The sequence below is a fragment of the Argentina anserina genome, chromosome 3 (assembly GCF_933775445.1).
Source record: "Argentina anserina chromosome 3, drPotAnse1.1, whole genome shotgun sequence".
NCBI lineage: Eukaryota > Viridiplantae > Streptophyta > Magnoliopsida > Rosales > Rosaceae > Argentina > Argentina anserina.
The window spans coordinates 10,570,789-10,702,708 of record NC_065874.1 but is presented as its reverse complement, the minus strand read 5'-3'; the positions used below and the strand labels follow the sequence as shown (position 1 = coordinate 10,702,708).

At 38.8% G+C, this 131,920-nt stretch overlaps 12 protein-coding genes and 1 pseudogene across 18 annotated transcripts; 6 read left to right on the top strand and 7 right to left on the bottom strand.

Annotated features, from left to right (window-relative positions):
- Positions 1-23,386: 23,386 nt before the first annotated feature.
- On the bottom strand, positions 23,387-24,199 carry LOC126786283 (protein DOG1-like 3). The gene is made up of 2 exons (XM_050512053.1): positions 23,789-24,199; positions 23,387-23,661 (listed from the first exon to the last, which is right to left on the bottom strand). The coding sequence occupies exons 1-2, from the start codon at positions 24,197-24,199 to the stop codon at positions 23,389-23,391; spliced, it is 684 nt and encodes a 227-aa protein (XP_050368010.1). The 3' UTR covers positions 23,387-23,388.
- Positions 24,200-25,776: 1,577 nt separating this feature from the next.
- Positions 25,777-27,336, bottom strand: LOC126787039 (uncharacterized). The gene is made up of 3 exons (XM_050512977.1): positions 27,264-27,336; positions 27,041-27,161; positions 25,777-25,814 (listed from the first exon to the last, which is right to left on the bottom strand). Exons 1-2 carry the CDS (start codon positions 27,334-27,336, stop codon positions 27,049-27,051), a joined length of 186 nt encoding a protein of 61 aa, XP_050368934.1. The 3' UTR covers positions 25,777-25,814; positions 27,041-27,048.
- A 126-nt stretch (positions 27,337-27,462) lies between these two features.
- LOC126786279 (uncharacterized) lies at positions 27,463-30,408 on the top strand. The gene is made up of 8 exons (XM_050512051.1): positions 27,463-27,578; positions 27,695-27,811; positions 28,256-28,449; positions 28,534-28,639; positions 28,772-28,922; positions 29,018-29,142; positions 29,764-29,930; positions 30,019-30,408. Exons 1-8 carry the CDS (start codon positions 27,515-27,517, stop codon positions 30,310-30,312), a joined length of 1,218 nt encoding a protein of 405 aa, XP_050368008.1. The 5' UTR covers positions 27,463-27,514; the 3' UTR covers positions 30,313-30,408.
- A 15,877-nt stretch (positions 30,409-46,285) lies between these two features.
- Positions 46,286-46,633, bottom strand: LOC126786291 (60S acidic ribosomal protein P2-like). The gene has a single exon (XM_050512068.1). It carries the CDS (start codon positions 46,631-46,633, stop codon positions 46,286-46,288), a length of 348 nt encoding a protein of 115 aa, XP_050368025.1.
- A 557-nt stretch (positions 46,634-47,190) lies between these two features.
- Positions 47,191-47,559, top strand: LOC126786292 (60S acidic ribosomal protein P1-like). Its single transcript, XM_050512069.1, has one exon. The coding sequence runs from the start codon at positions 47,191-47,193 to the stop codon at positions 47,518-47,520; it is 330 nt and encodes a 109-aa protein (XP_050368026.1). The 3' UTR covers positions 47,521-47,559.
- Positions 47,560-47,976: 417 nt separating this feature from the next.
- LOC126786269 (anaphase-promoting complex subunit 6) lies at positions 47,977-56,130 on the bottom strand. The gene is made up of 16 exons (XM_050512043.1): positions 55,748-56,130; positions 55,384-55,518; positions 54,878-54,951; positions 54,631-54,670; positions 54,441-54,486; positions 53,984-54,063; positions 53,676-53,857; positions 53,456-53,581; positions 53,139-53,213; positions 52,846-52,971; positions 51,888-51,957; positions 51,147-51,229; positions 50,515-50,628; positions 50,277-50,376; positions 48,380-48,415; positions 47,977-48,275 (listed from the first exon to the last, which is right to left on the bottom strand). The coding sequence occupies exons 1-16, from the start codon at positions 55,991-55,993 to the stop codon at positions 48,171-48,173; spliced, it is 1,638 nt and encodes a 545-aa protein (XP_050368000.1). The 5' UTR covers positions 55,994-56,130; the 3' UTR covers positions 47,977-48,170.
- Positions 56,131-71,035: 14,905 nt separating this feature from the next.
- Positions 71,036-73,594, bottom strand: LOC126786284 (ras-related protein Rab11D). The gene is made up of 2 exons (XM_050512054.1): positions 73,280-73,594; positions 71,036-71,749 (listed from the first exon to the last, which is right to left on the bottom strand). Exons 1-2 carry the CDS (start codon positions 73,498-73,500, stop codon positions 71,314-71,316), a joined length of 657 nt encoding a protein of 218 aa, XP_050368011.1. The 5' UTR covers positions 73,501-73,594; the 3' UTR covers positions 71,036-71,313.
- A 16,997-nt stretch (positions 73,595-90,591) lies between these two features.
- LOC126786289 (mediator of RNA polymerase II transcription subunit 21) lies at positions 90,592-99,503 on the top strand. Of its 6 annotated transcripts, none has more exons than XM_050512062.1 (8): positions 90,592-91,133; positions 92,056-92,232; positions 95,997-97,019; positions 97,600-97,642; positions 97,747-97,967; positions 98,600-98,677; positions 98,767-98,818; positions 99,090-99,503. In XM_050512062.1, the coding sequence occupies exons 5-8, from the start codon at positions 97,761-97,763 to the stop codon at positions 99,164-99,166; spliced, it is 414 nt and encodes a 137-aa protein (XP_050368019.1). In that variant the 5' UTR covers positions 90,592-91,133; positions 92,056-92,232; positions 95,997-97,019; positions 97,600-97,642; positions 97,747-97,760; the 3' UTR covers positions 99,167-99,503. The 6 variants fall into 6 exon arrangements, with proteins under 6 accessions (XP_050368019.1, XP_050368020.1, XP_050368022.1 ...); XM_050512063.1 differs by lacking the exon at positions 97,600-97,642 and adding an exon at positions 97,494-97,554; XM_050512065.1 differs by lacking the exon at positions 97,600-97,642 and adding an exon at positions 97,494-97,554 and having other exon boundaries at positions 97,692-97,967.
- Positions 99,504-103,741: 4,238 nt separating this feature from the next.
- LOC126786275 (FBD-associated F-box protein At4g10400-like) lies at positions 103,742-105,949 on the top strand (annotated as a pseudogene).
- A 448-nt stretch (positions 105,950-106,397) lies between these two features.
- LOC126787038 (vicilin-like seed storage protein At2g28490) lies at positions 106,398-108,410 on the top strand. Its single transcript, XM_050512975.1, has 4 exons — positions 106,398-106,868; positions 106,993-107,174; positions 107,309-107,389; positions 107,610-108,410. The coding sequence occupies exons 1-4, from the start codon at positions 106,529-106,531 to the stop codon at positions 108,408-108,410; spliced, it is 1,404 nt and encodes a 467-aa protein (XP_050368932.1). The 5' UTR covers positions 106,398-106,528.
- Positions 108,411-112,971: 4,561 nt separating this feature from the next.
- On the bottom strand, positions 112,972-113,286 carry LOC126787037 (uncharacterized). The gene has a single exon (XM_050512974.1). The coding sequence runs from the start codon at positions 113,284-113,286 to the stop codon at positions 112,972-112,974; it is 315 nt and encodes a 104-aa protein (XP_050368931.1).
- Positions 113,287-113,997: 711 nt separating this feature from the next.
- LOC126787035 (uncharacterized) lies at positions 113,998-118,666 on the top strand. Its single transcript, XM_050512973.1, has 5 exons — positions 113,998-114,149; positions 114,205-114,483; positions 114,782-116,373; positions 116,572-118,232; positions 118,421-118,666. Exons 1-5 carry the CDS (start codon positions 113,998-114,000, stop codon positions 118,664-118,666), a joined length of 3,930 nt encoding a protein of 1,309 aa, XP_050368930.1.
- A 3,959-nt stretch (positions 118,667-122,625) lies between these two features.
- Positions 122,626-127,607, bottom strand: LOC126787988 (protein GRAVITROPIC IN THE LIGHT 1). Of its 2 annotated transcripts, XM_050513923.1 has the most exons (3): positions 127,195-127,607; positions 126,538-126,644; positions 122,626-124,593 (listed from the first exon to the last, which is right to left on the bottom strand). In XM_050513923.1, the coding sequence occupies exon 3, from the start codon at positions 124,591-124,593 to the stop codon at positions 123,034-123,036; it is 1,560 nt and encodes a 519-aa protein (XP_050369880.1). In that variant the 5' UTR covers positions 126,538-126,644; positions 127,195-127,607; the 3' UTR covers positions 122,626-123,033. The 2 variants fall into 2 exon arrangements, with proteins under 2 accessions (XP_050369880.1, XP_050369881.1); XM_050513924.1 differs by lacking the exons at positions 126,538-126,644; positions 127,195-127,607 and adding an exon at positions 124,716-126,462.
- Between the last annotated feature and the right edge of the window lie 4,313 nt (positions 127,608-131,920).

The window sequence follows — 131,920 nt, the reverse complement described above, 5'->3', positions numbered from 1 at the left end:
GAAACCACCGAAATGTCGCCGGAGAAGCTCGAGATGCCGGCGGGGTCGATTTTTCGGAGAGGATATGGTGCAGATCGAATTGAGTCCCAAATCGATCGCAGAAGGCGTCGGAGGGTGAGGTGCGGTGGAGAGGAACGATCGCCGAGTGTTTGCGTTGCCAGAGGTGGAGTTTGGACGGCGGCAGAATCGTAGGTGTTTCGGGTTGTCGCGCGAGAGCTTCACGGTGGTGAGGGGAAGCGTGTCGAGCTCGAGGGTTGCTGCGGTGGACCGTGTGAGGCATTTGAGGCAGGCGGTGAGAGCCACGGAGGCCGGAGTCGTGGAGATCGCCGGCGAAGGTGAGGGGGAGGGAGAGAGAATCGGGGGAGAGAGAGGAGAGGTTGTGGGGGAGAAAGAGAAATTAGGTTTTTTGTTTTTGGAAACCCTAGTTTATAAAAATTCCCTTTTATACTTTTTCCAAAATCGGAAACTAACTTCCGTCGCTAATAACTTCCACATACGACGTCCGATTAGAACGCGTCACATGTCCACAAAATCATAACGACGAGCTCTACAACTTTCGTGAAGGAATTTTTCGAAAGCGAGCGACATAGTAAAAGTCGACTCCTGCTTCACGGAAACGTACGTTTTTCCAATTTAGCTTTCCGAAGACAGTTCCGTTTTCGATTCGACATCGTCGTGAATCGGGAAAAATGCGATTTATTAAATTTACCAAGTTTATAAATTTTTACGAATTCACACAAATTGAATCCGAAAAATTGGGTTATTACATTCTACCTCCCTTAAAGGAATTTCGCCTTGAAATTCAAGTGCTCTACTCCACAAACAATTGCGGATATCTTGTCATGATATTCGAATCTAGTTCCCATGAGGCATCGCCCTCAATCCCCCTCATCATGGTGGCTCCACAACACTTTGACTAACTCTACTTCTTTCCTCCTGAGATTCTTTGTGGATCTATCCAGAATACCAACCGGCTCAATAACGAATGTGGCATTGTCCCTCACCTCTATGGAGCTATGATCAATTTCATGCGACTCATCTGGTACATACCTCCTCAACATGGAAATGTTGAAGACGTTGTGAACGCCGAACATGCTAGTAGGCAAGGCTAGTCGATAGGCCAATTCTTCTACCTTCTCAAGAATCTCAAAGGGCCCAACATACCTTGGAGCTAACTTTCTTTTCTTGCCAAATCTCACTACACCCTCATAGTTGAGACTTTTAGGAACACGTGATTGCCGATCTCGAATTCGACATGTCCTCTTTAAGTCTGCATAGCTCTTTTATCTACTCTATGCCGTTCGGATCCTATCTCGAATGATCGAGATCTTCTCTGTGGTTTCCTGAACCACCTCTGGGCCCATTAGTGCTTCATTACCAACTTCGGCCCAACAAATAGGTGATCTACATTGTCTACCATAAAGAGCCTCATAAGGTGTCATGCCGATGCTAGAATGGTAAATGTTGTTGTAGGCAAACTCAATCAACCTCAAGTGATCCTCCCAACGTCCTTTAAAATCAAGCTTACAAGCTCTCAACATATCCTCTATCACCTGATTCACCCTTTCTATCTGTCCATCAGTTTGAGGATGAAAAACAGTACTTATATCTAAGGTAGTACCCATAGCTTTCTGCAAACCACCCCAGAATTTCGATGTGAAACGTGCATCTCAGTCAGAAACAATAGAAACCAGAGCTCTGTGGAGTCTCACTATCTCATCCACATATAGTTTCCCTAGCACATCCACTGAGTACTTCATTGACACTGGAAGAAAATGTGCTGACTTCGTCAATCGATCGACAATCACCCATATAGCATCGTGGCCTTTCTTGGACTTAGGCAGTCCGGTCACAAAGTCCATAGAGATCTGTTCCCTCTTCCAAAGAAGAATAGTCAATGGCTTCAACATGCCAGCAGGTCGTTGGTGTTCTGCCTTCACTTGTTGACAAGTAAGGCATTTTGATACAAATTCTGCCACGTCTTTCTTTATACCGTTCCACCAGAATTGTACATATTGGTGTTCCCTGAATGTACTGTATAATGAGATCGGTGTGCTGTGTGAAGGACCTCCTTTTTGAGATCAGTACAATATGGGACGCACAATCTTTTCCCAAATCTTAACCCTCCATCGAGTCTAACTCTCCACTCAGATGGACATTCATCAAGCGTATCTATTACGAGGTTCGCCAACTTAGCTTGTGAGAATCTATCTTGTGCCTGACCCTGAATGATCCTTGAGACTAATGTAGGTTGCACAAAGACACTACCCAGAAAGACCTTTGGTCTCTCTTCCCGATGGTACCAAGTCAAATTCCGCTGCATTTTCGAGCATAATCCATTGTTGAACCATAAGAGAAGCTATGACACCTCTCAGTTTCCTGCTCAAGGCATCAGCCACCACGTTTGCTTTCCCAGGGTGATACTCCAACGTGAAGTCATAATCCTTAAGGAGTTCCATCCATCTCCTCTGCCTCATATTCAATTCCTTATGTGAGAACAAATACTTCAAACTCTTATGATTAGAAAAGAGTTGAAATTTCTCACCATACAAGTAATGTCTCCAAATCTTTAAGGCAAAGACAACTGCAGCGAGCTATAGATCGTGACTGAGGTAGTTCTTCTCATTGACCTTTAACTGTCTAGAGCCATACGCAACCACTCCTCCATGCTGCATCAACACACAACCCAAGCCTTGGAGTGAAGCATCACTATAAATGACATAGCCACCCCCACTAGTGGGAATTGGCAACACTGGAGCCGTGGTCAAGCTAGTCTTTAGTTTGTTGAAGGCCTCCTCGGAAGTTTCTGTCTATACAAACTGAACGTCCTTCTTGGTCAACTTGGTTAATGACGATGCAATACTAGAAAACTCTCAATGAACCTCCGGTAGTAACCTGCCAAGCCAAAGAAACTACGAATCTCTGTAGGATTCTTTGGACAACTCCAACTCTTCACTGCCTCCATTTTTGACGGGTCTACTAACACTCTATCATTTGAGACTACATGACCAAGGAACTTGACTTCTTCCTTCTAAAACTCACACTTCTCGAGTTTGGCGTACAATCTTGCTTCCTTTAAAGGTTGCAACACCATCCTCAGATGCATCACATGCTCTTCTTGAGACTTGGAGTATATCAGAATGTCGTCCACAAACACTACAACAAACTCATCTAAGTACGGGCTAAAGATTTGGTTTATCAAACTCATAAAGACCGCCAGTGCATTTGTCAGACCAAAGGGCATGACCACAAACTCATAGTGTCCATACCGGGTCATGAAAGCCGTCTTTGATATATCTTCTTCCTTCATCCTGAGTTGGTGATAAATCAATCTTAGAGAATACCGTAGCCTCTCTAAGCTGATCGAACAAGTCATCAATCCTAGGCAAGGGATACCTATTCTTGATGGTCACCTTATTCAGTTCCTTGTAGTCCACACATAACCGCAGAGAACCATCTTTTTTTTTCACGAACAACACTGGAGCACCCCAAGGTGAGACGCTCGGTCTAATAAACCCTTGGTCCAATAGTTCATCTATCTGCACCTTTAACTCCTTAAGTTCGTTTTGTCCCATTCTATAAGGCGCCTTTGACATTGGTGCCGTACCGGGTACCACATCTATGCAGATTTCCACAACTCTCTGAGGAGGTAACCCTAGTATCTCTTGGAACACCTCACTATACTCATATACTACCACAATGTCCGCAATAGTTACTTTCTGATCCACATATTCCACGTGTACCAAAACTCCTGTTCTCATGGCATTATCTGACTTGAGGGAACGATAATGAAACATTGGTTCTCCGGGCCTATGGAAGAACACTACCATGTTAAAGCAATCGATCAATGCGTGATGCGGTCTCAACCAATCAATTCATAGGATCACATCATAGGTGTGGTCTGGAATCACTATCAAAGAAGCAGAGATTTCTCTATCTCCAATCACAATAGGACAAGCCTTGCAGATAGTCTCTAGTTCGAGGGATACTCCAAGAGGTGAAGTGACACATAGAGAGTTTCCAAGAGGTGTTGGAATCAATCCTAACATCTCCACTACCGAACTAGCAATAAAAGAATGCAATGCTCCTATATCAAACAGTACTCTAGTAAGGTAGTCAAAAATAGATAAAGTACCTTCCACTTCTGTGTCTCGCTGACCCACTGCAAACACTCTAGCTTGGCCCGTTGGTAACTGTCTCTGCTGGTGTTCCTGTCTACCCTGCAGAGGTCGGGTGCAGTCTCTAGCCATATGTCCCAGTTGCCCACACTTAAAGCAACCTGCTTTCTTCAATTTCAGACAAGTTGTGGCGTAGTGCCTCATTTCATTGAAAATGAAACACCTTACTGATGCTAACTATCTAAGAGGTGCATTCCTAACAGATGACGATGTAGCCTAACCAGAGTGTGGTAATAGGTTCTCGGCCTCTTCCAAGATCCACCTTTTGGTCCTGCTGCCTGAACTGATTGCCTTCCCTTTTCCTCGAGTATCCATATTCTCCACATCTCCATCGCGAGTCTTATTTGTCTATTCCAAATTCAGTTCACTCTCATACATCAACTCCTTGGTAAACAGACAAAGTGTTGATATGATGGTCTTGTACTCTTATTTAAGTTCCCGCAGAAATTTCTGGGCTAAAGAGGTCGCACCCATTGGCCTGACAAACCGATACAACTGTGCAAAAACGGGCCACATACTCCCTGATGGTCATATCTCATTGTACCAGATCAAGGAACTCAAGTTCTAATTCCTCCTGCACTGTAGCTGGAAAGTACTTTTCTCGAAAGAGTGCCACAAAACCATTCCAGGTCAGAGTGGACACATCCAGAGTCTGCCTCGTGCTCTTCCACCAATCCATAGCATCATCTTTTAAGAAGAATGTGGCTATCATCATCTTCTCTATCTCAGAGCACACCATAATCTCAAAGTAGGTTTCCATACTCTCAATCCAATGATCGGCTACCATATGATCCAGGCCCCCATGAAATGATGGCGCTGACAGACTATTAATGTCCTTGATCAGCTTAAGCACACGACCCTCATCTCTAACGACTACCGCGGGGTCAACCTGTTCATCCTGTGGCGCCACCTCCTCATAGAGGTTCTCCACATTACGGATTTGGCCTCCAGCCCTAGCTCGGCCTCGGCCTCTTGCTCATCCTCGGCCTTGTGCGCAGCCTTTCTCCAAATTCATCACCATGAAACATTTAAACACTTAGTCAATACATGTGAAGTCTTGAATCCAAATAAAAATAGATCCACCACATATTAACTTAATATATTCAGAAAGAAGGTGAATCATCAATGTATTGTCACAATACTTTTACTTAGAGGACCAAACCTTAAGGTGTCGCTCCTAACACTCTTGCGTACCTAGCGACATATCAATACCGAAAAGCATGTGATGGGGGTCCGCTGCAGTCGGGCCATCGCTCCTCGATGATACTAATAGATCTCCAAATACACAACCTACGCTCTGATATCAACTGTCACGGCCCCAAAATTTCAAGTAAGAAACTCGAAATCGAGGTCATGAAAAACTCTAAAACAATCTCAATAACTCGAAATCATCTTATCATAACAGCGTATCATTACTGAGTTCAAAAAACATCTCAGTCGAATTGATTATTACAAAACCTATTTATAATTCAAGAATTATATCAAATGGACATGTAAAATCATCTCAATCCTCACCATAAAATAAAATAAAGAAACTTCAAATTCTTCAGAGTAGTCCGCCAATTCTGCTAATCCATACATGCGGAACTATCCCCTACACCATCGAATAAGTGCACTGGGATTGCAAATACAAACTCGGTAAGCTTTGCAGCTCGTATGAGTAAAACAACAATATAACATGCATAGTAATACAAGAATAAATACTGAAAACATTCAATTATAAATGTACTCAAGAGTCACAGGACGGCTCATCTGGTTGTCCAATAATATCTGAAAATATAAGTGCTCATGAGAAATCGGGCAACCTATATGTTTACCCAATTACATTTATAATACGGGTAGTCATGAGACCTAGGTACTCATTCGTTACCCCTCATGCAGTACACCGCCGGGCATTGGGCAACCCATCTGTTACCCAATATCCCAAAAATATGGGTACTCATAAGCTGGTAACCCATCTGTTACCCCTCATGCAGTACACCGGCAGACAAACTAGAGCTCTAACTGAATCGTAACTGTCGCCCTGCCAAGGCTAGGTTCCGACATGACAACACGTCCGAAGACAGAAAAACGTTTTAACATAACTCAAGTTAAAACCACGTACAATACATTTCTCACATGTTATTGCACAAAAAGACAAACGATTTCATACTTAAATAAAACAAATATCAGGGTTATAAATAAACTCATTTGAATAGGAATATGATAGTATATAATATAGCAACCCATATATATGTATCGATTTTACCATTTATACACATACACAACCAACTATATCATATACATATCATATTTCAATCTTTTAAAATAAAACGTAATTATGAATCACCGCCAAGGGTAAACTCGTCATAGTGAGATTTACTCACCTTATTTTCCTGAGCGTAATTTTCACAATCGGAAAGTAAATCCTTCACTTGTTTAGTCGATCACCTAGATTGGATAAGAAGTGATTAGAAATATTACGTAAAACCTCAAATGCCGAATCAGTTCTACTGTTACTGATCAGCAATTTACGGTGTTTACGTAATTATTGTTCATGTACATACTATTTATGTATTACTTTTCATGTACGTACTGTTTACGTATTACTATTCAAGTAAATACTAATCACTTATTTATCTTTCAGAAATTACTTTTACAATTACTATATGTAAATTACTTTTACATTTACTATACGTAATTTACTTTTTACATTTATCGTACAGAAATCACTTTTTACAAAAAAGTACTATTTGAAAAATATTGTTCATGCGCCGCGCGTAGTTGGCCCACGCCGCCCAAAACCCCTCCTTTTCTGCCCCTCTACCCTCCCACGGCCTAAGGCCGCCTCCTGCCCCCTTCACACTCCCTCACGTGCCGCCCTAGGCGGCTGTACAAATCTCACCTCCTCCTCCTCCGATACTCCTCCAAATCGACACAATTCAACCACAATCAATCACAACAATCACATTAAACCAACCCTTACCTAGATTGAACCTTGAAACCACCAGAATGTTGCCGGAGAAGCTCGAGATGTCGGCGGGGTCGATTTTTCGGAGAGGATATGTTGTGGCTCGAATTGAGTCCCAAATCGATCGCAGAAGGCGTCGGAGGGTGAGGTGCGGTGGAGAGGGATGATCATTGAGTGCTTGCGTCGCCGGAGATGGAGTTTGGAAGGCGGCGGAATTGCAGGTCTCTCGGGTTGTCACGCGAGAGCTTCATGGCTGCGAGGGGAGGCGTGTGGAGCTCGAGGGTCGCTGCAGTGGACCGTGCGAAGCTTTTGAGATAGGCGGTGAGGGCCACGTAGGCGGGAGTCGTGGAGATCGCCGGCGAAGGTGAGGGGGAGGGAGAGAGAGGAGAGGCTGTGGGGGAGAGAGAGAAATTAGGGTTTCTGTTTTTTGGAACCCTAGTTTCTAAAAATTCCCTGTTATACTTTTTCCAAAATCGGAAACTAACTTCCGTCGCTAATTACTTCCACATATGACGTCCAATTAGAACGCGTGATGTGTCCACGGAACTGTAGCGACGAGCTCTACAACTTTCATAAAGGAAGTTTTTGAAAATGAGCGACAGAGTAAAAGTCGACTCTTTTGCGTCGCGGAAACGTATGTTTTTCCAATTTAGCTTTCTGAATACGGTTACGTTTTCGATTCGACATCGTCGTGAAACAAGAAAAATGCGATTTATTAAATTTCTAAGTTTATAAATTTCTACAAATTCATACAAATTGAACCCGAAAAATCGGGTTATTACAGAGATTAAGGAGCACCATGACTTGCACACAACTCGAAATTTCAACAAGGATTTCACAGGAAGTTTTGCAAGTATTTCAGCTATTACCTCCGATGGAATATAAAGCGCTATTGATGATTCTTCTGTTGGTTTTTCTTGAAGACTGTTTTCACTCTCGAACAATCCATGCTGCATCTGAGTATGTGCTTATAATGAGAGGATGTGCTTTATGTTCGAATCAAATGAAAGGCAAAAGTTTTCCAGGAACACAAACCCTAATTAATAGCCGGAGATAAATGGGTATTTGTTATGCAGTAATAAGAGGCCTTTGTTTATAGATGGATTATTGTACTAACAAAGAAGGGATAATGGATTTCCTACCTAGTCCCGGAGAAGATATGTACGTACATCACATCCCAGAATGTGTTGACTAACTACATACCACGTACTTGGGTTACCTTCAACATCTATAATACAAAGAGCCAAAGACTTGGGATTTGGTTTAATGTTTTCTTAAGCAAGAACGCCAAACTACCAATTGCGCGACGATGACATGGGCAAGAATATTAGTTTGGCTGAGCTGCGTTGGAGATTGAGGCAATGAAATGATAAGTTGATGGGAAGGTTATGGCAAATGCGCTGAAAATAGTTCCTGAAACAGTTAATTTTCCTTGTTTGCTGGCCTACTTCGAAACTGGGTGCGTTGAATCGACAAATGAAACTTATAGCTTATCAAAAGGTTATGGTTTCAGCCATGAACATTGATGAAGCTCTCTGAGTAAAAAGCAGAGCTGTTGTGATGGCAGCGCTGGCAAGGTTCTTGCCTCCTTCACAGATGAAAATTCTTGCTGGCCGGATTGATCATGGATTTCAAGGCAAAGGAGATTAGCGGAGAGGATTTGGATCAAAAAAGTTTTAAGCTTATATTTGATGACAAGGAGATGGTTTGTTCTATCAAATTGGTGACACCAAGTACTCAGCAGAGGAGTAACACGTACTTCAATCTATCTCCCTGATCTGTTGGCTGTTGCCTTCTTCCAAACGTCCCTATCTCCTCCAAAGATTGCTTGCTTACCAATAGCGTCGACGATTTGGGGACAAGAAAGAGGACCTCTACTTCACCCACTACGCCAATTACACTTTTGGGCGATGACCATTGACGGGAAATGCTCAATTCTGTCACCTCAAACACTTTAAGCAATGGAGAAACAAGATCGTCTCTAGAGGAAGACCATCTGTCGCTCAAAACAGCCTAGAGCGACGGGATAATAAGTCCGTCGTTTAAGATTCAATACTTAAGTGATCAACATATTTTGTCGTCGCTTAAACCCTCTGGAGCGACGACCATTGTTTTATTATATCGGTTAAATATTTTTTTTCATCTACTTAAGCAGTTGGCCTTAAAGACATACAAAAACTGGATCTCAAACTAGGAAATTAGTCTGCAACTGCAATTTTGAGGCCGATTTGGGGAAAAGTTTAAAGTTAGGGGTGTAAAACTTATTCTTATCTCTTCTCATTGTAGGTTAGTATGAACTACATCATTTCTTCATCTTCTTACCATGTATTGAGTTTATTGCACCTTGAACTTGATGTTTTATAGTTTACTTTTAATTTATTTAATCATGCAATTGGAGGTTCATTGTAGAGTTTAGTGTTAGAATCACTCAATTTAGAGCTTCAATTTAGTGTTCATTTTAGAGATTTACTGTGGGTTTTAGAGTTTTGTGTTAATTTTGTCCATTTGTGTTAGAATAGAGCTTGAATTAGGTGTTTTAGAGCTTGAATTTGATGTTCTTTTCAGAGCTTCAATTTGGTATTCTAGATTTTAGTGTTCATTTTTTCTATTTGTGTAAGAGTATAGGTTGAATTAGGTGTTCATTTTAGAACTTCAATTTGGTGTTTTAGAGTTTAGTGTTTACTTATATTAATACATCATGTTTAAGAACTTGAATTAGTATTTTATTCATCACTTAATGTATGTAGAATTTAGTGTTGATTTTTTTTTTGTAGCTTCATGAGTAGAATTAAATTATACATATAGAAGAAGAACAATAAGAAGAATTATACTATGCGCATGATTGTATTGTTTGCTAACTTAATGCATATTTAATATTTCAATTATGACAGATATTTCAGACAAGAGTTGGATGCAATACCATACAAGTGATACCAGATACTTTGATGGGATACTTCTCTTTGTGAATTGGGCCCGTAAAAATAATAATGGGAATGCCTATTACCTTTGCCCATGCAGAGATTGTTGTAACAAAAAACCGGTGACATAACACTACTTGTACGCACACTTGTCTTGTAGGGGTATGATGAGCACTTATACTGTATGAACCTAACACGGTGAATTTTCAAATGAAGCAAGCATGTGTGATCTACGAAGGCAATACATTAAGCAGAGAGCATCTTCTTGTGGTGATGTACGTCCTTCCATGAACCCAACTATAGACATTCTACATGATGGTTTCCCGTATTACGCCGGATATGATCCTTATGCAGTAGATGATCCGACTACCTATGGTGGCCCTATGTTCAATGATGTTGTAGATGATGATTATGAAAAGTATGACATGCTTTTACAAGAAGCCCAGACCCCATTGTATGATGGCAGTACTGAGACAGTTTTGAGTACTGTCTTAAAAGCAATGTAATTGAAAGTGGAAAATGGATTGACCGACAAAAGTATTACCGACATATGTACTTATATCAATGACTTGCTTCATCCTGGACACATTTTCCCCTTAGTATGAAAATGATTAAAAATATCTTGAAAGATATTGGTTTGGATTATGAAACAATGTATGCATGTGAGTATAATTGTGTGTTGTTTTACAAAGATAACAAAAGTCTTGATTATTGTCCCAAATACCTAACTTCAAGATGGATGCCACATGAAGAAGGTAGGAAGAACAAGAAAATTGCTCGGAAAGTGATCTGTTACTTCCCGTTGACCAAAAGGCTGAAGCGCATGTACATGGCGCCGCACACTGCAAAGGCAATGAGGTGGCACGGAGAGAGGTGTGTAGATGATGACTCTCTCAAACACCCGGCAGATGGAGAGGCATGGCGACATTTTGACAAATCATTTCCTGGTTTTCCCCATGACATTAGAATTGTGCGTCTTGGACTTGCAACAGACGGTTTCAATCCTTTTGGAACAATGGGAACCTTGCATAGCACGTGGCATGTTGTTGTGATGCCGTATAATTTGCCTCCATCAATGTGTATGAAGAAGGAATTTAATATGCTGACTTTGTTGATTCCAAGTCCAAAATCTCTAGGAAAATGTCTTAGTGTGTTTATGGAGTCATTGATCGATGAGCTCATACAATTATTCACATCTGGAGTCCATATTTTTGATCGGCATGATGAATCTAGTTTCATGATGAGAGCAGCAGTGTTGTGGACAATCACTGACTCTCCAGGTTTAGGAATTTTGGCAGGCTCATGTACCCATGGGTATAAGGCGTGTCCTATTTGTTTGGATGATGTTTGCTCAGAACACATATGTGGGAGGGTCACCGTAGATGCCTACCCGAAGATCACCATTGGCGATCCACTAGCCACAAATTTAATGGGTCCAGTGAGTTTAAGACAAGATCCCCTACTCTTTCTGGAGAGGAAATTTGGGCAAAAATAAACTCTCATGATTACTTTGTGCTTAGCTCGCACGAGGACTTTTAAGGTCCCTTATAATCAAAGAAACATAATATGCTGGACTCACATCTGCAAGTTTTGGAGGTTACCTTATTGGAGATTTATTATAGTGAGATAGCCTAGATATCATGCACATTGAGAAGAACGTGTGGGACACCATCATTGCAACTATTCTAGGTATTGAAGGAAAGTTAAAGGACGGTCCAAAAGTGAGAGCTGCTCTAAAAAAAGAGGGATACGAAGAAGTCAGTGGGAAAGAATCAATGAAGAACTATTTGAATGGTTTCATGATGTTAAGTATCCTCACGGTTATGCAAGAAGTTTGAGGAATAAGGTCTTCTCCATGAGAAGAAGTTTCATGGTCTAAAGACCCATGACTGCCATGTAATGCTCAAACATCTTATTCCAGTAGTTATACGACCGTTCTTACCTGAAAACGTTGTCAGGCCTTTAGTAGCATTGTCAAGATGGTTTCAAAAATTATGTGCTAGAGAGTTGAAAAAGGAGGAATCCGACATATAAAAGATGAGATAGTCATTATTCTCTGTCAATTTGAGATGATTTTTCCTCCTCATTTCTTTACCATCATGGTTCATCTCATGGTTCACCTTCCCAAACAAATGTTGCTAATCGGTCCTGTACATTTTAACTGGATGTTCCCATGGAAAGGTATGAAATTAATTTTTTCATTATCAATAGACATATAAAGTGTTTTAATTTCCTCTGAATTGACCTCTGTATATTTCCTATTACATGCAACTGGGGGACTATAAAAAACCAGTGAACAATATGCGTTATCCAGAAGGTTGTATCTCTGAGCGATACATTGCGCAAGAATGTGTGACCTACTGTAGTTTATACATGCGTAATGTGGGATATCCAGAAGATGCAAACATCCCAAATACACCACGTTTTAATCTTTATGTTGTTTCTGAACTCGTGCGGTCGGATAAGCTTATAAGTCATAAAGGGATGGGGGAACAAGATATCGATGTGGCTCACTAGACTATTTTAGAAGATGTGAAGAAGTATCTTACTATATCGACAAACATAAAGTTCAGTGTGAGAAACGTTATCCATTGAAGAGCGAGGCCGATCGTAAGAAGCATTTTCTGCCGTATTTCCTTAGATGGGTATGCATAAAAGCTTTTTCCTCTTAATATAACTTTACTAGTACAATCCAACTTGCACTAATGTTTTCCAGGATTCCATCTTACAGATCGATGATGTTAGACGAAAGAAAGACTTGTCCTACTATCCATAGGTGCTCAAATTGGCTCAAAGACCACAAAAACACCGTCTTTATGCAGCGTGTTATGTGAACGACATAAAGTTCGTATCATGGTGAAAAGATCAATACTTGAAGACCCAGAACAGTGGGGTGATGTATGAGACACTTAATGGTAAGTTCTATGGGATTGTTGAATACTTTGTCGAACTATTGTATACAAACTACATGTCAGTGGTCTTGTTCAAGTGGAAATGGTTCATCACTGACCCTAACGAGGATGGGAGCACTAAGATGGATCATGGTTTGTTATCAGTAGATACATCCACTAGTTGGTATGAGGATGACCCTTTTATTCTTGCAACACAAGCAAAACAAGTTTTCTACCTAGAAGATCTGAAGGCCAGTGAGACTTGGAAGGTCGTCAATGAGATGTCACACATAAATGTCTACAATGCCAGTACACTGGCAATACATGAGGAGAGGAGAAATCCAATGGGAAATCATATCGAAGAACCCTATCAATAACCTATAGTAGAAGCATTCTCAGTATACAGTCTAATTGCTAGTTTTACCATTGATTTGGGTTATTACTCACAAGATGAAAAAATGGGGGCGGACGATGATGTCAACATGGGCGATGAATAAGAAGAAGAAGAAGAAGAAAGTGATGATGATAATGATGAAGAATATGACGGGCATGGTTGGTCCCCATGATGATCGATATAGCCTACATAATTTATATTTTAAAATTACGAAATCAAAACTTATGTTTTATGATATTTGAACTTACCGAGTGAATGTATGAATTGTTCTATGTTAATGTTTGAATGTTTGGACTTGTGTTTTATATCAATGCATTATATTGTGTAAACTTATAACTAGAAGAAAATGAGTCTGAAAAACATACATTATGTGACACCCTTTAAAGCGATGACCTTTGCTAAGCTCGTCGCTAGAATTCTTGCGCCAAAAATTTAGGCCAATTTTTACTTTACGATGGAATAACAATTTGCCGTCACTCTAAACCAAATAATTGGCGCGTTAAAGTCTCCCACAAAAAATTCGCTGAAAATTTAAACTCATTTCTAAATTAACTTAGGCGACGAGCGTTTATTAAGTTTGTTAGGTATGTGAGGGTATATAAGACTAAAGAACCGAACCATAAATCCTAAATTGATCCTAAATCGATCGTCACTCTCTCTCTCTCTCTCTCTCTCTCTCTCTCTCTCTCTCTCTCTCTCTCTCTCTCTCTCTCTCTCTCTCTCAGTTTTCAAATTAACTGGGAAACCCTAAATCCTAAATCGATCCCAAATCGATCGTCACTCTCTCTCTCTCTCTCTCTCTCTCTCTCTCTCTCAGTTTTCAAATTAACTGGGAAACCCTAAATCCTAAATCGATCCCAAATCGTTGGCCTCTCTCCCCAGAAACCAAACCGACCACTCTCCCTAAATCGATCTATCCCTCTTTCTATTTCTCACCACCCTCAGCATCACTTCCCAAACCCAAACAATCACCGAGAACCCTATCAATGGCTCTGGGTAAACCCAGATCGCGACGCTTGCACATCTTCGCTGCTCGTCGAGCAGCCTTCACCGCAGAAGCAGCTGAGGCAGCCACTTCGGCCTATGCTCCTCCGCCGCCTCCCCAACTGGATACAATAGCTTGTCCTCCGCCTCCCCCATTTGAAAACTTTGAAGACGAAGTCAATGACGACGCCATGTCCATCACCACCACCGCAGAGGGCGGTTCCACCTCTTTCGAGCCGGTTTTGAGCATTAGGTATAAGAAGATCTTGGTGCCACTAAGTATGTTTTTGAATTCGAAACTTGATTTTTTTTTGTTTGGTTTATAGTCATTTGGATTTTTTTGATGCTTATTTGTTTGGATGAAGTATGTTATGGTGATATCTCTCTTATTTGTTTCTTTCATGAATTAGTTTTGGTTTTGGTTTTGATTCTGATTCTTATTGGTCTCTTCTAGTTCTGTTCTTGTATTCTATGCGTGCTTGTACTACCTTACTATGTGTCTTGAATAATGATGAGCCTAGTACAAGAGATTCTATGATTAATAAATAAGTCGTAGAGTTTTTTAAGTTCAGTTTATCTACCAGTTAATTTGGCAATTTGAAGGATCTTTTAGGCCTGGTTGTGGTCATTCATTGATCTAAATTGAAGTTGTGGACGAGCTTGGTTAATGTTGATGAGTTATATATGAAGAACCTATGTTGAAGTATCTCTTACGCGACTTGTTGATGTAGTTTTAAGTTGAAAAAGTATGATTTGTAACATATATTTTAATTATCTCATTGTTCTTTCTTCATTGATTATTGTTTTCTCTTGTTTTGTTCTTGTGGACTATTTCAATGTGTTTCTTATTGTTGTTTGATGCAGGCCAGCAACAGCGGAGGCGGCCAGCCACAAGACCAATTACATTGTGAAGGCTATGAGACACAAGATCTTATTGCAATGATATGATTTCCACAATGGCCCCCATTCAGATAAAAACTGCAGCTTGTTGTCTAGGGACATTGGTAGTTGTGTCCGGTCCAAGGTGCCGATGAAGTAGAATTCTTATTTTGATCTTGACGATGTAGAGAGGGCTATAGTGCATAAATTCCTGCATGTAAGTGATTTTTCCACAACTGTGAATTTTTTTTTTGTGTTTCGGTATAAAAAATTAGTGAGTAATAATGTTACAACATAGTTGGTCTACAAAACATAGTTAGTCTATCCACTCCAATAATTAGTGATGATGTTTTGTAGACCAACTATGTTGTAGAGGAATCAGACTTTAATATGTTGGAGTGGATAGACTCTGAGGCTGGACGACAATTCAAAGATTGGAAGCATGACTGCTGACAACACTTTATGGCCAACGAGAAGTTTTATTTGGAGAAGGCACCTAATGTTGTTCCCCTTGAGTTTTTGCATTGGCCGGAGCAGTGGTAGTGGTTGGTAAAACAGTGGCAAGACAAATATTATATTGTAAATCATCTCACCTTATTGCTTTAAATTGTTCTATATTTTGACGTTTTAATAATTTCAACTAGTGACTAACTCTATGTTTTCCTTATTTTGAGGCCATGTGTGAGTGCAACAAAGCTAATCACAACAACAATCTCAATCCAATCAACCACCACTTCGGTGCACGGGGTATGAGTTGCAGGGTTGAGGAGCACCTCAAGAAAAGGCATCCAGCCCCCTATATTGCTGTTCTGCTGGAAGTGTACGGACCAGAAGCGAACGAAAAGCAAGCTTTGGTGAGCTTCTGCCCCTTAAGTATTGCTAGCTGGTTGTATTGTTGACTTGTTAAATAAATATTTTTGATGCTTAAATATTAATCAATGTGCATCTATGGCAGAACAATTGCAAACAAAGCTTGAGGAGAAAAAGAGACAGAGAGAAGAGGCAGTCACTGGAGGTTTGGAAGTGGACCCAATGTCACAATTTGTAATATCCCGGAAATTTATAATTATTTACTAATTATTATTCGGAGATATTTAAATTGGTGATAATCCGATTATATAGTACGAGGGAGAAAACAAAAGTGTTCGATCGATTTATACACGGAAACGTTACCGTGACGGGTCAACAGTTGACATTTTATCAGTTAAGAATCTCTAAAAACTTCATTCATGGAAGTTGTAGAGTTCGTCAATACGAATTCGTGGACATGCGACATGCCTAAATCAGAGTTCGTATGAAGAAGTTACGAATCAAAATGTATTTGGACATTTTTGGAAAATAGTATAAATAAGTTAATTAAAGAGAAAAAGGGGGAGAAAAATCAGAAATTCGGATCGGTGTTGTTCATGGGTACTGTTCACCCTCGAGAATCCCATATTTTTCTCTCCCCAAGCGACCGACTTTGGGCCTCCGGATCATTGTCGTCCGGTCACCATAGAGTGGCGCACCAGTCACGTTTGAAAGGTTGCCATGTCCCCTGTCGATTGGTGGCAGCGCCACCCACGATCTTGCCACCGTTTGGAAGAGGTGAAGCCCGGAAGTTGCCTCGAAAGTGCATATTTCGCCGAACTTCACCTCGCCGGATCTCCCTCCTCCGGCCACCAATCGGTGAGATTCTTGTTCTAGTTTGAAGGTTTCCTTCCATACTACAAACCCTCCAAAAGATTTAACCCAAATCGTTGTGTACTAGGAGAATCGAAGAAAAGAAATCCCAGGTTTTAAATTGGGGCTTTTCGGTTTTTGTTAAATTGAAGTGTTTAGGCTGAGAATTGGACTTTGTGGTGAACTAGAAAGTTGTTAGGGAATGTCATTTAGATTATGGTGGTGAAATTTGGTGGTAATTAGTGGTGGTCGGAAAACAGTGGCGGGCATGAACAGTGTTCTGTAAACAGTAAAACACAAATAGTGTTCTATGAGCAGTGTTTTATGAACAATGTTTAGATGTAATGAAATCGTCACCTGATATTTTACGTATTGTTTACTAAACATTTTATCACGCTATTATGTGACCGACGAAACGAGTGAGGGGATCGTTTTCGGTGTAATGGAAGTTGCACGCAGGAAATAAGGTGAGTAAACCTCACAATGATCATCATGATCGAAGTAGTGTTATAATTATTGAATTTAGTTTGAGTTGTTACCATAGTCATTGCATCACTAGTTTATAAAAATTATTTAAAAAAAATATGTTTTGGTTTAAAGTATATGAACTTAATCGTCTATGGTTTATGGGTAAGTGAAACGCTATTTTAATAAATAATTTTTAAAAGGTTTTAGTGATTATGGACTATGGTTAATGTGAGTAAATCTCACTATGACATGTCTACCATTGGCGGTGACTTATATTTTTGAATTATTAAAAAGAGTGAACCGTGACATTGATATCATATAGTGGGTTGTGTATGTGTACGAAAATGGTAAATACGATACATATATATGGGTTGCTATATTATATAATGTTTCGGTTTTATTTCAAATGTGAGATTATAATGTTGTGACTATATTCATATTGTTATGCAAGAGTCGTTTGGTTGTAGTACAATAACATGTGTGGATTGTTATTGTATGTGGTTTTAACATTGAGTCTTGTTAAAATGTTTTTTGTCTTCAGACGTGTTAGCAGTAATCGGAACCGAGTCTTGGCCGGGTATCATTTACGATTCAGTTAGAGCTCTAGTCTGTCTGCCGGTGTACTGCATGATGGGTAACATATGGGATGCATGGGTCTCATAAGTACCCATATTTTTGAGTGATATTGGGTTACATATGGGTTGCCCAGTGTCTGTCGATGTACTGCATGAGGGGTAACAGATGGGTACCTGGATCTCATGAGTACCCATGTTTTACATGATTTTAGGTAACCATATGGGTTGCCCAGTACTTGTCGGTGTACTGCATGAGGAGTAATGAAGGGTTGTTTGGTCTCATGAGTACCCGTATTTTAAATGTAATTGGGTAAATAGATGGGTTGCCTATTGTTTAATGAGTACCTATAATTTCAGATGTTATTGGACGACTAGATGGGTCGTCCAGTGTTTTACGAGTACATTTATCTATAATTTCGATACACTGTTATTATAAGATGATTTCAATATATTTGAGATTGTTTTAGAGTTTTCATGGCTTCGAATTCGAATTTTTATCATTCGAAATTTCGGGACTGGGACACAATTAAATGAGATTGAAATCCTTGATGAGGCTTTTCACATAGGAGGGGCAGAAAAGTAAGAGGTGAATTCCTATTTTTTAAATGTTTGTGAGATTATTATTAAACTGATGTTGTCTTTTATAAAAGTCAATTTATAGTTTTTTGCTATTACGTACTACTAGGCTGTTAGCTATATAATGATTACCATATTGTATATATGCTTGTTAATTTAGACTGTTCATTTAGACTTAGGCTAATATAGAAGCAGTGGAAATCATGACTAAATGAAAAAAAGTAGCTATTACTTTTAAAGCTTTGCATTTGTAAAATTTGTTCTTGTTTGTAGTTTTTGCATTGTTCAAAATCTGTTAATGTGTTGTTATAATGGCAGGTGGGAGAAGAGCCCTAAGAATGCCAGGAAAAAAGAGTGGTGGACCACGCCAGTTTGGAAGCTCCAATCAAGAAACTCAAGAGGAGTTGAGGATTGCAAGGGAGGAGTCGCAAGCTGACAAAGAAAGAGCTGATTGTGTATCTGCTGAATTAGCAGAGTGTAAGGCAGCATTTGAAGCGCGTTTAGCGCTCTTGGAGGCAATTTTGTTGGCTACATAAGTGCAGCGTCCGGTAGGTAGTAGTTCATAGGTTCTAGGCTGTTGTGTTTAAGGTGTTAAGGGATTTTGGTAGCAAAACACTTGGGTACGGTTGTTATTTTGTGGAAATACATATTTTGCATAGTTGCTAGTTGTGTATTAAACAAATGTGTTGAAATTTATGGAATGGTTCTACTTTCTTGTGAAATGGCATTTTCTTTGGTCTTGTGTGAATTGCATGTTTGGTCAATTGGTTGTGTGAAATAGGCAGGTTTATGTGTAATGAATAATGGGCACACAACAATTGATTCTTATTTTTTCCCTAAATGGACTTTAAGCGATGGAGATGCTGTTCATCATCGCTACAATCCTAAGTGACGACAGTAAATGTTCGTCGTCTAACATTTTACCGACACAAGGTCGTCGCCTAAACAAGGAAAAGCTCTCGTGGCCTAACAATTTGGCGACAAAAAATATCATCACCTAAGGCACATATGTTCGTCGGGAGATGTACTATGCGACGAACACTAATGTCGTCGTCTCTGTCTGGATAAAGCGACGAACTTTAATCTTGTCGTCGCTTCAGACCTGGAGGGACGAATTTTAAGCGACGGACATGCGTCGCTTGAGGACTATAGCGACGCTATATCTACTTTATGCGACGGGCAGTATCCGTCACTTAAACGTATTGTGGGCGTAGTGTTCTCAATTTATATGGCCTGTATTTTGAATAAACAACATGGCCTGTATAACCCTGAAAGGATCGAGCAACCAATCTTCCCCCGCTATCTGCAACAGTGAAATATCTTAATGATACTAAACTGGGGAGCCTGTTGTGGAATGGAAAGAAATCATGTTGGTCTCTACAGACTATATATAGTTGGTAAGTGGATGTCCATAATCAAACAAACCGCCGTCACTATGAATATAATCAACGTAAGAAAGTGATAACAAAACCGAATTTCATTCTATATTCCACACAAAACAAAAGAACTATGTATCGGTCCCTTTTCATCATTTGATTTGATTTACGTCTGGTGAAAATCAATTACGATATCAGAATAATCCACCCCATAATTCTTAATACAATTGAATCCAGTTACTCAATTCACTACCAAAAAACGACGTCACTTTCCAACAATCGCTCAGAGAAAAGGTTGTCAGCGCTATTTGTTAAATTCCAAGAACACCCTCAAGGCCATAACAAACCACCTTTAGTTCACGGCTTAACGGTTTCTCTCTGCTCCACTCCCTACGACTCATTTCATAACATTTTCATGATCAAAATCCATTTCTTCTTTCTCTAACCACATTTTCATACTTCAACTCTCTCTCTCTCTCTCTCTCTCATGGCGCAGACCCATCAGATGGTTCAAAATCAAGACTCCAGCTCCAACGCGGACGCAACGGAGGTCAAGAATCGTCAACACTCCGGTTACGGTGCCGGCGATGCCGCAGCCGCTTCGGAGGCGGACAAGAGAGACAAAGAAACCGGGTCGGGTCTCGTTCGATCCATTTCACCTCCACCGGGTCCGGACCCGTTTGGATTGGTCAGGAACGGGACGATCGCCAGGGTGGAGGAAAGCTGCGTGGAGCTGTCATCAATCAAGCGGAACTTCGTTTCCGGCATGGGATTTGCCGGCGGAAGAACCACCACGGTGGTGGAGGTGCACAAGTACCCGGATTCCAACTTGACCCGTCGCGCCCGGTTCGAAGCCTTCCGGGCTTTCTTGGCCGAGACGGTTCGTAAGTGCGAGGGAAATGTCCAGAATGCCCATATCAGGTCAGCCCTGTACAGCGGCTCGAGGGCGGAGATTGCTCGGATCTTGGAACATGGGTTCAGCGCTGTGGATGCCAAAGGTGGTGGTGGCCTTGTTCTGTTGGTTCCTGCTGCGTATTCTTTGGATGCTGCATTGTCGTGTGAGGTTGATGAAGCTGGGGTAAGGCACGTTGTGCTGTGCCGGGTCATAATGGGGAAGAAGGTGCAATTGGTCCCTTGTGGCTCAAACCATATTGAACCCGATTTCGATTCCAGTTGCGACAGTCTTGACCGTGCTAGGAGGCTTTATGTGCCTGCTAGTGCCGCCAGCTCTCGCATTTGTGCTGATCTTGTGATAAGCTTCGAGGCTCCTCGTCATCTAGAGGTTTATGCAACATATGCTACTGAGGCCAGTGGTGCCTTGGGGCCTAGGTACACCAACAATTGGCGTGCTTTTTTGGAAAGGCTCCTGGGCTTTGTACCTTCCGAACAGATGGCCACTGTTGTCGAGTTGATCAGGGTTTATAGGGAGGAAAACAAGATGTGCCAGGGTCAGCTGATTGACAAAGTGAGAGCCGCGATTGGTGACGAGGCGTTTGCTGCAGCGGTCAAACCACCGGCACCGGCTTCGGCGGAGAAGTGAAGGAACAAACGACTCACTGTGACGCGACGACGGGTTCTTTATCTGCTCGAACACTACTACATCTGGACTAGTCGATCATGTAGAAATTTCATACATGCATGGTGAGCCGTTGGTGATTGACACTTTATTTTGATTGCCTGTACGTACATCTACGCTAGCTTGCTTGCATTGGAAGTTAGCTTCTTAATCGTTCTACTTTGAATTTCTTGCTTGAGGGATTGTAATATTTCAATCATGGATTGCTAGCATTGCTATTAGCCTACTTGTGTTGTTGGGATATTTCTGCTAATGGTTCCCGGTGTTATTTCTTCTATTCATGTGGCCTTGTTTAATTTTGCTGGATCATTTTGGCTAGCCAGCCAAACCCCTAGCCTTGCTCTATTTTTATAAGGATTCTTCTTGTTACTGAAAGTGGATTCCTTTCCGACATTCATGCATGCTTGCTGATTAATTATTGGTTGACACGGATTGTTTAACCCCTTAGAGAAGGTCGCTCTAGCTACGAGAGACTGTTTCTACTCATGTGTGTGTGTGTATATATATACTATGATTGAATTAGCTACGTACGTGGGGATTTAATGTACGTGCTGGAATCTTTATGGTATGCTTATTGATATTTAGTTTCACCGGAACTAAGCTAAGATTAGAAATAGAAGAGCTAACTTGTGATGCAAACAAATCGATGGGGGCCGGGAGTTCACTTGTAGCGGTACAGTTCTCAAAAACTCGGATGGACAATTTTAATTGCAGCCTTTGCACGTCTTGTTCCACATGTGGCTTCGATTCCTCTAAACTGGAAGAGCTAATTATGGCTATTAGAGAAGCTTTTGAGCTAATTCCATCTATAAAGTAATGAAACGTACTAATGCAAGTGCAAGAGATGTTGACAGCATAATTGTTTGGAAGCTATAACCTAGATTCTCCAATGACTATATCCAGTACTGGCTATCATCTTACATGTGATCGATACATTGGCGGCGTCCAATAAATTCAGAAAGAAACTACCTTTGAAGTTCATGTTAAGCAAGAGAGATTCCCCGTTGCGACCTACGCCAGTAGGGAAGCGAAATGCTTCTTCATGTCTTCATATGATCATATATCGCTGACCGGCCGGTCAGTACGTAGGAACAAAACCCCATTTTAGAAGACCAACCGAAGGTAGGCGGACTTGGATAAATTGAATTTGCATATAATTGAATAATTGATAAATCTTTGTTTTGCTAGGTCTGCTAAGATGTTTTTTTCTTTTGTAAATCTCTACATTCTACAGCACTATAAGTTCTTCTTCCCAATCAAGTCCTTCATTCCTAATTCGATCAATACCACATCGTCACATTTGAGACACCAAACATGCGACCAAGAGCGCGATCGCTATATATCAATTATCGTTCATATATGAGGCTACCAAGTATCGTCATTCATAAATGAGGCGAAAACCAGAAGGAAATTGCCTTCACTCTTGTAAAACCCGAAAACGTAGGTCATAATCAACAGAAGAATGTATTGCCTGAATCAAAACATATAGATCGACACGATCGATCCATTGGTACAATTCAATAACTTTCTATTGCAGCGAATAGCATAATATAGGTATTGCTCCCGTCTGTGCATCTCACTTGGCTTTGCAAGAGCCTGACACGCTGCATGCGAACCCCATGTGTCATCATGCATGGCTTAATAGGGTTAACTTCAGACACGTTTAAAGTTTTGTTCATGCTAGGCTCTGCATGCATGGCTGCTCAAAATATCTCCGCCCAGAAAGAAAAGTCTCATATGCCGACGCAATTAACGTATCAAATGGTGAATCTCACATGATTCTTATTAACGTTTTCAGAATTGAAAGAGAATACACAACGAAAAACATAGATTTTAGCAAAAGACGTAATGGAAAAACAGCCTCATTTAGCAATTCAGACTGCAAACAAAACAAAGTTGTATATAATACCAATCATCATCTAACCACCCGCATCCACCAGCGTCAAATCAGAGTAAGTGAATCAGAAATTCCCACGTTGTCGATCCTGAGTCATTCCCCATCCACGGACTCCGAAATGTAACTCGGAAGCAGCGATCAAGAACTCCACCGCTTGCTGCGGCGTCAAAAGATCCACCACCTTCCTCACCGTTCTCAGCCGCAGATTATCTGCCTTCTTCAACACGCTCGTCAGCTGACCCGTCTTCACATCCAGATCGGTACTACTTCCCATTAGCTCGCTCACTCCATCTTGCCATTCTGATAACTCCTCCGATATTACATTCTCCTCCTTCACCTGAAGAATCAATTGACCAGTATAGATCAAATATTAGTACATCAAATAACCAAAAGCGCTATATATATTCTCAACACGAACATAGTTGATGTTGCATGCATGCATAATTTTAAGGATAACGGAGTACAGTTTCACATTGGAGCTCGCTAACTCTGTGGAACTGGGCAGGGGAGAGGTCGCCAAGGTCGCCGGTGAGAAAGCCGCGGAGGATGTCGATGATGTGGGCTTCGAAGTGGATGGAGGCCTCGGAGTAGACAAGGTGGAAGGCGGTGGTGGGGCGCCATCCACCGATCCAGTGGAGGGAGCGCTCGAGGGTGGTGGCCCACGGCGCGACGAAGACGGAGAGGGCGTCTTGCTCAGCGGCGAGGGACTTGACCTGGTAGTACTCGGCGTAGTGGGACATGACCTTGTTGATGACGTGCAGGAGATGGTGCTTGTGGTCGGTGCTGGTGGGGTGTCTGGGGCAGGAGGAGAGCTGCTGTGCCAGGCGATGGAGCTTCTGGAACCACGTATCGCTGAAGCTAGTGAAGCCGTTCATCGGTGTAGGCGGAGAGTGACCGTTGGTAGTGGCAGGTTTGGGTAATGAGAGGGGTCTGAAGCAGTGATGAGCGAAAGAAAGAGGGGTCAGATAGACAAACCCCTGTATATAACATTGGATGGCTTATGGCACAATGAGGTTTAGGTCGTCTAGGGTGGGAGTGAGAGGCACGTACTGGCTTCGTGGAGGTCTTAGGAGGAGGTCTCGGTTTTCTTATATACTACTTGGCCCAATTGACAAATCAACTTCACTCTGCTTACTTTCTCTCTAAGCAATTTATAAAATGAATAAATATATATGGAACGTTAGAATTGATTAAAATTACTTTTAAGACCAAAAACGTCACTGAATTTAAAGGTTGGTATCTCTTCTTTAAATATCTGGATTTTAAGAGTGCCATGAAACTGTAAATGATGTAGGACACAACTTTGATTATTTGCCGCAAGCAGGTAGAGCTCATCATGAAGATGAAAGCTAGACCTTAGAAGCCTATCAAAAATTTGGTCACGGCTCATTAGTTGTTTATACGCGCCATAAACAAAATGGTGATGAATGAACGATGATGACGTTTTGGTCCAAGCAAGTGTCTAATGATATCATGCACTTGGTTCTTAGCCGTCTGGCTCTCTCAGACTACCCTCTACAGTGCCACAATTGTGACATATGCCTTGCTTAGCGAGCAGCAATTAACAAGCGTTGCCTTTCAGCTCCACTTCAACCTATAAGACTAGCTATTGCTCGATTCTGTACATATGCCTGTCTTCTCCATCAAAGATGGTTGCTTCATAAGTGATGGCAAAATTCAAAGGGCTGATTCGATAGTTAAGTGGGATTGTCTTGGATCAACAAAGGGGTGACTGATCATGGTTGGGAGATTCACTGATCATTGTTAGGATATCTTCAATCACTAATGCAGATTATATTAAGCTGTAGCACTAGTTCATGGACCATTTCGATCTCTGCCAGAGCCTGTTTGCCTTCTGGTTGAGCATCCATATGTCCCTCTTGTTTGTATCCCTTGATCCTTTTTGGCCTCTATTAAAGTATATCAAAGCATCAGTAAGAAATGTGTATTCTGTCGAATCCCAGTTCAATACAAGCTCTTCAAGCCTTGTTAGGGCAAAGTTACAAATCGGAACGGCAGAGTACATACAGAAAGCCAAACCTCACAGAAAGCACAAGGAGTTGAGACGTATAATTGTAATGGCTGGGGATAGATTCGAGGTTTTGAGGGTATGGACCAAAACTAAGAAAAGATGGAGATTGCGTGCAAAATTAAAACGAAGACATGTCCCTGTGACTATTACAGATAAACTTATAATGATATAGACTTACACCCATAAGTAACAGAAGGATTGACAGTCTGACAAGAAACCCAACAATTACTACCATATATTCCCATCCAAGGGAGTGAAAGTATCTTTCCTTATGATTAGCTTATCAAAATGCTCCATAACTACCTTACTCAAAACAAAACAAAACAAAATGCTTCATAACTTCTTCTGTTGCTTACAGAAGTAAGGGGCAAAATGCTGGTTATGTTCACCCACTGCAATACTGCTACCCTTACATCCACAACTGAAGTCAAAAGTTTGTTGAACTCGTCAAGCGTCACCTGCACCAATTCATCAATGGTTATTATTCATCAAAAGCAAGCAGGCGTGCACAGTCTCTAGATGTGTATATATATAGCTGGTTGCGGATATGACTCACAGTTGTATTCTAACAACAATTGCTCAACTATTCTATTGTGATTATTGATGATTATGGATAAATAAGGTTTCTCTGAACTGCTATGAACCAATGCAATTGGCCAATGAAAATTAAAAAGCATAAAACAAATGGAACCATTGTGACAAACAACATTCTTATAGAAACTACTTGACTTTGCGTTTGCAGGTGTGTTTATCTGATATGTGCACAGTGAACTCTTAAATTTGTATTCTGTTGTAGGAGCAAAGTGCTCAATGAGAAGGGGGTGAAATCAACATAATAGATACTCACTCCAATTCATTTTGCAAAAAATATAGTAGCAATCAAGCATCACGTGCTATAGCTATAAGAATATGCTGCATTTCTTCAAATCAAATGCATAAATTTCGTATGCAACTAGAGACAAAAGGGAACTACAGTGTATTGAATGATTGATTGGAGGATGTGTTATGCATTGAACCAGGCTACCAGTACCAGAGATTATAAAGGGATTCCCTGAGTTCTCAAAAGGGGATTAACTAACATCACGATATACCCTCTGCCATAATAGAATCATGGTCATAATAACTCACTCGTTCGGTCTTATTTCATAATACCTCACCAATACCATTAATGAGCTAGCTACACCTTCAAGTATTGTAATCACCAGCCTTTGGTTACAATGAACTAAAATTCTGAAAGAAGCCATGCCTAAGTTGAGTCTATAAATTGCCATCAGAAACAATAACAGCCAGAAAATTGTACCTCGAGTAAACTAAGAGTTTCATCGACCCGACAAAGAGCTCTAAACTCATATTTGCGAAGTTCAAATCAAAACAAATAACAAAAAGTAAACAACTTGTGCTCCTTTGTTCTGTATAATTCAAGACCCAAATTACAAACAGCCTGTGCACCAAATCACCAACACAACCAAGCTAATCCAACATCTATTATCATTCCAAAACTCACTCTAACTTAAGCTCAGCAAGAGCTAAACATAGCAACCAAAGTAACGCTCAAACTCAAATCTTATTCACCAATCTCTATTGCATTAACTTAAAATCCAAGGGATGCAAAAATTGCAACCAAAAATTTATTCAAAACCAATTCACAATTTCACACTAGTCAAAATTACATTACAATCACTACCTGAGACATCATTCAAGGGCATTTGCGGTATTCCGGGCCAGCTGCTTCTGCTTCTGCTGCTCCAAAATGACCGACTTCCGCTGCAGCTCACGCCATTTGTTAACCCCAACAGTGCAAATGACTACCCAAATAAACAAAAACTCATCACACAATATAATAAAAAAAAGCTTCAAACTTTCCTTCAAAAATCAAATCTTTAAGTGAAAAATCGACGGAAACTTACATCCGGCGCCGACGAAATATAGCAGACGGAGCAGCTTCGGCGCTGGTGGGCCCGCTAGTTCTTCTCCGGTCATTTCTCCCCGCTTTTTCTTCTTTCAACTTAAAAAAATGAGAACTGAAGAAACACAATTGAGCAGTTTTATAGCCTTTGCCCCGGAACCAATTTAATATAAAGAGCTCCGACCCGACCCGACTTAGTTTTGACTTTGTTAAGCTAAAGACTTGAGCTTTTCTGAGTTGAGAATTTAGAGAATGGCGAAGAGAGGAGGGAGCTCAAAGTTGAAGGTGGCGATTATTCATCCCGATCTGGGTATAGGTAAATTTATCAGCTTCTTCTTCTCCTTCTTGTTGGGTTTTAATCTTACTGTAATTAGTATTGAAGGTTTGTTTTTTCTTTTGGGTTGAAGTTGTCTGTGAATTGTGAATGTGTAGGCGGAGCAGAGAGACTGATTGTGGATGCGGCTGTTGAGCTGGCCTCGCATGGGCATAAAGTTCATCTATTTACATCACACCATGATAAAAATCGATGCTTTGAGGAGACCATCTCTGGTTTGTGTGCTTTTTTCTATGCTTCAAGTTTTGATTTTTGCAATCAATGGTTTGTGTATGAATGTGTAAATGGGGTTGTGATGTAAAGAAAAGAATAGAAAGTTTAAACTAGTATATTGTTAAACATTTGGAATTGCATAATGGGGTTGTGATCATATGTAAAGAGTTCAATTAGAAGCTTACACAATAACCCAGTTTACAAAATGCAATAGAACAGAAGCTTCTATAAACTCTGATAGCTGTCAGCCTCTGCTGAAATATGGGTGGAATTGAAAACCTTTAGATAGGATTTGCAGAGGGATATTGATTTAGGCATTTGGGTTGGAGAATGGAGTATTATGTGAACACTTTTTTGGCTATTTGGATATGTGGAGGAAAAAATTATCAGTTTATTTCTCTCACTTAGAGAATGATTTGGTGTTATAATGTCATTTGGTTTTCCAGGTGCCTTTCCAGTTTCTGTATATGGTGCTTTCCTACCCCGGCATGTTTTCTACCGTCTTCATGCTTTGTGTGCATATCTGCGGTGCCTGTATGTTGCCCTCTGCGTACTAGTCATGTGGCCGTTGTTTGATGTAATACTAGTCGATCAGGTCTCTGTTGTCATCCCATTGCTGAAGCTTAAGAAGTCGACAAAGGTATTCGCAGCTTTGATTTTCTAGTAATTATCTGGTGGTTCCTAGTATTATAGTTGTTGTATGTGTTACCTCTTTGGTTCGCAGGTTCTGTTTTATTGTCATTTTCCAGATTTATTGCTGGCTCAACACACAACTATTCTGAGGAGGATATATAGAAAACCAATAGACTATATAGAAGAAATGACAACAGGTCCGATTCCTTACCATGTCTTTTCTTGTATTCATTGGATATGTCTTTACTGAATACTTCGTGTTCCTTTGCTTTAGATATCTACTATATCTTTCCGGATCATAAAACAAAATGTTACATATGTTGCTGCAGGAATGGCTGATAAGATTCTTGTTAACAGCAAATTTACAGCATTGACATTTGCAAAGACATTCAAGCATCTCGATGCACGACGGATTAAGCCAGCTGTTCTTTATCCAGCTGTCAATGTGAATCAATTCGATGAACCTAGAAATTCTCACAAGTAAAGAACATACTTATACATCTGTAGTGCAAAAACATTGTCTTTGTTATATAAATTGATCTGGAGGCTTAGAGTTGTTTATGTTTTTTTGGCAGGTTAAAATTTCTCTCTATCAACCGTTTTGAGAGGAAAAAGAATATAGACTTGGCGATTTCAGCTCTTGCCATGCTTCGCTCCCTTGAAGGAGATAATCTGGCTGAAGCTTCCTTGACAATTGCAGGCATGTTCCTACTTTTTTTTGGTCCAACTAATTTTACTGACAGAGTAGCCGTTTCTACTAGTTAATAAGTCTTCAAAGTATGTTTTGTGGGAGTATGTCACCTGTTATAATGGCTAGGTGCTCAATTACCAAGAAGTTTTCTATCACATGATTAAGCTTTTCATTTAGGTTCAATCACCAAGAAGTTTTCTATCACATGATTAAGCTTTTCATTTAGTTTCATTAGTTCATAGGAGTCTTAATTGGAGCAAGTATTAGCATGGAATTGATGGGGAATTTAAGGTTCAGGGATCTGTATGTCAGTATCTGTTGGTGCAAATTGGCAGTAAATTGTTGGGATCATATGAGCTGGCAGCTAGTTATGTTTCATCCTGGATTTTGGAAAATGTTGATAGTGATGTATTAACACTATTTCAATTCTTGGGTTGATAGTGATGTATTAGTGCAACATCACTTTAGCTTATGTTGTGTCCTTGTTTTGATAAACCTGACCCATATGTGTGCCATATGCTCTTAACTAATTATACTCTTATGTCTGACTGTTTGACATTAGAAGTTATGAGTGCAACATCATTTCATTTTGATTTTATTGAATTTCTCTTACACGTTGATTGTTTTTAGGTGGCTTTGACAATCGGTTAAGAGAAAATGTCGAGTACTTGGAGGAGCTCAGAATTTTAGCACAAAGGGAAGGAATTTCCAATCGGGTTAAGTTCATCACATCTTGCTCAACAGCCGAAAGAAATGCACTACTCTCCCAATGCCTATGTGTCATTTACACGCCAAAGGTTAAAAGTTCACACTGTTGTCCGCTGTTATTCCAATCCAATATATGGTAGGAAAAGAGTTTCAATATTTGATCTGTCAACATCACAGGATGAACACTTTGGCATCGTTCCTCTGGAGGCAATGGCGGCCCATAAACCAGTTATTGCATGCAACAGTGGGGGTCCTGTAGAGACAGTTCAGAATGGTATAACAGGATTTCTTTGTGAAAGTAACCCAATAGAGTTTTCCCTGGCTATGGCTAAGCTCATTCTAGACCCAGAGATGGCTCAGAGAATGGGTGCAGAAGCTCGGCGGCATGTTACAGAGTCATTCTCTACAAAAATATTTGGTCAGCATTTGAATCAGTACCTAGTTGATTTTGCACGGGCTAAAGAAGACTGATAGGATATGCCATGATACAGAATGATAACATTGTCTTTTCTTGCTTGTTGTACACACTTACTAGTCACTGGTATGAACCAGATTTTAGAGCTCATAGTGCTGCGGGAATTTCACATTTTTGATATTAGTATACGGACTGGAAGAATCACTAATTATAATTTGAAGGAGAATCCTGAGAGGAACTCTGCACTTATTATAATTTGTTTGGGTTAGGGTCATGGTAATATGGCTAATGATACGTGCCTCCCATATATTGGTAAGAAACTATAACAATTTCTGGACATGAACGAGGAACAGCACCTACTTGTTGAATGTAGTGCGAGGTCCTCAGGGCTGAATTCTTCACTTCTCCCGAGCAAGGTACAAAATAAATCTGCTCATATTAGCAACCAGCTTAGTTTCAATATATTCTCAGAAGATAGCTCTTTCGCTCACTTGGCTAGTTGGCTTTTCAAGAGCTAAATCGCCTTGTTAGGCTACGATTCGAGGATACTTTTATAAATGTTATGAACCTTATTGATTGAATAAGAAGCATCTAGAAGACCAACTGATTCCTAGACCATTTAAAGGTTCATATTACCTGGTTAGATTAGGAATGTATTCAATACCTCCAAGACCGCTCGATGATATTCGCATTCCGTTCGAGAAGTAGAAAAGATCCATTGAACATATCTGCCTAGGATTCCAGATATATTTAGGATTCATACTTTACACACCTATAAATATACCTCCCCACCAGGGAAAGCACATATTGTCGGTGTCGGCCTACATATATCGGGTTTGGCCCAAGTCGATCATGTGAGCAGCACATGTCCTAGGTTAATTATACATTGTGAAGACACACACACACACACACATATATATATATATATATATATATATGTTTTTTGAGACCAGCCGTATAGGATGATGAAACAGAACAAAGAGAACCATAAAAATTACAGAGTCATTCTCAGTATTCCTTTCTCCTTATTCTCTTGGTCGTGACGCAGCTATTCCGTTAGTGAAGTTCCTAGAGAGCTTGGTTGTCGGGGGTTGATGTGTATTGTAGTTGAAGAGAATAGTAATAGGATCAGGTGTATTGGTTTGGGTGGAGAGAGATATTATTAACTCTAATTATATGTTCTAATTTGGGATAGATATTGATATTGTTTGGAAATCATGGTTGACAATAATGTTAACGGTGAGAAGAAAAAAAAAGGGACTGAGTCGTTTTCAGGTTCTTCGTGGGCTTAGACCATCAATTGGCAATGCTAAATTTGAAGTTGAAAAGTTCGATGAAACTAATAATTTTGGCATGTGGTAGTGTAAGATGATGGATGTCTTGTGCCAAGAGGAATTGGATATTGTTCTTGAAGACAAACCAAATGACATGACTAATTTCAAGTGGAAGCAGATTAATAAGTGGGCTTGTGGTTCTATTCGATTGTGTCTTGCGAATGATCAGAAGTTCTTTATTATGAGGGAAACTTCGGCAAAGGAGCTATAGCATAAATTAGAAGACTAGTACATGGTCAAAAGTACAGAAACTCGGTTTCACCTGAAGATGAGGCTTTTCCGTTCAACTACAAACAAGGTATTTTATGACTGAACACATTAGTGATTTCAATAAGATACTTGCATATTTAGTTAATTTGAAAGTTCAAATTGATGATGAGGATAAAGCTTTGTGTTTGCTGAATTCTCTTCTTGACGAGTATGAGCATTTAATTATGATACGCCCCGAACCTTTTTACTCATTCCTTACGATTATATCTTTACATTTTACTTGAATCGAGAGTCGTACTAAGCAGTGTTCTAAATATCGGGATATATCGGCGATATATCGGTGATATTTAGAAACCGATAGGATAAATGCCAAATCGCCTTAATATATCGGTCAACTCAAAATATCAAGTCAACATGCGATATATCGGGATATATCGGTGGATTATTTTTCGTTTGACTTTTTTTTTCGTTGACTTTGTTTTCGGTGACTTTTTTTCTTATTACTTTTTTTTCGGTGACTTTTTTTAAGGAGACGATGTCGTTTTGGGAAATTTCAACGCAAATAGGTAGAAGGTGATTTATGAAGATGATTTTATCTCAGAAGATAAGGATGAAGATAATAGAGAAGATGAGTTTGACTTTGATTATTATGATGAGAGAGTTTATAATGCATGAATGCATAATCAATATCTGAATCTATCTTTTGTGCACCTATTTTTGTTCAATTAGTACTTAGTAGTTAATATTATTTGGTATATTTTGAATATTTTGAAGTATATGTTTATAAATATATTAAATTTAAATTAAAAATTAAAAAAAACGATAAATCCGATATAATCCGATATATCTCGATATATCCCCGTTATATCCTTATTTTACAAAACCGATACGATGCCGATAACCGATATTTAGACCATTGGTACTAAGTGTAACGACTCTAAAAATTTACTATTGATGCATAGGTTTTTCGATAAAACTTCCTTCACGAAAGTTGTAGAGCTTGTCGATACGAGTTTGTGGACACATGGCACGCCCAAATCAGGGTTCTTATGAAAAAGTTATGAATCAAAAATGGTACTTGGACATTTTTAGAAATTAGTATAAATGGGGGAATTAAAGTGAGAAAGAGGAGGAGAAAATAAAAAAGGGATTCAAATTTTTGGCGGCACTGTTCACAGAGGGAAAAACCCAGTTTTCCCAAGCCTGATCCTGCTGCCTTCTCCTCGTCAGAACGCCATCGTCCGGCCACTCCAGACCGACACACCGGTTCCATTCAAAAGCTAGCTCAACCCTCTGTCGATTTGGGTTGGTGGCCGACCCCGTCTCGCCGTCGTGTAAGAGTAATGTCGCCTAGCAGCTTCGCTACCCCGATCGCTCTTTTCGTTGGAACTCACTCCTCCAGCCGCTATAGCTCGAGATTATTGAGGGGTTTTACTTGTCTTAGTCCCAGCAACATTCCCACAAAAAGAATTGAGCCAAATCGAAGTGTAAGTACTCGAATCAAGAATTTTTATTTCTAGGGTTTGTGAATAGTGTCAATTTTGTGTTCTTCGTAAATTGGACTGTTTAGGCTTGGATTTGGACTTTATTGTGAACTAGAAAGTTGTTAGAAGTTTGGTCACCATAATAGTAGCAGCTCTGCCACTGCCTGCAACACGTGGGTGGCTCGTGTCACCTTGTCCGGCCGAGTTTTTGGGTTCAAAATAACCCCGTCGGTGTAAGGAAATTTATTGTTAGACTATGGGTACAATTGATGAAGTTTAAGGATAGTTAGGATTTTCCGAAAATACGGATTTCAGTTTATAAATTGTGGAGATCCACCCGTTGGATTATTCCCATTTTCGTTCTAGAGCGCTAGGATTTGTCCGGGTGAGTTTTTTAATTAGTTGGACTACGAGTGGTTTGATCCCTTTCAAAATTGTATGTAGACATCTTGACCAAGGTTTGGGTGCAACCACCTTTATTTTAGAATATATATCGTTTCTTTAATGATCTACCTTGGGTTTCAAAACGTAAACTCAAGTTGGGTTGTTATAGTGGTATCAACGGCGTACTAGAAGAATGGTGTGTTTGGTTTGTGTTGGTCCATGTGGTTGAACATTTAGTTAGTTGTTTTATGAACATGTTGATACTTTTGGGATGGTTTGATATTATGTCTGGGACGGTGATTGTATATATGTTTACGAGTGAGACTCGAAGTTATGTTATGGGGCTTATGTCAGATCTTTTGAGGTGAGTGTATGGAACCGGAAGAGAGGGAATGAACCGGAAGATTATTGAGACACTAGGAGAGATGGGATGAACTAGTGGTCTCTACATATTGCATAACCGAGAAAGAGGGGATGAACCGGCAATGCAATGAGAGTTTAGAATCGAAGAGAGGGGATGAACCAGAAATGGTATCGATGTTACCGAGTCGCTAGAAGAGAGAGGATGTACTAGTAGACTCCCAATAGAGATTTAGAAAGGAGAGGACTGGTGAATCGTCAAGTGTTGTGTGGTCTCGTGTTTACTTTCCGAGTGGACGTTGTTTTAAATATAAATTTACACGATTCGATGTTTATAGAATGTTGTATGATTGTTATTGACCCCGTTGTCTTAGTGGGTTGAGCGGTTGCGATTTAAGACGAGTTACGAGCTCCAAGGCTCCAATGATATTAGTGTGGAGTTTGAGAAATTGCGGGAGCACGGAGGCTCCGCAAGTTGAGTTGAACTGGAGATTATAGAAGTGTCGTTCTTCGTGCCGGTAGGGTTGGCTACTTTCTAGGGTGACTATGCCGAAAGTTTTGGTAAATCTCATTTGATAGTGATCCCAGCACGATCTGTCTTAATATTAAGGTAAATTTTGGGGGGGGGGGGAGGGGAGGGGGGTTGTGTCAGATTACAATATTGTTCCATGGAAATAATGAAGTGAAATTTGATGATATATGCAATTCATTGATTAATAATGAATGTAGAAAGATAGAGAAGCAATTAAATAAAGTGTTGGCTCAAGCACTTGTGGCAAGAGGAAGATCATATGATAGAAAGTTTAGTGGAAAGAGAGATAAATCTCATACCAAGTCAATAAGTAAATTTCCTATAAAAGATGAGTGTGCCTTTTGTCATCAAAAAGAGCATTGGAAGAAAGATTGTCCCAAGTTAAAGACTAAATACAAGAAAGTCTCAAAAGTGAATGTGGCGAAAATTGAAGATGACGATGACTTCATTTTTTCTTTAAGTGTAGATTACTTTGAAGACATTGAGATTGATTTTGCTTTGGCAAGCTTATTAGCACTTGATTATTCTGACAGATGGATAATGGATGAGTTGTACCCACCACATTGTCCTAACAAGGAATGGTTCTCTATTTCAAGGGAATTAGATGGTGGACTAGTTCTTATGGGTAATAATAGTCCTTGCAGAACTAAAGGACTTGGTACAGTTCGTCGTAAGATGCATAATGGGAGTGTTAGAGAATTGACAAACGTTAGGTATGTTCCAAACTTGAAGAAAAATCTGATTTCTTTAGGAACTTTGGAGTCAAAGGAGCACATAATTATATTGAGGAATAGTGTTGCTAAAGTTTTTTCTGGTTCACTTATATTTTCTACAGGGTAGTACAATGACAAGTGAAATAGTAGTTTCTGAGATTACAGATGATACAAACATTACTAGATTATGGCATATGTGTCTTGCACATGCTGGTGAGAAAGCTATTTAGGGATTTGTGAAGCAAGGCTTGTTGAAAGGTGCAAAGACTTGCAAATTGGAATTTTGTGAACATTGTGTTTTGGGAAAACAGACTAGAGTGAAGTTTTGTACATCAATTCATCAGACTAAATGAGCTTTTGATTATGTTCACACAGACGTATGAGGACCTACAAAGACTACATTTTTGGGAGGTAAATGGTATTATGTTACTTTTATTAATGACTTCTTTAGAAGAGTCTGGGTGTACACCATGAAGCATAAAGATGAAGTCTTAAATATATTTGTGAAGTGGAAGAAGATGATTGAGACTTAGATCGGTCGGAAAATTAAGAGACTCAGGTCAGATAATGGTGCTGAGTACAAGTCTGATCAATTCTTGAAATTGTGTCAAAATGAGGGCATTGTGAGACACTTCACAGTTAGAGGAACATCGCAGCAAAATGGGGTAACCGAACGCATGAATTAGACTTTGTTAAAGAAGGTTTGGTGTATGTTGTGTAATGTTGGATTAGACAAAACATTTTGGGCAGGCAGTTACATATGCAGACCATCTTATCAACAGGTTTCCTACAACTGCAAATGAGGGCAAAACTCTTATGGAGGTATGGTCTGGAAAACTTGTTATTGATTATCATTACATACATATTTTGGATGTCCTACTTATTATCATGTCAAGGAAAGCAAGCTTGATCCTAGAGCAAAGAAAGCTATTTTCTTGGGCTTTAGTGATGGTGTGAAAGAATTCAGGCTATGGTGTCCAGATATGAGAAAGATTATTGTGAGCAAAGATGTTACATTTGATGATACCGTCAGAATGAGCAGAATAATTCTGAAAATCAGAAGATGACCACAAAGAGGTTGAAACAGGTGGAGCTTGAAAAAAATATTGATAAAGCTCCAGGTGATTCAGAATAACATACAATTGATGATTCAACTAATATAGATACATGTACTGAGGTAGAGGCTACACAACAAGATGAACCTATTGCATTGAGAAAAGAAAAGAGGAATGCTCCCAAGCCAGTTTGGTTTAATGATATGGTGACTTATGCACTTCCAATGACTGAAGAATAAATTCCTACTACTTATGAAGAATTTGTAATACATGCAAATAAGGTGGAGTGGTAAAAGGGTATGGGTGAGGAGATGAAGTCTCTTCACAAGAACTCTTGGGAGTTGGCTCAGTTACCACATGGAAAGAGAGCAGTTGGCTATAAGTGGGTATTTACTTATCACGACTCCAAAATTTCGAGTATAAAAATCAAATTTCGAAGTCATGAAAAACACTAAAACAATCTCAATATATCGAAATCATTTAAATGTCACAGCGGATCATCTCTGAGTTCAAAAGGCAACTCAGTCAAACCGATTATTACAAACCAACATTTATAATTCGACATTATAACAAATGGAAATGTATAATCCTCACACAAAAATCCACACAAAATCCTCACCACAAAATGGAAACAAATAACTTCAAGTCCTCTGAGCGGTCCGTCGATTTCCGCTAATCCACACATGCGGAGTTATCAACTACACCATCGAATAGGTGCACCGGGATTGTAAACACAAACCCGGTAAGCTTTGCAGCTCGTATGAGTAAAACAACAATATAACTCGCATATCAATATATACGAAAATCTACAAATCAACAAATATAATGCACTTATGACTCATTAGACGGCCCATCTGGTTGTCTAATAATTGTGAAAATATATGTACTCATGAGAATTGGGCAACCCTCTGTTTACCCAAATGCATTTATAATACGGGTACTCATGAGTGCTGGTATACCTCTGTTACCCCTCATGTAGTACGTCACCAACATTGGACAACCATCTGTCATCCAATATCAAAAATATATAGGTATTCATAAGTCGATAACCCATATGTTACCTCATATGCAGTACCCCGGCAGACAGACTAGAGCTCTAACTGTATCGTAACTTTCGCCCGGCCAATGGCTAGGTTCCGACATGTCAAACACGTCTGAAGACATAAACTCGTCCGAAGACATAAAACACGTCCGAAGACAAAACTCGTCCGAAGACATAAAACACGTCCGAAGACAAAACTCGTCTGAAGACATAAATGTTTTAACAAAACTCGATGTTAAAACCACGTACTACAAATCATCTAATGATATTGTCCAAATCGAATCAACATGCTCAATACATATCTCATCATCAAAATGAACATATTCACAACGAAATCATGACAGTAAATAATATAGCAAACTATATATATGTACATATTTACCATTTATACAAATATATATTCCACTATATCATATACATGTCATATTTCATTCTTTAAAATTCTGCATAATCTTGAATCTCTGCAAGGGTATATTCGTAAATATGAGATTTACTCATCTTATAATCTCGAGCGTAATTCCACGATTCCGAAGGTAATTCGTTTACTTGAATTATCGATCACCTTAAAAAGATAAGAAAAGAATTTAGAATCGTTACGTAAACCTTAAATGCCGAAACAGTAATAATATTTTATTGTTCAGCAATTTCTGGTTTTACGAAATTACTGTTCACTGAGTTACTATTTACATATTTACTATTTAATACATATTAAATACGTAATCATGTACAAATTCATACTCTTTACGTATTTCTGTACTTATACATACTATTTACGTATTTTTGTACATACATGTATTTCTCACAGTAAATATTGTCCAGTAAATAATAATTAAAGATTTACCCATCCGAAATTACTTTTACATTTACTGAATGTAATTTACATTTACATTTATCGTACGTAAATTACTTTTTATATTCACCGTTCGAAAAAATAAATTTAACAAATTTACTGTTTTGAAATCACTATTCACGCGCCGCCGCGCGTGGCGGCGAGTGGGGTACACGCGCCACCTCCGGCGACCGCGCGTGGCGCTCACGCGCCACTCTGTCAGCGCATGGGGCCCACGCGTCGACCCTAAGACCGGCGCGTAGCAAACCACCACCGCCCCAAATCTCCTCTTCTCCTCCTCCTCCTCTACCTTCCCACGGCCTCACGCCGCCTCCTACCTCCTCCACGCAACCACACGCGCCGCCTAAGGCGGCGGTAACCTCACCTACTCCCTCCTCCTCCAATTCGAATCAACACATCCACAAATTCACAACAAAGCATCACAATAATCAACCTAGGCTAACCTCACCTCGATTCGATCTTGAGAACCACCGGAGATCGCCGGAGGTGAGCTTGACAGCAGCGGAGGGAAACGCAGAAGCTTGGCGACGTCGTGCGGCTTCACGGCGGCGAGGCACGGTGCGGCGAGCTCGAGGGTTGCAGCTGAGGGTCGCACGATGCTCTAGGAACCGGCGGTGAGAAGCACGGGGGCCTGGAGACGGAGATCGCCGGTGAAGATTCCAGAGAGAGAGAGAGAGAGAGAGAGGGGGAAAGTGAGAGAAGGAGGGAGGCAAGTGCGAGTGAGGAGAGAGAGGGGTTTCCAAAAATGGAAACCCTAATCTGAAAAATGTCTTTTTTATACTCGTTTTCAAAATTGGAAATTAACTTCCGACGTTAATAACTTTCACGTCCGACGTCCGATTTGAACGCGTAACGCGTCCCCAAACTCGTATTGACGAGCTCTACAACTTTCGTGAAGAAGTTTTCGCAAACGAGCAACGAAATAAAAATCGATACTTACATCGCGGAACGTAACGTTTTTCTAAATCACATTTCCGATAACGTTTCCGTTTTCATTTTCCGATGTCACAACGCAACGAAATGTCATTTTAAGAACTTCACAAACTTTGTAAATTTTAGAATAATCCAATAAACATTTTCAAAACTAGGGTCATTACATTACTAAAAAGGAGGGATCTCGGTATAAGGCCTGATTGGTAGCTAAGGGCTATGCACAAAAGGAATGAATAGATTACAATGATGTATTTTCTCTAGTTGTGAAACATTCTTCTATTCATATTCTTTTAGCCTTGGTTGCACAGTTTGATCTTGAGTTAGTACAACTTGATGTTAAAACTGCATTTTTACGTGGTTGAATGAGGAGATCTATATGAGTCAGCCAGTTGGTTTCAAAGTTGCTGATAAGGAAAAATAGGTTTGTAAATTGCAGAAATCATTGTATAGCCTAAAGCAATCTCCTACGCATTGGTACACGCGATTTGATAAGTTTATGTTTGGTCAGAAGTAAACTAGGAGTCTTTATGATCCATGTGTATATTTTCGCAAGCTACATGATGGGTCCTTCATTTATTTGCTCTTATATGTTAATGATATGTTGATTACATCTATCAGCAAGGTGGAGAAAGATAAATTAAAGTCACAGTTGAGTGGTGAATTTGAGATGAAAGATTTAGGAGAAGCAAAGAAGATGTTGGGCATGGAAATTGAAAGAGACAGATCTAAAAGTAAGGTATGTTTGTCACATAAACAATATTTGAAGAAGGTACTACATCGGTTTAACATGATTGATAAAACTAAACCTGTAAGCATACCTCTTCTTCTCATTTCAAGCTTAATTCTTCCATGTCTCCTAGTACTTATGAGGATTTAAAAAATATGGCTAAAGTTTTGTATGCTATTGTTGTTGGCAGCTTGATATATTTTATAGTGTGTACTAGACTAGATATTTCACAGGCCTGAATTGTGGTGTGTAGATATATGTATAATCCATGTAAAGGTCATTGGGAAGCAGTAAAATGGATTCTACGATATATTGTTTGTACCGTATATGTTGGAATAGTGTTTCAGTAGGATATGATGAATCATTGTGTTGTTGGATATGTATTACTCTTGCTAGTGGAGCAGTGAGTTAGAAGTTGAATTTGCAACATACTATTTTTTTGTCGACTATAGAAACTGAGTATATGGAAATAACAGAGGGTGCAAGGGAAGCTTTTTGGCTTCGTGGTTTACTTGAGGACTTGGGTGTAGTTCAAGACTATGTGAATGTTTATTGTGATCGTCAGAATGCTATTCATTTAGCAGAGAACCAGGTTACTCATAATCGTACCAAACATATTCATGTTAGATTTCACAAGATTCGTCAATTGGTGGAGGATGGTGACATAGAACTCTAGAAAGTTGGAACTGAAGACAACCCTGCTTATATATTGACGAAACCGGTTTCATTGAGCAAGTTCAAGCATTGCTTGGACTTGATTGGTGTTCGTAGCATTTGAGTCCCTACGGGAAAGTCGGAGTGGCAAATTGGACTAAGATATTATTATTTGTTCCTTATGATACAGGTTCATTATTGAGGTTATATATGATGTGAAGCTAAGGTGGAGATTGTTGGTGTTGGCTTACACATAATGGGCTTGGCCTAAGTTGATCATGTCAGCAACACATGTTCTAGGATAATTATATCTTGTGAAGACATGTATATAAGCTTTTTGAGACCAGCCGTATAGGATGATGAAATAGAACAGAGAGAAACAGAAAAATTGCAGAGTCATTCTCATATTCCTTTTTCATTTTTCTCTTGGTGGTGATGCAACTATTCCGTTGGTGAAGATATTAGAGAGCTTGGTTGTTAGGGGTTGCTATGTATTGTAGTTGAAAAGAATAGTAATATGATCAGGTGTATTGGTTTGGGTGGAGAGAGTTATTATTAACTCTAATTGTTTGTTTCTCATATTTGATCATAGTAGAATATTTTCCAGCTCTGGGAGTGGACGTAACTCATTCACATTATTGAGTACACCATTATAAATCTTGTGTCCTTATGTTTCTTTTATTTATTGTTCCATATCAATATCGTTGTTTGTTTATGCTTCCGCACAACACATACAACCAAAGTGAATAAACCATCCAAGACTCCAAGCCGATATACAAGATTTGGAATACAATATTGACGGTTAGAAAATCAGTGATATATTACATATATAATTTAATAAATTGAATTATAAAATAATTATAAAACAGAAACAGAACATGAAAGAAATTCAATATGAACTCAACCAAAATACCGAACAATTGATGATCGAAGAACTAGTCGAGACATGTGTGATACCACACTGTCCTTAAGACGTTTATGCCTCCTCTATCGGTGCAAAGATGTTTGGTGCTTGTCTCCCAGGATATATCGACTAAACAATTCTAGAAAATTGCACTACTAAGTAAAACTCTCAATGAACTCGAAAAGTATTTATTTATATCACCAGAGAAAAGCTAAGAACAGTTTGAGAGAGGAAGAGCTGATTGTGTTTGGAACAGTCAATGAATACAAAAAGAATCTACGTACCGACCCCCCAATTCGATGTTGCATTGACGCGGACATACACGAGTTTCTTGCAACCCGAGATATGCACCACATGCGCGTGCGCAAGAATGCATAAAGGGGCTTACACATTTTACAATCTATAAACAATAGATTCTATATAAAGATTTTTCAACACTTCTCTTTTCCAATGTAAGACAAACATTTTTCCTCATTTTAAGTAACCATCTTTGAGTAACAATTTTTTATTCACCCACAAACCAAATTATACAAAAAACATATAATCTTGTAGCCGTCATTATGGAGAATTCAAATATATGTTCATTATTGATTAATTTTAAGCTTAACTTAATTTAATTAATCAATTAAAATTTAGTTTAAAATGGTTTATCCAAACCATTTTTCTAACAATCTCTAAAGTTCCCTTCACCTATGCCATGATGATTCTTCACGATGATGGTATCTCATTCACAGGAGAGAAGATTGCTACACTGTTGAAATCCGCAATATCCTACTGGCCAGGCCTCTTTGCCAAGCTTGCTGAGAAGAGGAACCTTGATGACCCTTATCATGAATGCTGTAGGTTCGGCTCCTGCCCCGTCAGCTATGGCTGCTCCTGCAGTTGAGGAGAAGAAGAAGAAGAAGGATGAGCCAGAGGAAGAAAGTGATGACGACATGCCGATATTCGACTTGTTTAATTGAATTTAAATTCGTTCGGAACAAACTTAGAAGAAGCCATACTGTATTTTGATTTTTGAGATTTTTTTTTCTGATTTATCATTGATAAAAGACAAGTTCAAATTTTATGCAACTGTAATTGATGTCTGCAGTCTGCTTCATATTGTTGTCAACTAGTTAACGTTTTAATTCTCGAAAATTTTCTGTGCATTCGTTTTGATTTATGGTTTGATTATATTAGACATTTAGACCTGAAATCTGGTTTCTGGATACAAATCCAATTCAAAGAGCCACTTGCTTTGGCCTACTTTGGTGTATTTTCTGGGATCAACACCGAAATCTTAGCTAGCTGAACAAATTTTGGTGGTAATCAGCTTTCTTCAATTCCTCTATGCGAACTGAAAGATTCTTCATGTACGTATGAAAGTGACTTGGAAAGTGGTTGGAATTTTGTTGAGGTTAGATAGGTCCATCCATATACAACTCGAAGGCTGTTTGATCCAAAACAGCTTCTGGATTTTCAATTTACATGTCAGATAGAAAGATATATCCAACTTTCATGTTGAAACTGTGTCTTCCGTAGAAGGATTACCATTACTTTCTTTACTTGGAAAATATGATTACAGATCAAGACTCGATCAAGACACCAACAACAAAATTATCTATCTTTGCTTTCTATTTTACATGGAATACAACAATACTTACTTCATTTATGTGGTCTACTAATGTAATACCCCGAATTTTCGGGTTTGATTCGTATAAATTCTTGTAGATTATTAAACTTATAATTTGAGTAAAAATCGCATTTTTTCGTTTTCTCGTCGATATTTCGAAAATTTAAATTGAAAAACATTATGTTTTCTATGACTCGAGAGTCGATTTTTATTTTGTCGCTCGTCTCTGAAAACTTTCTTCACGGAAGTTGTAGAGCTTGTCAATACGAGATTGTGGACACTCGGCGCACCTTAATCGGACATTGTATGTGAAAGTTATTATTAATAGAAGTTAGTTTCCAATTTTGGAAGGCTATAAAAGGATTTTTTTTTTCGATTTCAGAAAGTTTCCCGGTTTCTCTCTTCTCTCCCCCGACTCTCTCTACCATCGCCGATCCCTCCTCCGACGATCTCCCTCCTCCGGCCACCGTGCACGACACCGCCGGTGTCGTTGGGACCGCACGACCGAGCCATGTCGATTTGTGGTAGCGGCGAGCCACCCAGCGCCATGACGCGGCGCCACCAAGGAACGACAATTGCTGCATCGGCGACGCTGGAGCTCGGGGCCACGACAGCGAGTCTTCCTCTTTCCTTCTAGGCACGATTCCACCGGCGGTGAGGCTCGAATCGAGCTGCAGCTACTCTAATCTCCAAATTCAAACCCGGGATCTTACGGCGACGATTCCGACCGGCTTGGGATGAGCTGAAGGTATGGTTGTGTCTCTCTCCTTGTGATCTACGTTTTTCATGTTGGAAGTTTGTTGATTTTAGGAGTTTTGATCGGAGGTGGTGGTGGAGCGCGTGTTGCCGTCTGTGGCGGCGCGTGGGAGGAGGTGAGGGCGGTAGGGGCTAGGCTATCGATCTAGGATGGTGTAGGAAGTGAAATTGCGAGGTTTGGGAGCTGTGTGTGAGGTCACGCGCACCGGTTTGGGGGGCGCGTGAGCCCCACGCATGTCTACTGTGGGTGGCACGTGAGCGCCATGCGCGGCTGCTGGAGGGTGGCACGTGAGCCCCACACGGCGTCGTATGTAACGGTGCGTGAACAATAAAGTTGTGAACAATAATTTTATGAACAGTGATTCGTCGTCCTGAATCGGCACCTAAGATTTTACTTACCGTTTTCTAAGCAATTTATCATGTTATTAGGTGACCGACGAAACGAGTGAGGGAATCGCTCTCGGTGTCGTGGAAATTTCACGCATGAAATAAGGTGAGTAAATCTCATTATGACGAGTCTACCATTGGCGGTGACTCATATTTACGATTTCTTAAAAATATTGAACTATGACATGTATATAATATAGTGGGTTGTGTATGTGTATAAAATGGTAAGTACGATACATATATATGGGTTGCTATATTATATATTGTTACGTTTTTATTTCCAAATGTGTTTGTACTGTGGCAACTATATTTATATTATTGAGCAAGAGTCGTTTGGTTGCAGTACAATAAACATGTGTTGATTGTTATATTGTACGCGGTTTTAACATTGAGTCTTGTTAAAACATTTTCTGGTCTTCGGATGTTGTTGGCAGTAATCGGAACCAAGCCTTGGTCGGACATCGGTTACGATTCAGTTAGAGCTCTAGTCTGTCTGTCGGTGTACTACATGAGGGGTAACAGATGGGTTGTCTGGGTCTCATGAATACCCATATTTTTGTGTGATATTGGGTAACATATGGGTTGCCCAGTATCTGTCGGTGTATTGCATGAGGGGTAACATATGAGTACTTGGTCTCATGAGTACCCGTGTTTTAAATGCTATTTGGGTAAACAGATGGGTTGCCCAATGTCTCACGAGTACACATATTTTCTAATATTATTGGACAACTAGATGGGTCATCCAGTGTCTCATGAGTACATTTATCTCTAAATGTTATCAGTTATTTTCTTTTGTATACGATGTGCGTTGTACTGTTGATTTACTCATACGAGCTGCAAAGCTTACCGGGTTTGTGTTTACAATCTCGGTGCACCTATTCGATGGTGTAGATAATAGTTCTGTAGGTGTGGATTAGCAGAATTGGATGTCTTACTCTGAAGATTGTCGAAGTTTAATTCTTCTATTTGTGGTGGGGATTGAAAGAATTTTACATTTCCATTTGTTATAATACTTGAGTTATAAACTGGTTATGTATTAATCAAGTCGACTGAGTCGTACTATTAATTCAGTTTCGATACACTGTTACTATAAGATGATTTCAATATATTTGAGATTGTTTTAGAGTTTTCATGGCTTCGATTTCGAGTTTTTATCATTCGAAATTTCAAGGCTTTCAAGGCTGTGACAACTTATATCAGTGCTGCACTATTCTTTTATACATAAAATTCAGTTCATTAATTATGGCCTAGAGAATTCATGTGAACAAAAGAAGTTGTAAGTTAAATTGAAACATTATAAGTTTTTGAGTGTTTTTACTGAATTGGACGCAAACTCTATCTACTGCATAAATTGATACGTATCGGACAAGTAAATGATTAAACAAGAAGCATATGAGTACAACTCTGATTCAGAGAAGTTGTCCAAGTCGTATTTTCAATTGATAACGAAAGGGTTCATTGTATAGAATCCTATATTACATCGAATTAGTATTGTAATTGAACCAAGCCTATACAACAGATATAGTTGTATTTGATCAGGATTCATTTATGGGATTGAATTCGGATTGGTTAATTTTCAAGTATTAGGAGGCAGTGTTCAATAATCTTTTGCGTTAAGAACCAGTCCCATTTTGTGCTTGATATTGAGTTATTGACACACAGAAGACCTGCTCTTGTTCTATTGATTCGTTTGGTTTTTGTGCAGTTGCTAAGGCTTATAGAAGATGTATTGATAAGTTGTTTTAGGTATCCAGTTTCAGATACCAATGTATCATCGAGAACATACTGAGTATCAAAGAAAAATAACATGTCGCTGCTTGATTATCTTGTCAAACAATGATTTAATGGAAAGTTCGAATGTTCGAATTAGAAGAATGAGGGACTAAAAATTACATTTGACATCCAAATCATATAGAATCAAAGTTCGATCAATTAACCTAGTTGAATTGGGATTAAAAGAAACATTGAGCTACAAACAAGTTTAGATTCGAGGTAAAAGAAAAGACAAACGTAAGAAATAGATGAAACAAAACGCAGTACTAGCACACCGAAACCACAATGACATCCGTCGACAAGTTTTAGCTTTTATCTATCACTCGTCGCCAAAGAGACCACCAATATCTGCATCTTCTTCTTCCTCTTCGTCTTCAACCTTCTCTTCCTTCTTCTGCTCGGCTGAAGCAGCATCTGCAGCACCAGTGCTACCTGCTGCGGGTGCGACACCAGCAACTGCGCCACCAGAGGAAATAGAAGCCAACTTCTCTCTCCCGGAGGCAATCACTTCGTCGATATCTTTTCCTTTTAATTGAGACACCAGCAACTCGATCATATCGCTATCGGCATCGGCTCCAACCGATCCGAGAATCTTCTTCAAATTATCAACAGAGGGAGTGGTGTTCCCTCCCAGAACAGCCAGCATATAAGCAGAAACCACCTTCATCTCTTCTTCAACAGGGCGATTAGGGCAATCGCAAAGATATGAATTATTTGTAAAGGGCGTGGTTTTAGGGCAATTGCGAAGTTACGAATTATTTGTTAAGGGCGTGGTGGTGTATATAGAGTTACGAGAGAGGGTTTAGTCGGTGATCCAACTTTGGCGGTTGATGAGGTCGACGTGGAGACCAAATTATATATGGAAAAGGAATCCTAGGGCTTTATGGAGGAAGAATAATTCCTTGTTCTCCAAGAAGTAGAAGTATCTACAAAGATTTTAGGGCTGATCGAACTTGCCAAAACAATTGTCGATTACACAATTATCGCGTGATGAATTAACTTTCCCACAGATTCGATCATTAAAGGCATCGAATTCGATGATATTCACTCTGCGTTTTGTGAACTGAAAAGGTGTCGTATGACTCGTATCTGACTAGGATTCATACTTTACAATGGGATTCCAGATATGATTGTATAAAGTTTCCAGATATATCTAAGATTTATAACTTTACACACCTATAAATATACCTCCCCTCCAAGCCGATATACGAGATTTCGAATACAATGTCGACCTCTGAAGTTGCCTGCACCTATGCCATGATGATTCTTCACGATGATGGCATCCCAATCACAGGAGAGAAGATTGCTACACTGTTGAAATCCGCAAACGTCAAAGTAGAATCCTATTGGCCGGGCCCCTTTGCCAAGCTTGCTGAGAAGAAGAACCTTGATGACCTTATCATGAATGCTGTAGGTTCGGCTCCAGCTCCGGCAGCTATGGCTGCTCCTGCTGCTGCAGATGTTGCTGCTCCTGCAGTTGAGGAGAAGAAGAAGAAGGACGAACCGGAGGAAGAAAGTGATGACGACATGCCGATATTCGATTTGTTTATTTGATTGAATTTAAACTCGTTCGGGAGTCGGGACAAACTTAGAAGAAGCCGTACTGTATTTTTATTTTTGGGATTTTATTTTTTTTCAAAAGTGATTGCTTTTAGACAATAAGTTCAAACCTTTGTAACTTTAATTCATGTCTCTTTCATATTATTGTCAACTAGTTAACGGTTTAATTCTTGGAAATTTTCTGTGCCTGCGTTTTGATTTACTAGTATGATGATTTAATTATATTAAAATTTAAAACCACAATTGGTTTCTGGAGACAAAGTCCAATTTGAAAGAGCACTTTGGTTCGGTGTAGTTTGTTGAAGAAGCAACACCAAATCATGGATGAACTTGGAAAGTGGCCTTTTGGAATTTTGTTGATCTCAGAAGCTGTTTTGATGTTTCTAACTTATTTATTTTTTCTTTTTGACTTGTGTGAGTTTGTCGAAGATCTCAATAATATGTGGGGCAGAAAGATGGCATATCTTTCACAGTGAAAATCTGTCTTACAGAGAAGGATTCTGTTATAAAATCTAGTAATTACAAGTCAAGCTGTCAAGACTCCAAAGCCATATAAGATTACATCTGCTAATCTATCCAGGGTATTTGCTTTCTATTTCACATGGAATACAACAATACATGTGAGAACACTTATACTACCATAATCATCTGAACTCAGTTCTGTGGTCTACATTCCCGTGGCATTCATCTGCTAAAGCTAAACTTAGCATTTCAGTACAGAACTGATCATCCGGCTTTATCCATAAAGCCTGCACCCAAAAAAACAAAACAAAGCAGAACCATCAGAGCTGCAGTCAAATTATTCTCTTATCCTTATACATCACATATAATTCATTAGAAAGTAATTACTTACTTTATGATAATATGTTATTGCTGCGGTAAAATTATCCTGGACAACAAACAGTAGAACGAGGCGAAACATTAGCACACTATTGTCATCATGTTGGACTGATGCATAAGACATATGAGACTTCATTTATTTATAGATTTGTTTGATAAAATACTGTTCTCATGAATTATGTCATCAACATAAGCTTTGCTAGTAGTATTCCTCTAAATTACTACAGCATATAAGAAGAACAAGGAGTACAGCTCAGTAAAAAGAACAAATTGACATCAAAACTGACAAGGTAAACATCAATTTAGAAGCATAATAGAGACAAATATTCAAGCTAGAAGACTATGAGACTACAATTTCCTACTATCTGGGTGGAGTACACATAGAAATGAGGTCCAAGAACATTTATTGCAATTTAAGACAGAAGTTCTTTCTCAATCTTCATATGAGAGAGCAGAGAGAGCGCAGCATCCAAATGCTTGGTTTTCAAGTTAAGATTCATAAACAAAATCCGCGCAAAAAAATGCGAGCAGAGACCTTAAGTGCATGTTTGTTTGCTAGGATTAACCCAGATTGTATTAGATAAGAAGCAAAAAAGTAATTAGTCCCATGTTTAGAGTAACATGGGTATAAACTTAAATGACCTTAAGCAAACCCTTGTTTCTTGATTCACCTCCTTAGGCGGTGTTAAACAGAGTGCTCCTTTCCTTGGCCCCTAGATAGCGAGGTCAGCGACAAGCGCTATTTCTCCTTCTTCCTTCTTCGTTCAACACAAAGCCATTCTATCTCTTCTTTTCAACAGCAAGTAAAAACCTCTGGATTCTGGTGTGGGTTTTTCCGATTCCGATGAGCCTTTTCCGATTGAAAGTGCGGGAAGAGGAGAGAGAATTGTTTGTTCTGTTTTTTTTTTTTCATGTGAATTTTGAGGAGAAAAGCGTTGAGAATTATGGGTGTTTGGGTTATGAATTGTGAGGAATCAAATCGGGTTTTGTTGGTGACTTGTTTTGATTATGTTGGTTGAATTTCATGGATGATCTGTTTTCAGAATTCAAAAAAATTGGGATTGATGAATCGATCTGAGTGTTGGGTCGGTATTTCATTGCTTTCATCACAATTCTCATTTGAATTAAACATTTTTCCTCTGAGAATCAATAGTTTCTTTAGTTCTTATTTTGCTTTGCATTCATTGTATTCATTAAAATCTGAATGGAATGGCACCATTATTGTACTCACCATCAAAGACTGCACTTGAATCGTTTTCCGGGATGGCATGAATTTTATTGGTCCATTTTGTTCTGGAATGGATTGAGTTCTGAAATGGATTGAATTCTAGAATGGATTGGATTTGTTGGAGCCAAAGAACACTGAATAATTTAGCCCTTTTATTGATAATTGCAATACTGAGATGACTACATTAATGATAATTGCATATAATCAGGATTCAATTATCATTATTGAATTCATCTCAGTTTAGGAATGTCATTCATTATAATTGTATAGGATGCAGTATATGTGTATCAATTGTATGCACTCAGGTCAATGGAAATTCAATCGTAACACCTTTCAATTATATTCAGAAGTGATTATTTCGCCCTTCTGATTTTGGATGCAAGTCTTTGAGCAAGGGTAATACTTTCTAATCATGTGGAACACCAAACATGGGACAAACTTAGTGCAACTTAAGGCAACCCACATGAGAGTAGGACAATCTTAAAAAATAAGGAGGTCCACACAAGTCCAAGGTACCAAACATGCACTAATATCTAAATCTAATGCAGACTCATTCCAGATATTAAACTATTAATATTTAATGCATAATCGGGCAGCCACAAATTAAGACATCAGTCCCCCTAATGTACTTCAAATGAATGAGTTTTTATTTATTTTTCCTAAAAGACAAAAAATTACATACCTGCAAATGGTAAGCATATGCAAGACCTGCATAAGTACTCACACTTCTTGCTGATAATGCAAGTGCTTTCTCGTAGTATGAAATAGCTTCATTGTACATCCTGAGACATAGAAAGTTTATATAGATAGGCAAAAAAAGAAATAAATAAATAAAGTCATACATCATATTGCTTGATATCCTCAACCAATCATAAGGTACTAACAAAAGAAGTGCTACGAACTATGAACATATAACATACTTCAACTTCCGGTATACATGGGCGAGATTAACTACTGTCGGTTCCCACAATTCACCTAAAGGGGAAGGAATTTGTGCCAGAGTTTTCTGAAACCACCACAGAGCTTTATTATAACTGTATCAAACAAAAGTTTCATTAAGAATTAGTTAACGCGGTATAAAGAGAGAGGGTTGGGAAATAGAAAAAAAGAAAAACACAAACTTAATTCTCTAGCAACATGACTATCTTTTTGTTGTATCCATCCCAAGGCCACTAATGACTATCAAGTGTTACAAGAAAAAAAAACATGTTGACAAGCATTTCTGAAACTTACAACCTACATATAGCCATAATTGTGACAAAATTACAAAAGTACTGATCAAAACAGAGCACTAGGTTATATCACATTCAAACACACTTGAGAATTACAATCAAGGCACACCGAAGCCCATTGTTATAGCAAACGATTACGTATATCCATAATGTGACAAAAGTGAGATAAAAACAAACCACTTGGTTATCACACATTTCAGGACACTTAGATTATAAATTAAAATCAAAGGCATGCCTAAGCCCACTGATATAGCAGTAGTTACGTATTTACCGATTGTGCATCCACAAGAGGGTCACAAATTTCAGGATTTAGTACTTACTCTTTCATTTGATAAGCAACGACTCCAAGTTCATTATATACGAGAGGATCCGATGGGCAAGTAGTCTTAGCCTGCACCAAAAACTAAGAAAAGCAATGGGCATTTCAGTACTTGGATGTTAATGCAATAAAAGAAATATGGTTGCAGTGTCTATAATTGTCAGGGGGGCATGCATAATAGACAATCAAATGTATGAAGTAAGAAGTAAAGGTATTCAATACGAAGGCCCTCAAATGTATGAATTAAGAAGTAAAGGTATTCAATACGAAGGTTACTTCTAAGATCATAGCCATCTCACTTGTCACTACTGTCATACTTTGATATTCTACATTCTAACTGATGATACCTGATGTTGAGAACTGGACTGGACATCAAATGAGAACAGAGGAACCACAGAATGAACCGGTGACATCAATAATTTAATAAGAATGTGAAGCTTATTAAAAATCGTATACAATAGACTTTAGGGATCATGGAAGAATCCAGGTATTATAAAAGGTATAGCAGTAGTTCATCCAAAATAAACTGATGATACGTAATGTGCTGTGATATTTTCTCTTAATTGCAGGCTAGAGATAGCATTTGGGTCGTTTATAAATATAGGTGCTCAACCTGACTAGTCAGTGCTTCTTTTAGACTATCACATAGACCAATAGAAGTGGATGAATTAGCATTCAAACCAAAGGCAAGATTACAAAAGACAGTATTCAAGTGTTTACACTTTACAGAACTCTATGTCACCTGCTCAGCAAGCTTGTGGCTGTGGGTTCGCATGTACTCCATTCCGATGTACAAAGTTGGTAAATGACACCTGTAACACAGAATCAAGATTTGTCATAAGGATACCTTAAGTATGAATTACTTGAAAACATGAAAAATATGATACTATGTACGTTTAAAGCAGCAGTTAAATAAGGATACCTTATTTATACTGATGATACGTGCTGTGATATTTTCTCTTAATTGCAGGCTAGAGATACCATTTGGGTCATTTATAAATATAGGTGCTCAACCTGACTAGTCAGTGCTTCTTTTATACTATCACATAGACCAATAGAAGTGGATGAATTAGCATTCAAATCAAAGGCAAGATTACAACAGACAGTATTCAAGTGTCTGAGAGAGAGAGAGAGAGAGAGAGAGAGAGAGAGAGAGAGAGAGAGAGGGAGAACAGCATTATTATAAGCTTTATAGTAAAAACAACAAAAAGAATATCAGACTCATCTTCTTTGCTCTACCCATATGACCTTACCACAGGGGCATATGAAGCAAAGTCAAATAAGAAAAAACAATTCACTCAACATAGCTGGCTTCCCATATAATTTGAAGAATGACTCCAATTACTTCGTTGCATATTTTCTTTAAGGGGTGCTATGGTGTTAATACCACAAAGAGACCGGATTGGTTGACCATATTTAATAAAATATACTACTGAAGCTTTAATTTTAACCTAAAATTTGAACCTTGCAAAGCAATTCCAGGAGATAGGGTGGGAAAGTGTAGAGAAAGTATTGATGTCATACTTTATATGAAATTAAGAAGAGATTTCATCAAACAAAAAATAAAAATCTTATTTTAATATAAAAACAATCAACAGCAGCACATGTACATATTAAAATATTATGTCTCCATGTATGTCGAAGTGCTGGAAGAAATTAAAAAAAGAAAAAAACAATTACCTAGATATACAATAACTTACCCTGGAAACAAACGAGCAGCAGTACGATAAACTGACATTGCCTGATCTCCCTCATCTTGAGCAGAATAAGCATTCCCATATCCAATCCATGCAGGTGGAAAGTTTCCATCTACATTGGTAGCCTTACTGTAATGTATAACATACCCAAGATAAATAAGAAATTCATGTACTTCAACCCCGAACAAATCAAAACTTCAGAAATAGTACATGTAAAAAGTTTCTTGTGCTCCAAACTATCTTCAACCATTAAGTGGACACCCAAAACACAGGACTACTAATCATAATGATATTACCTAAAATAACGGCGTGACTGATCGTACTTTTTGATACAATAATAGTAACAGCCAACAGAAAACCATGACAAAGCCCTACACAGACAACAAACCTGATTAGTAATAAAGTAAATAAACAGAAAACACAACACAACAGTGAATTTCTAATAAAACTCCTATAGCTTCCTTCAAGTGGCATCTCAAAAGAGTTTTAAAAATTTCCTCAAACCCCCAACCACAATCCCAGTTGAACATCCCGTCTCATGGGCTATACCAGCGAACACAATACATACGTCTATGCAAATAAAGTTCAAGCAGTAAGTGTTTCAACCACTCACTTTTGAGGATAGTCCTTCACCAAATTGCATGCCATAAGATAGAGCTCATTTGAATTCCCAAGTTCCATAGCAGCTGCTAGATGCACTAATGTACTTTTGAGATGAAAAGTGTCCTTTTCAAGTAGGCTGTTATGTAAAATGATAAAATAGATTATTTCTTTGATGGAGCATCACATAAGTAGAATATTGAAGTTTGTTTTTGAACCAATTGCCAACTTACAAAGAGGTAAGCTCAAAGCATTTTTGATATTCACCGCACTGATGGTAGTATTCTGCTTTGCAAGCCAGAAGGTCAGTGTTGCTTTTCAGAGTGTGAATGAAGGAAAGATCGGGAGTGTTACTATTAGATCTCTCTTTTTCAAGTTCTCCAAAGTTTGCTTCTACAACATTTTCTTTGTCATACTGGAGAACATGGCAAGTAAATGTCTTTAAGTACATCTTTATTAATAAACAATAAGGCCCTGAAAGATATAAAGATATTCAAAAACTATCCCACTTAGAGCATATTGGAGATTCAATTATGTTTACCTTTTTTATCAAGCACGAGTAAAATGATGAAAGCCATCCATCTTGAGGACCAAATTGTATCGACGAAAGTAGACTTGCCTCTGAAATTTAGCAGCATATCAAAAGGTATAAGTAGAAATACCATCATCTTAACCCCATTATTTCTTGAGGAAAACAGACCCAACTCATCCACTCTACGGCTAGTCCCTTCTTGGCCTGGTGGTCTTTGCTTTATTGGTTAAGACTATCCGGTCCAAGAAGCAACCAGCATCACCAAACAACAACTAAAGCAAAAAAGCTCAAATGCAATACTGATTACTAAGAAATATAACAAAGACCTAAACTCGATAAGCTAGTAGATAGAAGAAACGATAAGACCAAGGAAAGCGGGATTTAATAATCAAATTTAATCCAAGATGTTACTTCCATGCATGAAAAAAAGATCTCCATAAAACAAAGGGATTATTTCGATGACTACCTTCCTCACATGTAAGCATGTGGTTGTCAATGAGACATTCCAATGCCTGAAACGGAATAATAAAGCCATTAGGGAACATCTGTAGGCAATGCTACTTCTCAACTTTAGTCAGTCATAAATGTTGTACAACAGAATACAATTTTAGGGAAGTAAACATCTAAGAGATCCATAATAAAAAATGCCAGCATACCTCATAACATAAAGGATCAGCTTTGATTGCAGCTTTGTACCTTTCAAAATAAAGACAAAATCAAACAGAAGTCACTCATACAGAAACTATAATATTACTATTAGTTTACGAACGGATTTTAACTATAAAATTTAAATCTCAAAGCTGCTATAAATAAAAAAATATATCCACTGAGAGCTAGCCAAAATACACATGCAGAATCACAAACACACTTCAAATGGTTATAGTAGTAATGGAAAATAATTACCATTTCCGAGCCTGGGCACGGTTTTCCAGAGCTTCAAATGCCTTACCACGTAGAAAACATATTGCAGAAGCTATCTGTAGCAAGCAAGAATAGCACATATTAAGCGACAAGACACCAGACAGAAACATATTAGTAGTACAACCTAAACATGCATCTATAGTTTGAATCGCTGGTCAATACAAAAACCAACAATGCAAACAAGGATATTCACAAACTTCAACTCCCAAAGAATAAACATAGTATTGCAAAATAAAATAAGAGCATACTTAGTACACAAAAACCAGCTTAGACAGACCAATCTGATATCATATTTCAACAAGTCATTGATAGCCATCATGGGCTAAGGTTCTTACCAATTACATATACTTACGTTGTACTGAATTACTTTAATCTTAACAATGTGTTTCACTGAGCTTTACAGTTGCTGTGTCTTATAGAAACAGTTACCAGACGACATTTCATAAAGCAATGGAGCTGCAAGTGAGGGTAATGGGAAAGAACCTCACATTGATTTCATGATCTTCGCCGCCTTTATCCAAGTACATGAGATTAGAATCATTTCTGTCATATACGTTCCCATGTTCATCCACATTCGCATCGCCAAGTATATTAAGGCACTGATGCCAGTCCTTCAGCTCTTCCTGATAACAACACCAACACATCAAAATCAAACCAGTCAAAAACCACTCAGTGCCCCCAACTTCACTCAAAAGTTCCAAATCACCAAATCAAGAACATCCAAATTCAACAAAGTAAATGTAACTCAACAACTTAAAAAGAAACCCACAACTGAAATTCAAGAAAGCTCGAAACTTTGGAGGGTAAGCAGTTAACAAAGCCAAAGCCCCAATTTCAGAAAAGTTGACTCACGAGGCACTTGGCGGCGAGGTACCGGAAGCGGAGGTCGCGGTCGACGATCTTGGAGGAGTGGAGGAGGTGGAAGGCGCGGCGGTAGTGGCGGCCGAGGAAGAGGGCCTGAGCGAGCATGTAGATATCGGCGGGCTCTTTGGAAAAGGCGGCGACTTTATCGGCGAAGAAGATGGCAGACGAGTAGAGGTGCTTGGTGACGCAGTCTCTGACCACCGCGCGGAGCTTCTCGGTTTCCTGCTCTCTCATTTTTGGGCAAAATTGGGATTGGAATTGGGTGAGGGTTTTGGACTGAGATTTATTCAATTGAGCGGGAGGAGGAGGAGATTTATTGAAACCATTCAAGGCAAGCTTACACTCCAAAGGCAAACCAAGCAAGCTACAACACCTCTGATTGTCACATGGAGTTCACTGCAAATCCAATTAATCTCCTAAATGAGTTTGCCTCATTCCTTCAACAAAAACAGGCCAGCAGTAGCACTAGTGATCCAACAACAATGCTTGGAAAATTTGCAGGTTTCCTTGCAAACTCAAATAGTGTTGATCATGAGGAGATTCCATGTATCATATGTGCAACTTCTACGGCTCTAGATTTAAATAATAGTCGTAAATGTACCTATTTTAGGAAAAGGCAAGCTAAAAGTATTTTAAAAAAATTGAGACTTTAAATTGTTATCTGGAAAGATTACAAAAATACTAGATTGTTTAGTCATATTTTCAACTAGTGTTATTTTTTAGGATTAAGTTTCCAATATATCGATTGGTGAAAGATTCTATCTCAATTGACTTTTACATCTCATCTTCACCAAGCTTCACAAAATCACTGCTTGCTGAGTCTCTTTCATCTCCTGAGCATTATTTTTTGTGGCACATGTGGCTTGCTCACACTTCAGCTCATGTTATGTCATTTTTATTTTCCTAATTTTTGTAAACCATCTCATGTTTGTGAAACTTGTTAGAAATCAAAGTCAACTAGGCTAGCTTTTTCCAAACTCTATGTCTAGAGCTTCAAAACCTTTTGAGTTGATCCACTCAGATGTTTAGGGACCAGCTAGGATCACTTCTATAGATGGCTACACGTATTATGTAACTTTTATTGACGATTTCTCTCGGACAACCTTTGTGTATCTTATGAAATCATAGAATCAAGTTTCTAAATCATTCCAGGACTTTCATAATTTGGTCAGAAATCATTTTTCTTCCAATATTTGCCAACCTCAATCAAATAATGACACTAAGTATACTTCTAGAATTATGACAAATTATTTAAGTGATCATGGCATAATGCAACAAACCAGTTCAGTTGGCACTCCACAACAGAATGGCATATCAGAAAGGAAAAATAGAGAATTGTTGGAGAAAACAAGAGCATTAATGTTGCAAACAAATGTACCAAAATAATTCTAGTCTCATGCTATTCATACTGCATCATATTTGATCAATCGTCTTCCTACCGGTGTGCTTGATTTTAAATCTTATTTTCATGTTCTAAAAGGGAGAGAAATTAACATTGATCATTTGAAGGTTTTTGGTTGCATCTGTTATGTTCAGATACATGCAACTCATCGTGACAAGTTAGATCAGAGGACTACTAAGTATATATTCCTTGCTTATTCCTCTTCACAAAAAAGGATATAAATGCTACAATCCTCAAAGCAAGAAACTGTTTGTATCTCGAGATGTCAGATTCGATGAATCGAATCCTTTTTTTTTTTAATCAAGAAGGTGATTGTCAGGGGGAGATTCAGACTGATTTCTTTGAAGCAGTAATAAGTCATGTTGTTGATGATGTTGCAGTATGCTCCAACCCGAGAAATGAAATTGCAGATGTTGAAAATGATGAGAATGATCAAGAAGAGGTTCAAGAAGTTCAAGAAGTTCAAGAAGCTGTTGAAAATGCAAATCCACAAGAACTACAGCTTGCAGACTCATCCAGAAGATATCTTAGTCGAACTAGGAAAACTTCAGTTTGTCTGCAAGGCTATGATACTTATACTCCTCGACATCCAATTGGTAATGTTGATGTTCTCAACAAAATTTATCTTCATCATAGTGCCTTTCTCAATAAATTTTGTGAACTCACTAAACCAAAAACGTTTGAGAAAGCAAATAGTTCTCCAGTTTGGAGAAAAGCAATGGCAGATGAATTACAGGCCTTGAATGACAACAAGACCTAGAGTGTTGTGCAGCTTCCAAAAGATCACAAGGTTGTAGGAACTAGATGGGTTTACAAGATCAAGTTACATTCAAATGGTGAAGTGGAGAGATACAAAGCTAGATTGGTTGCAAGGGGATTCACTCAAACCTATGGTGTTGATTACAAAGAAACTTTTGCACTTGTGGTAAAAATGAACACTGTTCGGGTGATTCTCTTTGTAGCAGTGAATCATGGCTGGTCCTTGTACCAAATGGATGTCAAGAATGCATTTTTACATGGAGACTTAGAGGAAGATGTATACATAAAGCTACCACCAGACCATGAACAAGTTAATGTGTCAGGCATGGTCTGCAAGCTACACAAGGCAATATATGGCCTCAAACAATCACCAAGAGCTTGGTACTCTAAACTAAGCTCAGTTCTTTTTGGTGCAGGCTTTGCAAGAAGCAACAGTGATTCAACCATGTTTGTCAGGTCTAGTACAGTTGGCATACTCATTGTTCTTGTCTATGTTGATGATCTTATTATTACAGGAGAAAATGTTGAAGAAATTCAAGCTCTCAAGTAATCATTGCATGCCACTTTTGCAATTGAAGACCTTGGAGAGCTAGGTACTTTCTTGGTATTGAAATGGATAGATCTTAATCAAAGCTATTTTTAAACCAAATGAAGTACATTATTGATTTGTTATAGGAACGTGGGAAACACAGTAGCATTTCCAAATCTCCTCTTCCAAGCAACATCAATCTTGAAGCTGAAAGAGATGCTCTCACCACCATTTCTATTTACCAAAGGACTCACCATCACAAGATCAGACATTACATATGTTGTAAGTTTGGTTAGTCAATTTATGCACTCTCCAAATTCATATCATTATCACTTGGTAAAAAGAATTCTCATATATCTCAAAGGTACAATTACCAAAGGGATTTTGATGAGAAAGAATGATCATTTTTCTCTATAAGGGTATTGTAACTCTAATTGGGCAGGTAATACCATTGATCGAAGGTCTACAACAGGTTTTTGCACATTCGTTTGTGAGAATCTAGTTACATGAAAAAATAAGAAACAAACAGTGGCAGCAAGATCTAGTGCAGAGGCTGAGTATCGAGCCATGGCTGCCACTACATGTTTGATATGGTTAAAAAGCCTTCTTGCAGATTTGGGGATCAAGTGTGATAAACCAATTATGTTACATTATGATAATCAAGCTGTAATGCATATTGCAGCAAATCCAGTTTTCCATAAAAGGACCAAACACATTGAAACGGACTGTCATTTTGTGCGCCATAAAGTCCAAAACAAGCTTCTTGCAACTACTTATATTCGTTCTAGTGATCAACTTGCAGACGTTTTTTACAAAGATTCTTCCTTCTGCTCAGTTTGATCAATTGTTGAGCAAGCTAGGAACTAGGGATTCCCTAGTATCAGCTTGAGGGGGAGTGTTGAAGTGTAAGATAATTATTACCAGTTTCATCTTGGCAAAGATAGGACTGGTCACGGTTTGATATCGAAGCATTTAATGTTAATGATCTTTCTCTTCTTCTTTCTTTGATGATTGATTAGAGAGCTCAAGCATGCTTATGCTTTCAGCAAGCATGATTATCCCTTGTTTCTTTGTACAGTCCTAATTGTAATAGGGCAGTGTATTAACCTTAGGTTAATGATTGGATTAGGGTTTTAGCTTAGTCTGATAACAGCTAGTTACTTTCTCTATATTATAGCCTGGTATTTTTCACAGTTGCGATACAATTGATTCAGTTCAATCAACTTCTCTTGTTTTTCATCTTTTACTCTTGTATTAACTTTTTCATGGTAACACAAGAAATTTACGTGTGACTCCCAAAGTAGATTCAGCTGGTCTTGGCGCAGAGACTCGATGGAAATGTGTAGATCTGCATTCTGGGCTTGCAATAGTTCCAGAGAAAGACGTGGTGATGTATAGGAGGAAGTAGTGTTGGCAGCGGAAATCAGAGTAATGGTAGAATTGAATAACGGGAGGGAAGGGTGGGGATTTCGAAGGCCAAGCAGAGTCATGGCTCTGGTACCAAATGATAGGATGCAAACTCAATTTGGAATGATAAATAACTAAATTGAAAGCAGAAATAAGAAGAACTTAAGTAAATTACATAAATTGTAAATGGCTCAAAGAATGAAGGCTTTTTGATATTTCATTCAGGAAGCCAAAAGAGTTTACAGAGGACTATAAGTGGTCGAATAGTTACTAGAATACAACAAAGAATTAAATAGATGTTTGGGCCTGTGAGACAGGCTAGGTCTCATATGTGGTTTTTTTTTATCGGATGTCCCGAAAGGGACCATATGTGGTTCTCAACGCAAAGTCTATAGACTCTTTGAAAAATGCGTAGTCATTTCCTTAAATTGGGGACTTGAACGGTTTAGAACCTCAAATTTAATTTCTGTGTCCCTCTATCAACCTTGATGTTCACATCCTCTTTTATCTTGGTTAAGTATTTCATCGCACGCATCTGATACCTCAAAATTTCAAATATAAAATAATGTCTCATTAATTCTCACCAATATCTTACTATATGATATGCACACAGTCACACACCACCTGTAAACTAGTATTCAAACTTACATGCATAAACTTTCAAACTTAGAGCATCCTAATAAGAGTCTTAATTCTATCAGTCTCTTACTTACTACTAGTTATATAGTATGTATACATACTTGTGTGCATGTATGGGATATGGTCATGCAATTCGTTGAGCGAACAATGTTTGGTTATGTGACATATAGTTAGCATCCACAATTCATTCTTTCGCTTCCTTTCCTTCCTTCGTTTTGAAAGAAGTCGATAATGCAACAATAATAATGCCATGACGATGACGAGTAATAATATCGTACAAGATGCATATAACATAAGGAGGACTCAGGAGAAAGCTTATGTTCTCTTTTTAGTTTTTACTAGGGTAGTATGCATGAATGGTCTGCGCGCCTAGCTTCTTCGGGTACGTACATGTTGATTAGTCTAACAGGGCCGGAAGGGTGGGTGCAGAAGACGGTTGTATCACCGATCTCCAGCGAATGTTCATAAGCTAAAACATATACACAATATTTTGTGTCAATAATTACATTTTGAGTTGTTTTAATGTAGTGATAAGTCGATCGAGGTCAACACTGTGTTACAGACTTACAGGTGGATGAAGTGGTTAATTGCCTAGATTTTTTATGCAAGATTGTTGAACATATGCACACAGCACACCCCAATTCTATCTTAGTGTTATGCTGGCATATCATTTTGTCGAACCAATGTTCTTCTTTATGAAGTTAATTATAGTCTTGTACGTGGTTTCATCTAGGCTTGGAATTACAAGCACCCATGCACATTTCAGTGAAGGAGACGTACTCCCAACTATACTCATAAGTTATATATAGTAGTAGTAGTGATCTATAGTCATGCAGCATCATTTGGAGGTTGAGAATCATCATTGATTAATTCATGATATCAGATGCTTATATAACCAGTACTCCTTTCTTCCCTATTGTTTTTCACTTTCAGCCACATATTTTAGCTCATATATAGCTACTGTTTTCAGTATCAACCAGTTTGAGTACTCTGGTTGCCCTAGAAAGTAGAAACTTCGGTTTTGTATGTGATATTGTGTTAGTCTTTTATTATCAGAAGAAAAACAAAAGTGACAAACAAATTAAAAGGAAGAAGTCACCTTGTTGCATGAACTGCATTTCAATGCCGTGAAGCAAAGACATGGCTTCCATACTGGCATCTGGTAAGAGTTATTTATCAACGAATAAGGACGTACTTGTTCTGAAAATAAAGCTCTATATTGTACGTAATCCCCAATCAAACGTGCATCATCTGCTCGTCCTTTATTTTTCACTAGCTACTATAAGATCATCAAAACTTCAAAAGCACCATCAATACTCATTTTGATTTTCCGCATACAAAGAGACTTATTTTACGAAAGGTGTTATCGTGCACAACATATGAGGAGCTTCTTGGGGAAAAAAAGAAAGATCGATATTGATAATAGTTCGTTATCATTGTAAACTTTATTAACTCAATATATGTTGCTTAGACTAATTTTAGAAGTCTAGCATACATAACTGAATGAAGAACGTAAATGTGGAGGAGAGATATGAGGGAGAGTAATGAGCAAGCAGCTGGACAGATCGAAACATTAAAGGAAATGTTCAACCAAAGTACCCAACACAGCGGAGACATGGTAACTAATTAAACTCTACATGCATCACAACGAAAGGCATGCCTACTCTAGATTGCCGCCGGGGGATGCGTATGGGGTTGTAAAACACAAGGAATTCTCAATATAGCTAGACGAGGAGGAGGTTCGGGGACGGCTAAAATCTGGCCGCCGGGCCACAAGGAGGTCGACGTACACAATGACGTACAGGATTGGCAGCGTTACCTCCATGGCTGAAACCAAACATATAATCAATTTGTTGGGAAATCAAGTAATAAGCAAGTACAACATGTGAGGCATACCGCCGAATTGATTTTCCCAGTCTTGTTTCTCCAAATGGCGAGCATCGTGTTTGTTTCTAGCATTCTCGTGCCAGTCGTGCGCGCCCTCAAACCCTTGCACCAATCACGTATTGTCGCTCAAATTCTTGTAAGCTATTTGATCCTTTTAATTTATTTGGTCTTGAATTTTGAAGGACACTGCTGATCAAACTCTTCATCTAATCTTCGATGTTGTTGATTATATGAATCTTTCTGCAGGCTGGCATTTTCCTGGGGCATTTTCAGGTGAAATCTTGTACAGAGTGTACTTGCTTACCTCTTTTGCTCCATACGAAAGCATGCTGAGGTTAGGAACTATAGGATACCCGGGCCACGTTTACTACATCTTTCTCGTGGGATTAGAACTTGAACTAAAGCCGGTAATCGGTGCCGGGAAGAAGGCTCTTAGGCAGCTTAGCGTTGCCCTTGTAGGCATGGTGGTCGTCATAGCCAGTGGCTGGGGCTAATTGTTTTGCCCTAGATGATGAAGTAAAGCCTAATCTGATGTCTCTGAATGCCCCAAATCAACAAGATAACACACACTCAGGGCACTTGTTCTGGGCACTCGCCCTCGGCACCACAAGTGTCGCAGACGTGGCTCGAATCGATCATCGCACAGCTTAAGCTCCCAGCTCCGAGCTTGGGCAACTTGCATTGTCATCTGCTTTTCATCTCCGACCTCGGCTCGTGGTTCCTTTTTATCTTGCTTCTAGCTAGACTGACCACCCTGGCTTTCGTAGGGTTCTCTGTTTATGTACTCTGGTCAGCTCTTCCAATTTCCAAAGCTAATCGGCTTCTTAACGAAAAACAAAGAGGACAAGAGAGACGACTACAATGAGCTGGTGAGCTGCATGTGAGCTTTGTTTTCATGGCGTTCTGGTACGCGCCCTGATTAGTGATGCGTTTAGGTACACTGTCCTACGTAGGGTATTCTGTGTTGGGACTTGGGAGCCATAATGCCGAGGGGAGAGCTCAGAAAATTGGTAGTTGAGAAGATCCAACCCTTTGTGACTGGGATTCGATCTGGTGCCCCATTTCATATTAATCGCCCGGGCTGCAAACCAACAGGTGTTCATAGATATGACCTTTCAATTCATATATGTAGAGAAATTCTTAAGTGCGTCAAACGCACCACGTGGATGGTATCCCACCAATCAAAATATGCCATGTAGCATGACCATCGGTCAGAATAAGAGATTCATCTTCCTCTTCTTTTTCCGTCGCCGTCGAGCACACTCTCCACCATCACTTCCGTCATCGGGATCATCTTCCTCCTGATTCAACCTAGGTTCACTGTCGCCCGTTGATTTTTGCAGGATTGTAGGAAGCTTCTATGAGTTGGAGCTCCATCAAACCCAAATAGGTCAACTTGCCGTACGTTCATACTTCTTCGGCTTCTCAATTCTCAGTTGGGTTTGAAAAGATTGCATCCTATTTTCTGGGTTTTGTATGTTCTGTGGACATTTACATCCCTTTATTGGTTCAATTTGTTGGTTTGGTGTGTTCACTAGAAAATGTATGAAGCTTGTATATTGCTTGAATTTGAATTGATGAATTCATATACAGATTACAATGGTATATATAGGCTAATTCACACTAACCACCTACTCACTCTACTATCTCCAATATACCTACTACATTCCACTCACACTCCCCCTCAAGTTGGCGCATACACATCAACCATGCTCAACTTACAAAGTGAGTCATAAAAAACATTCTTGGACACTCCTTTGGTGAGTATATCTGCAAGTTACTCTTCTGTAGGAACAAACGGAAAGCAAATGATCTTAGCGTCTAGCTTCTCTTTTATAAAGTGACGATCAACCTCTACATGTTTTGTACGATCATGTTGCACAGGATTCTGTGAAATATTAATAGCTGCCTTGTTGTCACAGTACAATTGTATAGCATTCTTAGGTTTAACACCCAAATCTTGTAGCAAATTCCTAATACACAACAACTCGCACACTCCCTGAGCCATACCTCTGTATTCTGCTTCAGCACTAGATCGAGCTACCACATTTTGTTTCTTACTCCTCCACGTAACAAGGTTACCTCCAACAAAGGTAAAATACCCTGATGTTGACCTCCGATCTGTAATATTTCCAGCCCAATCTGCATTTGTGAAGCCACAAACATCAACGATATTGTTGTGATTAGAAAACATTACTCCTCTCCCTGGAGCTGACTTCAAGTACCTCAAGATCCTTACAACAGCATCCATGTGGTCCTCACTGGGGTTATGCATGAACTGACTTACTACATTTACTGCATACGCAACATCTGGTCTGGTATGTGATAGATAAATCAGGCGCCCGACTAGCCTCTGATAACGCGGTTTGTCAGTAGGGACTTGATCTGGATACTCTGCTAACCGGTGGTTCTGCTCAATAGGAGTATCAATGGGAGTGCAGTCCAACATACCTGTCTCTGTTAGTAGATCAAGGATGTACTTCCTTTGACACAGATAGATACCTTTGCTTCCCCGGGCTACTTCAATGCCTAAGAAGTACTTGAGTGTACCTAGGTCCTTCATCTCAAACTCTGTGGCAAGCTGTTTCTGTAATCTATCCACCTCAACAGTATCATTCCTAGTAACTACCATATCATCAACATATATAATTAGGGTTGTTACCTTCCTTTGTTGATGTTTGAGAAATAACGTGTGGTCTGAATTACTTTGTCTGTAGCCAAGTTTCCTCATGAATTGTGAGAATCTTCCGAACCAAGCACGAGGTGACTGTTTAAGACCATACAAAGACTTTCTCAATCTGCATACGGAGTTACTTGGGGAGGTGGCCACATATCCAGGCGGAAGATCCATGTATACTTCCTCTGTTAGTTCTCCATGAAGGAATGCATTCTTGACATCAAACTGTCTAAGTGGCCAGTTCAAGTTAGCAGCGACAGAGAGTAATACCCGGATAGTGTTCATCTTTGCCACAGGTGCAAATGTCTCATCATAGTCTATGCCATATGTCTGGGTGTACCCCTTCGCTACTAGGCGTGCTTTATACTGGCTTACTGACCCATCTGGATTATGTTTCACTGTAAACACCCAACGACATCCTACAGTTTTCTTGCCATATGGTGGAGGTACAAGCTCCCAAGTATTGTTCTTTTGTAATGCTTCCATCTCTTCCTCCATTGCTTTCCTCCATTTTGGATCTCCCAATGCATCATGCACTTTGTTAGGTACTGATACAGTAGATATTTGATTCACAAATGACTCAGATGACTTAGATAATCTTTTGGTAGATATAAAATTTTCCACTGGATACTTGGCTTTAGTTTGAAGGGTAGGCTCATATTTTTTTGTTGGTTGTCCCCGAGTAGACCTATTTGGCAAAACATATTGTCTACTATTATCCCTAATAGAATGACTAACCTTAGATGAGTGATCTTCTGTACCAGGAGAGCATTGGTCAGGGGTATAAACAGTGATACGGGAGACATGAGGGGCAATTGTGTTGTCAGCTTCTGGTGTCTCAATCGATTGAGTGACAACCTCTGGTGGCGCCTGTGTGGCTGACACTTTGGTAATCTCAACGGGACCTGTTACCACATCGACTGGCTCACTTGTCTCCCCCTTTCCATGATATAGCTCTTCAAAATATGAATTCTCCCCTTGAAGAGTAGTATCAGAAGAGGAAAAATAACTCATATCCTCAAAAAAGGTAACATCCATAGTGACATAGTACTTCCGAGTAGGGAGATGATAGCACCGGTATCCTTTCTGATGTCCTCCGTACCAAACAAACACACATTTAATTGCCCGGGCATCCAACTTAGAACGCTGATGTTGTGGAAGATGAACAAAAGCAACACAACCGAAAACACGGGCAGGAAGATTATGAAAAGAGGGTAAGGAGACATGAGATGCAAGCACCTCATATGGAACTTTCCCTTGAAGGACACGAGATGGAAGACGATTAATAAGGTGGGCAGAAGTAATGACAGCATTACCCCAAAGGTATTTAGGCATGTGGGCACTAAAGAGAATACACCGAGCCATTTCAAGTAAATGACGATTTTTTCTTTCAGAAACCCCATTTTGCTCAGGTGTGTAAGGACACGTTGTTTGATGAACAATCACGTGTGTGTTAAAGAACTCCTGAAAGACATGATTCACATATTCCCCCCCCATTATCAGACTGAAGAATGCGAATGGTGGCATTATATTGTGTTTGGACAGAGGTATAGAAGGCACGAAAAGCTGGAAAAACCTCATTTTTATTTTTAAGAAGAACAATCCATGAAAGACGTGTGCAATCATCAATAAATGACACAAAATATCGCATTCATGATACAGTTGACTCTTTCGAGGGTCTCCAAACATCAGAATGGATTAATTCAAAAGGAAGAAAACTTTTAGTAGAAGTACTAGGGGAATAAGTAGATCGATGACTCTTGCCCAAAACACATGTCTCACAACATAAACAAGACTCGTCCACATTAATAAATAAAGTAGGCATGGATTTTTTCATAACACTAAAGGATGGATGCCCTAAGCGACGATGCCATAACCAAACTTCACTTAGCTTGTCAGAAGTGGAGAGTAAAGCGGTCTGAGACGGTCCCCCTGGTTTTTCCCCTGCATATGTCAGATCCAGATGAAACAACCGGCCCCTCAGATACCCCCGACCAATTACCCGTCTGGTGAGAAGATCCTGAAATATCACATACATAGGAAAAAAGGTCACAGAGCACTGAGCGTCAGCGTTCAATTGGGGAACAGATATCAAATGATGAGATAAAGCAGAAACATAGAGTACATTGTGAAGCTCTATGGTGGGAGTAATACGAACAGACCCTGTCCCTAATACGGGGAATGCCTCACCATTAGCATTAGTAACATAGGGTACGGGTGGAGGGGATAATACGGTAAAATAAGATTTGGCATAAGTCATATGATCAGATGCACCAGAATCAATAATCCAGGTATCAGAACTAACAGAGTGAGAAATATTGAAGGCCATACCAATTTGGCCACGGCCAACGATGGATGCGGTAGGTGCTCCTCTAGCAGTATGATGATCCTGCCCAACCACACCATAGATATCGGGTTCCGGAACTAAGTGAAGAGCTGCTGTTGCTTTTGCCTGGGGACGATAATTAGGCCTCTTGGGCCTAAGATGTGGATATAATTTCCAACAGGTCGCACGAGCATGGTTGGTGTCATGGCAATAAGAGCAAGGAGGGCGGTGCTGATTCCCGAAACCTGGTGGTGGTCCTTGTCGATGAAGGGGAGCGGAAGTTGCTTGCGGAAGGGGTGGTGCCGGAGATCGAGCATGAACAGTAAGGCTGGAAATGACAGCCGGTGCCGGAAGAATACTCTCTTGCTGAGACTCATCCTTTCGGATATAGGTGAAAGCGGTGAGTAGGCTAGGTGGTTCGGTCATTCGGAGCAATTCGCCTTTCGCACTGGTATGCTTTGCATCAAGACCTTTCAGAAAATGGTGAACTCGTTCAAGCTCCTTCTCCTTTTGGTACCAAACGATATCCTCTTGATTTTGAATCATGCAAGGACGTTTCACATCAATCTCAGCCCAAATATTCTTTAGTTTGGTGAAATAGTGTGCCACCGGTTGCCCATCCTGGTGTATGGCCAAAGCTGTGCACATTAACTCATGAACCTGTATGAAATCAGAGTCATTAGTAAATAAGCTAGTTAGTGTCTCCCATATTTCCTGTGCGGTGGCACATGCCTCCACCAGATCAACTATCTCATCATTCATAGCTTTCCATAAGATGGACATGACAAGACCGTCGTCGTCGTCCCATTTGTTGTAGGCAACAATATCCTCAGGACTAGGAGCCTTAGTGACGCCGGTGACATGTCTCATCTTGTGCATGCCTCGAAGATGAGCAGTCATGAGTCGTTTCCATTTACGGAAATTGGTTCCGTTCAGTTTGGTGCCCCCAAATGACCCACTGTCAGAACTTTTGACAGATACTTCGAAGGTCGGGAGCTGAGAACCCTCAGTTTCGTGTTCAGAACCCATTGAAAAGAAACAAGGTATTAAGATAGCAAACAAAAACAAAATTGAGAACAATCTATCGCCGGTGTATTTGCACTGACGGTGAGTATGCAATGACAGAATCTGGCGAACCGGGTCGGATCGGTGGACCGAGTCGGGTCGGAGTACCGGGTCGGGTCGGATCTGTTGACCGGGTCGGGTCTGTGTGGACCGGGTCGGATCAAGAGCGGGCCGGGTCGGATCTAGAGCAGGCTGGGTCGGATCTAGAGCGGGCCAGGTCGGATCCGGGTAGATAAATGTGTTTCGCCGAAATCGGGGTTTCTGAAATTGGGGTTTCTGAAATTGCTTGAAAGCTCGTGGAGGATACCAAGGCGTAGCGACGTCTTCGGTGGTGGAGCGTGACCGGAGCGAGGAGGAGCGACGTCACGGTGGTGGAACGTGACCGGACCGGCAGTGAGAGCACCAAAGAGAGAGAGAGACTGGAGCGTCGCGGAGGAGCAGGCCGGGTCGATGAGCTCCGGAGGTAGGCCGCGGCTACGGAGGCGTCGTCGAGAGGCGAGTCTCTGGTAGCGGCGATGAGGAGCAGCGGCGAGAGAGGGTTAGGCAGCGGCTGGAGGAGCACCGGAGCACCGGTTAACCGGCCGGAAAAAAGCGAAAAGAAGAAAAGAGCACGAAGGCTCTGATACCAACTAGAAAAGGTATGAAGCTTGTATATTGCTTGAATTTGAATTGATGAATTCATATACAGATTACAATGGTATATATAGGCTAATTCACACTAACCACCTACTCACTCCACTATCTCCACTATACCTACTACATTCCACTCACATGTTCTTCTCAACTCTAAGATCTGATTGTATTCTGATTATGGATTTCAATTTTATTCACCCCATACGTTTTGGGTTCTTGAAATTTAGCGATGTTGAGAGAGAGAGAGAGAGAGAGAGAGAGAGAGAGATTTAAGAGGTTAAAGAGGTTAAAGATCTCTGAAAGGAGATGAAGAAGAAAGATTTGAGCTTTCTGATTTTTTGTTTTGGGTTTTTAGCAATAATGAGGTAGAAAGAAAATCAGGAGGAAGATAATCCCGATGATGGAAGTGATGGTGGAGAGCTTGACGACGACGGAAAAGGAAGAGGAAGAGGAAGATTTTACGGATTGTGACTTCGTTTTCTCACCGATGGTCATACTACGTGGCATATTTTGATTGGTGGGATACTATCCACGTGGTGCGTTTGACGCACCTAAGAATTTCTCCATATATGTAAAACGTTACATGGTGGTTTTCTTTCTGGCTTTCTTACCAAAAATTGCCGGCAGTTTTGTTGCCGCCTTAGTCTACAAAATGAGAGCTCGGGGTGCTCTGGCTATGGAAGTAGTAATGAACACCAGAGGCCTAATGGCACTCTTTATAGGTACGTATATATACGTCTAAAACAATGTGCAACTATAAATCTGTCAATGTAGCTTAATACCGAATGATTCATCTATGTGCTGCAAAATATTTTTAAATTGCTTGACCATAATATGAGCAGACCTTGGACCAGGAATGATCTGTGATTTGGGTGGTGATGATTCCGGTCAGAACTTTCTAGCCTACACTTACAGCACCACCAACTCATCAAGAACCATTTAGGGCATTACAAAATTGGTATATCCCAGATTTTTAAGTCCAATGTCACCAGCCACATTAGCACTGAGACCGTCTTTCATTGGTGGAGCAGATGACCGTGAGGCACCAGCGTACGCAAAAGGATTGCTGGGCATCCTGGGGTCGACTAAGCGGTTATTCAGTTCATCCTAAATACGGAGGCATGCTTAGATGATGCTGACTATGAGAAATTTTAGAGGTAATTTCAAACACCGGGAGGCAAAAACAGCTTGATAACTTGGTACTTGAATGCTTTCCATAAAATGAACAATTCCTCCATAGTAAATTAAAAATGGTAGAGGAGATGGCGAGTAGCTAGGAAGAAACCTCTTACAGTCAAAAGGACATGGAGGGTGATAATGATTTGTACATGATGGGAAGACGACTTGGAAGCATCAGAACGCCAACAGAGACATCGGTATTGGACAGCAGCGAGCCAGGATAAGGATGAGCTAGGAACTCTGGCAGAAGCATTAGTGTCTTCTAGCTTTTTCAAGGTTAATACATCTATTCTCATAGTGCTGCTGTAGAGGAGAGGCAATATGATGACAAGGAAATGTGATCGTATTAATTGGAATGAGGTTTTAAATTCAGGGTTTAGAAAACCCTCGCATATTTGTGAACTGATTGAGAATTGACACTGCACGTATTTTGTTAAATCCTTTTCTACTAGCTAAATTACTAGGTGCTATTCAATCTAACAGACTAACATAATGTAATATATGATAAAACTGGTCAAGAAGGATGCCATCTCATAATTCAAAATTGTTATAATCAAGATGATGCCTATAAAGCCTAATCTGCACGTCATCTCATTAAGCAAGTTTAGCTGCAACGGCTTCAGATAATGTGAGCATGAAATGATAATTTAGACCAGCAAATATACAATGGGCATGAGACGAACCAAACAAGTAAATCATCTGCATTGACCTCGAACGCATATATGTACCTCACCCTAATATTAGGTATCCAATCGATAGGTGGGGCACTGTGGTGAAGAAAATCTTAAGTGATATTGATACAATTTTTTTGATATTTAAATTTACCAAATATCTCCTTAGAAAAGCAAACATGGAAAGCATAGTTGGTGCTGAAAGGCAATTTAAATGAGCCAATCAGCTTTCACAGGAAATGTCACTAATTTTGAATACTATAACTAGCTTAAACACTCGAGGAAAACTTCATGTTCTGTAGCCTCTTGTTTGTATCCCTCTGAAAAATATTACAAGGTAAAGAATTGCCATATTAGTTAAATAAGTTTTGTTACCTGGCCTAGCTTGAGCAGCACCCAACTCTCTTCAGAGCAGACACATCATCTTTTATATTTATTTTCTCTCCTTTGGCTGGGACAGATGAAGCTGTTCCATTTTCTCCTGCTTCCACTGCCTTCTTGCTCACAATATGGTAGATTTGTGTCAGAACTTCAGCAAATGCATTTTCCACATTGACTGCTTCCAGTGCAGATGTTTCCATGAAGTAGAGTGACTCCTTCTCAGCATAGGACTTTCCATCTTCAGTTGAGACAGCTACAAGGTGGCGCAGATCTGATTTGTTTCCGACCAGCATCACAACAATGTTGGAATCAGTGTGGTTCCTCAATTCTTTCAGCCATCTATCAACATTCTCAAATGTTGCATGGCGAGTGACATCATACACAAGGAGTGCACCAACAGCCCCTCTATAGTAAGCACTTGTGATGGCACGGTACCTATGAAATCAAGGGATACATTCAAGTACTGTGATGGAATAAGTTTTGCATGCAAAAACGTACACAAGTAAAAGAAGGCAGATAAAGAATAGAAAGGTGTGATGCATGATATATGATAAGAATTGAGCAGTCATGGAAGGGTATACCAAATTATCTTTTAGGCATAGAATAGCAAAAGTTGTTTGTATAATGGCATTCCAGCAAGAATGATAAAAGGATATACAAATAAACAAACAAAAAACCAATGGATTAGTTTTAAACTTAAATGCAATAAACATGGGCATATGGTAGCCCTTTAGTAATACAAACTTGAGCCTCAATATGCAAATAAACTTGGTCTTTCCCGCAACAAATTAATGTCACATAACCTCTGAGTTGACTTCCTTAAATTCAACCTATCTGAACAATGAAATGACCTTGAATGTGTTCTATCAGAATAATTCACATTTGAATGCTTAAGACTTAAGAGTCTCAAACAAAACTACTTATGCCTCTCAACTAATCAGGTGAAATGACCATGCACGCATAAAGGATTGAAAGGAAAATAAAGAATAGAAAACAACAATCGACACACTTCTACAAATATCTTTGCCATCAACTTACTCAGAAAAACTAATTATAAAATTATGCGGCACAGGTGCTATCTAGGATTAGTTCTACACTTTTAAGTTTTATATGAATATTCACTAGGGAGCAGGAGGCCACATCCCTGAGTAGGATTAGAAGATTATTGGTATGGCAAGGACAAAGTAGAGGCAGTAGCCCTCAAAATCAGCCATGGGTAAGGTGTCGTGGTTTGGGGAGGATGGAGAATAGGTGGTAAGAATTTACTAGTATCATGGTGTACACTATTACTAATGAAGGATACAGGTGTCCGATCCCTTTCAATTGCCATTCCTTGTTTCAGATATTGTCCTGAATCCTCAACCTCTGAACAAACAATCTCTTTCATTTTCCCATACATTCCTACTCCGACCAACGGCTTCATGTAAAACTTGCTTTCTACTGCTGGGTACTTCTAAGTTCTAACAACTAACCATGATGTTCAATCTCTCGTTGACTATTACTTCACAAACCAAAGCTTCACACCAACGCAATTCCAATGTTTCTAGTTCAATAATTTATTCCAGTGTTTCTAATTTAATAATTTCCGAGACGAGGCATTCCACTTAATTCATGAAGATCTACAAAGACTACCACAGACCAAAAAAAAAAGTTCACAAGGCTAACAAGATGCAACCACCACCACACTAACCACTACGGCGACGAGTCACCATTACTGCACAGCTGTAAATTCTCCTTCTCATCTATGAACAGATCTCAAGATTTCCAAGATCTAAAAACCTACCTACTAATCTAACAAAACAAAATCTCCAACTCTTCCTAATCACACCAAAATTCCAAAGATAACAAGCAAACAGAATCAATAATAAACCAAATCCGAGCTCATTAAAACCACACGCAACCAAATCTGCCTCGGAAACTCACAAAAGCACACAAATCTAGCTCGAGATGAGAAAGAAGGAGTACCTTTCCTGGCCAGCAGTGTCCCAAATCTGAGCCTTGATGACTTTGCTGTCGACGTTCAAGGTCCGAGTGGCGAACTCGACGCCAATGGTGGACTTGGACTCGAGGTTGAACTCGTTCTTGGTGAACCTGGAGAGGAGATTGGACTTGCCGACGCCGGAGTCGCCGATCAGGACCACCTTGAAGAGGTAGTCGTAGTCGTCGTCGGCTTTGTACCCGGCCATAGCTGCGCTCTCTCTAGTTCTTCCGAGCTCGCTTGATATTTTGGGGGAAGAGAGAGAGAGAGAGAGATTTGAAGAGAGAAGTGGGAAGCGTGAAAGTGTTTATTTTAAAAAAGCGCCACAAAACTTGATGGGAGATTGGGAGGGTGTACGGTGAGGGAACGCCAAGTGTAAATACCATGACAACGATATTTTTTTAATTTTTCACAATTACTTGCAAAAATATGTTGTATTTTGACAGGGGTTTTCAGAGGGCCCCAAAACATAAGCTTAAATTGTGGCTCATTTACGCTTAAAGTGAGTATGATCTAACGTTTCTCTTACATGAAAGTTTATCACGCCTGATTTTGATTTTAATGTTTTGGAGACTGAAAAACAACTAATGAAAGAAGAGCAAGGCGGTGGCGATCTTGATTTCAACGGCGGCAAGGCGTTTCGGCAGGACTTCAGTGAGGATGTGACCTAGTCTTCTCCTTACAGAGTAGAGCAAGTTAGCAAGAGGAAGAAAGCTCAAAACTTTGGGTAGGGATTTCGATGTTGACTGAATACACGCCATCTGCTTCCCCTATTCTTAGCGACAGTGGACCTTAAAAAAGGTCAGACCCTTATTGCTTCCTCAGTTGAGTGCAACGACAATTTGAATTGGTTGTTTGATCCTTGGTTTGGAATGAGAGGTTTGTTAGATCATGACGATCACCTTTGAAAGGCGTGTCTACTCGGCTTCCAGTGATCCTGGCCATGGCATAGTGACATAGAAGACCGCCGAAATGGTGAAGATGATGACTAATTTGCCGGCGAGTCGGCTAGTCTAGTGAGGCAATGAGCTTGTTCTAGAGTAGGTTTTTATTAGCTCAACACACACACACACTCTCTCTCTCTCTCTCTCTCTCTCTCTCTCTCTCTCTCTCTCTCTCTCTCTCTCTCTCTCTCTCTCTCTCTCTCTCTCTCTCTCTCTCTCTCTCTCTCTCTTTAGGTATTTTTTTAAAAAAATTTGGTATTACCTAAGAGCATCCACACCTATAAATTGGATTTGCTCAAGCAAATGGTAGGGCCATAAGCAAAGTTTGCTTCAAGCAAATCGATTTCATATTTTGCTCAAGCAAATCGATTTTTTCACACACCCATTTACAATTTGCTTGAGCAATTCAATTTTGTCTTGTTGTGAAATAATTATTTTTTTACCAGATATATTTACAACCAATAATAATGTACCACGTGTCATTATCGACTCGATATTATCCAAAATTTCCGATAAGATTTTCGACTAATAGATAATTGACAGGTGTCACTACCACGTGTTATTGTCGGTAAAATAATTGGAGCAGATTTCCGATAAGATTTTCGACTAGTAGAGAATTGACACGTGTCACTGTCGGCAAAATAATTGGACCAAATTTATGATAAGATTTTCGACCAATTTGCTATAAAACGTCTAATATCACTCATTCTATACTCCCACCATTGTGAAGAATCCGAGCATATAACTCATCCTTCAATCTAAACACTTAGCAACATTTCCTTGTTCATCACTCTGATGAATCCTTTCAGCTTCCACAATTTTTTCAGGCGGAGACAACGTCAACAAAAAGAGAATGACGATATGGAGCAATCATTTGTGAATCAGGTGGTCATGGCGGAAGCACAACACGATGATGAATCAACACGACCAAGTGGTTCACGTCGCGGTAAAAAACCGAATAAGCCACGTCAGAGGCTATCTAGGGGACGCAATCTCATGGAAGATTACTTCATCGAACGTCCAATTTTCGACGCTCAAGACTTTCGCCGGAGGTACAGGATGAGCAGAGACCGATTCAACATTATCATGACGGACCTCTGCAACCACGACATGTCTTGGCATCAAAGAGAAGACGCCACTGGTTTGCTAGGGCTACTTCCCCAACAAAAGATGACCGGGGCTCTACGAATGCTAGCGTACGGGTCAGCCGCAGATCAGTGTACTTAAATTACAAGGATGGGGGAATCGACTACCCTGGAATGTATGAAGGAGTTTTGCAACCAAGTGGTTCATCTCTATGGTCCAAGATACCTCCGCAGTCCAACATCGGCAGACCTCACGCGACTACTAGCTAAAGGCGAACGCCGAGGTTTTCCAGGTATGATTGGAAGAATCGACTGCATGCATTGGGAGTGGAAGAACTGCCAACCGCCTATCAAGGGGCATACTCGGGGCGAAAGGGTCGCCCAACGGTTATCCTAGAGGCAGTGGCCTCGTATAATACGTGGATATGGCACAGTTTTTTTGGGTGTCCTGGAGCTAAACATGACATTAATGTGCTCCACATATCGAATGTGTTCTCAGAGATCCTTGCCGGAAGAGGCCCAACTGTCGTCTACGAAGTCCACGGACAGAGGTACATCACAGCTTATTGTCTGGCTGACAGAATATATCCAAGGTACTCTACATTTGTCAAAACAATTTCCAATCCCCAGACGCCGCAAGATAAGCTCTTCGCAAAGAAACAAGAGGCATACCGGAAAGATGTGGAGATGACATTTGGCATCTTGCAATCTCGATGGGCAATTATACGTCATAGTTGTACATTGCACCACAAATCGGTAATGACTACCATCATGTTAGCTTGCATTATATTGCATAACATGATTGTTGAGGAAGAGTATGTGGATGATGAGGATGATGATGAGGAAGAAGAAGAAGACTTGCAAAACCAATCGAGGGCTTTCCGGGTTTATGATGGGCCGGTGAATGCACAAGGGAATCGAGTTCTTTTTGAGCCAATCAATAGAGATGGAGCTAATATACAACGGTTTCAAGACCGTGTTGCCAATCTCGAATCCGCTTACATCCATCGAGAGCTCTAGAGAGATTTGGTGAAACACATTTGGAGAGTGGAAACCGGTGAAATACTTTAAATATGTTTTATTGTGTGTTTTCATGATGTTTGTGTTTAATTATTAAGCTTGTGTTTAATTTCAGTATGTGTTTTAATTTAATGTGTATTTCAATTTCAACTTAATAAATAAATTGCATTTTATTTCTCAAAAAATTTAAATTACATAAAATGACGAGCCAAGTCCAGATTTATTCTTAGTATAATACTATAACTACTATGGAAAAAGCACGCGACTTGGGTGATAACAATCCGAATATGTTTCATCGGTAGGTTGATCTTGACTAGCTTCTCATTCATTAAGGATTGCTAATTTCCTCTTGGTAAAATACATTTTCGAGATTGGGGTCGTAACCTCCAAATCCATTATCATGATCCTTGTGTCATTCTCGTATTTCTTCAATCGTAACTCTTCTTCCGCCCTTGCTTCTTTCCGCTTTTAAATGTCTATGTACTCCGCATAATAATTAAGCTCACTTTCATTATGGGCTAGCCTCTTGGTATGCCATGATGCTTGGTCAGTTGCAATGGTATGAAAAACCTCCACCCGTTGCTCAATAGGAGTCTTACCCTGTTTCTTTTGGCGTCTAGCTTCCTTTGCCGCCTTGGTTCCCATTGGTCTAGGTGAACTCGATGGAGCTGCCGTGTTGCTTTGAGGTGTCTCATTCAATTGGTCGTCATCCAAATTGATGGTTGGAGATGATTTAGTTGCGGAATGAGTACCGTGGTAACTACTTGCATATGGAGATGGAGTAGTAGGTAGCACCGCAACGAAAGATGGATGATCTTTAACCTCCCAACATTCAAAGTGTGTAAACTTTTTCTTCTTGGCATTATAGTAACATGATTGAGCTTGTCGTTCCTAATGTAAAAAACTTATATTATGTACTTATTTAATTACATAATTTAAATAAATTGGATAAAACAAATAATGTAACAAATTAGATATATTAAAACAAATAATGCAAACAATGCTACATATTTAAACAAATTAAATAAAACAAATAATGTAAAAAAATTAGATATATTAAAATAATTAAATGTAAACAATGCTACATATTTAAACAAATTAGATATAAATTACATAATTTAATTCATATAATCAAATAAAAATTATAATATATGATAAAACAATGTATTTACTTCGTCCATTAGCGAAGTGCCGCTAGCTATACGTTGTCGTGATGCCGCCAAACATTCGCCCCATTTTTGCAAGAGTAGTTTGAACTTGTTGTAGTGAGAAGCGAGCGCGATTCAGGTCCTCGGCTCATTCGGAGGTTTCTCACCCGGTGCTAGCACCCAATTTTACATATAATCGCCATGAATTGTCTCTCACAATTTGTCCTTCTTTTGTTTGTTACCGTCATATTCATCAATGTATGACGGACAAAAGAAATGCACATTTGTAAATCTTCGGAAGGAAACCAATGGGTGCCCATTGTTTTGGAAAAAAATGCTAAACGAAATGAGAGAGGAGATGGAGGAAGATGTGAAATTTGTTGTGCACAAATTGGTGTGAGTTCATAACAAATTGAAGTAGTATTTATAGGCAATTTTTTGGAAGAGTTTTGAAATTTTTGGGATTTTTTTTACAATTTTTTGGGTTTATTTCCGTTATGATCAAATAGTAGCCGTTGCCAATTAATTCTGGCAATTTGATCAAAATTTCTGAGTCAAAATGGAAGGCCCAAATCTATTAAACCATTGGCCCATTCGGTGAGACACGTGTCAGCCATTCATTGGCTCGCAAATTTATTTATTTTTAACTGTCGCGTGCATTGCACGCGCCTAACAGAAAAAAATTTCGGCCCGTGCCTGACGTCACCCACGGGCGGTGGGCTCCGCCAGGCGGACGAGCAAACGCCGGAGCAAAACTTGCTCGAGCGATCGGGCGAGCAAATCAGCTCGGTTGACTGGCCGAGTAGCTCGCCTCCTCCTGCTCACCGGTGCGAGCTTCATCTTCTCCTGCTCGAGCTCCTCCGACCGGTCCCTCCTCCTGCTCGAGCACACCGCTTGCAGATGCTCGCCGGTGCAGATGCTCTAACTTGCCATGAATCTAGTTCTTTTAGGATTCATATTATAGTCTCTAACTTAAAATTTTCGTATTGTTAGCCTTGATTTGTAGGGAATTTTTCCTACATTACCATTTATCTATATATGAAGTGACGTCCTTTTTTTTCTCAATTTTTTTTTAAGATTGTGTATTTCACTTAGATAGTTACGATGAATGATGTATATTACCAAATAATTTCGCGTTGCAATTTGTGCCCCCCAGTTACATGGAATGTTGCATTGAAAAGGCATTTAAAGGCAAAATCAGCTAAGGCATCCAAGTCCTAGGACAAATTATCTTTGGTATGTCCCTCATCTCTCAAGTTCATGAGATTCAAAGTCATCTTTTTCGACATATCTACCACTCGTTCCAAGTGTGAGCATAGGTTTGTCGATAAATATCCCAATCTCACAATCGCTTACGTACACACTAAATGCTAAGAAGTAGGAACCTTTGCTTCATACAAACATATAATGGTTTCAGATCTTTTTCATCTTGCTAATGGTCCCAAATCTTTTCATTTTGATACGATAACTAGACACATAATCTTCAGGTTTTTGAAAAACTTTTGCAGCAATTTTCATGTCCGCACACCTCTTTCACAGGTGTCATGCCATTTCCAAGCAATCGTTAACGTCGCCTAGCATCACGCCCACTATCTTTGTGGAAATTTGGTAATTTTATCCGCATCATCTCGAATTTTCAACCCCTCTAAAAAGCACTTTTCATTTCTGCATCTGAACTCTATACCAAGAATGATTTTTAAATGGAAAAGTAATTGCAATGGATTTAAACCTTTTTTTCACAGTAGTTTGATATACTATTAAGACTAAGTTTGATATACTATTAAGACTAATGACGAGAAAAAGTCTTGATATCTCTAGGTCTCATCATTTAGCTCGCGGATCCGAAAAGCTCGCGGATCCGAAAAGCTCGCGGAACCCCGTAAGTCTTATGAGCTTTTACCCGACCATGCCGGCGAGAAAACCCGCTTTCGTAGGTAGAGAGCCGAGCTTAGATTATAAGTGTGAAACCCGACCCGACCCACCAAAAACGCTCAAGGCCTAGCCCGTGAAAGCCCGCCAAATAATAAAATAGTATACATTATATATTTTATTAGGTTTAGAATAATATTATCGCATTATAAAGGAACTATATGAAGGAAAATTCTCGGGATCGATCGACACTAGTCGATATGATCGGTATATATATTTAGTGACCCTGTAAAAATTTCATCCAATTCGAATCTCATTTGACCGTCGGAATTTCCGGTAATCCGAAAACAACACTAATATGTCATAAGGAAGACCCATTACCAAAATGCGAACATCGAAAGTTGTTTGCACATCTGAAATCACCTAATTTTTGTCACTGATTATGTGTGATCGCATCAAGGAAACTCATTTGGCAAAGTCCTGGTAAATAAGGATTTTAATATATCAAAACGTCTTTTTGTTATTGACCGTAGGTACGGACAATCAAACAATATCCAAAACGGATGAAAATTTTACGGGTTCCTTAAATATATATACTTATCACATCTGCTGGTGTTGATCAACGATATTTCGAACTAGAGTTATCGATCGCCGAAGTGTCCACTAATGTATCATAACCTTTATATTAGGTTTATAATAAAACTATCGCATTATGAAGCGACTATATGAAGGAAACTTGTCGGGATCGATCGACACCAGCCGATGTGATCGGTAATATATTTAGTGACCCTGGAAAAAATTTATCCAATTCGGACCTCGTTTGACCGTCGGAATTTCGGGTAAACCAAAAACACCACTAATATGTCCTAAGGGAGTACCTATTAAAAAGATGCGAACGCCGAAAACCGTTTGCATATCTGAAATCACCTAATTTTTGTTACCTATTGTGCGCGGTTGCACTGGAGAAATCTATTTGCAAAGCCCCAGTCAATGGGGTTTCAATATGTCAAACTGTCTCTTTTTTGGTTGACCATTGGTACGAACGGTCAAACCATGTCCAAAACGGACGAAATTTTTACAGGGTCCCTAAATATATATACCGATCATATCTGCTGGTGTCGATCAACCATATTTCGAACTAGTATTTATTTGTGACTTGTTTTTAGAATGTTTTCTAATAATTCTTTTATTGTTTCAAACTCTTAAATTAGATTATTAATACAAGCCTGCAAGGCTCGGTCCGTAAAAACCCGCAAGGCCCAGTCCGGCCCGCAAAAGCCCGTAAGGCCTGCTTTAGGTGGGTGGGCCTGAATTTTTGTATTTTTTAAAATACCAAACCCACCACTTATTTAAATTTATTAAGACCCGGCCCGACCCGACCACCTTGACGAGCCCTAGATATCTCCCTTCTCTGATCCGATTACATTGTTTGAGCCTGTGGGAGCCAAATGGGTGGATGTAGGATTAGTACTACGTAAAGAGCGAGAGCGGCAGTTTCATTTTATTTTTGTCTGTGTTAGCTGCAGGAAGTGTAGTCAATACCCATTTTCTACTTAAATTCTCAGTACATAAAGTAAGATTTGATCAAGTTGGCATTACATGTATGAATGAAGAGACATAGAAGACAAGGAAGAAGTTCAGTTTTAAAATATATTTTTTGGGGATATTAGTTGGATTTTAGTTGTGTAAATGGATGTCCTATGAAGACTTGGTTCGTATGATCAAACTTTCCTACTCCATTTTCTTTATGTTCTAAATTGATTCCACTAATTAACACTCAAAAGATAATTATAGACATCCTAGATAAGTTTATAAACTCAATCAATAGGTAATCATAGCTTATAGGGTTATGAACTCAATCTCGTAGAAGCTACACATGCCATAACTCATGATATCTTCTCGTATCTCCTCTCTAGAGCAACCTATGAAGAAGGATATTAGTGCCCCCCCCCCCCCCCCCCCCCCCCCCCCACCTTTGGGGTGATAGGAGAGGTGCACTTCTCCTTCAAACAAAAATCACATGTATGGTTGTGTGATGATTCAAAATGACAATGAATTGCTCCAGCGCCCTTCTTCTTGCTATACTTGAACCAACGGAGGCACACAACACGTAGCTTCTTCTTCTAAACTTGAATACAATGGTTTAGCAATCTCTCCACACTAATCACACAGTCATCACAATAGCCAGGTCAGCTAATGGTGAACGGAACGAGGCCTACAAACTCTCTTAGAGATTGTTTCCCACTCTCATTTGGATGAACTTAGTCGCCAAAGCCTCCATCAGTATTGAAGGAAGACAAGAATAGCTAGTCTATAGAAGCCTTTGTTTTCCTTGAAATCTTGAAGATCCCAGTTTGACTAACTTTCCTACTCCGTTCACCTTCAAACAATATATAAAGAAAAGAACAAAATATTTAAAAAAATGGATCGTCTTTTTCTTCTGATGATCCGTTCACATTCAACTTATATCTTGTTATGCAATGCTTAAATACTCCAAGATGAAGGTTTGTTCTTGATTCAAGTTGATTTAGCTCTTTCATTTTCACTAATAGGAAATTCCATTCATACCTCTAAAATGTCATTGAACCTCCATCGTTTTTTAATTAGCATCGACTTTATCAAGTCATGTGAAATTAGTCAAATTACTAATAAAGACATGTAATAATATGATATAAATATATAGACATGTATAGGAATATCTAGTCATTTTAATATATACACCAAAAATTTAAAAAAAAAAGAGCATTCCAACAACAAGTAAACTTAGACAAGACAAGTTAAATTCTTCTAAGACTTATGTAGAAGCCTTGAACAAATAAACAACAATTAAAAAAACATTCGCATGCATAACCCAACTGTGACATAAATAGATAAATTATGCGAAATTCTCATATAAGAGATAATATCAAATGGTCAATGTTAAATTATATAGGAGGGATTTTCACTTTTTCTCATTGACAACTGAATATATAGAAATGAGATCTTTGATTGTTAATTATGACAAAATTGATTTAGTTTGTAGACATTGACTCTTAGAATAATTTTTAAAATAATATATATATATATATATGTGTGTGTGAGAGAGAAAAGTTACGGTGTGTTGATTTATAGTGGTCTTGGACCATACTAATTTCCAAAATGGAAATTTTCTCTTTTCTTCATATGTCTGAGAATAGTTTTCACTAAAAACTCGATGACGATGAAAGGAGTTTGAAACATATATCTCAACAGAGCAAGTCTCCATTGGACCTCCATTGACACAAATGAAAGCCAATGAATGACTAAAAGAGTATCTTAAACCTGAACTTCGTGTTCAATTGTCACTTCTAGTTTTTAATTCTACATAATATGAATCTCACTTTATGTAGTAGAGACCTAAGTAGAACCGGTGCTAGCCTAAAGCTAACACATACTAGAAGTGGAAAATTGTTTACTGGTAACACTGGCAATTAATTGTTTAAGACTCAATTTTGGTACCTAAATAATTCAAAGAGTTTATTGTAAAAAAAATAAAGATTAATTCAAAGAGAATTTCAACTTGCAAGTGGCAATAATGATCAGATGGATTATTTTTGTGTTTTTCTTGCCTAGTGATTTTCCTTTTATCCAAACATCTTTTTTCTCCAAATTATATTAAAAGTCGGAATTTACATATAGTTTTACAAGTTGTGTAATTTTTTTGAAAAAGACAGAAGTACAAGTATCATATTTAGTAATGGTACAATTAGTACAATAGTCTAGGTACCATTTTTGGTAACAAAATTGTGTATCTATTAAAAATTACATTTCATCATAATTTTGAACTACCATTTTTGGGTTTTTTCTCTTTTGTTAACTGCTTACAATCTACTTCATATCTTTAGATTTGTAAGAGGAATCATGATATGGGTGTAGTGACCTAAAAGAAATGAATTTTGTACAAGTATAATAATAGATAACAACAAACTATATAATGTATCAATAGAAAATATGAATGTTGCTAAGGTTTAGTGTTTCGATGTTTATATTCTTCTATATATATATATATATAATAAGTGCTTCTATTCATACCTCTTCATTTAACACATAGATCTTCCTACATTTTTGTACTAATTTAATTCTCAATATATATAGGGTGCTTCTATTCATACTTCCTCATTTAACATTTAAATCACTATATAAGTATATATATAGTGATACAATACAAACTCTACAAGGAAATTATCTTCTAATATTAGCCAAAATGTATGTGATTATACATATATATGTATCACTACATTAACCTGAGGATTTAGGAGTATTGTATTCCTTTTCTGGTTTTATTTATAGAGGAAGAGCAATTTTATTCATTACAATAAAAAGAAACAAGAAATGTGATATGTATCCGCTTTGTCAAAGCAAATAGAGTAGCCAATGTTGCACTCTTGCTAAATTTATTTTCTAGTTTTATTTATAGAGGAAAGAGAAATTTCATTCATTACAATAAAAGGAACAAGAAATGTGGTGTGTATCCGCTTTGTCAAAGCAAATAGAGTAGCCAATGTTGCATTATTTGCTAAATGGTGTTTGTTAGGATGCATAGGTATTGTAGAGACATCTGATATTATTTCAGGATATTCTTACATTATGGGATTTAGGCTCTATGTCCCCCTTTATATTCTATGGTTTCATTAATCAATACTTAGGGTAGCCGCACTAGCCCTTCTTAAAAAACAAATGTGGTGTGTATGACAAAAAAAGAAAGACGCTAATATATATATGTAATAAAATTAACATTGGATATTCTTGTTAACAGAAAAGAAGATGGTAAAGATTATGAGAGCATGCACTACAAAATTTAAGAACCATTAATTTAATCTGCAGAATCTTAAAATAAACTTATTAAGAAATGTAGTAGGAGATACACAGCTTCCTTATGTACTCGTATATGGATGTAGCTCATGATCATGTGCCTAACACACTTTCTCAATTTTGAGGTTAACTAGATATTGTCTTGAGCATGTGTTTGTATTTTCATATACTAACATACCATGTTAACTCCCACTATGTATTATGATAAATCGCAGAGTTTTGAAGGGGCATGATTTGACAGGAAAACTACTACCAGAGTTTATGAGGCTCCCTTATCTCCAAGAAATGTAAACACACCAGCTTTCGCAATTCCGAGTTTGATTCATGCTAGCTAAATCCATCAATTAATCTACAATATGATGTTTTTCAACGAGGCAATGACTATTTTGTTTCTCTGTTCCTCTTTCTCCTTTAGTGACATTGGCCGCAGCTACCTCGATGGTACAATCCCTCCAGAATGGGGTTGTCTACCATTAGTTAACATGTATACCATTCTTTTTATTTTACCTCTTGATACCTAGCTCTTTGTGTATCAGTGTATGTGATAGTCATATTCTATCAGTCACTTGATTAATTCTTATGACCACTTAAATACTTTTAGTTCTCTTCCTGGAAGCTGGTTAACGAGCTCTCTATTGTGCTTGCAAACATCACATTTTTGCAGCGCTTGTAAGTTCTAAAAGACATTTGGTTGTGTTTGGTGCAACTAAATTTATTAAAAAGTTGGCTTATGCTTATTTATAAGAATAAGTGGCTGATAATAAAATAGTTAAGTGTTTGGTAAACTGACTTTTATAAGTAGTTGTTAGTAGCAAAAACAATGACAAAGCGTTTGGTAAACTCAAACTAACTTATACTTTTAATTTGTCAAATAACCAATTTAGATATGTAAGATAATTCAAATTGATTTTATTATAAAATAGTATTTCATATGATTAATATTGGATGATTTTAAAATTGTGTTAATTAAATATATTATTAACATTACAACTTGGTTCTGATCATTATTAAAAAGTGCATTAACTATTTGTTAATAATATAATATCATGTAATTATATTGCTATATATATATTATATATATATATTCATACCATATATTCAGAAATTTTACAAACTTGCATTGACCATATCTCTATCCAGAATAAACATTATAGAAATATAGATATGATATTCTCTTTTAGCTTTCATATCATACCAGAGGTACAAGCAGTTGCTAACAATCTTTATCTAGGTTAGTATTTTCAATACATATATTTGAATATAAATCTGAACAATAAATCATTGGTCTTCTAATAGACAATCACTTCTGCTATATATATATACTCTAAAAGCAATAACAATTTATCTACAATCCGATTGCCCTGATACCCTTCGAGCTCCCTCTCCAAGTCTAGGATAAATAATCTTATCTTTTTTCCTTTGCAACAGTATTGATAATGCATGACTTCCTAAAGTTAATATAACTTCATAATGATGAATGTACTATGTTGCTTGGTCATCAATTTGTTCATTGCAGGTGCCAATATATTGAATAGGTTCATAGACCAACTAGTAATCACATAAATATACAAAAAAGTTCATTAATTGAGGCTTATCGTGCTAGCAGTAACATCCACGTCAGTCATCTCAGAAGAAACAACTGAGCTTTGGATTAAGAACTTATCTTTGCATTCCATATCAGGCAGAGCTGTCTTAGGAGCTTGTCTTGTAACTACATTAACAAAGGAAGCCGTGTGGTTAGTACAAAAACACTTAAAAGGAAAAAAGAATCAGAAAATACAATGCAAATAACAAAAAATCGCGTGTGTTGCATTTTGAGCTTAGGATATGCCAACATCTAAAGCACATATAATGGTAAAGATATATAAGGAAAACTGTAAGGTCTCAAGAAAGAAAGAATAAGAAAAATAAATAAATAATACTATTCGTTGTGAAACAAATTTGCAATTTGTAGGTCCTTTTGCAGCACGTCACATAATTTTCTAGGATGACCTATATATCAAAAATATCAGCAAATCCCACATGTTTCCCTTAAACAGTTTCATTTCTTCGAATAAATCTATATAAATAGCTCAAGTAAGTAGGCACACCTTCCCAATAGGAAATTTTGGAGCCAAGTTTCTTGACCAGGTTTCATTGCGGAGGAACAATGCTTTGCACCTTTGCAAGTCTTAAACAAAGGCTTTCGTATAAGGAAAAAAAAAATTAAAAGTAATCATTACTTGCAAACGTCAAACTTCTATTCATTAGTTTAAGCAAACAAGCAATCACCAAGTAAAAAATGTAATGCTTGTCAACTAAGCATTCATCAGACCAAGAAAAAGAAACTAATCATTCGAGGTGAAATTCTAAGCTAAGAATCAATGACAAAGAAGATATATGAAATAATATTCAATGTTTGGTAAACTAATTGAATCTAAGATATCAAACTTAGCATGAATGCAATAATAGCTTCTGTTTTCAATCTAGACCCATCCAGTCAAATGCAAAATCCTACTTTAATTAAAAAAGAGGACGAATGAAGATTACCAAAATCAGAAACGAAGCTTACATATGAAATCAGATTACAAAAACTAAACAAATAAAACCATCCCCTTTTTCTGATCAATTTTGTGCTCCAAACCTTTATTCAATTCATAATTAATAATAAGAGATTGACCAAATTAGAAAAAATACCAGGAAAAATTCAACCAACGCAAATTTGGCTGTAAAGTACTCGTACACCAACTCATTGAATATAAGAGATAATGAAAGCTAATGAATGACCAATAGATCACCTCAACAAAGTTGTCAATAAACCATCATGTTTCACTTGATATATTTATATTTATTCTGACTTGTTTCAAAAGCATTATGTTTGCCCGCCCAAAAGAATTACGCATCAATAAATGATTACACTGAGAATATTAATGAAAAAAAAAAGACTTTGAAAACAGTTTGTCATGTAAATTCGTATAAAAAAACAGCAAATTTCAACATCAAGCATTAGCAAAGTAACAATGTAATACAACAAAACACAGAGACTCTGCCTTACCTACGATTTTATCTGCTTCGCCTTCTATTCATTATGCAACTAGCATGGTTCTACATCTGAAAACAAAAACAACCAATAAATCTTATATATGCACTGATTTTTCTATAAATGCAGGTAACAAACCAAAAGATTATGATTAAGCAAATTAAATAAATAAAAACAATCCATTTGTGTATGGTAGATGAACAATCCTTTCCTTTTCTTTTGGTGCGTATTCTTGATTACACTCTGAGCATTGCTTCAAGCCTTTAACTTCACATCTAAGTGTAACAAAATTTGAGCAATTAACCTAGGTCTAGCTTTTAACAACAACACATTCAGTTTACCTAAAGTTTTAATTTTTACCAACAAAAGCACCACGATCAGTACACAATGCAACAGAAATACACAAAGAAACCTCAAAACTTAATTTTCTTACAGATAAAATCATCAAATTATGTAACTTTACATGGTGAAAGTTTGGCCGGAATAATAGGAACAAGTAAAAATGACAACGAAAGAACAAAGAGTTGTGAACTCTATGCGTTTCTGGATATTGGAAATGAATGCATAAAGATACAAGTAAAAAAGAGAGAGTGAGGAATGAGAGAAGTTACGATTGAAAAGGGAACTAACCAATCAAATAATTTTAGGGCTTGAGTATGATTACTGCACTGCCGGATCGTCATGGAGGATTTGATCTGTTATATTTAGAATCCAAATTCTGGTAGAACGGTGGGAATGGGGATGAAGGCGCTGATGGTGGTCTTGTTTTTCTTTGATATGTATGGGGTCGTAACTAGTTGAAACCTTGAAGGGTACCCATTGGTATTTTGAAATGTTTATTAATTCGCCGTTACAGTGCCCGCGTTGGGGAAGCAGACGTGGCTTCTAAAAGGAGGGTAGGAGCTACTTCTCCTTTTAGCTTGAAAAAACCCCGACTTTTGGAAGTGGGAAGGCAGAAGCCAGTTTACCAAACACGTTGAGGGGCTTCACTTATAATCACCAGAGCCCATAAGCTCTACTAAACACATCATATGTCTCTCATTTGATAGAAAGCCCATTAGCAGATTAAAATATGATATGATGTTTAATATATAAGTCTTCTACCGAGAATAGAGAGACTGTAAGATATGATGTTTAAAATATAAGCCTTCAGAATAGTATGGTTCATTGGATTTCATTCATGTAGATTATTGCATCTTTATTTTATTTTTAGAGAAAAATCCTCAAATGGTACTTGAATTATGTTTCACTACACATTTTGGTATCTAAACTTTTAAAACTACCCAAATGGTACCTAAACTAATGCTTTGTCAGCCGTTATAGTACATCCATCTGATTTACCGTTAAAAATGAAGGTAAAATCGTTAAACATACTTTTTTGATTGATTAAATTATAAAGCCTTATTTTTCTAAAATTACTTAAATAAAAAAAACAAAAAATTAGAGAATAAAAACATGTTCTGGGTTTTTGGCGAAGGCTCAATTACTGTTGTTTGTATGCTTCTTCTTATTTTCTCTCCGAGAAATTGGTAATGGTGCATTATTATTATTATTATTATTTCAAGAATCAAAAAAGTATGTTTGATGATTTTACCCTCATTTTAAACGGTAAATTAGAAGGATGTACTATAATGGCTGACGGAGCATTAGTTTAACTAGATACCATTTGGATAGTTTTAAAAGTCCACGTACCAAAATGTGTATTGAGACATAATTCAGATATTATTTGAGAATTTTTCCCTTATCTCTATCTGTTTAAATTCTTAGGTTGCTTTCCACAAACAATTTTACTGGGGAGTTGCCGGAAACATTTGCAAGGCTAACTGCATTAAAAGACTTGTAGGCTGCCTGTTATTCTTCTTTCTTTTAACATGGTTTCTTTAGCAGCCAACTTATCTTTGTTTACTGAATGTGTTTTTTTTTCCATACTATGCAATCGTATTAGTGACAATTGCTTTCCGGGGAAAATACCTGATTTTATTCAAAACTGGAGGCCTACATTGAGAAATTGTGAGTTCCTTTTATGTGTCTCATGTTCACTGTTGCTTAATTATGCAGTTATAACTAATATTACTAACTTTACTACCACTTGTTGATAACAGAGTGATTCAGGGTAGCGGTTTGACAGGACCAATTCCTTCCGGCATCTCTCAGCTTAGACAGTCATGACTCATGAGATCACCACATAAGATGAGTTGTGAATCTTTCATGTAATTATGTAGGACAAGATAGAGGCTTTCAGTAACTTGATCAATTATCTTATGTTATAAACCTGATCAATTTCACACTTTTGGAAACTAGAACAGCTAAATTTTGAAACATTAATTTATGAGCATTAATTTGAATTTGGTACAATGTGGATTCTGTGGGGAACATGGGTATGCTGACATATCCTACAATAGAACTTGGGCATGTGTTGCCGTCCCCTAGGATTTTCTTTATCTTGAGCTAACTGCAAAATGTCTTGTAATTCAGGCTCCGCCACTCAATCCACTTCAGCGGTCAGATAAGAGGAAGCACGAGGAATAGTTCAATGTGTCGACTAATATTGGTAACTTAAATGATTGTATTGGTTAACATCCTCCGTTGGAAGAGCTTGGGGGAGAAAAAGGGCTTTGAACTTGTACAAAGAACAATAGTGTAATATGTAAAATGTCTTTCCTATTCTTCTCTCTTTGGTGTGCATTGTATCCATGGTTTATACTTATTTGTTATACTATGGGAGAAGACGAGAATTCAAACCTAATGTAAATGAATTTGTTATGCGGAGTTGCAGACATCTAAGCATTCAGTACATTGCAAATTTGTAATAGGATCTAAGCATGTAGACATTGCAATAGGAACATACAGAATGAACTGCTACAAGACTACATTATATCTAACAGGGTTCCAATTTTAACAAGTTGACCCCAAGCTATATTATCCACGATGTAGCTCTCACTGATATCTTAAAATGCTTCATCTGATTTGCTGCAACTCTACTTGTACAGAGTTTACTTCTTTTTTATTACTACATCCAAACCATGATTTCTCAAAGTGAACTTGCATGTCTGAAACTATGAAGCAGAATTGTTGGCAGCACAAAGCCGCTGCACACGATCTCTGCCATCCATTGGTAAATAGGTACTGTAGACATTTCTTTAAAGAATTTTTTTTACCATGGGTGGCTCAAGTCATGTGGAAATGTCAACTTAGTATCCAAACTTTAAGTTGTACTAACGTAGTATCTCAATTCCTTATTCGCTATTAAAGAGAAAATTGAACATTTTAGCCCCACTTAGCCGAAACCTCCCTCTTCCTCATCATCATCATCATCATCATCTTCTTCTTTAAACTATAACCATTCTGCTACTGGCTGGCTTCCGTTAATGCAGGGATTGATTTGGTAGGTGGGAAGGAAGTTATTGTTTGGGTTGGGTATAGAGATGATCTGAAGTTCATTCGGGTTTGGGTAGGGTACTTGTCAGAAAATAAGCCTCCGATTCCGGTGATTGTGGTATTCTGTGCCTGTAGTAAAAAGGGGTCTTCTGCCTACATTGTTGAGAAGTGGAGGTTCAAGGCCTTTAATGGGTCTCTGCCATCTGTGAATCCTATGGTTATCTTCTCATGATTATCTTTTGTAAATTCACATTATTTATTGTGTTTATATATGAGCAATACGATGTCGTTTTCAACTTTTCACCACTCGGAAGTTGGAATGCCTACACAAGCTCTTCTTCTGCTTCTTCTTCAGTTCTTCTTGACCTATTTGAGTTTTGAGACATGGAAAACTCTACAATTCAAAGCCTTTTCTTGTCAATGGAAGACTATCCTCTGGGTTTCTTCTTCTTCTTCTTCTTTTGTCCGATACCGGAAAGTACTGGGTTGTTTGGGCCGGTTCATATTCATCTTTGATCAATCACAACTGCTGCTCAGCCAAAAAAAAAGTAAGCTGCTTTGTCTCTCAAATAGAGTACTGTTCATTGCTCAAGAACTTCAACTGTAAGAGGCACCCATTTGGGGTTTTTTTGTTGTTAATTGGATTCAAGACCTCATTTTTATACTAATAGCTTGTTCCCATGACTATTGATTTCATTTGCATATGACCTGCTTGACAATATGCCCCAAAAAATCAACAAAATCTTGATAGTAAGAGCCCACTTTCGATTTATTTAGTTTCTTAGTTTGTTTTGTATGTAGAGGAAACTTGCCCATTTCTCTGTTGTGTTTCTTAGTATGTTAATTGAACAGCCTTTGTTATATAGAGTTGATCAGGAATGAAAGACGGAATCTTTCCTCACTTGGCATGTGGTACTAATCCGGTTGATCGGATTTCGCTAGATACCATGACTGTAAAAAGCTGAGATTAAGAAGGAATGATCAGTAATCCGCGACTATCAATCGTGTTTATTGTTTCTAAATTGACCTCTCTAGTATCAGCCGTTACAGACATATATAGCAGCTTTCTTATGTAGACTATTAAATGTATTGGCAAAAGCAACATGATCGTAGATGACTTCCTGGGACGAACATAGATGTATGCTCGTAACTGCTGTTATCACGCCCAGTGTCCAACCCCAGTGGTATTTGGTTAAAACTACAGTAATGTAGACTCTAGAAATAGTCACCATTTCCGTACCAATTCTTTAGTATTCAATAATATAACGATTATGTTACTGGATATGACTTCTCTTTGTCCTTGATGAATATCGAATCTATTATGTTTTATTCTGCTTCCTAGAGATTTTACCTTAGCATAGTCTATTCATGATCACATGGTACAACTTGACATTACTTTCAATGTGTAGCCCTGTTCAGTTTACGTGTACTATTGTTTGGAATTCTGATTGAAGTGTGTATGCAATACAGGACAAATATGTTAACTTTCCAGCAGATGACGGTGACAATGATTCTCATGTTGATGACAATATATGGTATGATAATTTGTCTCAAAGCACCCTGCAGCGTCAAGTCTATTTCCGGATCAACAGGATGTGATTATGTATCATTACATATCAGAAGCAGAGGAGAAAATCAGTTGCTTAGGTTTGTGATCAATCTATTTTTCTCAAGTACTTGAATCAGTTTTAAGCTTTGGATAATTTCTCATTTTGGCTAAGCAGCTTCGAAGCATGCACCTCTAATCCTATGATTCTAAAGGTTCTGATGATGTAGTTTGTTTTCCCTCTAAAACTTGTCTGCACGGTGGACACATGCTTCACTGGGTCATTATTCTCATGCATGCCTGCTGATAGTAAATTGAACATTAAACTGTCAACGAACCAACTGCTGCATGACTTTTATGGTTATGTTTTGGAGTTGTCTGTTTCCTTTCAATTAAAATTTGGTCAACTACTGTTGGATTATAGAGGATTATTGTGGCCCTGCTTATCTTATGCATTTTTCTTTTCCTTGTGGTTTTGATGCTAAATGTACTATGGTGTGTGTGCTAATCTTAGAATATTGTAACATACATAAGCCTGCGATATCATTCTAGAATGGGAGTGAAGAATAACAGTTAAGCTTAAGAGTGCATGGATACAATACAGTTTCTCCGTTGGAACATTTGTATGAATTCACTTAAGTGATGGATCAGCTTTATATATGTTCTCCAAATCTTTACCAGGCTATACAATGCCCCGACATAAGTTGAACAATGAACCACACCTCAATATCTATATCAGTGTTTGAAAAAAATAAAATAAAGAATAATGTCTCGATCACTCCAAATTAGAGGGTACTTGAAGAGTTACAGTATTTTGTTTCTTGGTTTAGCACAGTATTTAGCCAATATAGCCTTAGCCTTGGTGGGTCCTTGGAATTTTTACAAGTTCCAGCTTACAAATCTCTCAACTGTTTGCCAGTTGATATTTGACTGGATATTTTCAACCAAAGCCCCAGCTTTACATTTCTATGATGTTTCATGCTTTGATCTATGGGTTTATAGAAAATAAGAATCGTTTCCATTGGACTCAACTTCCCGATCTTATTGTCCAAAAAAGAAAACTGCGCCTGCGCCCTTTTCACTTATTGATTGATGTTTTCACATAAGTTGTCTCTCTGACATGTGAATTCATGGGTTAGCCATTTATTTTCCTATCTTATTGTTTTGGTTTATTTGTTTTTGTCTTTAACACATGCTTTTTATTGCTTGTAGCATTTACTATTCATTTCATTTATTCATTCATTAATTCTTAATCTGCTTTTTAGACTATATTGAAAGGGACAACACGGAAAATGTTTAAGCAAGTTAAAAATGAGAAATATAAGTAAATCATGCATGAAAGGAAAAACAAATAGTAACGTTAGTATTTCCATCGAAAAAAAATGGTAGTATCATATTCTAATATTCTAATGTGATTAAGTGCAACTATTTTCGGGTAGTTTTTAATATACTGTATTTTACTGAAAATGCCCCCAGAAATTGTGCTTGCTAGTAATATAAGTATGTAATCCTGAACTTGGCTTTCTTTCAGTGTTTTTCTGCTTGTGGGAAACTATTAATTGATAATGTGATGATATTGTCTTTTTTGGCTCTATTTTTTCTTTTTCTTTTTGCACGAGTTGGCATTTATGTATTCTTATGGTTTCATGTGGCGTGTTGTTGAGTTTTTGGGTTTTATACCGATAATGTAAAGATCTTCCACGAGTTTCTTTAAGATGACATAATAGTTTTGTAGGAAAATTGATAATTCTGTTTTGAAGACAGTCTGTATGACGTGTATTATTGCTCCCTGTAATTTGGGAGGAAGACAGTTTTATTTATGATGTATTAAGATAAATGATGGAACGGAAGGGCCAGTTTTTAAGAACTTGAGATAGCTTTGTAAGCAATCAGATATTGTCTACTCTAGGAATCTTCTTTATTTGAATTGGTGATTTCTGTACATGTTATACTCTATTGTCTACTCTAGGTTGATTGTTATTGTGATCTTTTGCAAAAGTTTGACCTTAGCAATTTCACTTTTTAAATCTCTTAAGAATATCAATCAATAAGGATTTTCTTCTGTCTTTCAGTTTCTCTTGGTTACTTGAAAAACTTATGATATTTTGGAGCTCGTGAACAACTTTGTAGAATAGTCTACAGTTTGTGAAACAAGATAGGGGGTGGAGTTCGTTCTCAGTTCTTAGGATGATGTTCCTGCTTTGGTCTCAGTTACCAAATTTGGGACTGGGCTATAATTAGATTTGGAAAGGGCCAGCATTCTACTCCCTTACCGGCTTGGTAAAATGATTTTCCCGAAACTCCCTTCCCAAAGGATATAGATATTTTTCATCTTTTTAAGGTACAACTGTAAATTCTAGCTATTTGATGGGGTTTTCTAAATGTGATATATTTTACTAGGGTTCCATATAAAATGAAGCTTTCCTCGTTTGCTGCTTTTATTCATCTGCATATCATCCTCGCTAATACTGAAATTAATACACGAGTGAAGAGTCTAGATCTGTGGCTCAGTCCTTCAATCCTAATCATAAATTGGTGGGATTTTATAAGATTTTGGTTCTAACATCCACTTGTGATTGTGATCGTGTTGGTCATTTTTCCTTTTAGATCAAGATTCCCTTCGTACAAAATTCTGTGGAGATCCAAATTCAAAGAGATTTAGAGGTAGCCTTTTGCTAATTATTTCATCTTAGAACTTTCAGCTTAATTTCTAGTTCAGTAAGCTCAAATTAATTCTTAGTTTGTTTGGTGATTGATAGAATTCATTGAAGTAAAAAAGTATTGTGCTGTTGTAATTGAGTACCAAAAGAATACTTATTTCTGATTCAGGTTAATGATTTCCGTTTTCCTACTGTGCTTCATATGTAATACCTTCAAATTTCTTAAATGCGCCTCTAGAGTATATCCCATCAGTAGAGATCTGATGAAATATTCAGAAGGCCTTTTGTGAATTGATCTTTCTTAAAGCTTTTGGCTTGTTTATTGATGGATAAACTCTATTTTATTGTTAGTTTGGTGCATTAACTTTGATCTTTTGATAGATTTGAAATTGAACGAGGTAATGGAATATTGTGCTGTTGTAATCTGGTAATAAAAGAAGTAAGAATACTTCTTTATGGTTCAGGCCGCAAGGTGTGTTTTTTTAGAATGATGAGTTTCCATTTTTCCATTTAGCTTCATATGTATTACCTTCGCTTCTATGAAATGGTTACTGTCTCTACCTTATTTGTGAACAATACTGATATGCTGGGGTTCTCTATGAAAATACCCTTATCAAAAGGAGTACCGTTGTTTTAAATCTTGAGGGCATCAAGATTGTTTGATATAAAGTTTACAGCCACTTTAATTGATATATCTGATAACAGTATGTTGTATAGTAAGACATATTTCTACTATAGCAGATATTGGTGAAGTTGACATGCATATCATAAAAGAGAGGTTGTACTACTTATTTGTACTGTTATGCACCTGATTTGAAAGTAGTGAAGAAGAAAAACTGTATCAGAAATTCATCTTACATTTTAACCTGTGGGATTTCTTTACAACATACAATATCATAATAGTGACTATTCTACTAGATTATGTGTGTTGCTGCTGTCCCTGTTCATGCAGATTATGGTTTGAATAACTTAGTTTCTTTTTATAAGCCAAATTGCAGCATTTCCGTTACACATTGTTATTCATAATTTCGTGCTGAGCCATACCAGGAATTGTAATTCACCACTTCCTGAAATTCGACTTAAGTATTGAAATGAGTAACATGGATACCTAAGCTTCTTGCTTTTGGGTAGTCTTGTGATCCTGCTTTCAGTTGCATGTGGTAACACAGATTGGAAAGAACGTAAAATCACTTTTAACCTTGCAGGGTGAAGTTTAAGTTTAGTTTCAGGAATGGATTGCCCGCCAGGTTTCACATTGAAGCGGAAACGTGACAAGAAAGACAGCAGTACCAGTACAAGCCAAACGGGGGGAGGTCTCAATGCGGGGGTTCATAAAAAGATCAAACCAGGATATACCGAGGTGAGAGGGTTTTATCCCGTCAAGCCGCCAAGTATAGTTCCACCGGTTATCAAAAACGTGTCGAGAAAGGATCTGGCTGTACCAGCGATTCATTCTCCGCTTTATAGCTCAGGACCAAGTGATATGCCACGTCCTGGTCCTGGCGTGAAAAAGGAAGTTCCTGCAGTAGAAATCGGATCAATGTGAGGGCTCTGCTCCTCAGTTTCGCATCCCAAAGTCTCCTGGAAAAAAGTCTCCATCAACTGCTATACCTCTACCTGCCAATCCTTAGGCATGCTAGGATTTTCAGTTGTTCATTTGCTTCTACTTGAACTCCAGTTTCAACTTTCCAACAGCTGTGTAAGGACTAAAGCCAGTTTATCTGGAGGGCTCTATTTGGGTTCCAAACAATGAACGGGCTGCAAGTCTCGATAGTTCATCTCCTGTTCAAATTCTTGTTTTGCACTCTGTGCAAGTATCAAACTTCAGTTTGACTCTGTTGGGGAATTCAATGACCCAATATGGTTTCTCCGAACTAAAGCAGGCTTGTCGAAAGCTGAACTTTTCCGACGTATATTGCCTAATCTTAGTTGGATAACGAATTTTCACCAGGTTCAAGTTCTCAGGATCAACTGTTATCACTGAGCTACAAGACTGGTTCAGTCTATTGTTAAACCACCTTTGATTCCATAGAAGGGGAAAAACAAAAAAAGTACGTTTGGGCCACGTGGCAGATATTCGGGCACCTTCTAGACTTCGTACAACAAAAGGTCTAATATATATATCAGTGCCTGTTTGTGTGACACTCGCATTCGTCTCGGCGACGACGGCGTTGGAATAGAGAGTGCTATAGGAGCTTACCGAAGACGACGGCGTTTGAAGCAGCGAGGTAGATTCTGTCCTCTATTTGACTATATAGATATGCCCTCTACGATTGAATGCTTCAATTGCCACCACTTTCTCGGCTGCTGGCCAAACAAATATCAGTAAAGATTGAAAATTTTCGATAGGGTAGTTTTGCTTCTGCCTTTTCTAGTGTAGCAGTATGGAGAAGGTTGATTACTACAGTAGCAGTACCCATACTGGGGAATGTTGCTGTGTTGTTAAAGATTGATCATTGGAGAAACCCTTTAGTTCTGTGTTTGGATTGGAATGCTGCTTAGATATCGGTAATAGGTGCCTCTGAATTTAGTGGTGAGTGGTGATCATATATTTTTTTTCGTTTTGTGCCTATAACAAGATACCTGTTTCACTGTCCTTGGCTGTGTTATAACCCTCCATACTTGTATAGTCACATAATCTCTTCATTGTATGTATTATTGCTTTCTGAATTTGAAATTGGGTTTGAATTCTTGAAATTAAGGTGTTCAGGAATCAGGAGTGACTTGTCTACCTTACATGTGTTTGGCAACATTGCTGTCGGGGTAAATATTTGAAATGTAGTTTTCTAATCCTTCCATTTTTTATAGGAGTTATTATAATGAACAACACTTAAAACTTTAATTTCGGAAGGTAATCATTCAGCAACCTGGCTAAGACTGATTTCTTTCTCTTTTTGTAGTTTCTTGTGGTATTAGCATTCAATAACCTTCGTAATTGTACAAAATTCCCCGCAGAAGAAGGTTGGGCGATGGACATAATCTCTCAACTACAGCAACAAACCAATAAAATTGCTGCTATTACATTCAATACCTATGGAACATTACAAAGGGATTCTCCTGCAGTCAGACTTTCTCCAAATTATCCAGAACCGCCTGCTAACCCTACAGAGGATGCAGCAAGTTTTGCTGAACAATCTAAGCTCATGAGTGAAGCTCTGGTTGAAGCTGCAAAGCAGGTGTGGCATGTTGTTCTGTATCATAACTGTGTCAAAGGATCAGTGTTGTTAGGTGTTACTTATGGGACCTGAATGGATCATGTGTTTTTCTCAATATACTACACTTTTATCAGCTACATTTTAATAGAATATATTATACATCTACAACAGATTACTCATCTGATAAGAACCTGATAAACAAAGTGAATGCCGATTGGATTTGTGTGCATTGGTTCTAGTGGCAATTTAAAAGAAGGTGTTCAATACTTCTAGACTTCTAAGTTCACTGTGAGTTTGTGACACTATCATGGTTTGGGTGTAACAAGTATGAAGCATAGTTTTGAATTTATGAAGAATTAAACATTGTACATTTAGAGTAGAAAATAACTATCAGCCGTGAAGTTTTTCATGACTACTTGGGAGATGCATCTTGAGATAGTTTAGAGCTATTGAGTGAACAATGTCATTCCTAAGCTTTTCTGTGGTAAATTGTTTAACATTGGAACCCTGTAAGATATAATGGAGTCTTGTAACAGTTCATCCCTTCATTTCCTTATGTCATCTGCTGAATGTGTCCAAAACATCTCATATATCAGTTCATTATACATCTTCTTGAGTGGTTAACTAACGCACCACAACTTGGTTCCTTACAGTTTGATGCATTAGTTGCAGCACTACCATTAGCCAACGGAGGTGAAGAAGCACAGCTCAAAAGGATTGCTGAACTGCAGGTACGGAGAGCCCAACTGGATTTTACATTACTTTCACTTGACTAAATTCTCTCTCAGCTCTTTTCTATTTTCGGGTTGAAACTATGTAGGCTGAAAATGATATTGTTGGCCAAGAACTTCAGAGACAATTGGAAGCAGCAGGTGTACCTTTATCTTCCTTTATGTCAGCTATCAGACTTCTAGTTTTGTGTGAAGTACTTGTTATTCATATTACAAATTCGTCATGAGATGCTTTTTATAGTTCATGGGGTTTGCTCAAAATTATCCTTTGTTTTTTTTTGGGGAACATTCTCGTCTTAGGTGCTACACTATCAAAGAATGAAAGAAACTAATGATTATGGTTGCTTATGAGATACATATTTATTTGGTAGTGTGAGACTATAATCTATATCATATTGTGTTGTGTTGTCAGAGGAGGAACTAAAGCAGGTACGCGGACTGTTCAGCCAAGCTGCAGATCATTGCTTGAATTTGAAGAAACCAGATTAAGGTACAGTTATTTATCTCGCCATTTGGAACTGGGTGGAGGGCTTTCAGATCCTTTGATTACAGCCAATCTTCTGAAATGTGATGAGAGGGAATTACATAGTATAGGAGTATGCTATATCCTTGCTTTGCCGGTTCTATTGGGTGAGCTTTAAATTTTATAGTCCTGCACAGATTCAAAGAGTTGGTCATTGACTATTAAAGTTTCAGTTTCAAACTATATATTTTGGCATCTCTTTTTTTGGAGAGGCATAAACCAGAGAACAAGAAGTGGGTTCAGGAGAGGGTATGCTATTATCATAGCACATTCTGTGACCTTTAGCTGTTCATTTAACGTCATGCATTGCTAGAAGGTTCAAAAACATGTTTACTAATTAGTAATGACTGAATATGTAAACGATTCGCATCACCCTGTGATCATTCCTTGGAAGCTAGAAACAAAGAAGAGAAAGGAAACCAGAAACCCTCCCATTCTTCATTGTTAACTGATTCATCAAATGGAAAACAACGCTGTTATGGCTTAATCACAAGTACAATAAGAAGAACAACTCGGGAACAATTTATCATATAAGTATGACGATTCTAGATGCGGTGTATCTTCAAATTGTACATAATTTAGTAAGTTAGAATTGCACACACGTACATAATATTATCCCATTTGTTTCACCAGAATTCGGAAACCAAAATTTTGCAGCATAAGATGTGCTAGACAATCCAAATTATAGCTCAGTCTATCATAAAGTGACTATACAACCTCTACTAGTCCCCGTCATGCTTATTCCTCCCATGCCAATCGTATCAAACTACTCAGTATTGCTAGGTCCATATATAGAAGTTGTAACCAACCGTATCGAATTCGTAAACTAGTTTTACTCCACAACTGCATCAAAAGCTTGAAGACGTAATAGAAAACGAATTGAAAAAATTACAAACTAATTGTCTCATTATCACACAGAAAAGTTGGAGGCTAACGAGCTAATTAAACTGATCGACTTTTATGCAAATGAAAACCATAACCATGTAACCGTTACAGTACATAACATGGTATAGAAAACCAGTGGGAAAAGAAAAACCATACAAAGCTGACGGAGTAGGCCTTGAATCCCCTTGAAGAGAACTGTATTTGCTTTTGTCCCAAAGCCAACTTGGCTCCTTTAGGGGTGTGGGAGCTCTTGCTCGATGATGTGCTCTTTGGCTGTTCCGCTTGGATATGTTAGTTTCCTATCAGGGATCATCTTTCTCAAGGCTGACTATGAAGAGGTAGAAGTATCCTTTCATCCATGACATTGAAACCATTACAAACTATCTCTCGAGAACACTGCTCGAACAATTATATTTACACATGTTTGCAGGGTTCTTTGTCTCACTCAACACTCTTGTTCCTGTCTACTTATACCTCAGTTCTCATATCACCCACCTCCCACATGGCCACATTCGTCAGAAAACTTTCGATCCAGAAGAACTGAATGAATCAACTCAGTGGGAATGAGAGTGATGATATGGCAATCTTAATATTATTTTAATTCCTTCGAATATCTCACATAATGAGATGCATTTCATGAAGTACTTGTTGAAGAAGTATAGCGAAGTCTTGAGTAAGGTGACCGTGTTCATCACTTGTGATTTCAATAGAGAAGAGGAGATGAAGCTGAAAATTGCAAAGTACGAAAGGGCAAAGAATTGTCATATTGAATTTCGAAAAAATTGACTGCTGAGTTTCTCCATCGATCCAACACTAGTATATATGAGAAACAGTACTCTCTAATGGGACTAATGGGAGCTTTGGAAGATAATGTGATGGAGCAGGATTGCCTGGTGGAGTGGATGAAGGATGCTTTGATTTTATTTAGTAGTATATTGCATGCATTAATTTATGCAAAAATAATTAGTCTCACTCAGACTAATTATTGCAGTAATATTGGTAATAACCAGCAATCCCATCTTCTTGACTACTTCCGATCACTATTAGAACATTTCTCTGCACACATGAATGATCAAGTGTTCTGCTCTCTCATCTCTCTTGCTTCCCAGCCCAATTGGTGGAACCATATATTGATATATAGAACTGAAAAAATCTGGAGATATTGTGCCCGCTATATATACCCTTGAAACCCTCTTCTTCATGAAAATAGAAATACAACTGGAAATGGAATACTGTTGAAAGCTGGATTCACTGCCACTCTGCTAGTCATCTACATATACGGATAACTTACTCTAATTCCAAGTCTTAAAGAAAAAACTTCATCAATCTACTAGAAAAGATACATAAAAGAAATTGTAAGCAAGATATTGATTCTAATCAATGGAAATTCATGAGGATCGTTCTGACTCTCATCTCCTCCCCGGCTACAGGTTTTGCCCCGTGGAGGAGGAACTAATCCTCTGCTATCTATGTCCCAAGGTCAAGGGAGATCAGGTACCCGGCGAAGGGTATTTGATTTTCAATTCCAATTTGTATGGTAAACAAGAGCCTTGGGAGATATGGAATGAGTACGAGAAAAGAAGAAAGAACATGAGGTTCAAGAAAGACCTCTACTTCTTCACCCAACGTTATAAGAAGACTGAGAATGGCTCCCGGAAGAACCGAACTATTGGAAGTGGTACCTGGAACGGGGCGGACGCTGCCAGGAAGGTTTACTCAGGTCGCACGGTTATAGGTTACAAGAGAAGATTCAGTTATGAGAACCATAAGCAGTCTGTGAAACATGGCAGATGGATCATGCTCGAATTCGAACTTGATCATTCGCAACTAGCCATGCTTGACAAACAAGTAAGTTAATTTCTACGTTCATGATTTTTGTTTTCGCTTTTATTTTTTTCTTTTTCATTTGTTGATATATAACCCTATGTTTATCTTTATGGACGTCGTTACTCTACTCATTCTACGGACCCAACATCTTCTTTAGGTATGCTCTTTATCATAACCGGAGAAAGAAATTGAAAGGAATCGAAAAAAGAATCGAGCTTGCAACTAATTTAACTTGCTATAATGCATGAACATGTTTGTGTTTTGTCTTGTGAGAAAATTAAAGAAGAACCAATGTTTAAAAAAAAGTGTTTTCTACGTACCCAAATATTGACATATCAATGACTCGATCAAAATTCGTTTAATGTATATAGAAGGATATGACCCATATGAACCTAATTAATACACATATATTCTCGAATCTCGGTTTCGGATAGGTACTAATTTTCATATATTTATCTCATACAGGAGGCACAAAAATATGTTCTATGTATACTCAGGAAAAATGAGAAAAAGAAACGAGTTAGGAACGATAAACGGGAGAAGCTTGCAACAGGAGATGATATCATCAATAATTTTGCAGCGCTGGATAAATATAAGAAGGTAAAACAAGAAGAATTCAAAATTAAACAAGGAACCGAAGATCAAGGGATGCATGCAACTGGAGACAATGTTTGCGATGCTGGTCCGTCATTATCTTCCAAACTGCAAGAGGAAGAAAGCTGTGTGGAGCTATATCTGAACCCTAAACTATTCGCTGTCGATGATAATTTGCTACCACCATATGCAGATTCCTTGCAGTGGGGTGAAGAAGATTATGTGGGCACACAATCCTCTCTCGCATGCTACAGGGACAATGTGCAACCATTGCCAGTAGCTGATCATGAACGGAAGAGGAAAGCTGAAAGTTGCAGAAAGAAATGCATAGAGCACAGACCATTAGTAAGACCATTTACCGCTGATCGCGAAATGATGAGCGACTTGCTAGGGGAAGCGAGTTATTTGTCTAAACTGCAGTGCCGTGGGAAATGCATTTACTGTGATTATGTACGTCTATTTGCATCACCTGACGAACCGAGTAATATCTACAGGTCATCCAAAGAACACGGTGTAGAATTAGCACCTTGTAGCCCGAAAACCAAACTTAAATGGAGCATGGTTAGTACTTCAACTAATTATCAGCCTGCCATGATTGCCTCTAAAAGTACTTCATCTGAGCATCGTCGTGCTGATGATCTCGTAAGAAGCAACGGTGCTGATGAAAGGTTGGGTGCAGGTGCTTATGGTTGCAGATACACTCCTTGGATATTATCTTTTGCAGAGGAGCTGCTACGTGGGGCTCGATCAAAAATTAAGGTGTGAGTAGCATCGCAAGTAGAATCGATCAGTGCTTGGACACACAGCGAGTTAAGTCCAACTGTTCCATCAATCTGCTACTCAAAAATCATATATAGATGTACATGTAACATAGTGCGTACGTAGTATTCTGAAGTATGTGGGAATAAAAGTATAGTAGTACCTAATATGCTCAATTTGATGACAAAAAGAGTGCAAATGAACCTTGTTTTGGTGAAGCATGGTGATTGACGAGGTTCTTAAAGTACTAGAATTCCATGCATGTGTAGAAAATTAAAGACGTGAAGTTATACTGAGTTCTTATGCACAATGTTTATACAATTGTTTTACTCATGACCTTTGAAGTTTTTACTTTGATCCATAGTAATTACTGAGGCTATTTCTTTGTTTGGTAATATTGTTACCAAGGCGGGGAAATGTCATTGGGATATTTCTTAAAGAAGAAACAGAGGAAGTGGGGGCAGAAGTCTTTGTTATCACTTTCCAGTTGATGACTCGTTCGTCTCAGTCTCACACTTTTCTCTGAAGCCGACCCCTTTCCCTTCTTCTTCCCCTTCCTCTGGTTCTTTGCGGCATCAGGTACTTTCCCTTTCCTCAATATATCTTGAATTGTCTGAACTTTTTGATCTGTGTTTATTGTCTTGCTGTACATCGATCATCTGTTCTTGTTGCGTATGTTCTGTTTGAGTCGAGAGAAAATAAAATGCTGTTCTACTGTTAATTGAATCCCAAACCTAATCAAATTAAGCTGATTTCTTTTCAATAGAACAAAGAAAGGTTGATTCTTTACAGGGTAGAAAGACTTCCTGAAACTAATTTCTTATCTTAGCCTTGTGAAGCAACCAGTTCTGATAGGGCATTACCAAATAAGAAACCAAAAAGCCACCAAATTTACATGGTTTCTGGATTCGCTTAACAAGTATTGCATTGTGATTGTCAGAAACATAACATTATGCAAATTGGTTCGAAGTCCAACTCGAAGTCCAGTGCAGATAGGATCAGTGGCTTACCCTATGAGATTCTTTCCCACATTCTTTCTTTCACTTCCACACTTGTTGCTGTGAGGACCAGCGTTCTATCTCACAGATGGCAGGATATGTGGCTGTCTGTTCCCACTCTAAGCCTAAGTGATCAGGACTTTGGAAGTGATGAAAGAGGATTTGACCCAGAACGTTTTGTGGCGTTTGTGGATCGTGTACTTCTCCTGCGTGACTCTTCAAGGATTCATAAAATCTCTATTAGATGTTGTAGTACGGAGAGATATCCTCATCTTGATGAGTGGATTTGCACTACAGTTGGAGCTAATGTTGTTGAACTTGAACTTGATCTTTATAACACTCATTTAGGTGATCCTTTTGAGTTGCCAAGAAGCCTTTTCATGTTTAGCAGTTTGGCGGTTTTGAAGCGGTGCCTTTCAGGCTATTTTTTAGTTCCTCCTAGCTCAGATTGTTTCCCAACTCTCAAGTTTCTCCATGTCTCACTCCTTCACCCTTATCCTGAAACAGTACAGGATATCTTTACTTGTTGTCCTGTACTTGAAAACTTGATCATAGAAGGATATCTTGGTCAGGAAGAATTTAATTTCAACATCTTTGCTCCTGAGCTGAAAAGACTGGAACTGAGATTCGATCCATTTGATGAAGGTGATTTGTGTCCGACATTTTGTTTAATGTCAATGCTCCTAAGCTTGAAAGGTTAGATCTGAATGAGAATTTTTTGGCGAGCTATTCTCTGAGCAAAAATACCTTAAGTGAAGCCTACAATACTTTCTGTGACCTGCATTCTGAGGACATTGATTTACTCATTGGTTCTGTTGACCATATACAAAGGCTTTGTGAAGGGATTCAAAAGGTCAAACATCTGTTACTTCAAGCTCCATTTTTGGGGGTGAGTATTCCTTGACATGTTATGTTAGTGTTGATACTCCTTATCTATGCTATAATCTGTAAATGGAAATGCTATTCGATGCTGATGAGTACTTTGATTGACTTCTGTACGTTTCTTTCATTGCTGAAGGATCCAGATACTGAAAGTCTTTGTAATCTGCCTATGCTAAGTAATTTGAAGCATTTGGATCTGCAAATGGAAAACTGCTGCTCTTGGAAACTACTAACCAGATTACTCACTATATCACCAAATTGGGAGTATCTTTTACTTGTAATTGTAAGAATTTGACCAACTGCCCTTAAGCTAATCTACCATATGCAAGTCTGAATGATTTTAATTTAATGTGACCATCCAAAATTATCTGTAGAATGTACAATGTTGCGATTATTCCCAAGAAGTTGGCTGGTCTCCACCAGAACTTGTGCCTAGTTGTTTGGTCTCATGCCTTAAGAATCTATCCATACTGGGATTCAAGGGAAAGTCGGATGATATAGAGCATGGTGAAGTCTTGAATAATGTAACAATATATGCTTGTGATGTCCCTGCAGAAGACGTTGAAGGTATGCCAAGAAATTTATCTGTCCCCAAAGGGTTCAAAGACATGTCAAGTGAAATTCCTATGATTGATATGGGGTCTTGTTGTCTTTGAAATTTGAATTCATGTCTCTATAAACCTGAATTCATCAGAAATACAGTTCTTGACTTCATCTGTTATGTTTTCAGTATGTTTAATATTGGACGACCAATATCATTTTATGTTAGTGCCTTCTAAATTTATAATTCACTTGATACCGGAAGCTTGAACTTGATGAGCATTGTCTTAAATGTATCAAACACGAAAACAGAGCATAGTCACTTATAAGTCTGGTGTGATGAATGAGCAGACTATAATAATAGGTAACAATGGAACATTCGAACAAAAAGATTAATTTTAACTTTGGAATTGGTCTCTATAATTTGGTTCTGTATGCAAGCTTTTGATCGAAGATGCTGTAAAGGAGCAGGATATGCCGGAATAGAGAGTCCAAGGACCTTGTGGACTTCTTTTTGAGTAGTAGATTTTGTGGACTTTAAATCATAATACTTGTTCAAATAGATGTCCCTGAAGAGTATTTGGTAGTATATTGCATGTAATTATTTCAGTAAAAATGATTAGTCTTAGTTAGACTGATTATTGCAGTAATATCGGTAACAGGCAAGCCATTCTAATTGAAGACTATTTCTCTCTAGATCACTGTTAGAACATTTCTTGCACACTTGATGCAGTACACTTGTCCCACTCAGCTCTCTTGCTCCCTTCTACTTAAACCCCACTTCCAATGCCGCTACTTCACACAAACTCATCAGAGTTTAAGAACTAAACACTTTCATTCAATATGGGAAAGAGAGTGATGGCTAGCCTCCAGGTTTTTGTACATGTGATGTGCTTTGGAGTCATGGCAATGGCTATGAGCTTCGATCACGAGGACGAAGACTGGGGAAGGGATCAGGGAGAAGAAGAGTTGGAAGCAGGGCACAGAGGGCATCACAATTGGTTCCTTTTACAACGATCTAGGGTGTTGCTGAGAACTGAAGCTGGGGAAATGAGGGTGGTGAGGAGTGTTGGTAGGAGAATGGTTCATAGGCATATAAATCTAGGGTTTCTGTCCATGGAATCCAACTCTCTTTTCATCCCTCAGTACCTTGACTCCAGTATTATCGTCTTCGTCCAGACAGGTGTATATATTAACTGATTCCGATATTTTTCTCATGCTTATACTTACAAGTTACGTGTAAAAATCTTTTATTTTATGAACTATATATTAGGATCAATGGAATATTTACTATATGATTGTTGTAGGGCAAGCAAATGTGGGACTGGTACGCCATCATGAACTGGGAGAGAGGCAACTGAGGGCTGGGGATATATACAGAATCCCATCTGGTTCAACATTTTACTTGCAGAATGTTGGGGAGGGCCAAAGACTTGAGCTTATTCTCAGTATTGACACATCTGACAGTTTGAGAATGGGTAATTTGGAGGTACATGACCAGTACATCGTAACACTAATTAATAAAATGTTCTTATTCACTTGTTCTAGATGTTAATCCATTTATCTATTGTTTAATAAGCCTTTGTGATTCTAAGTAACCTAGTTTGGTTCTTACCTATGCAGAACTTCTTCATTGGTGGAGGAACCTACCCGAAATCTGTCCTTGCTGGGTTCGATTCTGAAATTCTTACAAGCGCATTTAACGTAAGCATCATATTTGCTGAATTAAATCTTGTACCTGACTTCAGAATCCTAGCTAGAATTCAAAACCGATGTTGATAATTAGAAATCCAAGCTAAGGGTTCTCATGCATGTTATCAGGTCTCAGATCAAGATGCGTACATTTTAACCATTAATTATTCTTGGATATATAATAGTAGACATGCATATTACTCAAATGAGGATTAATTTGTGTCAATTGCAGGTCTCATCTTCAGAACTAAGGCAAGTTTTGACACGGCAACACCAAGGTCCTATTGTATCTCTGAGTAATTCTCATCCATCTTCACACCTTTGGAAAAAATTCGTAGAGATGAAAAAGGAGGACAAACTACTAAAATTGAAGACAATGGTGGACACGCCACAAGAACAAGAGAAAACCCAAACATGGTCATGGAGGAAACTCTTGAACTCTATGTTGGGAACAATTGAAAACGAGAAGAGGAAGCATAGTCATCATGAGCACTCCCAGGAGTCTTTCAACCTCTATGAGACAAGGCCAGATTTCACAAACAGCTACGGTTCGAGCTTGTCAGTTGATCAGTCTGATTACTCGCCTTTACAGAACTCCGGCATTGGCGTTTACCTTGTCAATCTCAAAGCAGGGTCGATGTTGGCACCACATGTGAACCCCACAGCAACAGAATACGGTGTCGTTCTTAGGGGCTCAGGATCAATACAGATTGTGTTTCCAAATGGAACCTTGGCAATGAAGGCAAATCTTAGACCTGGAAGAGTGTTCTGGGTGCCGAGGTACTTCCCATTCTGCCAAATTGCATCTAACCATGAGCCACTTGAGTTTTTTGGGTTCACCACCTCGGCACAACATAACCATCCGCAGTTCTTGGCCGGATCTAGCTCAGTGCTTGAAGCTCTAAGAGGTCCAGAGCTTGCAGCTGCTTTTGGTGTAAGCGAGGGAAGGTTGAATCGGTTTGTTAATGCTCAGCGCGAAGCCGTCATCGTGCCGTACAATGCGGAGAGGAGCCAGAAGACAGATGGACGGTAGTGATCAAGCTTAAACGACATGGTCGTTGTTTCAGTTTTGGAGAAATAAGATAGTGTTCGACATTTGCTTGATGTTTATTTTATCATGAACTCATAAGTACGGTTGGTCTGCTGAGTCTCGAATTCTCGATCATATCTTTCCAATTCGTAGTGGTTGATGTGTTTTTCTTCAGGGTCATTAGCTTCAAAACTTTGCCTTTCGAACTTTGATTTGCATGCCTTTCCTTTACGCATAAATGTTTTTCTTTCCATTTAACGTGACAACGTGATCGACGGATATTTATAGGGTAGTAGCTTGCTTAGAACAATTTCGAATGAACCATATTTTTCTATCAAAGAAATTAAACTGCCACCAAATTAGAAACAGCTTACATAACAAGGATGATATAGGTAACAAAAATAGCCGAGCGATATTGAACAATTACATATTAGAAAGACATGCATGCAGCCAGTTGTGCAGCGCAGCTTATCCCCTTCCCCATTCACAAGCATAGTTTGTTTGGACTTGTGTGCTTACAGCACAAAGCAACCACCAAAGATGGGACTCACTGGACAAGCGTCATGAGCATAGCTGTACATGAAATGGTAAACACAAACACCCAGGGCTTTGGCAGAAAGTGATCCACAGTATATAGGAGGTACAAGGTAGAGAGCTTAAACCACTGCTACCGCTGATTGGATCATAACTGCTACTGCTGAAACTGGAGCCAGTAGATTTACTCGTATAGTCGGTATAGATAAATTCGAGAGTCAAGTGATGAACATGCATGTGTATGCCCAGCCTCCACAATTTTAATGAATGTGAAGCAAATTTTTCGACTTCCATAATGGGCACAGCGGTACATTACCTTAAGATAGGGAACAACTATGGAAGCAACATGTTCAATCTCATTAGGTTCATCCTCATCAGACATGTTACCTTAAGATAGGGAACAACTATGGAAGCAACATGTTCAATCTCATTAGGTTCATCCTCATCAGACATGCGGTGGACTTGTATATTCCCATCGTAGATCTAACGAATTCGCTTAGCTTCTGGATCAGTAGTGTCCAGAGTATAGGATGGTTTGGCGGCATCACGCATCTCCTTATACGTATCCAAGCCGCCGCGCCAGAACAATATGAGAGCCCTGCAGGCACCAAACCCATTTCGCGCAGAACTTGTTCATTGTCATCGCCACTAATGTTCTAAAAAACTCGCCTCAAGACTCGCATGAGGCTTAAAAAGTTTAAGGCTACTAACATAACACCTCTATTTTTCGGTCTAGGCAGTGAGGCTTAAAAAGCTTACGCATTTTACGGCTATAGCTACATTTTTCACGTCATTTACGCATTTTACTACGCCTTAGAAAATATTTTTTTAGATATATTTATATATTTATATATATAGTGTGTTTAAATTGATTAAAATTATCTAAAATATTTAGATTATGAATTTCATTATATCAAAATGTAATAAATGGTAAGTTCTTATGTATATTTGTTCTTTTTGTATGTGTATAATTATCTATTTACACATTTAACTACTAATTTTTTTATAACATAAGGCTTATACCTAATGCGCCTCCAATTTTAAGGTTCAAAGCTCTCAAGGAAATGTTTTGGGGTACGCCTTCGATTTTTTAAACATTGATCGCCACCTATATAAGCAACTTCTCTCAGAACACTACTCTCGTACTTGAATGTAGATTTGGAAGAGTATATGGTGATCGGCCGATCGAGCGTGAAAGGAGAACAAGTCTCTCAATTTGATTGCTGAACACAGTAGCGATTGAATATTTCGTCATCCAAGAGCTACTCCAGAGTACATATATACAGGGATTTGTCGATGACATCCTCTTTCCTTGTTAAAGTCGTCGCCTCCCCTTCCCTCTTCTTCTTCCTCCGCCTCGCATGAGATTGACCCATTACATATCCCTCTTTTTCTTGACAAACCCTAACCTCCTTTTTGTCATGCCAAAACCCCGTTGAACATATGTAAGTATTCAATTTTTCATTTGGAAATTCTAGGGTTTTGCTCTCTATGTGTGCAATGCTTATTTGTTGAAAATTTTGTATAACTGTTCGTTTGTTCACATGGTTTGGTTCGGAAAATTTTGATCCCTAGCCTTGAAAGCCTGGCTTCATGTTAGGCCTCATCATTTAGCCCGCGGATTCGAAAAGTCCGCGGAGGCCCACAAGCCCAATGGGCTTTTACCCTGCCCAGCCCGCGAGAAAGCCCGCCAAAACCCGCTTTCGTGGGTAGAGGGCCAGGCTTAGATTAGAGGTGTGAAACCCGGCCCAGCCCGTAAAAGCCCGTTAAATAATAAAACATTATACATACATATTTTATTAAATTTATAGTAAAACTATCGCATTATGAAGCGACTATATGATGAAAATTTCTCTGGATCGATCGACACCAGCCGATGTGATTGGTATATATATTTAGTGACCTGTAAAAATTTCATCCAATTCGGACCTGGTTTGACCTTCAGAATTTCGGGTAAACCGAAAACACCACTAATATGTTCTAAGGGATAACCCATTACAAAGATACGAACGTCGAAAGTCGTTTGCATATCTGAAATCACCTAATTTTTGTTACCTATCGAGCATGGTCACACAGAAGAAACATATTTAGCAAAGTCCCGGTCAATGGGGTTTCAATATGTCAAAACGCCTCTTTTTTTATTGACCGTAGGTATGAACTGTCAAACCATGTCCAAAACGGACGAAATTTTTACAGGGTCCCTAAATATATATACCGATCACATCTACTGGTGTCGATCGACCATATTTCGAACTAGAGTTGGTGATCGCGTAAGTGTCAACTAATGTATCATACCCTTTATATTAGTTTTAAAATAAAACTATCGCATTATGAAGCGACTATATGAAGGAAACTTCTCGGGATCGATCGACACCAGCCGATGCGATTGGTATATATATTTAGTGACCCTATAAAAATTTCATCCAATTCGCACCTCGTTTGACAGTCAAAATTTTCGGTAAATCAAAAATACCACTAATATTGTCTAAGGGAGAACCTATTACAAATATGCGAACGCCGAAAAGCTGTTTGTCTATCTAAAATCACATAATTTTTGTTACATATCGTGTGCGGTCGCACTGAAGAAATCTATTTGGGAAATCCCCGGTAAATGGGGTTTCAATATGTCAAAACGTTTCTTTTTTAGTTGACCGTTGGTACGAACGGTCAAACCATGTCCAAAACAGACGAAATTTTTACAGGTTCCCTAAATATGTATACCGATCACATCTACTAGTGTCGATTGACCATATTTTGAACTGGAGTTGTCAATCGTCGAAGTGTCCACATTAAAGTGTATCATAACAATTATTAGGTTTATAATAAAACTATCGCATTATGAAGCGACTATATGAAGGAAACTTCTCGGAATCGATCGACACCATCCGATGTGATCAGTATATATATTTAGTGATTATTTTAAAATTTCATCCAATTCGGACATCGTTTGACCGTCGAAATTTCCGGTAAACCAAAAACAACACTAATATGTCCTAAGGGGGGACATATTACCAATATGCGAATGTGGAAAGATATTTACATATTTGAAATCACCTAATTTTTGTCATCGATCACATCTGTTGGGGTCGATCGATAATATTTCGAAATTAGAATTTATTTGGGACTTTTTTTTAGAATTTTTTCTAATAATTTTTTTATTGTTTCAAACCCTTAAATTAGAGTATTATATTTTTTTCTAATACAACCCGCAAGGCCCGGCCCGGCCTGCAAATTCCGCGTTATGTGGGCGGGTTTGGATCTTCGTATTTGTGAAAATACCCGGTCTGGCCGACCCGCCACTTATTTAAATTTACTAAATCCCGACCCGTTGATGTGCCCTACTTCATGTGTACAAGCATGCATAATACTGTACCGTCAGATTTTCTCTAGATTTGGTTGGGTAACTAACATATTTTTATTGTTACTTCATATTTTCATAAAAGTATAGCTACAGCTTCATATGATTAATCTTGCGTAAAATGTCCTCGTTTCTTCTAAAACTTAAGCAGTAGATGTGACCACAAAACTAATATTAAGTCATTTGATTCAAGAAGGAAACTAATATTAAGTAACAATCGATTGGCACCTACATCAGGTTGAGGTTGTACTTACCAGATTTATAGGTATATTTTTCAAGTTGAGGTTTGTACCCTAATCCACAATTCACCCATGGAACCGAAGCCATTGCTATGTGTCATGTGTAATAAGATGCGGCCTGCAATTACAAGTTTCAGTTTAAAAGCGAAACATTATTACCTAGATACTCTAGAGTAATTAAAGATGACTACGTACATGCAGAAATCGGAATCCCAAAATAACAAATAAATTTAAGTTCCAAGATAAGATAAAACATAACTCAGAACTCATAAGATAAGATCAGTTGATCTGGTCATTCGCACGAGTAGAGTAGTATATAAATCGATGCATTTAGGAGCACATAAATTACTCTAATGAAAGTAATGCTCAGGCAGCTCAGCACTGAAAAGTAATATCTATAATATTCACCTTAATTAAAAGATGCAGGTTTAGGTCATACATTATCTGGCCAGAACTCCCTACAAAAGGCGCGCTCAAATTCCTTCTCTTGCAATCTCTTCTCCAACTCCTGCATCTTCTTCTTCTTCTTTGCAAGTCGAGCTTCCTTGTTGTTTGAATGCGGCTTCTTCACCTGTAATTTTTCTGCTCCCAGACCCAGTTTGTCATTCTTCAAGTAAGTTTCTACAGGCTCCAACCTTCCCTGCTCAGAAATCCCAAGACCAGTTCCTTCCTTCCAACCATGTTTCTGCAAAAGCTTAAAACCTATGTTGGATGAATCTATGGTTGCTAATGAACATGATGGTGCCATGTCGTTCTTCTACTTTCTTTCTCAGGTTCAAGAGAAACCAATTGGTGAAGCTATATTTGTGTCTATTTATTAACAAGGAATTCTGACTATAAAAGGTCTGGATAACGAACGACGACCCCGCTCCTACTACTAATTGGGATGGCATTATGCCTGTTTGATTAACTTTCCTACTCCTCATAGGATTAGTTTTTTATTTGTTCAAACAAAGGTCCTTTATGCCAGAGGTTGTATTGACGAAAACAACCGTTGTTTCTTCTCAGTTAGTAAATTACTAAATTGTGGTGACTGTAGTCTTCTTCTTCACTCTATGAATCATCTTTACTAGTTTTTCAACGATATCTCATCTTTTTGAATGGGCTCGTACCTAAATTCTTTACTGATTTTTTGCCGGACGATGTTCGTTGTCACATACTTTCATTTATGCCAACAACAAATGTTGTAAAGAGTAATCCTATAGATTTTTTTAAGCGTTTGGAACCCGGCCTAACTGAGAGGTTCAGCCCCACGTTCGGTTCCGTTTAATAAAAAAAATAGTAAGGGGATCAGACAAAAACCTTGTCAAGAGAAAAAAGAATATCAAATCTTAAACAAATAAGATACAAAAAGTAGATCATCCTACTACCTGGGTCTCTTTTCCGATTTTAGACGTGTTTTTATCTGCACCAGGTCGGTCTGCTCGGTTTGTTGATAGAGTACTCTTTTTTCCGTGGCATGAATAATATTCATAAATTCCGTATTGAAGGTTTTGGCATCAAGAATTATTATTCTTGTATTGATCCTTGGATCGATATTGCCATTACGTGCAATGTTGTTGAACTTGACCTTGATCTTCTTCATTTCGGCTTCCCAGATCAGCGTGTTGAGTTACCTGAAGCAATTTCGTTTGCAACACATTGGTTGCATTATTTGAATATGAAGTTGGGACCTAGCTAGTGTCATTGCCATAGCACCTACCTCAAATTGTTTTCCTCGTTTCAAGTACCTACATGTGACACTTAACCGTCCTCGACTTCTCGACTGGATCGAGAAGCTATTTGCTTCTTGTCCTCAGCTTGAAGATTTGATTGTATATGGAAATCTTGGGTCGCTTGGTCATTCAGATTTGAACAAAACTGATGCAGGAGCATCTACTGATGTCACAGGCATGCCTAAGAGGAAGGTTCAAAGTCCACCATATCTCAAGGATTATGTTAGAAAGTAATGCAAGATCTTTTTCCCTTATTATCTAGATTTATATTAGATTGTATGTTTACCTATTTAGGTAGAGTATTATTCCGGGTATCTTTTATTTCAGTAGTTTCCCTTCTAGCAGGACTCTTCCTCTTCATATACCAGCAGCCGTGTAAGCCTTTTGGTGGATGCTTTTGATATATTGAATACATAATTGCAGCCTTGGCAACATATTGTAAGAGTGTTCTATTATTTCTGGTGGGGGTGTTGTGATATTGTTATTGATCTGTGCCTCTGGATATTCAACCCCATTAGTTGGTACCAGAGCTCGGTTGGAGGTGGTGGATTCCATGGCTAATAACAGGCGCGGTTTTAGGGGATTCCGAGGGGAAGGTCATGACAACGACAACAACAACATGGAGGAAATTAGGAGAGCACTTCAACAGCTCAGTGAGCGAATGGCTCGCATCGAAACTCAAGGCCGAAACAGAGGGGGTTTCGACGGGGAACGGGAGGAAAATCCTTTTCATCGCCGTGCTCTTAGGGATGAGACGGGTGAAGGGGGACATGGCAACAAATCTTTTGATATGAAAGTGGATCTGCCAGAGTTTGAGGGGAGGATCCAACCTGAGGAGTTTATCAATTGGCTCAATACGGTGGAGCGGGTCTTCGATTACAAAGTAGTTCCTGATGAAGACAGGGTGAAGATGGTTGCAATCAAACTAACAAAACAGGCCTCTGCGTGGTGGGAAACATTGAAGCTTCGGCGCGAACGCTTAGGAAAGTCAAAGATTAAGTCTTGGGAAAAGATGAAAAAGGCAATGAAGGAGAAATTCTTACCAGACAATTATGTACAAGATTCCTTTATGAAGTTACATGGCTTGAGGCAAGGTCTTCGATCTGTTGATGAATTTACTGAAGAGTTTGACCTCTTGAGTATGAGATGTGCTGTGACTGAAACAGAAGAGCAGACGATTGCACGGTACCTTGCAGGGTTGAGGAAAGAAATACATGATGTTTTGGTGTTACATCAATTTTGGTCCTTTAATGATGTGTACAAGTTGGCAATCCAAATAGAGAAACAACAAAAGCCTCGGAATAAGCGTGTTGGGGCTGAAGATTATGAGCAAAGAAAATTTGGGGCTGCGAAGATGATAACAAATGCGGAGCATGGAAAACCGATGGAAGTACAGAAAAATCTGCCTCAAGAGAGTCGTACTTTGAAAGATGGAGGTAGGAAGAATGTCAAGTGTTTTAAGTGCTCGAGACTAGGACATATTGCGTCCGAATGTCCTAATAGGAGAATCGTCAGTTTAGTAGAGGAATTGGGTGAGTCAAGCGATCGAATAGATGGGCCACCAGTGTATGACGACTATAGAGAAGAAGCTGATGAAGAAATCACATGGAGTGACCATGGCGACTCACTGGTAATCCGCAGGGTGATGAATACTGTAAAGGTGGAGGAGAATCCTAATTGGTTGAGGCACAACATCTTTCATACGAAATGCACAGCTAATGAAAAGGTATGTCATGTTATTATTGATGGAGGGAGTTGTGAGAATATAGTGTCAGAAGAGATGGTCGATAAACTTAGTTTGAAGACAGAGCGAAAGCCAGAATCATATAAGCTCTCATGGTTCAAGAAGGGGAATGATGTGATTGTTAACCAGCGATGCTTGGTGACGTTCTCTATTGGTAGCAAATACCAAGATGCACAGTGGTGTGACGTGGCTCCGATGGATGCATGTCATTTGTTGTTGGGGCGTCCTTGGCAGTTTGATCGTAGAGCAATACATGATGAATACAAAAATACTTATAGTTTTGTCAAAGATGAGGTGAAGGTAATCTTGGGGCCGTCTAAGTCTGAGAGCAGTCCAAAGCCAACCAAAAGGGAGAATAGGAGTTTTTTGTCTATGGGTAAATTCCTTGGAGAATCTGAAGACAATGGTGGCGAGTTATACTTACTCATTGTGAAAGACACATGTCCAGATCATCTCAATATTCCTACGGAGTTAACGCCTATCCTACAAGAATTTAGTGATGTCATTCCAGATGAGTTGCCTGCAGGGTTACCACCAATGAGGGATATCTAACACTGTATTGACCTTGTCCCAGGGTCTAGCCTGCCTAATAGGCCTCACTACCGTATGAGTCCGCAAGAATATGAGGAGCTCAATAGACAAGTGACAGAATTACTAGAAAAAGGGGTTATCCGGGAGAGTATGAGTCTGTGCGCGGTTCCAGCATTACTCACACCTAAGAAAGATGGGACATGGCGTATGCGGCCTGGTGATGAGTGGAAAACTGCATTCAAGACTCGTGATGGTTTATTTGAATGGATGGTTATGCCGTTTGGTTTGACAAATGCCCCAAGCACATTTATGCGCTTGATGAATCAGGTATTTCGACCATATATTGGAAAATTTGTTGTGGTGTATTTTGACGATATTCTTGTCTATAGCCCGGATGCATCTCAACATGTTGATCACTTGAAGAAGATTTTTGAAGTACTTAGGGAACAAAAGCTTTATGCCAACCTGAAGAAGTGTGAGTTCCTTACTGAAAGTTTAATATTTCTGGGCTATGTTATTTCTGTTGATGGTATTAAAGTAGACAGCAAAAAAGTTGAAGCTATCCTCGAGTGGCCTACACCGCAGTCTATACATGATATTCGGAGTTTTCATGGGTTAGCCTCATTCTATCGCAGATTTATTAGAAATTTCAGTTATATTGTCGCACCTATGACGAATTGTCTGAAGAGTAACATATTTAACTGGACTGAGGCAGCAGAGAGGAGCTTCCAAGCTATCAAACATGCCATCACTAATGCACCTGTGTTAGTATTGCCGGATTTTCAGAAAATTTTTGAGGTTGATTGTGATGCTTCAAAGATTGGTGTTGGGGCAGTTCTAAGCCAAGAAGGAAAGCCGGTAGCATTCTTCAGCGAAAATCTCAATGAGACAAGGCAAAGGTACTCTACTTATGATATTGAATTTTATGCAATTATGCAAGCTCTTCGGCAGTGGCGACAATATTTGATCTATAAAGAGTTTGTCCTGTACTCTGACCATGAAGCATTGAAATTTATTAACGGTCAACACAAGTTGAATCGAAGGCATGCACAATGGGTAGAAGAACTTCAAGAGTATTACTTTGTGATCCGGCATAAATCTGGGGTTCAAAATAAAGTGGCAGATGCCTTGAGTCGCAAGGAAGCCTTGCTATCAATCATGGGAGCCCAAGTGCTTGGGTTTGAGCAATTAAAAGAGCTATATAAGGATGATTCTGATTTTGGGAGTACGTGGGCAGAATGTGTGGCATCAAAACCCACATCTGATTTTCATATCAAGGATGGATACTTGTTCAAGGGAAGTCGGCTCTGCATCCCTAACTGCTCTATGCGTCTCTTGATCATCGAAAAGCAACACGGTGGTGGTTTGGGATGCCATTTTGGGCGTGACAAAACACTAGCACTAGTTAATGACAAATTATATTGGCCAAAGCTATCTAAAGAAGTGTTGAGGTATGTGCAACGCTGCAGAACTTGTCATGTAGCTAAAAGTCGTAGCCAAAACACAGGACTCTACACACCCTTGCCTGAACCTCAAGCTCCCTGGATCGACGTGAGTATGGATTTCATTCTGGGCTTCCCAAGAACAAAGCAAGGATATGATTCAATTTTGGTAGTGGTTGATCGTTTCTCAAAGATGGCGCATTTTCTACCTTGCAAGAAGACCATGGATGCTAGTCATATTGCTCATATTTATTTTCGAGAGGTTGTAAGATTGCATGGCATCCCTAGCACCATTACTTCGGACAGAGATACTAAATTTGTCGGGCATTTTTGGCGCACCTTATGGCGGAAATTGGGTACAAAGCTACAGTTTAGTACCACTCACCACCCCCAAACTGACGGGCAAACAAGTATGGCAAGTTGCATGATCGGGGTGGTGGCCCTTACAAGGTGTTGAAGCGTGCTGGGAAGAATGCATACGTGTTAGACCTCCCTGGAGAAATTGGGGTCTCACCAACATTTAATGTGGCTGATTTACAACTTTATCATGGGGAGAACACAATTACTAGCTCAGACTCGAGGTCGAGTTCTCTTCAACCCCAGGAGTCTGATGCAGGAGCATCTACTGATGTCACAGGCATGCCTAAGAGGAAGGTTCAAAGTCCACCATATCTCAAGGATTATGTTAGAAAGTAATGCAAGATCTTTTTCCCTTATTATCTAGATTTATATTAGATTGTATGTTTACCTATTTAGGTAGAGTATTATTCCGGGTATCTTTTATTTCAGTAGTTTCCCTTCTAGCAGGACTCTTCCTCTTCATATACCAGCAGCCGTGTAAGCCTTTTGGTGGATGCTTTTGATATATTGAATACATAATTGCAGCCTTGGCAACATATTGTAAGAGTGTTCTGTTATTTCTGGTGGGAGTGTTGTGATATTGTTATTGATCTGTGCCTCTGGATATTCAACCCCATTAAAAACTCTCTCTGCACCCAAACTTAGAAGATTAAAATTACGTTTGAGTGCCTATCTTAAAAACAACAAGTTTAGGTTGTACATGATTGCATGTTATGAAAGTTTGGATCTGAAGGCTAGGAGAACGTTTTAACGATCATTCAAAGAGTAGCGAAATCCCTTAACAGTGCCAAGATTGAACTGAAGGGTTATCATGGGGACCTAATCACCCCATTGTCAATGACTTTGATATAGGATTTGCCGATCGGATATTAGCAGTGGGAGGTACCTGTCTCTTCAGTTCAAATTTTAGGGGCAAGTATCAACTATCTTTTGCTATCGAGCCTTTTTACACTCTGGAACTTGCTGATGGCAAATGCTATTTCTTTCTGTTGCCCTCTTTTATTTTTATGAAAGGGTAGAAAGTAGAAACCCTAGCCTCTACTCCAACCTAGCTAGTGGATTATTTCGTTTATATTATCATCATTCGGATTGTACAATGAGGGGACATAGCGCCTAAACCTTGTTTAATGACTTTAATAATACAACCATGCATCTTCAACGTACGGGGGAAAATGCTATCATTGCTGTGTAACCTGTGTTATAATGACAAATCTGTGGTTTTGAACTTTTGATCGAGTATTATTTGGTGAATTTATAGGCCATGGTTAATTTGTGAAGTATGTAGACACTAAGGGCAAAGGATATTGTCTTCCTACATTTAATCTTGATCCTGAGCCAGTTGGAGCTACATGGATCATCAAACTTGCGTGTTTGGCAATTCCTGATAAAAGTTCTCAATGCATCACCCATTCTGTAACATCCGCTTGACTGCTTGTAAATCAAAATGTAAGTGCATTGTCTTTCATCCATGCAAAATGCGATTGAAATATATAATTTTCAAACAATATTATAATGAAAAAATTTACTAATAGTCTCTGAACTCATGTGGTAATAATAATCTGATCTCTGACCTTTAAAAAAAATCAAAGAGATATCTGAACTCTTATTCTAATATCAATAAGGTAATCCTGTCAAAACTTTTGAAATATTCCGTTAAGATGTTACTTTTTCTGTTAATTTTTTTTTATTTTATTAAAATTTGGACGGAACATGATGGACCTATTTATCTGTCATCATGCCCGAAGATTGTGCCTATTTTTTTCATCATGCCTGAAGAGTACGTTTTTGCATAAAGGGATTCGAAGGACAAATTGGTGAGGTAAATCCGTAAATGTGAGTATGTGACAGAGTACTGTTGAAGCACGATCAGGTTTTGAGTACGGACGTCATAATTTGTACTAGTGATTTCTGGAAAGATTCGGTGGTGAAGTTCCAGAACTAATGTTTAAAACTCGAAAGGGGTTCTAAAATTTGTAAGATTGAAGGGATCTTCTGATCTTTGACGAATGAATTCGTTATTTGCTGGTAAGTATTCGCAGTTGTAGACTTGTAGTGCCCTTAATTATGACGTTAATTAGCTTCGTGAAACACACTTTTGTCAGGCGGAGGTGTTTAAAAAATTTGCTTGACATGCATGAATTCTTATTGTATCAGAAACATAAGGGTTTTTAGTGAAGGGTGATCGTCTAGTAGCTAGCTATTTATTTTCTGATTTGTTGCCTTGAGCATTCTCTTCTTTATTCTCTGTAGGGCAGACTTTATAAATAGCTTACAAATTGCTCATGTTTGGAAAAATTATATTGATACATGCATAAGAACTTAGCTGAGATCTGAAATTCCACAATATCCTCAAAATGTTGGGTTTTGACAAGTTTTGATTAAATTTAAACTATCTTGCCCGGCCATTTTGTTGATCATGACTATTACAGTTTTAGTTGCACATTTGATCTTTTCACTACCTGCAGAAACTTCACCAAAATGATGGAAAATTTCAGTTGATTTTTTATGTCGTCGTATTGTAACGTAAGTCATTAGGAAGTCAAGGCAATGAGCTTTGGACCGGAAGAACCATACATATCGTACTATAAATTTCCGCTCAAGACAACCGTCTAACAGGGCTCTTTCCGTCCAGAAATGACCGTCTTATAGATTTCCAAGGGGTTCTCCCAAGCTAATATATAGTGTACCACTGAAGACGCTATAATAGACAGGAAATATCTTTATTTTATTTTTTTGGTCCATTTTGCACCACCGACTTTGCCAGAAATTGTCCATGCATGTGCAATGTCGAGGAAGTACGTAAATGAATATTTGCCCACTAAAAGCTGCTGGAAAACAAAGCCACTGTGACATCCATTAGAAAGGAACTTTGATGAGATTGGGGCAATCTTAAGAAATCTTTCAACTATCAATATATCTGACTTGCTTTCTACTCTCTCATCCATGCATCTGGAGAAACATTAAGAATGACAAGGCGCATGTATCGTTATCAGAAAACAAAAAATCGCCATCTTTCTTTACCAGTCATCCATGTAATCAATGTAACCTACAACCATTTCTATAATTATGACCCATATCTAACTACGTACGCAGATATTTCCAAACATAACCCAAATGTCCACCTATATATTGGAAAACGAAGACATAACAAAAATCTTGTAAATGTTTTGAACATTCTTGTGTATTGAAAAGAAAATTAGCTGTTGAGTATTGACATTAGAGTGAAGAATAACTTTCTTGGAGTTGATCAATAAAACTATTTTCATCAATGGCTGTCGGATGGAGTTCAAAATTGAACTCCATATGTAACTTTAAGCTTACATGTATAGAATATCATACACACTCCTGTGTTATCATTAATAACTTTTATGTCGATTGACAGAGAAGTAAAGGACGGCCATTTAAATTTCATGTCCAGGAGGAAGATATGCCATTATGTGTTTCCTAGAGTTACCACAAGTCCACAACCACTAAAACCATAGCTAATTCGGTAAATCCTATCATTTTCCACAACCAAACAATAGAAGAATGACTCGAAGCATATAGGTCTCCTCTATATGTATAAAGGATGGGGAACACACCTCGTGGAGAAAGAGCCTAAATTATGCAAGTGCCCTTTTCACTGAGGAAGACAAAATTGCCAAGATACCCTGTCATTCCAAATTGATGGCCCTCCTCTAACACCGGCCAGTGTTTTCAGAATAAAGTGGGCATGCTATGTAGGACCTTCACATATTGTATGGGATGTTAACGTTATACTGCCAATGTGTATAATGCAATGCATCACATATCAGGGTGCAGAATAATAAATTTCTGCAATATGTTCAATGAAATGGGCAACAATCAAAGACAATACATTATCCTGAATCGGAAGAACAAAGGACGGTCACACATTGCCTCAGCTCTGCATCAACAGGGAAGGTGTGGCAATCAACTTGCCTTACTATGCGATAGTAGAAAGTCCAAGGATATTCAACTTGCCCTGAACTACTGAACTCAAGCTCCAGCCAATGTATGGCACGATTGTTCTAGTCAAAGACCAAATTAGGTGACTAGTTAAGCGCAACTCAAGTAAAAACTGCATACTAAGTCATTGTTTACCAACAGTGACACTCCAGAGCAAGGTTTAGTTACTGAAAAGCTGAAATCTTACCCGGGCAGGAAGAATAAAATCTTGTACTAGTTGTTTTGTCTTTGTTGGATTCTCTATACACTTCCAACTGAGCGAACAAACCAGAAATATGGTTTCTTGCATCTTAATTAATAACAGAGACAAGTTTATACAAACAGGAATAAGAAACTAAATTGCACCTCTTATATATATATATATCATTGTTATTTACATAATTAAACATGCCACGTCTGGAAACAGTGATGCAAAACAGCTAGATAATCCCTTCTGGCGCAGTGGCACTGATCTAATATTAACAAAATTGTGGGATGTCCTTGGAGGAAGAAATTAAACAATGAAATGATTCCAAAGGTAAACCTCCAAGTCTCCAACACAGCGGTCGACGCTCTTTCCTTTTTCGAATGGGCAGAAAAAGAAAAACAAATGGAGAATAATGTCCAGGTGACCGAACTGGAAGTTGCCCACAACACAATCAGGAACCAGAAAGGCTATTTCTTCATTACTGTAATATGCTGTGGACCCAAAACTACCCGAAGGAATCAAAATTGACCTCCGATGATCAACAATGGCATTACCTTTGTTTACCTGGATTGGACTGTAGCTGAGAGGTGAGGTAAACTTGGCATTGAACGACAGTTTTACCGAGCCTGAATCCTGGAACAACTGTGAATCCTACAACTGGTTCTGATGCCGTTGAAAGGAAGGCTTCCTCTACCACACTTTCCATGTAGACTTCTGAAAACCGACACCCTTTGCTCACTTGGAAGATTGCAGCTTCGGGATTGAAGGAGAAGGCCAACAAATGCAGGAGCCAGACGCGTTTTGCCATGTCAGCAAATAAAGAAAAGAAATTGGTGCTTGGAAACTCACCGGCATTCACAAGGTTTCTTTGATTCAGATCGCCAGCAAATGATGTTTCCATCTTAGGATGGATCAGTCGCAAGTACTTGACGCGGCAGAATTTGGCAAATGCTGATTTAGGATTTCGAGAGAGATACTCCTTCGCCTTCCAAGGTTTGAGTTCTGTGAATCTCTCGAAAAAGAGCTGTTGCTGCTGTTTTTTCTTATCTGGCAATAGCTCGTTTGGAAGTGAGAAGTTGGGGTGTTGGAAAGCATCAAACATTTCCCTGCAAACAAAGTGTTCAAATGCAAAACATTTGTGGTCTTCTTTCCAATAAACAACTTCACCACCATCGATTGAATTAGCTGCTGAATGAATGTCCCACCCAGCAGACTTCATTTCATCCATCATCATCCTAACAAAGATCCGAATGGACTTGACTGTGTGTCGAAGAACTGTAATGAAATGGCTAGGACTTAAACCAGATAAATGAAGATTCTCAGGCACATATAACTGCCCACTTTGGTAGACTCTTTTTTCGAGCAACTTGTTCTGTTTATTGGCTTCCTGCAACTTCTCACCAAGAAATATTACTTCAGAGTCTTTAAGCCTCACCTGCGATTCCAACTTTTTTCCCATAATCTCATAGGTTTTGAGAACACTCTTCTGTTCCTCAATCTCAGCCAACACAAAAGTAGTCTCTGGCGAAGGATCAAACTCCTTTTTTAAGAAACACCTCTTCAACTCGGACAAGTTCTTCAGCTCGTTAACTACTGTATGATCAGCGGCACGAATTCCTTCAGCATCATAAGGTGTTTGAGCATACTGTAGTTCAGCATAAGCAGCTTTAACAGATGAAACACTGGCAAACAGCTTTGCAAGAAGAGCTTCCAAGGCAGCTCTTTCCTGAAGCTTGTCGTTGTTCTTCTCAAACGATTGAGACAGACTAACCCGAACCTTGGGAGCGGGAGCATTCCGATCATCCTGAACTTTCTGGATTCCAATTTCTTGCGATTTGAACTTCTGATATCCATTTTCTTTGGACTTAATTTTCTGAATCCCAATTTCTTGGGACTTGGCTTTCTGAACAGCAAATTCTTGGGACTTGCCTTTCTGAACCCCAATTTCTTGGTAGTTAACCTTCTGAATTCCAATTTCTTGGGAGTTACCTTTCTGAATCCCATCAACGGGGGCAATTCCTGTTACAGTGCGAAGATGAAGAACTTTTGCAATAGTTCGTGCAAGCCTACTTTTAGATGGAGTTACAGCTGATCGACTCACTGAATCCATCTACAAAACAAAGATTAACAGATAATTAGAAGGCTACCAATGGTGAAAGCTCAATTATGATACCATCTAGAAATAGCATATACAGAACAACTGGAATAAAGATAAGGGATGGTAATGATTACTATGATGAGGGTGTAGAAGGAAAGCTAAAAAGCAATATGCTTTAACACTTAGACCAAGGGCATTACTGGAGGATGGAATTTCTTTTTGTTTGCTCTTTCACCTTTAAAAGTTTCGATTTGCTTTCTTTTGAAAGCCTAACAAAAGCAGATTTAAAGGCGGGAAATGGAGCGAGAAAACAGAGATGAACAGTAGAGACAGTGAAGATGTGGAAGAGATATTCAAAGCACAAGCACAAAAGACGTGTAAATACTTATATATATAGAACACTCGGAACCTTAGTTATCATAACACATGCATTAATGATGTTTATTAAATTCAACACCCTCCAAATCAAAGGTTAAACATATTCTTTATAAAAATATATAAAATTAGAATTTGGATGACCTTGCATTTGGTGATTCTTGCTCTTAATATTTTCTTATCATTCTCCTTCTTAACCCTATGGTCCAAGTCATGCCTACTATTCTGTTTTTCTTTTGGTCATGCCTACTATTCAAGTCAACAAAATTTAGGTAATAGCTTTTACTTTTTTCCGAATAAGTACCCTAATTGCAAGAACACATTCTCAGTTAGCCTTTTCTTGCAATTTATGTGTTCATTGAGCTACAATGAGATTCTACGCGAACTATAAGAAAACTGATGTTTGGCCAAACGTAAATAATGATTAAAAATTCATAATCATCCCTTTGGATTCCCTGAGACACCCCACTAACTACAACAGTAGTCCTAAAAGCAATCCCTGCAATACCCGAAGATCTGAACTGAAAGGGACCCATCATAGTGAAAATCTGATTAGGAATTTTGGATCATATGCACCATTAAATCATGGTTTTTCGTATACACTAAGCGGTGGATTTTATTCCCTCATGCATCACACCATCAAAGACATGGTTTTTATGGTTAATGACTCATAGAGATCTGAGCCGATATATATGACTCAAACTATTCTAATCCAACGGCCGGAAATCTATTCCCAAAGCACTTGTCCTGCTCCCCCATATAATGACAAACATAAGCATCCCAATTTTGCATCCCAATTCACACGTATATTGTTAGTGACACATTGCAATACCCAGAAAAAGGTTCCAATGCCTTCTCTCTTTTTTCTACATATTAAAAAAGGGATGTACAATCTCAATCTAAGCCCTGGTGTAAAATAAAAGCTAAAACCACATTCTACTTAACTTATAAAGAAGCTAATTTTGCACAAATCTCAAGCTTAAGTCACATATTAATGTTTTATACCTTAATATAGTATCAGCAGTCCTCTAATACAATATTTACCGACCATGTTGCTAATCCAATCTCTTCCACCAAATTTTACTCTCAAGTCTCAACTAGGTATAATACTCCAAAATGAAGTAATAGAAGACCCTAATGCCTAAACCTAAACTTACACTAAAGTTACAATATTGGCAATCCCAGTCTTTGACATCTACTGCACTACTGTAGACTCACATGAACGTTAAAAGAAAGGTATATGAGATGTATAGAAGTATAGAAGTAATAGAACTAGCTACTCTCACTGTCTCCTTACAGATCTTGTATGGAACCCCACAAACTGGACAGTAGAAATCTGAATTCTACACATTTCTTAACAATAAAAAGCAAAAGGTCCCACAAAAGTATAGCCATGGCAGTGCTATTATACAGAAAAAATAAAATGGTAACTAAAAACTAATCACTGTGATGAATGATGGACCAGAGAGAACCAGGACCACTCCACACCACAGAGAAAACCAGTGGGTCCATATGGAAATGGAGTAAATATAGATACCAATATCAGAAACCAAACACTAGGAAAGTGAATCATTCACATACCTTTGAAATCAAACTGGATACAAATGGAACCTGGCAGGTCTCAAATCCTCTTCATTAGTAACGTTAATCACAAGATAACAGAGCCACACAAAAAGCAGAGAAGGACCCTGCAACCACAAAACTGAGAAATCAGAACCACTGAAAACGAATGATGCTTAGCTTTGTTTTTCTGATACAAAGATCAAAGAGCCACTGACCAAAACAAAACTGGTCTTAGAAACCCAGAAGCAGAAACAATGAAAGATTCAAAAGAAATTCACTTTCTGAAAGAAAAGAAAAGAAAAAGTACCAACAAACCAAAAGCAAAACTGAGCTAAGAGATTCAAAATTTTAAAAGGCATGAAACAATAATGCGTTGTGAAGCTAAAACACACTCTTACCTCTAATTAAAAGCTACAGAAAGCATAGCAATAACAGCAAAAACCGTTTCAGGATCCCAAATATGAATGCCAATTAATTCAAATTTGTTGTTCTTTTACGCATTAAACAGGCAGCTCAAAAGGCCTACAACTCAGTATGAAGATTTAAATGAAACAAAGAAAATCTATTTAGAAATTTTGAAGAGAAAAAAATTCCCGAAAATGGAAAAGAAAATCAAAGTGAAAATGGGGAGTGGTTTTAGAACCAAAACGCTTCAAACATTTAGTGTTGTCTTACCTTAAAAGGGACACAACATTCGTAACCGAGATTGAACTGTCCAGTTCGAGTTTGACTAGCTTGTTAACTACTGCGTTAATCCAAAAACACTTCAGCAGCTTCAAATGCTTCCCGACTCTTTATGGGTTTAAGAGATTGGGTTTTGGAGATGAAGATGGAGACTTAGGAGAAGGAAAGGGCAGAGCTTTTGAGCCTGGAGAGGAAGAAGGAGGAGGTGGGGAAATGACGAAAGAGGACAGACACGTTTTCGGGGGAAGGGCTCGACGCGGAGGGAGGCATTGGGAATTAAAAAGGAGACAGAGCCTTCATAGCTGGGGTTTTGCTTTCGTGTTTTTTGTTTGACGCAAATACCCCTGTGAGTTGGGGATATTGTCCTATCCGTTGTGGGCAGTGGGTGGGTCGGTGCCTTTAGATTGGGAGGGGTAGTTTGGGGATGAGACACTGGCAGACGTGACATCGTTTCGGAGGTGGGAAAGTTGGGGGAAATAGACGGAGAGGATTGAGAGGGAGGACTTAGGGTGTAGATGCTCGGTCCTGAAGTTTGATGTATCCATTTGCCAGCTTTTATATTCTTCTAACCTTTTTTTAGGTCGAATAATATTCTCTTTTTATGAAAATTTAATTTTTAATGAAAATTTAATTTTTAATGAAAATTTAATTTTTAATGAAAATTTAATTTTTATTGAAAATTTTCAATTTTGGAGGCTCCATTGACTATATTGTGATATGACAACTAGGAAAAGATCATTGGAGGTAAAAATTTGCAAACTAAAAAATTTGATGATTTGGAGCTAATGTTTATGTAGAAGGGTGTACGGTTATACCAATATATGGCAATATGATTTGAAAGACTTAATAATGATGTTTATAATTGACAAGGCGCCCAGCCGGAGCAAATGAAATGGGACATAACCATGTACAGTTACTAATGCTGTGCTACTTATAGTAAAACTTAATCTCCAAATCTAAAACGAAACAAGCTAGAATCACCGGATATAATGAATAATTTTTACTATCTTCAATTATAATTACATTTAGAAGCCCTCATTAGTTTAACCTAAACGTATAATGATGAGTACAATTAACCTAAACGTATAAAACAATTAAACTTTAGACCACATAAAAAAAGAATAAGTTTGGATCGATTCTTACAACATGAATACTGTTGGCACCCCTACTAGTATAGAGCTAGTATGGCATGCCACCGAGCATAAGCATGACTCTCTAGGCGGATCTACAAGTCATTATGTGGCTCAACCATGATATTCATAGCGTACCTCGTCATACAAGTTTTCCAATGATAGTCGGAACTCACCAAGACACCACCAGAAAGTCACCTTTCCGGCCTCATCAAGATGGCTATATAGTAAGCCTAGAAAGACACTTGTCACACATTGAAAAATATGTAAATGAGAGTGGTTCCCTCACCTATAAAAGGGACTCATCATCCCACTTAGAGGGGATCACTACTTGTATAAATTAAGACTATTTGCATATACTAGTGAATTCAAGTGGACGTAGCCTACCCCAAGAGAAGGAGGTGAATCATTATACTTGTGTAAAACTAATATTCATTAAAAGCTAACTGTGTGATTAGTCACCCATCTGGTAATCACTACGTTAACATTGGTGCCGTCTGTGGGAAGCTGACAATTAGCTTCGTCGCTCACCACCAACAGACCTCCCACGGTCCCCCACACCCCGATGTGCATGAGCTCACTATGGCGCAGTCATATCTTAAAAAAAAAATTTGACCCTCCCATGGTCCATGCCTTCCACGGTCACGTTCTTCCACGCTCCTGCTAGCACGGTGCATAGCTACTCCCGTAGTCTCATGACTGCTAGCACGGTGCACAGTTACTCCGTAGTCCCACGACTGCTAGCACGGTGCAAGACTGCTCCCGTAGTCCCATGACTGCTAGCGTAGTACGCGACTGCTAGCACGGTGCACAACTACTCTCGTAGTCCCATTACTGCTAGCACGGTGCAAGAGTGCTATCGTAGTCCCACGACTGCTAGCGTAGTCCCATGACTGCTAGCGTAGTATGCGACTGCTAGCGCGGTGCACGGCTACTCCCGTAGTCCCATAACTGCTAGCGTAGTACGCGACTGCTAGCACGGTGCACAACTACTCCCGTAGTCCCATGACTGCTAGCACGGTGCAAGATTGCTAGCGTAGTCTCATGACTACTAGCGTAGTACACGACTGCTAGCACGGTGCACGGCTACTACCGTAGTCCCACAATTGCTATCGTAGTCCCATGACTGCTAGCATAGTACGCGACTGCTAGCACGGTGCACAACTACTCACGTAGTCCCACGACTGCTAGCACGGTGCATGATTACTAACACTGTCCACGACTGCTAGCATAGTCCACGGTCCTGCTCCCGCAGTCCCACAACTGTTATCGTAGTCCCATGACTGCTAGCACGGTGCATGGCCGCTAGCACGGTGCACGCCTGCTCTCGTAGTCCCATGATTGTTATCAGTCCCATGACTGATGCTCCCATAGTTTCACAGTGGAACTCCACAGTCGACCTCCACGATCCTAGTCCACAGTCGACTTTCACGGTCCTGCTCCACGGTTGACCTTCACAACCCTCCATAGTCGCCACAGAAAAGAAATCATTGCACAACGAACTACGGGACTTTCTTGCAGAGCCAACCAACCCGCAACAAACCACTACCATAACACAGAGAATTGAAATGAAACTCTCTTCAAACCAGACATCTCCTCACGCAAAGCCAAAGCGGCTACTTGCAATCATTCCCCGCGCAAGGGAGCGTCATGCTTGGACACCTCCAACATGATTTTGATACTTCATAGAGCGCAACTCCACTCCACATCGGCATAAGATAAGTAAAATGCTATGCCTCCCTACTCCTACTGTAGAGTTAATTATCACCATGTCTTAGCCTGATTTTATTACGCTATGAAGCATGCCCACAACATAATGCACTTGATATGCATACCCACATGACTTTCACGCATTGCCCACAACACTGTAGAGTTAGCTAGCAATGGCACTTAGCCATATCTCATATGCTTAGAGAATGTGTGACGCACACACTTGAATGTCAAACTTGATTGTGCTAATGAAACTAGGAATTTTTCTAACCATTTTTCAAGAGAACAATTAAATTCCTCATGCAGACTGTTTCATCACACAACACTTAGACATCACGGAGTTAGAAATTCTTTTCCTCGCCAAAAAGTGAGAGACTACGCCCAAGAGGGCTCAAAGACGTCCTACACGTAACGCCTATCTACGCTACGATGGATGCACTACGCCCAAGAGGGTTCAAGCCGCGTAAATACGCGCATTACGCCCAAGAGGGCTCAAGCCGCGTAAATATACGTAAATACGCGCACTACGCCCAAGAGGGCTCAAAGACGTCCTACGTGTAACGCCTATCTACGCTACGATGGATGCACTACACCCAAGAGGGCTCAAGCCGCGTAAATACGCGCACTATGCCCAAGAGGGCTCAAAGACGTCCTACGCGTAACGCCTATCTACGCTACGATGGATGCACTACGCCCAAGAGGGCTCAAGCCGCGTAAATACGCGCACTACACCCAAGAGGGCTCAAGCTATCCTACACGCAAAGCACACTGCGCTCAGAGGACGCACTACACCCAAGAGGGATCGACATCCTACGCGTAAAGCTCACTACGCTATGATAGTAGCTTTACGCTCAAATGTCAACGTCCAAAAGACGTCATACGCGTAGCCTACTACGCTATGATGAATGCACCACGCTCTAATTCAACGCCAAAAAGACGTCATACGCGTAGCCTATTATGCTATGATTGACGCACCACGCTCTAATTCAACGCCAAAAAGACGTCATACACATACCCTATTACGCTATGATTGACGCACCACGCTATAATTCAACGTCCAAAAGACGTCCTACACGTAGGTCACTACGCTAAGATGGATGCATAACACTCTATGTCAGCGCTCAGATGTCCTACGCGCAAAACTCTGCGCTAAGATGGACACATTACGCTCGCAGTGGCTCAACGCCGTCCTACGCACACTGCAATATAGGACGCACCAGCCTATAGAGGTCTCACTAGCCTTCAAAGGCCATATTGGCATATAAAAGCCACACTCACCCGTAGCGGCCATATTAGTCCAAAGCGCCATCACGCAAGACTACTTCGCCTAAGCACACCGCGCACATAGGCCATATCATTCGAAACCGCCTCGCTGACTAGGGGTTTCGGGGACTTACGCACATTTGCGTACTAGATCATATTCGGGACCATACATATACGCACGCATCATCATGTGTCAAACACACATCGTGCCCGTACATCCTTATGCTACCCATGACAACGCACATACTTCGTGCACATATGTTTTTATATTTGTTTTGCAGGTTTGAGAGTCCATTCTTGCTTAAGGAGTTCGGGGACTGATAGGGGTATGCCACTACCCGGACACTTATGTTCGGTGACATGTTGATTGATAAACTCCCTAAGCAAGAAGTTCCTCTTACTTAGGGACTGCGGGGGGATATGTTGGCACCCCTACTAGTATAGAGCTAGTATGGCATGCCACCGAGCATAAGCATGACTCTCTAGGCGGATCTAGAAGTCACTATGTGGCTCAACCATGATATTCATAGCGTACCTCGTCATACAAGCTTTCCAATGATAGTCGGAACTCACCAAGACACCACCAGAAAGTCACATTTCCGGCCTCATCAAGA

What these genes read in the sequence shown, in the direction of transcription:
- LOC126786283 (XM_050512053.1), bottom strand. Translation starts at nt 24,199, where the DNA reads ATGAACGGCTTCACTAGCTTCAGCGATACGTGGTTCCAGAAGCTCCAT. An exon ending in GCGAGCTCCAATGTGAAACT is followed by an intron (nt 23,662 to 23,788) that starts GTACTCCGTTAT and finishes TTGATTCTTCAG; the next exon opens with GTGAAGGAGGAGAATGTAAT.
- LOC126787039 (XM_050512977.1), bottom strand. Translation starts at nt 27,336, where the DNA reads ATGACCGGAGAAGAACTAGCGGGCCCACCAGCGCCGAAGCTGCTCCGT. An exon ending in ATATTTCGTCGGCGCCGGAT is followed by an intron (nt 27,162 to 27,263) that starts GTAAGTTTCCGT and finishes TTATTTGGGTAG; the next exon opens with TCATTTGCACTGTTGGGGTT.
- LOC126786279 (XM_050512051.1), top strand. Translation starts at nt 27,515, where the DNA reads ATGGCGAAGAGAGGAGGGAGCTCAAAGTTGAAGGTGGCGATTATTCAT. An exon ending in TATAGAAGAAATGACAACAG is followed by an intron (nt 28,640 to 28,771) that starts GTCCGATTCCTT and finishes ATGTTGCTGCAG; the next exon opens with GAATGGCTGATAAGATTCTT. An exon ending in GTGTCATTTACACGCCAAAG is followed by an intron (nt 29,931 to 30,018) that starts GTTAAAAGTTCA and finishes TCAACATCACAG; the next exon opens with GATGAACACTTTGGCATCGT.
- LOC126786291 (XM_050512068.1), bottom strand. Translation starts at nt 46,633, where the DNA reads ATGAAGGTGGTTTCTGCTTATATGCTGGCTGTTCTGGGAGGGAACACC.
- LOC126786292 (XM_050512069.1), top strand. Translation starts at nt 47,191, where the DNA reads ATGTCGACCTCTGAAGTTGCCTGCACCTATGCCATGATGATTCTTCAC.
- LOC126786269 (XM_050512043.1), bottom strand. Translation starts at nt 55,993, where the DNA reads ATGAGAGAGCAGGAAACCGAGAAGCTCCGCGCGGTGGTCAGAGACTGC. An exon ending in CTGATCCTTTATGTTATGAG is followed by an intron (nt 54,487 to 54,630) that starts GTATGCTGGCAT and finishes ATTCCGTTTCAG; the next exon opens with GCATTGGAATGTCTCATTGA. An exon ending in TGCTTTGAGCTTACCTCTTT is followed by an intron (nt 53,582 to 53,675) that starts GTAAGTTGGCAA and finishes TTTACATAACAG; the next exon opens with CCTACTTGAAAAGGACACTT.
- LOC126786284 (XM_050512054.1), bottom strand. Translation starts at nt 73,500, where the DNA reads ATGGCCGGGTACAAAGCCGACGACGACTACGACTACCTCTTCAAGGTG. An exon ending in GACACTGCTGGCCAGGAAAG is followed by an intron (nt 71,750 to 73,279) that starts GTACTCCTTCTT and finishes TTGATTTCATAG; the next exon opens with GTACCGTGCCATCACAAGTG.
- LOC126786289 (XM_050512061.1), top strand. Translation starts at nt 92,187, where the DNA reads ATGTATCATTACATATCAGAAGCAGAGGAGAAAATCAGTTGCTTAG. An exon ending in GGAGAAAATCAGTTGCTTAG is followed by an intron (nt 92,233 to 97,746) that starts GTTTGTGATCAA and finishes AATTCCCCGCAG; the next exon opens with AAGAAGGTTGGGCGATGGAC. An exon ending in TGGTTGAAGCTGCAAAGCAG is followed by an intron (nt 97,968 to 98,599) that starts GTGTGGCATGTT and finishes GGTTCCTTACAG; the next exon opens with TTTGATGCATTAGTTGCAGC.
- LOC126787038 (XM_050512975.1), top strand. Translation starts at nt 106,529, where the DNA reads ATGGGAAAGAGAGTGATGGCTAGCCTCCAGGTTTTTGTACATGTGATG. An exon ending in TATCGTCTTCGTCCAGACAG is followed by an intron (nt 106,869 to 106,992) that starts GTGTATATATTA and finishes TGATTGTTGTAG; the next exon opens with GGCAAGCAAATGTGGGACTG. An exon ending in TGAGAATGGGTAATTTGGAG is followed by an intron (nt 107,175 to 107,308) that starts GTACATGACCAG and finishes TTACCTATGCAG; the next exon opens with AACTTCTTCATTGGTGGAGG.
- LOC126787037 (XM_050512974.1), bottom strand. Translation starts at nt 113,286, where the DNA reads ATGGCACCATCATGTTCATTAGCAACCATAGATTCATCCAACATAGGT.
- LOC126787035 (XM_050512973.1), top strand. Translation starts at nt 113,998, where the DNA reads ATGAATAATATTCATAAATTCCGTATTGAAGGTTTTGGCATCAAGAAT. An exon ending in CTCAAGGATTATGTTAGAAA is followed by an intron (nt 114,484 to 114,781) that starts GTAATGCAAGAT and finishes AGTTGGTACCAG; the next exon opens with AGCTCGGTTGGAGGTGGTGG. An exon ending in TAGGAGTTTTTTGTCTATGG is followed by an intron (nt 116,374 to 116,571) that starts GTAAATTCCTTG and finishes ACCTTGTCCCAG; the next exon opens with GGTCTAGCCTGCCTAATAGG.
- LOC126787988 (XM_050513923.1), bottom strand. Translation starts at nt 124,593, where the DNA reads ATGGATTCAGTGAGTCGATCAGCTGTAACTCCATCTAAAAGTAGGCTT.